The following is a 144,179-nucleotide window of genomic DNA, read 5'->3' as shown; positions in this document are numbered from 1 at the left end:
TAAGTCAGGAAAGAAATCTCCTCTCCTGTGTGTACTCAAGCTGTCCAAGCAATTAAAACTATCATAGAAAAGCAACAGCAATCAACAATGACTGTGTACAGGGAAGAGGTGCTCCACCAGAGAGTTCCCCCTCAACACCAGGAAGACCGAGAAGAAAATAGTGGATTTCAGGAAGGAAAGAGCCGACCTGAGCCTGGTGACTATAAACGGAGAGATGACTTTGTCAACTTTTCCTGCAGTTTAGTTCTGCCGCAATTACCCCAACACAGCACGAGTGGTGGAGCACCACAAACTGATGTACTGGAGCATTTACCTCGTTTTCACAGAGTGAACTTTTTAAATAACTGATGAGTTCAGATGTAGTCAAGCCTCCTCTCACCAGAGGAAGGACCGTGCCAGGCTAACACATCCACACCTACCTGAGCAAACACAAAAACAGATAAACATACAAACTGCAGAAAGGTCCCAGCCAATCAGGTGGTCCAAACCAGGTGACGGTGCTAATCATTGCACAAGCGTGCCCCCATGATGGGGCCGTCGTGCTCGCTGTTCTTGTACGACAAACATGACGTCACAGCTACTCACGTGTGGCCCGCTTTGGTGTCGTTTCAGCCGGCCGTGCACGTCCTGAGTTTTGTAACCACACTTTAATGGCGGGTAGACGTGTTTTTCGCTGTGTGATGACATCACTGTCATTATATGAATCAACCAATCCAGCGGGCATAATGAACCCTGAGTCACAAGTCTTTGCTAGCAATGATCAGCTTAAAGGTCTGGTGCAGAGGTCAGCCCTCATGAATCATGAAGATGAAAAGTGTTGAACTGAACTGTTCAACTGCTGCGTGTTTACAGGAAGTTGTCCTTCCTGTTTGATAGCAGCAGTTTAAGAGACAATAAATGTTGAGGAGAAAGTGTGAGCATGGATGCGGGACACGGTCCGGACTCCTCGGGCCATGAGACTTAACCAGCCGGCCCAAGTTTGCAGCTCTGATTACTGCTGTTCACATCCACTTTGCATTTACAGACTCATGGTTGCATAATGAACATGCTTCATACATATTAATGCAAACATTACGATGCAGTGCCACAAGCACACAGCCCCGCTCGTCTACTGCACACAGACCGCCGCAGTCAGCGATCAATAATTAACGCTGGCATTTTTGCTGTTTTCTAACATAACCTGTCAGTTATTTAGTCATATAAAGTGACCAAGGTGATCCAACTCACTGACCATGATCCATGATCCACTGCCACAGAAAGTATGCAGTGCAGTGTGGTAATGCTGGGGTGTCGCTCAGAGCCACAGTATGACAATGTTTAGCTATAAGCAGTCAACCCTGCTAAGGAGCCGGCTCTGGGACCAATCCCCATCATCAGCTGTGCACACGAGACCCACACAGCAGAAAGAAACTCAACACAACGTTCAACATCAGGGGCAGCTCCCAGAGCCAGCTGCTCACAGTCGGCTCATCAGCAACAGGCAGCCTAAGACTTAAGTTTGCCTACATTTCTTTATTTAATGTATTCCTTCGTGACTCTGCACTGCAGAAATGTCAACGTTACCTCCAGGTCTCACTCAGAGAGGTCTGGTTTTCTCTTGGTTTTGGTGGTATTGCTGGATCCAGACACACGAGCACAGATGAGAACCATACAAATGACAAACCTTTAATCACACTGTCAGAGTCGACCGGCTGGCGTTGGAGAGATGGACAGAACGGCCACTTCCTTCCATTTGCTTTTGAATCTGGTGGGAATTCAGAGGTATGTGAGTGTGTAACGTAGCATCTGATGTGTGGGTGGGGTTTATCATAAAAGTTCCATCCATCCATCCATTCGCTACCGCTTTTCCTTTTCAGGGTCGCGGGGGGCGCTGGAGCCAATCCCAGCTGTCGTAGGGCGAGAGGCGGGGTATACCCTGGACAGGTCGCCAGTCTGTCACAGGGCTAACACACAAGGACAGACAACCATTCATACTCACATTCACTCGCACATTCACACCTAGTGACAATTTGGATTTTCCAATTAACCTATCCCCACAAACTGCATGTCTTTGGACGGTGGGAGGAAGCCGGAGTACCCGGAGGGAACCCATAAAAGTTTATAAAACAAATTAGGAAGAGTTGATGCTTGAGGAAAAATCTGAGATGAGCTCTATCAGTAGCTCTGATTTTGTCTGACAAGAAGTCAGAGAGGTAAAGATGTTGTACGGAGATGAATCTGAGAAAAAGCTTTCATTCAGTAAGCTGTTCAGTATTTTAAGGTTTACATTCATGACAGTCCGGATGATTGAGCATGATTTCGGTTAAGTTAAAGCATAAGTCTGATTTTCATTGATGAGAACAATGCCTGCATCTCCTCTCAACCAACCAAGGAGCCAAAACGCAAAATGTTTTATTCACTGTTACCTCGATCAATGGGCGAATATGGACAAACATACAAAATAAATTCTTTCTCATAAATACTGCAGTGTCTCTCGAGCTAACAACCTTGATTTGGGGTTTAAAGCAAACCCAGTGTAGCACAGATAAATGCAGCAGACAGTGAGCTGCACTTTTTCCCTGTGCAAACTGATTTTGAAGTTAAAACCAACTTTCCCCGGAGAATGGCTCCCAGGAAATCACAGGGCAAAGGTTGAGAAGAAGTTTAAGGTAGAAAGAGAGCCTCGGCTCCTTCAGTCACACTGTACCTCTCAGCCACAGAGAACCTTTACCCTAATGATTCTCTCCACTTTTCAAAAGCCTAACATGAACTCCAGGAGTCACTTTTTACTTTCGCAGCTGTGTTCCACTCTGCTGCGGGCCAGGGGATGACCTGCGGAGGAGGCCGGAGATTTAGCCCAGATTTCAGAGTTCAGCTCATCTGAAGAGCCGGCACTGCCCTGCTGACCGACTGCAGACGCTGCCTCCTCAGCCAGAATACTAACAGGCCTCATCTGTGAGTGAAGAGGCTGGAAGTGGAATCTGATGACAACACGTCGGCACAGCGGTGAATTAAACTGAAAAGACTCCCGAGTCTTCAGCGGTGCCGTTAGCCTGATCCAATATCAGTATGCAAAGCAGAATAATTAGATTTCTGTCTGCCGGCAGCATGACTAAAATTAAAATATAGATTCAGACCCAATCACCAGGAATTATTCTAATTATACTTCATAATAAAATTTACTGGAAACAGTCCGTTTTAAACACTGAAACAACCCCAATTTAATTAGATTAAATCGGAGAGCAACACAAATGTTTTTTTAATGAAGGTGAATTTTAAAGCTTTAAAATAATTATATTTTCAATTATGATCAAAGACAGGAATAAATTCTGCAACAAACTCGAATTAAGTCAGTACGACAAGCAGCAGATGATTAGATGGATGAATGATGGATGGTTGGATGGATGAATGATGGATGGTTGGATGATGCATGGTTGGATGATGGATGGATGATGGATGGATGGATGGATGGATGGTTGGATGATGGATGGTTGGATGGATGGATGGATGGATTTATCGATTAACCCTTGAACTCTGCGGCAGTAACAGAGGCCTGACTGTAAGGCCAGCAGGAACCAGCAGTAAGTAACATGTACTCTCACAGTGACTCAGTCCCCTTGTTAAAATGTCCAGATTTACAACAGAAAGCCAAACTCTCCTTCATAACACCTGAACAGGAGTTGCTTTTTCATATATCTCACTTATTGTGTTGAATTAACACTTAAAGTCTGCATTATCTGGTTGGTTTTACCCTTCTATTTATTGTATTTCTTTTAGCTGCTCCCTTCAGGGGTCCAATCGTCTGCCTGAATCTCACTCTGTTTTTAGCATTTTCTTTTGTCACTCCAACCCCCTGCATGTCCTCCTTCACTACATCCATGAATCTTCTCTAAAATCTTCTTCTCTTCATCCTGCCTGGCAGCTCCATCTTCATTACACTTCATCCAGCACCCCCACTCTCCCTCCTCTGCACACATCCACACCATCTCAGCCTCACCTCTCTAACCTTTTCTCGAGACTCTTGGTCCTGAGCTGTCCGTCTGATGGACTCATGTCCAATCCTGCTCACAAAGATCTCACCATCTTGAGCTCGACCTCCCGTCTTTGTGTCAGTGCCACAATTTTCAAACAAAACATAAGACCAGGTCTCATTACCATCTTATAAACCTTCCCTTTCACTCTTGCTGCTATTCACCTGTCACACATCATCCCTGATACTCATCTCCACCCACTCCAGCCTGGATGATTCATCCAAGTGCACCTTGCTTGCTAGGCAGAACTAGCGTTAGCTCAAAACTCTGCAACATCTAGCCTCTCATCCAAGTATGGTGGCTTCAAAGCAGCAGTCCAGAAACCAAAGGATGGTGAGGTAACTTAAACCCCTGATATCTCACTCTGCAGTCACATTTAATCCTCCTGAGCTAACTCATGGAAATGACAAGAAGACAACAGGGGACAGGAAGTGGACAAGCCCCAAACTCATAGTTTTGGACTACCAAATGGAAACATCCGGGGTATGTAGGAGACCCCAGAGAGCTGTCCACTGTAGAAGACCATAGAAGACGGCGTAAGACGCCCAGACGTTCTCCTAAATTACACCAAAACCATTTTTCGATTGATTAACAGGCTTTTTAATGAGCTGCAAACCTAAATAAAGCCACCAAACAAGCTTTGAAACTAATTAGAAATAAGGCGGAATAATTACAAGCAACCTTTAAGAAAACCCCTTGCCCCCGTTCCTTTGAGACTAACCTCCCGTCTGCTTTACTGGCTGCTGACAGCAGGGTGAGTCCTCCAGCAGAAGGTGGCAACTCTGTGGAGTCGTGACAATCCTGCGCTCATTAGGATCAGCTCTGAAGCGATGCTCTGACTGACTGCAATTTCCTGACTGCTGGCTGTATCACAGTCTCCTCTCGCAGGAGCTCACTGGGTATTTGTGTCAATCATTCCCAGCTGAAATCATTCCTGCCCGGCTGCTGACAGGCTGTCCAGACTGCTAGGCTGTAACGGACTCAATAAGGGTCTGCAGCACACGGCAGTCCAGATGGATGTGCCACAGGTAAACAAGATGCTGTCAAACACACCAATAAAACAAAAGCAGAATTACTGGCATTAGGGACATGCAGCCTGAACTTTAGAGAAAGTGCCCACCTGGCCTCCTCAAAATCAGCAATAATTTTAGTATATCTAATGAGGACATGCACTTTTCTACCTTCATATGATGAAAATTGAGTTACAGGCCTTCAAAATAAATTTAGGCAGGTTGGAATTTGCTGCCAACTACCATACAAGCCATTTCAATCATGGACATCAGAAATTTGAGTATACATCTATCCCAGCTTCATCTGACCTGCTGACCTGTTGCACAATGAACCTGCACACACCTGTAACTGCTGTCTTTACTCAAACTCTATTCTCCTCCTAAATGTGAGGCCATGCAGGCTGCCGTCTATCCTAAGTAATAAACCAGACAACCCAACTTCCTTTTACAGGAAATACATATTTACAGCAAGAAACAACCTTTCACCCCTCAGCCATCACAAGTGAAGTCCTAACCAACCATCCCAGCCGCATATCTTGGCAGAAAAAATGAACTGAAGACGTGTTGGCCTTACCCTTTTAAAGATTTTCCAGCCCCCTCAACTGGTGCTAATATTTTGTCTGTTCTAATCACTTCAGTGTTATTTCTTTGTTTTGGATGATAGTAGCCTTACAGTAGCTTTGCATGACTAACAGTTCAAAATAATCCTTCTTTATCCACTACAGCACCTTAGTCCATCATCTCATTCAATGAGCTAAGACATTTTAGCACCTCTCCCTTTAAATCCAACTTTCTTCTGATTTGCTACGTCTTGTAAGCAAAGTGTTTAAATGGAAGATGGGAGGGGCTTCTGCAGCTGAGATAACCGTATTAAGGGGTATCCTCTCTCTATGATATCATATAGATCCAGGAGTAAGAAAAAACAGCCTCAAAGTGAGTGTTTGGAGCAGTTCGAATAGTTTTTAGTTTGAAGGGATTAAACTGACCTCATTTTAAATTTTAATTACTATAAATATAAATAGCTAAAAGTCATTATAGGTCCACTTAAAGTCATCATGTCGGCCTGTGGAGTCATAGAAACTGAAAACCCACTTTTGTCCTCCTGTAGCTGCAGCAGGTAAAATTGAAAAACACAAATCTGTCTAATTCAGACCCAAATCTCCTGAGTTACAATTCCCCCCTCCCTGTTTCCAGACGAGGTAAATCTCATTTTGGATAATTTGTTCCAATTACCAGCGAGTCAATGAACATGATTAAAAAAAAAACATGATGTAGCTTCGGGGAGCCTTTCATCCAAATCTCTAATTGAAAACTGAGATTTTCCAAAGGGAAATACTACAGTGGCCTTGTTGGCTCTGACACACACACACACACACACACACACACACACACACACACACAAACACACACAGACACACACACACACACACACACACACAGACACTTTTTCTGTCTCCTGCCTCTGCTTTTGAATTGAAAAGGAGACACAGCACGAGTCATCAGTCACGAGTGATGAAACCGAGTTTCTCCGAGTGTAACTCATCACTGACTCCACTGCATCCTAATTAAGATGTGTTCACTGTGTTCCTGACAGCTCCACTGTGATAGAAGTGTAGGTAGTTGTTCAGCACCAAACTCAGACGGGATGTCGTGATTTACTGGAACCGACTATGGAAGACAGATGGAGTTCAACCACAGTACTGTGCAAAAGTCTGGAGTCACCCTTCACCTCTTTAAATCTTTGTTAGTAAAATGCGAAATTTGTACAAAAACAAAGTTGGTACTATTCTAAAAAACTTGAAAGTGAATATTTGGTACGACTGCCTTTATTTTTCAGCACAGCCTGAACCAAAAACAAATTATTTTCGTTGTTTGTTTTCAGTGATTCAGTTCGATCATTTGAGAATCTGCGTGTTGAACTTGAATTTGGATCCAATCCAATCCAAGGATTTTATCCCACAGAAGCAGAAAACGGATCCTATCCTATAAGTTCTGCTGATAATATCCTGTATTATGAAACATGCATGAAATAAAGGCTATTACTCAGAGGTGGGGGGGGGGGAGGGGGTCTGTGAAGCTGCATTCATTTTCTAATATATGCTGATGGAGACTTCTCATACCCAGGAGTATTTTTAAATGTAGGCCCACATTTGTGTTTCCGATGGCAATTGAAGCACCGCTGGGCTGATCTCCTTCCTCCCTTTCAGACCCTCACATGGCTCGCTAATGGCTACAGATGGTCCTTCACCACACTGAAACCTACTTCAGAGGATCCTGGAGGGGGAAAGGTCCTCCACCTCCAAAGAACCCTCAGCGGCATTCACGCTTTGTGACTGTGTTGCTTTCCATTTGTGTCTCTCTTTTCTGCCACAAACACACAAACACCCACACACACCTGTGGTGGAGATGCATGCAGGTCCATACAGAATCAAACTGATTCATAGAGCGGTCGGACTGTGTCTGAGGGCAGGGTTTACTCGAGTTCCCACAGCAGATGTTGATATTTCTCCGGCCAAAACCACAGATGGCTCATCCGTCACACTACATTGCCATAGACGAGGCATATTCAATATTAACAGGTTTGTTAGAGTTTATTCACCATTCTAGCAGTGAATAAACATTTTATGCTTTCATCAGTGGTTGTCAACTTACTTGAAAGTAGTAATTAGTTACTAATTACTGATTACTTCTCCAAGAAAGAACTCCAGTTAGTTTACTGATTACTTATTTTCAAAAGTAATTAGTTACTTTATGACTTAGTTACTTTAAAAAAAAGATACACAACCTGAATATGTAATAAAGCAATAAACCTTTCAGCCCAATTCTACTTTTTTCTCTTTTTAAAACTTGTTTTATTAGTTTTATTCTTTTAACTTTATGAACATTGCCTCAAGCAAAAATGCAATTATATGCAACAGTCTTTGGCTTTAAGAAATGTGTTTAACATTTAAACCAATTTTCTGCATATTCCAGCATATACAATAAAATAATGTTTTGTGTTTACACTCACTCTTTCAATTACATTCAAATAAAACACAGAAAAAATAAATAAAATCAAAGATTCAGCGGCACTAAGTCCTGTCGCTCTTACCGGTAAATCTATTATCACCTGTTTCACAGGAGTGGAGCAGGCAGAGGTTTGCCTGGTGCCACAGTGGTCATCTCAGTTTGGGGACCTGGGAGATTCTCTGTGAATTTCACATTCCCGTGGCAGCGTGCTCGGTGCTCGCTCAGATTTGAAGTTGAATTTTTTGCTGTAAAAAGAAGTTATCCTCCCACACAGATATGGAAAAACGGACGCTGCACGGACGCTGCATGGTCGTACGTCATTGTCATGAGACACTCTCACAAACAAAATCACGGTTTAGTAACGCAGCGTGCTTATGGGAAAGTATCGGTAATCTAATTATTTTTTTGTAATAGTAATCCCTTACTTGTTACTTTAAAAAGTAATCGGATTACAGTAACGCATTACTGCCCATCTCTTGCTTTCATGTTAAAACCAGTGAAGATTCAACTGATGTCAGGAGGCTGGATTTGACCTGTTTGTCTTTCATTTTATCACTTTTCGACACACTTTTCCTTCCATTTCACGCTCAGCAGCTTTCGTTCTGAAGTTTTTTATTAAACCTGCTGCTGTGGGTATTTATCATTTTAGTTATCAATAACATTATGAATCCCATGACTGATCTGACTCCTCACCTGCAGATGCCATGTTTGAGAAACTTGGTCAAACATCAAACTGAACTGTTCCCATCGTGGCCCAAGCAGTCATCTCATTTCTCCACATTTTTATTCACTTTCCACCGGGATTAAATCTCAGCATTCCTGTCAAAAAAGGAAAAAGCTTCTTTCCCATCCTGATAAAGGAACATCTGCACATTTGCACTTCTGCTCCGTGCACTCCACTCGCCGGCTTTCATCCCTCGCTGTCCGGAGGAGGCTCCGGCCTGGCAGCTTCTTTTCCCCCAGGAGGCGCACACACAGATGACTTTTCCATCCCTCATTATTCCTGTTAGTCACATTAAACAGCCCTGCTGTAATGAGCTGAACTGCATGCATGGAGACCACCACCCAGCAGTCGAGACAGCAAACAGTGTAATTCTGATGCCGCACAGAATCCCTCTGCAGATCCCAGGCTGTGCAGCTTCAATGTGGCATTGTTCATCTGTTCGTGCCCTCGAAGAAAAGCTGCCAATAATAATTCATTCAGTCCTCTTGGCTAAGGAGACACTTCATCATCACAACTGTGGGAAAGATTGATTTAAAAACTGTGATTTTATTCGATTAAAGCTTGTGTGTCAGTCTGCATTTTGTACAATATTCTTTAACTAAATAAAGAAAATAATGGTTTCAGTTTCTGAAAGGTGAGAATTTGATGCGTTTCCTTCTGTTATATGATCGTGTAAAGACCATTAATGATGAAGGTTAATAGATACTGGAGATGTGATCGGAAAACAGACTGCTGATCGTATATATGTTAGCAATTCTACAGAGGAAAAATAGGAATAGCAGCACGTAAAACCAGAGATTTGGTCTCAGTGGGAGAAAATGTGGATGAGGGATGTTTGCAAAACAAGTACTGCAGCATTTTATGGCAAAGCATCACCAGACGAAACCAAACCAGAGACAAACGAGCGCTAAATGTCAAAGCTATCTGAGCCTTTAAAGAGGTCTCAGCTTCTGCCCATCCAGTCTGTGGCTCTCGAACTAAAACTGGAAGTAAAACACATTACAGTACTACCGTTTACTACAGTATATGGCAATATATTGTGTTACTTGATTACATAAATATGAAATGAATGGACAGAAAAGCAAGAAAAATCAATGCAAATGAAGTAAACTGACATGTTAATGGAAGTGAAATAATGCAAACTTGTTTAAATTGTTTCATAATGCAGTTTTATTCAAATGTACTCACACATTCACTGACCGCATCATGTGAATAATGTAAGCAGAATAGTTCTTAATATTTATGCCCAGAGAATAATAAATGTTGAAGCTCAGACACTTAATTTTAAAAACAATCTGAATCTGCCTGCAAACTCAGATTTTCAATTACTGAAGAGAATAAAAAATACTTGATATTTGTCTAAGTAACTGAGGGTGCTCTCAAAAATTAAAAGAGGTAACAGGTGATGATGAGAGCCCCACAGAAAGCTACTCGCTATCTTTGGTTAGAGCAGACATGAGCTTGGGTCTGCATCGATGTTACAACCAAAACTGTCGGTAAAAGTTATTAACTTGCATTTCATGAGTGTGTGGTATGTGTGGCTTCAGCCCGACAATCTGCTGCTCCGAAAATCCCTCAGTGCTCCGTAATAACGCCCACGTTGCCATGGTTTTTGTAAGAGATGCTGGATTTATAGAGGGAAGGAAATCTATGAATTATTTTACCCTGTTTGAGGCAAAACTTTAACCCACCCACTGACAATCAGAGGGCTAAATCAAAGGCTGGTCGGAATAATGTGACGGGTATAAGTGGGGTTAAAGTGCAGACTGTTAAAGGCCCTTTTTTAGACCTTTATGGAAGCAATTTACGACCTAGTTAACAGTCATATAGGAAAAGGGTGTAAAAAAACATGAAGAAAAACAGTATAACATTGCACTAGGGTCACTTTGGGGTTCGTTTTTTTAAATTGAAGGTGGCTGGAAAAAGTTCACAAAAAAATACCAAAGCAGCAACATTACATTACAGTTCACTGTAACGGAGCACAGCTAATTGTGCATATGTACAGTGATATGCATGCATGCACAGTGTGCATTGGGTATTGTTAGTGTTGTACAGTCATGTCATAAGAAGTCAAAGATGGCTCGTTTTACTGAAAATGAGATTGTGATTTGTTGTCGGCTTTAATGGTGTGACTGGAAGAGTGCTTGCTGGCCTTCTATTAATGTTTCTAACGAGTTATTCAGTTCTTAACCTTGAAAAGTGAAGTGATGTAACTCAGAAAAACACTATTTTTACGAGTGTGAAATGTTTGGTGAGTCAGTGTAAGGCTGCTTGCTTATGGCAAAAACCATAATCTCCAGTACATTGGTCAGTAAATGTACTCTCTTATTTTAGTCACATTTGTTGATCTCTTTCCCCATAAACTTTAAATATATTTAAGTAAAAACAATAAGTAAATAATCATGCACCACCCTGGTGAAGCATTTCATGCTGAGGCCAAAAACATTCAATTCAGTTCTATTCAATTCTATTTATACAGCTCCAAATCAGAACAGCAGTCGCTTCAAGGTGCTTTATATTGTAAGGTAGACCATAGACCAGGGGTCGGCAACCTGCGGCTCTTTAGTCCTTATAGTGCGGCTCTGCGTGGTTTGGGAAAATAAATTAGAAGTATTTAGCTGAAGTGTATTTTATTTATGTTAGTTCTTTTTTAACTTGTAGTTCTAAATTGGAAGATTATTGTGATATTGAAATATAAAAATAAAATTATATTTATTTATTTATCGAAACTTTCAGCCCCAGGTAGGCCAATTATGGATCTTCGGATCCACATTATGTCAGCAGCTGTTCTCCACCGTGAACTATGTTAAAAACAAACACGGCTCATGCCTCACAGATGACAGCTTACAGTCCTGCGTAAAGATGAAAGTGACTTCGTACAGCCCCGATTTGCAGACGCTGTGCGCAGAGGTTCAGGAGCAGAAGTCCCATTGTACCATGGCAAGCCTGACGATGTTTGCATGAACACGCTTTTCAGCATCTCTTTATTGACCACTTTTCACACACGGTTGCTGTACACATACAGCCGGCTGTAGTTTTGCAGCTCACAGCCCAACATATATACCAACAACAGCATAGATAGCACATACGTTAAGGTGGCGAGGCGTGATTGCGGGTGCCGCTCAGGTGCATCCGCGCTGCAGACCACGCCCCGCCACACACATTAACCAAGTAAAATACATATTTAGGCAGAATTTTGCCAATATCTATTTTTCATCTTTAGCAGTATAGTGCTTTTTTTCCAATAATTTTTTAAAAGTCAGGTCAAAGCTCCAAAAGCCCAAAGGCGATATAAGGGTGGCGGCTCACAACAGTTTTTGTTTGCTACATGGATCATTTTAGTTCAGCTGGGCGTCTTTCCTTTTGTTATATTTCTTTACGTTCAAAATGTGTTAATTACATAAATAAAATGTTATTTTATCTGTAGCACTTCATGGATTTCATAAGCAACACACCTTAGTTGTTCACACAAAGCATAAAGGTAAAAAACAATATATACAGTGTTATCTTCATTTTAGATGTCAAAAAGGATTTGCGTCTCCCAGTGTTTTCATTTGCGTGGAAACCGGGTCCAAATGGCTCGTTGGGTGTTAAAGGTTGCTGAGCCCTGCCATAGACTAAACATGAAAATTTTCCTACTACAGGAACCCCTGAGATTGTCTGTGACAGAAAACAGTCACATTATTAGTTAGAAACCTGCATTAAAAATGCTCCAAAAGACACAGACTCAACAAACACAGTCCAGAGGTCCAGCTCAGAGTCTCCAATTAGCTGAGGTGAAGCCTGGCAGAGAGGTGGAGGAGGATGGAGGTTGGCGCTTTGGGTAACCCTGTATTCAGTATTAATGTACACTGATGGGATCAAACAATAATAATGCTGATTAACTCCAGGAGTGGAACATGGGGAGGTCTGGGATATATTAGTGGTAGCTGGAGTCAGTACGGTGGATGTGCCGGGGGTAAACCGATAATAGCATGATGGAGGACGGGGTCGAAGCATCTCCATAATCAAAACGTGTTGGCACTTGTTCTCAGGCAGCTGCTGGCCGCTATCAGCAGGTTCTTAAGTGCCACTTTCTTAACAAACAAGAAAACCGGAGTCAAGGAACAACTCTGTGCTTTGAGGGGAAGTCTGGAGGCGGTGGGCGAGATCCTGACTTTGACTGATGGGTAAATCAATGGAGCCAGACATAGAGACCTGTCAAGACTTCAAAATATCAAAACTGCAATTAGTGCATTTTTTTTCTCCTCCTGATGAGACTCAATGTGATTTGTGATAAGGCTGGCTCAATGGTGGGGATATTTCACAATAAAAGTTTACCATCTTTGTTTGAATTCTCTGAGCCTGATAATTTAAAAAAAAGGACATTTTGCACTCCAAATGTACTTTCCCTCATGTTACATCTAAGAAAAACAGTGGAAATTGTGTACGCTTCCAAAACACGAAAATTATACAGTTATTACCACATCAAATACGGTGTAAAGGGCTATCCACATGCTAAAAGAAAGAAAAACACAGTAAATCACTTAGTTGTAAATCTTCATGTCATTAGCATTTACTTCTACAGTAGCAGCTAGCTAGAGAAAACCTAACTGGCATGGTTGCTGTTGTTATACGAGCATCTCCAAACCTGCAGCTGTGTTCTCGGTCTACAGGCGTCAGTGTTGATCAAAGTGGTCCAAGCAAGGAATACTGCTGAACCAGCGACAGGACGGTCAAGGCTCACTGATGTACATGGGGAGGGAAGGCTGGTCCATGTGGTCTGATTCAACAGACGAGCTGCTGTCTCTCAAACTGCTGAAAAAGTTCATGCTAGTTGTCCAAACACACAAAGCACCACAGTTTGGGGCGATCGTGGTTCAAGAGTTGGGAGTTCGTCTTGTAATCGGAAGGTTGCCGGTTCGAGCTCCGGCTCGGACAGTCTCGGTCATTGTGTCCTTGGGCAAGACACTTCACCTGCCGCCTACTGGTGTTGGCCAGAGGGGCCGATGGTGCAATATGGCAGCCTCGCTTCTGTCAGTCTTCCCCCAGGGCAGCTGTGGCTACAACTGTAGCTTGCCTTCACCAGTGTATGAATGTGAGAGTGAATGAATAGTGGTATTGTAAAGCGCTTTGAGGGGTCCCGAAAAGCGCTATATAAAATGCAATCTATTATTATTATTAGTAGTAGTAGTTTGTTGTATATGGGGCTGCAGACCTGGAGACCAGTCAGCGAGCTCATGCTGATGCCATCCACCACCGAAAGTGCCAACAATGGACACCTGAGCCTCCGAACTGGACCACAAAGCAATGGGAGAAGGTGTGCTGGTCTAATCAATCACATGAATCATTGGGTGATTACCTGGGGAATACCTGGCACCAAGATGCATGGAAGAGGTGGAGATGTTGGCGGAGACGATGCGATGCTCTGGGCAATGTTCTGCCAGGAAATCTCGGGTCCTGCCATCTATAGGGATGCAACTTTGACACTTATCACCTACCTAAACATTGTTGCAGGCCATGTACGCCCTTTAGCGGAAATGGTTCTCCCTGATGGCTGTGGCCTCTTTCAGTAGGGTAATGCGCCTGCCACAAAGCAGAAATGGTTGAGGAATGGTTTGAGGAGTACAACAACCAGTTTTAAGTGTTGGCTTGACCTCTAAATTCCCCAAATCTGAATCCAGTGGAGCCTCTGTGGGATGTTCTGGACAAACCTTACAACTTGAATGACTTGTTGACGTGTCAGATACCACAGCACACCTTCAGGGGTCTAGTGCAGTCAATGCCTCAATGGGTTCAGGGCTGTTTTGACAGCAAAAGTGGGGCTGACATAATAATCATCACAATGTTATGCCTGATCTGCGTATATTTACTATGAAAATTGCCATAATATGTCAGCCAAAGCCAGCTGGGGTAGGCTCCAGCCACTAAACAGATCAGAAAATGGATGGACTACAATAATGATTAGTGGTTTGAAGGAAACCTTCCCCACTGACAGAGTCTGACAGATGATTCACTTATCATGTTTTTATTCACAGGGAATGAAAACAAAGCTGAGATGATTTGTATGGTTCAGACAAACATTGGCAGGCAGTGTTTGTGTGCTAATGGGCCTTCACTCCAGGAGGTGTTGACCAATTCTCAGAGAAGCGCTGTTACACAAACGTCTCAATTAGCTGGCAGCTTGTTCGCCAACAAATGTCAAAGAATGATGGATTCTGTGGTGAGCCTGAAAACGCCCAAAGACCTGCAGTGAGAGGACAGATTCATCATAATGGAAGACCTGATCTGAAACACGATCACAGTGGAGTGGAAAAGGAAGTGTATCTGTGGCTATGAGGTTTTGGTTGTCTGAGAGCTCAGATGCCACAGGTGTTCATACTGCCTCTTAAAGGTGGAAAGCACTACCGGCTGCCGAAGGGTCCAAACTAATAGAGCAGAACTTGCTCCAGCAATCAGCTTCAGATATATCTCATGTTTATCATTGAACAGGTCTATAGAATAGCTCTAAAGGCAGGCATCCTCTGCACACGGCCATTAACAGCCAGAAGAGTCTGTTCAGTGACAGGTTGCTTCTCCCCAAGACAAGAACTAACAGACTTAAAAACTCCTTTGTCCCACACGCCATCAAACTGTTTAACTCCTCCCTGGAGGGGAGAGGGAGGGGAAACAGGAGGACAAAGGAGGGGGGAACAACTAAGCTGTAGTGCCTCTTCACCCCACTGTGCAATACCTTTTGTGCAATACTTTTGTAAATAGTCAACAGTGCAATAGACTCAATACTTGAAATGTGCAATTCATTCACTTGTATTTTTATTTTTTATTCCTATTTATTCTATTTATCCCCTTCGTATATTTTATTTATATTGTCTCTGTATTTATATATGTGTGTGTGTGTGTGTGTGTGTGTGTGTGTGTGTGTGTGTGTGTGTGTGTGTATATATATATATATATATATAATATTCTGTAACTCTGGAACTTCTGTCGGTGCTGTGCTTTTTGGAAATCGAATTTCCCAGAGGAACCCACCCGAGGGATTAATAAAGTTCTATCTAATCTAATCTAATCTAATCTAAAGGTGAACGATGTCTTATTTGACTATCGTTTGTCACCCTGGGGGACAAATTCACACCACACAGCCCTGTAAATGTTGGAATAAAGATGAGCATCCTCCTGGTTTGAAGGAAAGATGCCTGATTTGCTGCCTTCAGGGTTGGAAACTGTAAACTTGGTCATCATTGCAAACCCAGCTGTTACCACCAGAATGGCTGGTAATACAAAATTATTTTGATATCTGTGGTGAAATCAGAAAGACTGTAATTTGTCAGAAAAGGACTGAACATGGCCGAGAAGGAAAGGTTTTTATTTTTATGGACAGATCCAAGAGCCTCTAGGTTAGAATTAAAGTGACTGTTACACTGTTCAAACAGCACTGCCAAATCAGCTAAAAGAAGACACTCTTCACAAAAAGCAGAATTTAAAATCTCAGGGAAACATGTCCAGTCTCTCTGTCTTTGGAACCACAGAGCTTTTTGGCACAACTTCACTGACTTCTAATCTGGCCAGAGGAGAGGAACACAACCTGAAAAGGTCAGAAACCCATCATATCGATTATGAGCGGGCCTACCAATAAAGTTGTTCTACACTCTACCAAGCAATCCTTGCTGGAGCTTTGACCTCTCCTGTCTCTCTTTCTCCCAAAGTAATTAAGACTGGTGCTGTGGTTAGGCAGGTAAAGACTGTTAATATCCCACTACAGGACTGTAAGTATACGTTTTTATGTGCAAAATATACTTAAAACTAGTCCAGACAATGAGTGTATCTCCTCTGCATGTGTTCATCACCTAAACATGTCAGAGAAGTCATGAGAGAGTGAGTCTGCGTTACGACTACAGTGACCTTCACAGTACACGCCCAAGAAACGACTCAACGAACCTTCATCGTCTTGACCGCTCACATGATTTTTGCTGATGCTGCAATGCTATAGACTTCATTAATTTAATAAGGTTCACACCTGCACCTCCAGAACAAAGGAGCTCAGTACAAACACAATCAGTTATTCACTGTTTACCGCCCGAGTTAATTGCCCTGCAGAACGGGAAGCGGCAGGATATTAGTCCAGTGACATAATAGCTTGAGGCTAACGATCTGGGACAAACTCAGATTGAACTCCCTGCTGTTTCTTCCTGGTTTATGTGCTGTGTTAGCTTGCTACAGTTGACACCCATCACTCACTGCTACTAAGGTTTTGGAAATGCCAGCAACTTTGAGGATGTAAACATCATAGATTTGTTCTCAATAAAAATGTGAAGAAAAACAGAGGATATGCCATGCCTTAGAAATGAAATGGGTTGTTTTTCTCAACAAAAAGTGTTTTTGACCCCGAAATTATGGGCATAAATTATGCTTTTAGACAAGTACAATCTTATTTTGATAAAATAAAAACATCCTGACATCAAACAAGACTGTCAATTCGTTCCAGTCTGATTCTCACCTCTGGAACCAAGAAAACAAAAACAGAATAGAAGAGTAAGTACCTGTATGTGTGTTGACTCGGTAGGAACAATAATGACAAAAGTTCAGAATAAATATCTGTGACCACTGCAGACAAATATTCTACAGAAAGTCACTGTAGTATATTCTAATAAAAGTTGAAATGTCCACAAAAGGTACAAATGTCAGTTAAATCTAATGATTTTCTACAGCTAATTAAGCAACACCAAGACCTCCCTTTATTCAACCCTTCTGTGCGGACAAGGTCTTCCCAAGCCATCCAAGAGACATAATCTGTCCAGTGTGTTCTGGGTTTCCTTCCAGCTGAACGTGAACTGCTTCAGCTTCACTAGGATGCTTCCGTTGTGTCCAGACAGGACAGATGCTTTAACTACATCCTCTGAATCTGTCATGGTGAAATGGAATTAAAGGACTCAGGTGCGAGACTCCTTGCAGAGTGACAGTGAATTTATTCACAGTGAAAAGGTGAGTCAATAGTTCGAGTCTGTAATTCAGAAAGAGCAGTGCAGTTATACGATGACTTCTCCCCGCAGTGACAGTGCTGTAATAATCCAAAACCGCTCCTTGTGCCGGCTCCTCCTCCGATCTCTGAATCCTGAGGGCAGATGAGAAAAGCACACGCACTGTAATACAACCGTCTCTCTTTCACAAGCGGAGTATACTAGCCACGATTACGCTACCCGGTTTAGTTCAACGTTCCAGCGTTGGTTGTGACTCGACTGCACCGTTAAATAGGGCTGCTTCAGATCAGTTGTAGCCGGCGAAGTAATTACGTCCAGGTGCGACGCTTCCAGCTCCGGACCCACCCCTCGGTCAGCTGCCGTGCCGTGCCACGGCTTCCAGAGGTACATGTCTCCGCAGCAAAACATATGCACAAGATGGAGAGGAGACACGACACAGTACACACAAACACCCCCAAAAAGTGGCAAGGTAATCGGTGAGGACCACCTAACCGTGACAGAATCCTTCTGAGCAAGAGAATCTGCTCTACTGTGAATCATTTACCCTACAAAGGAAACTCATTTCCACTACTTGTTTCCAAAATCTCATGTTTTTTGGTTACTGCCTGCAGCTCAAGGTCGACATGTTAATCCACAGCTTTGCTTTGACGCTCAGCTCTCTCTTCACCACAACAGGCTGGTACAGTATCTGCATCACTGCAGAACCAATCCATTGGTCAATCTCCTGCTCCACTCTTTTCCCACTTATTAACCAGACCCCAGGACACTGTATCTCCAATTGAGGCATTCCTGGTCCACCGGTTTTCCAGCAAAGAGCCATAGCTTAAGACCTGAAGGTGCTAATTCTCATTCCAGCCACTTCAAACTCTGCTGCAAACTATTCTAGTGCAAACTGGAGGTCTTTGCTTGATGAAGCCAACAGAACCACATCATCTGCATAGATTGGAATTTGACCCTAAGGCTGTTGAACCAGACACCCTCCTCCTGGCTGTGCCTACAAATCCTGTCAATAAAAGTTACAAACAGAATCAGGACAGCCATGAGTCCAACACACACCAGGAACAGGTCAAACTTATCTGCAGCAATGCAAACGTACAGGGAATTAAATAGCCAACAACAACAGACCCCATACCTCATCCATGCATTTCCCAAAGCGCACAAAACACATGTTAAGTTAAGCAAACTCTCACACAACTTCAAATATCTTTAAGAGTATAATGAGCTAGATTGGACAGCAGTTTTCCAAAACTGGTTGTCAAAGTACAAAAAATTCATCAAACTGAGGGAAATTAAAATATCTGAAGGTCAGAATTTCCTTGTGGGTCCACAGACATCCTGCTTATGTGATCTGATGTTTGACAGTTCACATTAAAATAACACCTACGTGTAATTAATACATACCTCTGGCTTCCATATGAATGCAAAGCAGGGCTACATTGAAAGGTTCCTTTGATTAAAAAGAAAGTATTTAAACAAACCAATCTGGACTGAGTGTAATTATAAAAGGATTCCCTGAAGATATTTTGTTAAAATGTGAAAAACTAAATGTAAAAAAATGAAATAAACATTCATAAACCAAATAAATGAGCTTTGGTGCAATTGCCAATCTCGTTGAGTGATTTCGTGATCCCTGAGGCCCCCCCCCAGCCCCCCAGCAGCAACACGCCCACTCTGTGTCACAGGGCTCTCAAACACATTCTTGCGGCGCTCTCCCAAGCAGCTGTTTTAGCTCTGCAAGTCTAATTTATGTATCTGTGAACACTGTTGTTGCTCCATCAGCCTCCAGGGTCACTGCAGACAGTGTTGGGGAATACTAACGTAATGCAAATCCCTTTAATTATACATTGTTTACTCCTCTTTCCCTCAAAGTATAGCTTGACTGCAAAGTCCATGTCTTCCTTCAGTCTGAGGAGCAACAGGAAAGCAGTGAAGTGAAGCAGTGAAGCCTGGAAGTCAGAGAGGACCATTCATGCTGAATTTCTATGGTTTTGAGCTTCAGGTGATGGTTGTAAATGTTAGCAGAAGCATTTTTTCCATTAAAATCGATTAGTGATGAGAGTAAATGTAAAGGTCCATCATATTTCTGAAGTGTAAAGCTACTTCCTGAATCTTACGTCAGCATGATGTCACCGCTGACAGCATCCAGTTTAAAAATCTGCTAAATCAAACGTGCAGAGCTACCTTCTGTGGTGACCCCTTGCAAATATGGGAGGAAGTGAAAGTAGCTGTAGTGATTCTTTTCTAGGTCTTTTTTTGCATTACTGCATGTTTCATGTATTGGGTTATTTTGGAAGGTCGGTAGCACAAAGGATGTGCTGAAAACACTACGAAACGAGGATCTCTGGTTATAGAGGCAAAAGAGATGGTTTGGACATGTGCAGAGGAGGGATAATGGATATACTGGACAAAGGATGCTGAAGATGGAGCTACCAGGCAGGGGGAAAGGCAAAGACTACAGACGAGGATACTGGATGTAGTGAATGCTGATAACCCCTGAAGAAGCAGTGCTAAGTGCTAAGCTATGAACTAACGCCGGTCACAAAAGCAGTGGTGGCCTAGTTTCTCAGCTGATGAACGCAGGAAGTCCCTGAATTGAAAAGGTAGTACAAGTCCAGGAAGTTTGTACTCCAGTTTTGATGAGTATGTTTCTGTTATTAAGCACAAATGAGCAGATATCAGTTTCCGTGTGTTAGAATCGATGGGTGCTATAAGAGCCACTTACTCCCTGTTTTTGCATTATTACATGTTTGAACACTAGGGGGTGCTTACTTGTAATATACTGCGTATCAGTAAGTTCCGTAGTGACTTACCAAAAAGCAGGTACGTCACTAGGGACACACAACCGTTTCCGACCGTGTTCACTGCAGCAGCAATGTCAGCACTAACAATATTAAGTTAGGCTTCATAATTCAAATTGTTCAAGTCATTAAAAAAAGATGTTTGGATGTACATAATGTTCCTAGCAGCGGCTACTAGAAATGATGCATCTTTTGAAGCAAACTAGCTAGAGTTAACTGAAAACTTCACACTCCATCTTATCCAAACATGGTCTTTTTCATGCTCGAAATTCGCAGTGGTGACACAGAGGCTTTAAAATGTGCAGTCTTGTATACAGTCTATGGCCCAGACAAACATCACAGCATCTTTAATCTAAAGCAGAATCGCTGGGCCTGCCTCAGTGTCCCACGGAGGACCGGGGCTGTATCTGCCGGAGAGCTGCTTCGAGGAAAATCGTGCCAGCTCAGCAACTTCTCCACTGTAAAAATAAAGGTCAAACGAGCAGCCAGAGACAAAGTTTCATCCTCTGCTGAGTCAGACTGCGCTGCTGCTGACCTTGGTCACTGCTATATGCCTCACCTGAAAATAAAGGATTAAGTTGTTGGTACTCTAAATCAATAGCTACCAGCAGCTTGTATCGACAGTGTGAGGTACTTCTGACAGATATTGTTCTTTACCTTTTCATAGTTTATTACTTATCGAGCTGCAGGTACAACATGTGACACTAAAATCTGTGAAATAAGAAAAGAAGTTGACCTCATGCTGTTAGTGTCCTCCTTTTCCTTATATGATGATATGAGGAATACTTGGAGGATCCTGGGATTTTTTACCAAAGCTTCATCTTTTAAAATGTGACTAAAGAAGGTTAAAAAAAACCCCTGAAACAAACATTTAAATCTAATAATGTGGATGCTGATCGTGTTGCTACTGACAGATGAATCATAGCGAGATGAGGCAGGTATGAGCAAGAAGTCTGATCATATTAAGCTCTGCATTGTTTGCAGCACGACAGAAATGAGCTTCATGCGTTTCATCTGAGTCATTTTCTGTCATTTCAGTCTGAAAGGTGGATTGAGCCTGGCAGGGAATTCCTAATTCATTAGTTATCCGTACAGAGTGATTAACTGAGCTTTACAGAAGGTCTCAGCCTCATATTTATTCTCTTCCACTTTGCAGAACAGAGTTGAAGTATCACGATGTGCAGAAGACTAGAAAATTAACTTCTACAGGATCATATTTAGCAGTTACTCCAAACAGACACCTATGTGAAGTATGAATAAAGTCAGCTCTGCATGTAGAGACTCGTTCATTTAATCAGTGCGAGTGTAATAAAAAAAAGAATATTTGGTATTGACATCATGAAGCAGCTTTCAGAGAAAACTCATGCTTCTCTAAAAAGTAGATTTTGTGAAAAGACATTATTTTTGCCACCAATAAAGACACCTTTGTATATATGAATACACATACACATGGATTTGTGAGAGTAGCAAAGTTTGCAATGATCTTTTTTAGCACGCCAGTCGAATCCTTTAATAAACCAGAGGTTAAGTGGTTGAATATATGCAGGGATGGTGGCTGTGATGTCACCCGTTTGTTGGTGCTTTAAAACCAGATTTCTTTTTTGCACCCAGACGAGTCACCCTGTATGTTTAGAAGCTAGCATCTTTTAAATGCAATCTATTGTGAGAGACCATGTAAGACAGACTACACTGAAAAAAAGAGCATGTTGGATTTACTTAATTCAATAGTGGACATTGGTTGCACACAATTGTTTTGCTTTGGCAGAAACTTAAATGACGTAGTTAAATCAACACAACTTATTCATATTCAATAAGCCAGTGCATTTTGTGTTGATGAAACGTGACTGAAACATATTCAGATGAAGTAAATTGAGCTCTTGGAATATTTTAATCCCCACAATTTTTTCATTTTATTCCAACACTATACAATAACTTTTACGCCAATACTACTTGTGTCACGGTTCGGCATGGCAAACCGTGGGGGGTGTGGGGAAGGAGGACCCAGGCGCGGTGCTCTATGTACAAGCAGTGCGTTTATTTACAGTGATGGAACTGATACACAACAATAATACATCCCCGTGTGCTCCCAACTTCCACTCCGTGTCTTCTCCCCGTGTTTGTGCCCATGTGTCTGCTCCCTCGTGCCAGTGCACTCTGTGTCTGCTGCCCTCTCATCCAGCAATCCTTCCTGGGAAAATAGAGGCAGTAGTTAGTACCCTCAGTTCACTTGGTAAGCTCACACTCACAAACAGACCAGCTGGAGAACTGACGGGAAGTCTCACGAAATGATCCCGTGTCGGTGGGAGCTCCAAGACTCTCTTAATATACCCTCTCTGCATATCATGTACTTTCTGCACTATATAATTACACTTAACTTTAAAGCATGAGGCAATTGTTTTAAATATACGTAAGATGCTTACATAAATTCAAGAGATGGCAAATCCCTTTTTTCAGTGTAGACACTTCTCTCTCCTTGCTTCTGAGGGATCTTGATGTGTTCCTATGGTACATGAGATGGTTTCTGCAGACCTTTCTGGGTTTTCTCCACAAGACACCAAAGGCACTATCGAACAGTCTCCTTCAACTCTTAGCTGCCATCACCAATTGACAGCTGAATTGAGAAACATGTCAGCAAGTCGTGTTCTGCGGATGGCATAGTGGTGCGGTGGTTAGCGCCGTCGTCCAACAGCAAGAAGTCCTGTGTTTGAATCTGCTGGTCCACTAGGTCCAAAGGTGATCAGAGAAAAAAAAGAGACTATGAGCTACGATGGCAGAACTAACATACCTGGTGACAGCTGAGATTTTCTCCGTAAGAAAAGGGATGGATGTTTTTTTAGCTGGTGCTTGTGAGGACAGGAGAGGTTCTCCACAGGTTTGAAGTTGTAATGTTGTGAAACTGTGCTTGGATAGGAAGGAATTTCCCCATTCAAATAGGCTCATTCAAACCAGGAGAACTTAAAGTGTGACAAAAACTTTATAGAGACTGAACAGCAGCTCAATACCACAACATGAGAAGGGCCTAATGAGTCAGTCAATAACTGAAATGAAAGTGCTTAAATGACATTTGACAGAAATAAAAGTCCCTGTAGTACTCCATTTAAAGCTCTCTGACAGTTTGACATATGATCTTTCAAAATGTCACATGAACTACTTGAGTTACATTTCAATTCAGCTCTCCTGCTGATGGCTGAGGCCAGATGACAACACTTTGCATGATTTACAGCCTTTTCTCACCTGACAGCCCAAACCAAGACTTATTTTTTATTACAAATGCATAATATTTGGTGCAGTTAGTTTCTGTTCACATATCACGTACACCCAAGGACTAAATTATTCTACATGACTTACCTATATCTACTTCAAAATGACTGGTTTGTAAAGCAGTGTGTGTCTAGCATCAATGCAGTGCTTAGAGTATTATTTGAAGAAATCAATTAACAGATTAATTTTGTAATCACACTGTATTGTGTTTGCACACTGCTGCCGCAGCTTTATTGTCTTCTTTATTACCTCCAATACCTTGCCTCATCTTTCTCACCACCTCTTTTTTGCTTGACTTTCATCCTGCATTATTGTTTTTCTTTGTTTTGGTTCTAAAGTTAACCTGACATTCTCCACATTATTAGTCTGAACTATCCAAAATAATGAACAAAATGTCTCTAGACTGAGACCATCCCTGTTTCCTTCGACCTAGAAACTGCTGTTTGGTCAGTCCGGAGATAGATGACGAGATCTGTAAAATCACAATCACGAGAGAATTAATCGTACCAGGCTCAAACAATCAAAGAGCTGGTACAGACCAAATACTGGCCAACATGGTTGTAGCTATGAATGAAGGTTTATCCAAACCTGTCAACTTCATGTGCACATTTTCCTTACAATGACAACAAGAATCACTTAACAGTATGCTAACTACAGAGCAGAGAATTGCCGTCCTTACCAAAAGGTTTTCAAATGATTCTCTGTAGGCCTAGGTCATTTAGGTTTTATATCAAACTAATTCGTCTGATGTTCTAGGCCAAATAATTTATGCTTGCACATTTTCTCCTGCCATGTGAAAAAAAATTAGAACAAAATGTTTAATGTCGTTAGAGACAGAAATTCTGAAACGGTGCACGATGGCTTAACACAGCGGTCCCCAACCTTTTTTGCGCCATGGACCGGTTTATGCCCGACAATATTTTCATGGACCGGCCTTTAAGGTGTGGATAAATACAACAAAATAAAACTAGTACCGGTACTGAAAAAAATAAAATTTATTCATAACACATGTGAAAAGACCCAGGAAAACCGAGTAAACGATAAAAACGATAACAAAATAACGCTGAAAACCGATAAAAACCCTGAAAACTATACATTTCACACCTGAGCCTCAACTCTCGCGGCCCGGTACCAAACGACTCACGGACCGGTCCGAGGCCCGGGGGTTGGGGACCGCTAGCTTAACAAACAATTGTTGTGCTTGTATATATCCAAATATATCGAAAGGCTTAATAATATCCCATCGTTCTGTGGCTGCCCAAACATATTCAAGACAAACGCATAAGAGATATCAGATGCAATGAGAGAGCTAAAGTTTTTCAGTGATACCAACGTCACCTTCTTTTGTACCTCCTTTCGGTGTGCCAGCTAATTTTTATGAAGCTCCACAGAAATCTCATTATGACAACTTAAACTTCTTTCAAACAGAGCAGATCTCTTCTGTGTCCAACTAACTCGACTTCTATAGGAAGGAGCTTTACTGGTGATGAACTCCTGGGTTTCAGCTATTGACTCAGCTCTGACTTTGGATGCCCATGTAAAATCTTTGGTTCGCTCCTGTTTTTATCATTTGAGAAACATTGCTAAGCTGAGTCCCATTGTATCGCGCTCCGAATTAGAAATTGTCATTCATGCATTTGTTTCATCTCGTCTGGACTACTGTAATTCTTTGTTTACTTGTTTATGTAAAGCCTCTTTGGATCGTCTGCAAGTTGTTCAGAATGCTGCTGCAAAGCTTCTGACCAAGTCCTCCAAGTTTTCCCATGTCACACCCCTGCTGATTCAGCTGCACTGGCTCCCCGTTAAATTCAGGATCCAGTTTAAGGTTTTGACCTTGACTTTCAGGGCCCTGCATGGACAAGCACCAACATATATAAGTGAACTTTTGCATCCATACATTCCCAGCAGGTCCCTGAGGTCATGTGACCAGGGCTTGCTTGCTGTCCAGCACACGAGGCTGAAAACAAAAGGCGACAAAGCTTTTGGAACTGTGGCCCCCAGATTGTGGAACTCTCTCCCTTTGAGCCTGAGATCTGTGGACTCAGTGGTCACTTTTAAAAAACAGCTAAAAACCCATCTTTTTAAACTTGGTTTTAGTTGATTTTTATTTTTAGGTTTTAGCTTCTGTGAAGCACTTTGTGATTTTTATCTTGAAAGGTGCTATATAAATAAAGTTTTACTTACTTACTTACTTACTTTCGGCTGTGACCTTTACAAGATTGACACTGTCAACGAGAACACCACAGTTTTAGCTCACCACACATCGACTTGACAGATACGCCTACCTGCAAGTTCACCGCCTTTCCCCGACGTTATAATTCAAAGTTTACCATTGTGACAAGGTAGCGGAGATCCACTGAGGAATGCAGAGGGACAGGTACGAAAGGGTAGAACTAAACGGAGCTGGTCCGAGGCTCGATAGATGAAGTTTCCAAGATTATCAGCCTTTACACAAACACACACAGAAATACAGAGGAGGATCTTCAGACAAACTTAATATCTCTCAAATACATAAAAACCAAGACCTTTTTATCGTGTCAATCATATTTCTGACAACCCTTTTCTATCTTTGGAAGTTCCAGAATGACCAGTGAGCACATCTTAGAAACACATCTCTATCAGTCTAGGCAACCCTGCAGGAATATCAATATTATATGCATGGATGGAAATAAAGCAAGAAACTTACTGCAATTAAAACTTTATTGCCAAATTGAAACTAGGCAAAGTCCCTGAATGCCTTGGTCTCTGGCATCATCAACATCATCTCAACGCTGAAAAATAATCCCCAACAAATGCTGTTACACCTGTCTGAGCAAAGTTTTGTAAAGGTTAACTAACTGTGTTGACAAATGACTGAAATTTGTGTTTTATATATAAAGCTGAGCCAGTTATCTTAAAGAATCATAAGCTATAAAGGAGGAAAAGTTTCAGTATCTTCTTAAAGCACACTTTGACAAAGTTGACTGCTTCCTGTCATGGCACCAGTTTTTCGAATCTTCTAACACCAGTGGACCCCGGCTCTCACCAGCTTTCACCAATCACTGCCCTCTGACTACTCTCACAAATCCATGTGTATCTGACGTGACAAAAGGTATAAAGAAGGTGATCAATAAAGGATGGCACAAGACAGAAAATAAGGGATTGTTTGGAAGGATGCACGCTCAGCTGCACTCTGACAACCGGAGGCAATTCGAAGACACCCAAGCTCCCGCTGCTGCTGGAGTTCAGCTCGCTATTTGTTGAATATTTTAGAGGGCTGCATGGCAAGAGGGAAGCAATGAAAACTTCACTCTAGAGTGAATTAAGTAGACTCTGACAGAAGTCAGATCAAACCGGCCAGTAACACAAGAAAATGAGGGTCCTTCCCGTTGACTTAGCTCTCACGACTTATTAGGTTGTTCCCATGGGGGTCGAAACACACAGCAAAGGCCAAAATTTGCCTAGATAAATTGAAACTGAACTTTAGCAGTACCCGACATGCTTGGAGAAAAAAAATCTAATCATGGTCATTCTGTGTTGAAGTAACTTAGTGACTAATCAGCAGCTGCTAAAAAGTCATTCTGCTTCAAAGGGAAGGCTCTCTAAGAGGTTTGACAGTTCATTTAGGGTCACTTTTAACCTGTAAATGACATAATAAAAAAGAAAATTACTTAAGGTGGATTTTTTGTGTGTTCAAAATAAAAATAAGACAGCTATACTGTTTATTTTATACAGTTTGATTAAGGAAATATATTAGCTTTAAAACAATCTGGCTGCCGTGTAAGAAGGAATGAATTAAAATCAGATTCTGGCATTTATAGATATTTTACTCCACTGCATAACAATCCTCTGCTGCTGCTTCTGCTTACTCACATATGAGCCAACACTGTTTACAAGGAAAAGCAAACACTCTTCTTGTGCTGCAGGAAAGCTACAAGTAATTTCATTCTGCAAAACAGATTCAGTCTGGCAGGATTTTCAAATTCATTTCATCATCCTACCAATCCAGCTGCCCTGCACTGCAAATACACACTGTGTTTGGTGCTTTATTTCTAATTTTAATAGCCTGGAGCCTTTTGCAGGACATGTCAAAACAAGTACAGAAAAAAAGTATAGAAAATGTGAACACTAGTGTTGTTTCTGCATTTCACAGCCATACAGCTACAGTCGCCTACACCAGTAAATTATTTTGAGACAGAACTAGATGATCCTGGTATCAAATTTAGGTAAAAAGGACACCTGTCATATGTTCTCACTTGTTCTGAGTAGCCATCTATCCTTCGTGGTGATACAGCCAGAGGGTACCACATGTTACAGACAAGAAACTGGTACAGTTTTCTGACACTGGGGTATAGCCCATGACACCAATGTGCAAACTCTAGCCCACTCGTAAAGGTCAAAGATTTTTATAGTATCAAACTATAGATCAAGGGTCATTAATATACAAAACAATTGCTGATTCTGAGGGGATCAGATGGGAGCTTTGAATGACTCTATATCGAATGACACATTTATTGTGTCATAATTTAAAAACAATGAGCTGATGATACAGTTAATATTAAAAAGACTGTTTAGGAGAAACGGTTATTTTATTCCTTACTGTACAGAAGTGCAAGAGATAATGACAAAGCATTCAGTTCAGTGTAGATGTATAAATAAAAGTATAAACAATATATTCATTATTGTTGCATTTAATTTCTTTTATAAAGTGTTAATTTTAAGTGAAAAAAAACCCAGCAGCTAATATTCAAGAATCTAAGTGTGTCCGCATTTTGTAGAAGGACCCGGGATCGAGCCCTGAGGAACACCAAATGTTTGCGCAGTTGCACTAAAAACACACAGTTTCACCTTACAGAAACTGATTTTAAGAACTTACCACGAAGTCTTATGATTTCCTCTCTGGTTTTCATCTGAAAGAAAAGTTGGACAGGTCCTCCTCTTTCTGATTGGTGGTATCAGGAAATCCTAGCTAATAGGTTTTCATGATGTAAGACAAAACAATCCTATTTTATTGTTTTAACCAATGTTAAAATATTTCAAGTCATGAAATGTGGATTTGCCTCCGTTTGCATTACCAGGCGCAAATTTCACATCAGCAAATGTGTACTTCCAGTCTGAGGTGCTAGAGTGGCTTATTCATACACAAGGTTTCCTCCGGAGGCGGAGCTTGACACACCTGATTATGGCATTATTGAGACATCTGTCACTCCTGACTTAGACTGAAGAGAAAATAAAAGAAAACCCAATTTAGGAAGTATAAAGTTCCCACCTGCACGTTATGCCTGGTCTTCTGGCTCCAATGGACTCACAATCAAACAGAACTTTAATCTGCAAAAACATGTACAATTGGACTAGCTACATTGTTGAACCAAGAATACAACAGCACAGGTGTTAATCTTGAGAGTTTTTAGCAGGTAAATCACACTGAAAAAAAAGAAGTATTTTTGTAGTGGTGAGAATAATATCCCCTATTCTCCTGAGTGAAATAGGGGACATCAGTATAGTTCTGAGGTATTCAGGTGGTTCATTTTCACCTGCAGGAGTTTCTGTAGGCTCTCGTAATATGCTTTTTTTTTCCATGGAGGAAATTAATTAGTGAAAACTGTAAACAGCTTTTTAAACTCCCCACATAAATGTCCCACAGAAAAGAAGCAGAAAGAAAGTCTGTCAACCATCCAAGAATTACAAATGCCGCAGATGACAAACTCAGAGAGAATGATTCAGAGCTTTGACAGCCTGAAAGAGGAGAGTCTGTGCCGCGCAAGAGGTTTTTATCTATGCATTAGCGGGTCGTTATCATTCCGTGGGTTTGAAATAATGTTGTTTTGTCAAAGCTGCTGGAGAGTCTCAGTTATGCACACCATGTACTTTGGAGGTGGTGCATGACACACAGGGTTATGGTATTACTGATATGAGGCTGTCACTCACAACTTCTCATTTTCCAATGCAAAGGTGGCGTGTTTTTCACCAGACCAGCGGGTTTTCCTAAAACCAGATTTGGCAAGGAAAGAACATTTTGACACACCTTTAGGTGGATGAAGTCCATCATCTCCTGACTGATGACACCTGATGAAGAGAAATGTCTTGGATTAATGGTCCTCAGAAATTTCCCCCAATGTTTCCCCAATGTTCATTAATGTTTTTCCCCTCTTTTCTGGGAAATCTGAGGTATTTTTTCATCAGGGTGGCCCTTTATTCAGGTAATAATAAAGATGGGGTTCCAGCAGTCCTAAATAGACCACGAAAGTCCCCAGAAATATAAAGCTGAAATCCATTTATCGGGTCTAAATTAGATTCAGGTGCAGAGTGGAATTAAGATGAATGAAAACATTCAGCTGGCTTTTCGAATCAATCATCTACTTGCAGGTCTTACTTGAAAACTTCCGGACTGGAGATGCGGTCTCCGGGTGGGGGAAGCTTTTTAACAAACATGCACTCAGCCGCTGTGGCGGTGGGACTGGCATCACAAGCAACACTTCCTGCTGACTGTGTTATTGACAGTATGCATCCATTACTGGTTGTGCTCCTGATAAATGAGTGTCATTAATGAGGAGTGGACAGCACCTGGTACTGATGGTCACAATCAGCCTCTGGAAAGACTGAGAGCTAGCCAGCAGGAAGCCGTGGAGGACAGATGCTGGCTGTCAAATTAGCCTAAATTAAAGATAAAATCATCCATTTACCAGAGAGGATGGATTCAGACGTGTAAATCAGATTCAGAGGCACAAAGCCTCAGCTATTTTCCTTTTTTTTTATTCTAACACAGATTTAACACGGAAAACACGGAGGTCGTGTTGGTGGCTCTACGATGGAGCTTATGATGAATCGGTGTTTGGAGTCTGACTCTGTGTTTATACTGTTGGTCATTTGATCACGAGTTCTAAGCTAACATAGTTAATATGGCTGCCTTTTAATCCAAGAGCAGAAGAGAGGCAGTGGGGCGTTCAGGAGAGAGCATTGATTTTGTCGCTCCACCGAAAGGTTTGAAGCAAGCAAGAGAGCTAGAGAAGATCTCATTTTTTAAATTAAGTTACAATAAACTCACACATTGGCAATAAAATGTTTAATACATGAAAAAAGGTAGCAAAAGGTGAGCCATTTCTAAAATGAGCCGCTGAGATGACAAAACTATGACAGTGAAAATGAGATTTCCTTTCCCAACATGACTCGGTCACATCATGATAAACAAAAGAAATGAGAAATGTGAGCACTTTCCCTGGCTGGTATTTGCTCGACAGTGTGTGCGTTACTAAGAAAAGCTTTATATACTGAGATTGATTGACATCATCTCTTCCCCTGTGTATTTCCACTGATAAGCTGAGACACAAACTGAACGTGACCGGGGTGGAAATTGTGCTGCAATATTCCAGTGATGCAAAAACCTGTAAAATTAAGATGAATGAGCAGAGTCATCCTGAATTTACAGCTTGCTAAAGCACATTACATTCATCAGCCTGACTGTGTTCCCACAGAGCAACCATGGGAATAAGCGGAGGCAGTCACTATGTTTGCACTGACTTGACAGCAGGTTATTAGGGGGAAACAGAAGACTACAGGGACACTGGCGGATACGGATACAGCTGAACACGTCTGCTTGAGTTAAAGACACTTTCTGTTATTACATCAGGGTGCAGCGGTTTACACATAGTAAGAAGTTGCAGTGAGTAGCTGGTTCCCCAGTGGTTGAACGCTCTGAGCGACTATTTTCGACTCCAAGACACAAGGTGGGAGCCAACCAATCTCTAACCTTTTTTCCTATTGTGGCCTGCTTTGGACTGACTGCAGTCACTCTCTCAATGTTTTTAGATTACTGCTGTTTTTCTGCAATAAGGGATTCGACTCGCCTGGTCACCATTGGGCTGGAGTCTCCTTATATAAAAGCGAGGTTGCCAAGTTTGCTGTAACACAAAAATTTGTGGACGAATTTCTGAACATCTGTTTCACATTTAGGAAGCTCGGGCTGGATTTTGAACCAAAGTGGTTAATAGGAATTTCTGTGCATCTAGACAGCAACAAATTTGTGATTGTCACCAACTTCTCACATTTAATTCACTTTTTATCACAAATCGATTGCATGTGATTCTAACCTGACTCCATTCAATTGTAAATTTATTACTATTTTATCAAAATCTTAACACATCAAATTTCTCAATAACTTTATCTCTGACCTGTCTGGTGTCTAAATCCAATTGAGAATCTGTGGCAAGATCTGAAAACTGCTGTTCACAAATGCTGTCCATCTAATCTGACTGAGCTGGAGCTTTTTTGCAAAGAAGAATGGGCAAGGATTTCAGTCTGTAGATGTGCAAAGCTGGTAGAGACATACCCTAAAAGACTGGCAGCTGTAATTGCAGCAAAAGGTGGTTCTACAAAGTATTGACTCAGGGGGCTGAATAATTACGCACACCCCACTTTTCAGTTATTTATTTGTAAAAAATGTTTGGAATCATGTATGATTTTTGTTCCACTTCTCACGTGTACACCACTTTGTGTTGGTCTTTCACGTGGAATTCCAATAAAATTGATTCATGTTTATAATAATAACATTGCATTTATATAGCGCTTTTCGGGGCCCTCAAAGCGCTGTACAATTCCGCTATTCATTCACTCTCACATTCACACACTGGTGGAGACAAGCTACAGCTGTAGCCACAGCTGCCCTGGGGCAGACTGACAGATGCGAGGCTGCCATATCGCGCCATCGGCCCCTCTGGCCAACACTAGTAGACGGTAGGTGAAGTGTCTTGCCCAAGGACACAACGACCGAGACTGTCTGAGCCGGGGCTCGAACCGGCAACCTTCCAGTTACAAGACGAACTGCCAACTCTTTGAGCCACGATCGCCTACATGTTTGTGGCTGTAATGTGACAAAATGTGGGAAAGTTCAAGGGGGGCCGAATACTTTTGCAAGCCACTGTATATATAAAATGTATTGAACTGTACTCTGTTAGTGAAACAATACACAGGGACCAAGATAAATAACACAAAAAGTATTTAATCAACGTATTCAGATTTCAGCTCAGTGTAAAAGTCTTTACTGCTCTTACTTCCATACACGTTAGTTTCATTTCTCAATGTCAGTGTGCATTCTCAAACAGAGCAGATAAGATTCAGGTGATTTAATGAAAACAAAATGCTATGTTGCAAGAAGGAAAGTAAAAGGTTAAAAAACAAGTGACAAACCTGACAGAACAACAGTGAAAGTTAGTGCATGTGAGAGGCAGGTGATGAGTTCTAGTCTTTGGAGCTTCCAAACCAGGGGTGTCAAACATAAGGGCTAGGGGCCATCATTGTTCTGACAATCTGGCCCTCTGGACAGTTTTGGAAAATATGAAGGAGGGCATAGATCTGAGACTTCATAGGTTTTCCTTACTGATAAAGACCCTTCCTATGGACATTCATACTACAAAGAAAGTAAATGAGTAATAGATAAACAAATGACAGAAACTTCCTGTTTTTCCACTATCCACAACAGAAATGTATGACTCTTGCAGTGGATTCACTGTAGGAAATTTAAATTAAAGTGTAAACATACACGGCAGACCCAGTGGCATTTTGATGCTTTTTATTAATGCTTTGACGGTTGCTGTCCACAATACTCACAGAGCTGCAGCTCTCCCGCTGCCGACTCAACATTATCACAACAACAAGGCCAACCACAGGACCCAGTACAATATTTAATTCGGCGGGGCGTGATTGCGGATGCCGTGCAGGTGCGTCCGCCTCCTCTGCACGGCACCGCAGACCACGCCCCGCCACATAAAGTCTCTGAAATTGTGTCAGGTAACACAAATTTTCAGTTTTGCGCAGACTGTCATTGCCCAGAACAGTCTGCGCAATGAGGTCACAGACCTTTTCTTATAATTTTGATGAGGGTCATTGATGGGCAAAGACAAACGGCATCATACGATGGGAAGAAGAAGAACAGACCAAACCTCAGCCACAAGAACACCATACATGATCCATCCACAACATGAGGTCATTCATTAATATGCTGCTGCATGGTTTGTATAACTGGCTGTGAAAGTCCTGATCCTGAGCTTCATGTCCATACGGAAAGAGCGTTACTTTTCCAAGTCTTCAAATATCTGGTGTCCAGGCCACTGTGTGCCCAATTTTTAATGTTTATAAATCATAAATCAATGTAAGAAAGCAAGCACTTTGTTTTTTACCAGATAAATCACATTTATCTGTCTTCTCACGCAGAGAGAGACTAACATCAGTTCAACGAGCACCTTGCAGCCCAGTTATTAATATCCTTTCAAGGTCCCAATTTGGTGTGCCAATTACTCTCTGGTAATAAAATGATTCGCTGCAGTTACAGTTGATTTCTGAATCATCTGTCATATAAAGCCACAGACTGAGCATCTGGAAGTTCAATCAGCTCCCGGATCAGTCAAGGTCACAACAACTCAAGAAAAGTCATCTTTATCAGTCTAAATGGATCAACCCCCCAGCCCCAGCCCTCACGGATATAAAGAAAAAGTCTTTATACCTCCCATTTGACTCCCTTTAAACCTCCTTTGCATCCAAAATGTGCCAACACATAAAGGCTTAATCCTCTTCTCTTGCTCAGAGGATTCGGATGCATGTTTCTTTGAATCAGTTCTCTCACAAATTCAATTCTCTCTGTATTTATGGTGATCCTCATGTTAGCCTCCATGCTGTCTTTTCTCTCTTCACTTGTTCTGCTGCTTAACTCCATTTTTGTCATCCTTTCAAATACAGATTTGATGAAGCATGTGCTGAATTTAATAAACCTGTAGAAAGCTCAGAAACCTCCAACTTCACATTTCTGACCTTTATACCACTAGATGGTTTTAAGTATTTTCCTTACCTATAACAGCAGTGACAGAACATATGGAAAATTAGCTTCAGATCAATCAGGGTTGTGTAGTTTGAAGAAGTCAGAGCTCATAAATTATCCAATCCCAATGGGAGAGTGTGGATAAAGCTTAGTGATGCATTATTTACACAACCTGCTCAGTTTCTGCGGGGCTTTCCACACTAAGCCGTCTCACAGCCTCACTGATTTATGCTCTTGCACCCGAACTTCAAGCTCTCTGTGCTTTTCATCATCCCTTCAGTATTTCACGGTCAGCCCGTCCAGCAACTGCCACAAAATAGATTCATCTCCGTCACAACAACTCGCAAATAAATAAGCATAGACACACTTGAGGGTGCAGCTTTTTGACCCAACAAACGCCATGAAATTACCAAAAACTTGCCTCTAATGGTTTTCACTTCTCCACACCGAAGAGGATACCCCATACAACTTCAGCAGTACAAACTTAAATCAAGCCTTGTGAGGCTGCAATGCATCTCTTTGAGTCTTCAGTTTGGAGTCTTCATTATGGTTATAGGGTTGCACTGCCTCCCCCACCGCTCAGTGCAAATCACAGGGTTTAACGTCCCTTATTTTCCCTCAGTACATCACTGTAAATAATAATAATGATGATAATAATAATAATAATATTACAGGCAGTCAAAGTTGTTGAATTAATGATAAGTGAAAAACAATACATCACTTATATTCCTCAGAGAGGTTTGGTCTGCTGCCTAAAGTACCACTGCTCCTTCAGAGGAAGTATAAGAAAACATTTCTTCTGCCACGCACGAAAACTAAACATATTTACTGCTGTAACCAGACTATATTTCCCACTCACACACTGACTCGTGATCTTCATGACTCACACGATGGGAGGCAGGAGCATCGTCTCTCAGGACGACATTTGAGGTGGTAAAAAATATTGGGAATCCCCATCAGGTGTCAGAACTGAAGAAGCCTTTTGTTATCCAGGCACCTGTTTATTTGGCATTTTATTCTGCCTCCACAGTCTTCTCCTGAGGTTTTGCAGATATGTGAACACCAACTACGTAACTTTGACCTGTTTGCCATTTTCAGTGTGTGAGAAGCAAGGTAGGCTAGTGTAGGCTCCAGTCACACAGGCCTAAAGTCTGATCTGCAACCACCTGGCAACCAGTGGTCATTGGGGGACAAATGTATATTTCCGACTGTTTTGGCTGTTAGCATACCGCTGCAGTTATAGATTGAATGGAAGCAATAGACTCGTCCACAAACACGGAAACTAAAAGTTTTGCCTTTGAAAAAGTTTGCCTTGCACTTTCTTGAGTTGTTAGCAACCATTTGCAGATAAAAATGAAAAACCAGGCAATCTTCTAACAACGCCAACATGCCTTCTTGGGAACTGATTTCACCCAGCAAGAGCCAGAAACCTCCAACAACTACTGCCAACCAGAATAAATGTCTCCTCAGCCAGCGTTTGAATCGCATCCAATATGGCACACAACCCTTAATTCATGTCGTGTGAGAAATCTCAATACACTCAGATGTCATTTTTCAAACACAGGTATTGCCCCCTGGTCGCCATTAAATAGAATGCAGATTTCAGGAACTTCAGCAGAGGCAGTGACACTAATATTTACAGACATTATCCAGTCGAAAGACCAAACAGAGCCTGAACCAAACAACTCCTTTATGATTCGAATGGCCAGCTAATATAGAGCTTAGATAACGTCAAAGGAAAGAAGATGAAACTAATGTTTGTCCAATTACTAACTTTGAACCTTTGCTGGAAGCATGCAAGAGGAACCACATCACAACAGGGGCAAATTTTCATGTAAAGCTAAAAAGCTAATAAAGTTTGAAGATTTAGAAAGTGCAGACATGTAAAAAGAAGAACAAATGATTCAGGCTCTATATGCTAAACACAAATAAACCAGGACCAGCCTCTGAACTTCTCATGTTATGAAGTCATTTTCCCATCATCCATCATTGGGAGTGCCTCTCACTGGGGTACTCAGCTGATGACCCAATCCGCCATGCCTGCGCCCGTCAAACACCCCCAACAGGAAGAGACGTATCCACCTCTCCACAGAGGCACATTAACCAGCAGCGCACGTATGAGCGACCCAATTTTATTTTTTCTAATGCGAGCCCTATGCCTGGTTTGCTGTTCTCAACAGGATATGAAAGATGAGGAGATCACAGACGGAGAGGGCCAGAAGCCTGCAGCAAACACAATAGGAGCGATGGTATCGATGACGTACCAGGAAGCTTATTTAGCCGCGCTCGTGCCCAAATTATTATTTCACACGCCGAATGAACAGCAGGGGAGAGAGCAGCACTGCTGATGGAGCCTCTCGGCTTCCCGAGGAGGGAGTTGGAAACCGAACGATGGCAGCCCACATCATTAGGATGCTGACAGAGATACAGCCTCCATTAGAAGAATCCGATACCAGAGACAGTCAGGGAGTCATTTACACTCCACATAATAGAGCACGTCTCCTCTGACTTTTTAAAACCTCGTTTTAGTCCCTCTACATTTTTCCCTTCCTAAAATTCAGAGAGAGAGATGAGTGGATGTAAAAGTCAAATAATTTCCATCAGCCGTAACATTTACAATAATTTCACTGTAATAACCACAGTGAGTTCTATTTTCATTTATTTTTGACTGCAAATTAAAATCGGAAAAACTATCGGAAAACTAAGCCATTACTTAAGTCCCAAAACATGCAGTTCCTCTGAGGGTCTCTAACAGTGCCTGAGTCCCCACAGGCACACATGTTAAGATGTCCAATCTTACCATAGAAATAAACTTGTTTACAGCCTGATAAAAAAAACAACCTGTTACTAGTTTCTATGTATAGTTTGCCTGTTAATCAGAGGCAGTGATTTTTTTAATAACTTTGCATTATTAGGGCCGTGACTGTTACAATCATCAAAGATTGTGCTCCAATTTTAGTGAATAAGGAAACTTAGTTAGCACTAATTATCAGCCACAGCGTATGGACACAGTTTAGTTTTGATCACTTCTGGCATCAAAACAACTAACATGGTGGATTTAACGCCGAAGCTGATGTTTGTAAGCCGTCAAACACATCAATTCCCTTTGTGGATGACGGAGGAAAGGAAAACTTGAAGCTCATAAACGACTAACCATTATTTCATCATTATCCAATGCATTCTGGGAAATAGGATCCCTCTGTTTTATTATCCAGATGGACTATTAACCTGCAGGAAACAAAAACTGAAGCTTGATTGCAGTTTGAGCTTAACTGGCCAAAATGAAACCAGAAAACAAAACAGCTCCTATACACTGCCTACAAATGGTTTGTTTTAAGTGATCAGCCACGTAATGTCTTTGTTTCAGAAAGAAAAACTTTTCTCATTAGTTAAAATGTATTTATTAGATATTCTGTAAGTCTTAAAAACTCAAGTTGGTGCAAACTTCTTTTTAGGTTCATGAAGATGTTTTCAGCCTGCACAGAGATATGGTTATGCCTGGCTCGCTAAGGACATAAAGCAGATTCCTTTGTTAAGTATAAACTGAGGAAAAGAAGGACAAAAGAAAACTACGTGCTAACCTATAACCAACACGTGACTGAAATTAGAAATAACTACAAACCAAAGCAGAAAGATGACCTAAGTGGGGCGCCAGAAAGGCACCAGCTTTCTGGGAGGAGAGAGAGTGAGGAGCTGCCATCTTGGAACGATATCAGCTCATATAGGCTCCCAAACAAGTGAAGTTCTTTTTTCCTAAAGAATGGGAGGGGCAGTTAATGAGGACCCGGACAGAAAGAATCAAAACAAATGGATGGATGGATGCATGAATGCTTCACCTTTTATCTGAAAGGCTTCTTTAGTTATCAAAGCTGATGAGGAGTTTGAGATAATGAACCTCTAGTGGGGTTGTCATCTTGAGGTGTTGCCAACCTATCAGGGTCACATGGGCCTAATCTAAGGCTGCCATGACCTGGAAGACAGCAAACCCACGGGGACCTGCTGTACATGGCATTTAATAATAAATGGTACCATTCATCATGAGTCATTCATAGTCTTTACCCAAACGTTAACAGCGTGGCCTAAACCTGTAGAGGAGTTTAAAGACCTCCAGAACGTTTCATCTATTCCATGTCAGATTTTTAATGGATTCATTTTATACCTGCGTTAAGAAATACATGAATAAAATGGATGGATCAAATTATCAGATCAAAGTTTAAACACTTGCCTTCCAACAGCTAATAAGTTTCACAGACCTGCTCTGACTCTGTTAAACACCAAAAGCTCTGATATCAAAGGTCAAGAGCTCCAGTCATTATTCACAGAAATAAAGCGGGTCTGTGTCGGCTTCACGGGGAAATCAATCCTATTAGCGCTCACCGTGAATCATTTCAATTATGTTTCAGTGTCATTCATCCAAAGACAAACACTTTAAAGTCCAGCAAATCCCCACAGAGCTCATAATGAAATACTGAGACAGTTAATGTTTTTGTACCACTTAGCAGAATAAAGACGCTTAAAAAAAACAGACTCCAGTAGAAACATTTCACACATTTTTGGTGGTTTTATCTAAAGTGATAGAAGGAAAATATATTATCTCCTGACACAGGAGCTAACGCAGATAAATTCATTACAAATAGATCAAATTAAGGCTGTAAATAGAGAAAAATACTTGCTATGTGTTTTTAATTTTTTAATATGTCTGTGAGACTTCTGTGTATGGGAGGGTTGGGGTCGTCTACCAATGCCAATTAAAGCCTTTCTTTTTTTACAATAATAGGTCTTTCTGCTGCACCATCTGACGCCTTTGGTATTTGTGGCAAATAAATGATGTGTTTTGGTTAAGAAACTACAGTGTGTGCCCGCTGTGGCACAAAGAAATGAGATATCTGAAAATAAAGCACTCAAAGCGATACATTTATTTAATGTTTGGGGTTTTTTTTGTCAGATTTTTTGCATTAAGAGAAAGGAATAATGTTTCCAGACATATCCTATCTGCTCAGAGGGGTGAGGAGACCTCGTATCCCCCACATTCGGATGGAAAATAACGGAAACTCATCGGACAGGAGGAAGACTTGCTGCTCCACATGGCTCAGGAATTCCAACTGTTCCGGGCCCACCTCGACCCTGTGCGCCACCTCGGGTTTCTGCAGGAGCTCCTCCAGGACGGTGAACAGGTAGCATGACTTCTGGTACCGGTCGACGGGAAACGTGTCAAGCACCGAGCCGTCACGCCCCTGTAAATGAAAATTAGTTTAACCAAAACTCGAATCTATGAAAGGACCAGTTTCCTGTGTGAGGTTTAAGGTCAGAATTCAGCACAAAACAAGGAGTACTTGTTCCACTCACTTCACTCACTGTTACAGCGATACAAATCTCATCAACATGAGGGGAGAAACGCGGCAAAAAGATGAACAAGGACAAGAAGAGGGGCAAGAGGAAAGACAAGGATGAGAAGACAGAAGATGATGATGAAGAGGAAGGAGAAGGAGGACATGAAGAACAAGCAGGAGGAGATAATTTTGTATTGTTGATCTTTTTAAACGGGGGGTTTCCAAACTGGTCTCATGTGATGAAGGTCTGCGTAAGGTGCTGGCAGGTCTCAGACATGACAACAGCGAGACGAGCTGTCGCAACTCATCCTCGTTTTTAAGGAGACAACAACAACAAAAAAGTAATTTGAAATATTTTAGTGTCAATTAAGGGCTTATTTTCAAACTGAGATCATTGACTTTGAAGACTTGAAGGATCTGCAGGAGCCCAAATGATTATTAAAAGAACTGGAGCACTGGGGTAATCCCTGAGACGATGGGTTTTTAGATGATGAAACAACAAATACTCGTACCACGAGTTATTTAACTGCAGATGAAAGATGAGAAACACGAGATCCGACTGTTTTCAGAGCACAAACTGAGTGAAAGGAAATACAACACACAACAGCTCAAATCAAAACGTAATTATTCAAACCAGCAGAAGCTGCCGCATCTCATACCAACTACATCCCAGTGAGAGAGAGAGTGTGTGTGTGTTATTTGCATGTCAAAGTTGGTGTGTGAGGGATATCACAAAGAAAAACAAGCGCCAGATGGCTGTCAGGTATTCCTCCTGGCAAAAACCTTCAGAGAACCGACAGGATGTGACAACAACACCCTCTTAACCCCACACACATACACATGCACACATGCACACACACAAACACAAACACAAAGGCCCGGACCCCATCAGCATCAGGTCAGCAGCCATTTTTTAAAATCCCGATTCATGTTTTTCTGCCTGAAAGCTCTCCAGCTTCTCCTCTGCTGACACAAAGAGACAAAACATTGAGAGACACACAGATTCACCAAAAACACATAAACTGTCAAAAAATCATTGAAATATTTCAGGGAAATGTGAAATTGTGAACACTTCAAATATGTCATCTTCCACTGTAACAACTGTAAAAATCTAAATCTTTGGGATCTCTGGTCCTCCGGAAGCGCTGATTCTGTGGAGACTACGGATCAGGAACACTTCCAGAAATCACTGAACACAGATGCCATCAAATTTAAAGTGACTTCAACTGTTTCTCAGTGTAAGCATCTGATGCTTTGTGCATTGTACTGTGAATAAATATTTATATTTTCCAAAGTGTCCCAACATTTTTGGGATCCTGGGTGTATTTTAACTTCCGCTCACGCAGAATACTAGAACTGTGTTTTTGTTGTTGTTCATTATTTGAACTCACTGAATTAAAAATGCCTCTGATAGTCTGACTGGAGAAAGGAAAAAGCCAATTTCACCATCACCAAATAAGATAATATTTAGTCGTTGTTGGGTCTGTCTAGCACAGGCCCACCGCTGGAACGAGACAGTTTAACTACACAGCCAAAAGCATTGAACAGCAAGTAGGCAAAGTTCTTCGTGTTACTCATGCATGAGGGAGACCTGCCTGGAGCCAAGTGTCGTTCCACCCACTTGACCTCCGCCAGACTCTCAGCCAGGTTCCCCATAGCACTCCTGTTATTGTGGTTTACATGAATATGCATTGGTTCATTAACATATAACATCTTACATAGGTATACTTGTCTGTGTGTGTGTGTGTGTGTGTGTGTGTGTGTGTGTGTGTGTGTGTGTGTGTGTGTGTGTGTGTGTGTGTGTGTGTGTGTGTGTGTGTGTGTGTGGTCAGAGTGTGACCCCATAAATGACTTCCCTAAATCTGGAAGTCCAGCAGTTCATCTAAACAAAAGGCACCTAGCCTAAAACAGATAAGTTTATCCTACCATAAAACAATAAGACAAGAATGTGGGTGTGAATGCCAGAGTGCTCTGGAATGCACACAAAGTCTTTGCAGACAACTAAGGATCACACATCCTATCACTACACAATCGATTATACACCTCCAAGCATATATGGTTAAATATTTCTAAGCATAAATGACAATAAACAATATAAATCTAACAGTCGTGATGAGTTGCTCAATCACTGCGTCACATTTCTGAGATCAGAGCTCCAGAAACACCTGCAGGTACATTTAATCGTTCCACCAACACATTTAAACCCAAGCAGCTACAGCACTTTAACTAACTAACCTTTAACTTGTATAGTTATAAAAATGTCAGTAATTCCTGAAGAGTTCATGAAAAACTTTTGTTGAACTCCTTGAATTAAAGCCAAAAAATTCTTGACTAATTTAAAATCTACTGTGGTGTTGTACAAAGGCAAAGCTACAAAAAATCAGTTAAAATCCTAAAACGTAAGAATTTAAATGTATTAACCCTTTCACGCATAGTGGTGACTACAGTGGAAAGCTAGTCAAAGACTGTTCTCTTGTATTTGTGTCAGTGTTAATGGTATACTTGCACATAAACCACAACATTGGACAGCGATGTGTCACTCCACACCCTGCCACCCACTGGTCGTTTAATGTAACTATAGATGTATGACATGTTTCATGGTAATGAAAAGAGCTCCCAAAAAGCCAGCTGAAGCTGAATTACAACCGATAAGACACTGTTAATAAACAGATTCAGGGAACACTCGATCGGCTCAGTACAACACAAAGTCAGGGATATCAAACCACTGTTAATCCATTTCAGCTGCTTTCATCCAAACTGACGTGAAAACAGATGAACAGGAGAGGGAACAACAAACCAACCCTCACTTCTGCAGGTGGTGGTCACAGACCGCTGCATTTTCTTCACTGATTTTTCTTAGTGTCCTCTACGTCACCTTCAGCCTGTTCAGCTTTATGTTAGCACAGGAAGTCCAGCTTATCCATACGTGTCACCTGAAGAAGGTTTGCCAAGTGTCCTGGCACAATCACGGGGGTGTGAAGGAGACACCAGGAGGCACCAGTAGGGATGCGAGCTCCACCGAGGCTCAGGGTGAAATAAAGGATGTTTATTATGATCCGTAAATCATGCAAAGCTACTCTAATAGAATCCAAGAGTAACAATACAAAGCTGGAAATGTTTAATGTTTATAGCTCGTTGGAGGGCTCACACATAATGATTATTCAATATGTGCTGTGCTGTTTCCAGACTGCACCACACACATGCAAAGCTCATGCTTATGTAACTGTGCTGTTTATTTAGAGGCATGTCAGTCAGTGTGAGCGTGACAGCAGGTTACAGTCCTGTTAGCTCTGCGTCTGAACCGTGAATTTATGGTATGCACATACTCACAGCATGTGGTTATATTTGGTGGAACACGAAGAGGCCGCAGATATTCGCACAATCGGCCGTCAGCGGCTGTCAGCAAGATGGAGACGGTTTCATCTGATGTGGTGAACACAGGCGTGAAGGCAGAGACGAGGCTTCGCAGGTCTTTGCTAGAGAGGCGACTCAATCCGCTCTGAGTCCTTCCTCTTTCACGTCATTGTGCCGCCGACAGGCTTTGGTCTACCATCCGTTTAAAACCAACAAACCGACCAAGTGGTGAAGCTGAGACGAGGGAATGAAAGCGGTTCACACAGAGGGATAAGTGCAGAGAGAATATCATGATTAATTTTTAAAAGAACCTCTCGCTTTATACCAGAAAAACAACCAAAGCTCTGCACTGATCTCAGGAGGGCTGTCAACCAGTGTTTCATAATTTGATTATATAATCAGTTAAAAAAAAAAATTAGACATTCAGCTGTGAAATTAATATTCAATCGTGGGGGGGAAAGCAGCTCGCACAACTGCTGTCTGTCTCCTGAGCAGCAAAGTGGAAAACCTGACAGAAATACATGGAGCTATTCAAACATAAAAAGTCCTGCTCATTACCTGCAGATGAGCCGGCCCTTTGTTGTGTTACACCCCTCGAGTGAGAACGTTCTGTTATTGTTTAATCTAAATGCGGCGTTTGATTAGTGAGAGTGGACCAGCACTGGTAGCTAATCACTGAATGCAAACGTCTGTGTTTGGAGCATACTAACAACACCAGGAGAGTCAGAGCATTAAAGACTATTAGTGCATCAGCTCGGCCAGCAGATCCATCGCCTGAGTGAAATACAGCAGCTGTGGATGAGAGCAGAGCTCAGGCTTACATGCTGCTTGATTAACTGCTGTTTGATATCGGACACATTCAGCGTCTGATTTCAGATTTTCAGTTCAGTCTTAAGGCTACATACGTCGTTGCATTTACCCTCAGACTTACACTCAGGTCATTTTCTCCAGTTTGCATAAAAATGTTATGATAAAAAGTTTGGACACATATATAACGGTGCCTGTGAATTAATCAGTTAAAATTAGAGTAGTAGAAATCTGTTCTATTCTATTCGGGTTAGACCGTCAACTTTTTGTTTTTGTGGCACAGCTTGTGATATTTGCTAAGTCAAGCATAAAAGTGAAAATAGCATTTACTTCATTTTTGTGACAAAGAATTTACAAAAAGTATTCTGTTTTATTTGAGTATTAATGTGAAATATAACTATGTACGATTCAAAAATGATCACTACATAGTTTTTGTGCTATAAATTTTTTTGTTTTCTTTTTAACGCTCAACTAAAGGACTTTGAATGTTTGAATGTTTTAATATGCAAAATGTCAATCACACTTCGGGCTTCACATGAAGCCGCTGACTGTAGTTCTGTTATTACCTTCACTGAGTTTATGTAACAAAGATATGACCTATCTTTGTTCACCTCTGTCAGTGCGCCCCAGGGTGGCTGTGGCTACAAAGTGTGAATGAGTGGATGAGTGGTTGTGTAAAGCGCTTTGGGGTCCTTAGGGACTAGACCTCCTCTGACCACTGGTGGTGGTCAGAGGGCCCGGTGGCGCCAGTGTCCGGCAGCCTCGCCTCTGTCAGTGCGCCCCAGGGCAGCTGTGGCTACAATGTAGCTTGCCATCGCCAGTGTGTGAATGTGTGTGTGAATGGGTGAATGACTGAATGTAGTGTAAAGCGCTTTGGGGTCCTTAGGGACTAGAAAAGCGCTATACAAATACAGGCCATTTACCATTTACTCTCTTGTAATTAGCACAGGCCTAAAAACAACCAGACCTAATCACTGTTGATGAAGTCCAGTTATTTTCATTACTACCCATCACTGGTTCAGCTAACCGACTTGCGGTTTAATTGATAGAAATCTAACATGACAAACCGGCCAGAGGACACACAGAGGGGCTGCTAAACTGTTCGCGAGTTCAATCAGTCAACTTATTGAGGACCTGGGGAAACATTTCAGTTCTAACAAGGTCACCAAAAAAACAAAGTCAATAATTTAATGGCTCTTATATTATGACTCATCAATATCAGTGAAATCCATCAGCCTAAAAGAAATACTGCAGGTGATACAAAACCAATCAATTCGAACAAACCGACAAGGAATTCGTGGTCTCTGGGTCCTCCTTCAGGAAAGTCACAATCTCATTTGTGGGCTTTGGACTGTTGATAAGAGGAAAACAATAAAACCCAACTTTTACCTTTGAAATATGTGCAACCTGAATGGTTTATTGTCTGCAGACCTGTGCGTCCACCAGATTTAAACCTCTGTAAAGGAGAATATACCACGACTTTCATTTGACAACAACAAAGCAACGTCAAGGAGGTCGAGCAGCTTTATGCCCGTGAGGTTGGCGAGATATTCCATTTTAATCTCCAACCTGTCAAACACTCACATGCCCATGAAATTTATGAAGCCATGAAGCGAGATTCAATGAACGGCAGAAATCGATAACTGGAACGAGGATCCAGAGGGAGCGGTGATGGAGCATCTGCGAGGAGCATATAGAAACATAACGGGGGCTCGAGCTCCGCTGCAGGAGACAGAAATACTTTCAGAGGACCTGCTGGGCCTCCTCCTATCAAATCTGATTAAGAAAATCAACAACCTCCCAAAGTTTCTACATTTACTCCAATAAAACTCATTTTTCAGGGAGTTTAATGTTTCTTTAGTCACAGGCTGTATTTTACAAAACAACAAAATCAACTTCAGGCTTCATTCAGTGAGCCAAGAAACTCATCAGGAAAGCGCTTGCTGAGGTCACAGAGCAAAAGTGTCAAGATCTGCGGAGGCAGATCGTGCGGAAATGTGTGTAATGGACCCAGGTGCGTACACAAGTGAGTAGACGGGAGTGAACTTAACAGAAAGCGAGCCTTTATTATGGCTGGAGACAAGGTGTACAAACAAAGCAAGGATAGCGTGGCTAGGCTATAACTAAACTGGGAAAACTAATACTGTGATAAACTAAGGAAACTCAGAGACTATGATGTTCGCTGCAACGACTGACCGGGAAAACATGGAGGTGAGAACACAGACGACGCGACACAGACTGTATGAAACACAGAGTCTAAATACACATGAGGGATGATCAGGGGAAGTGACCACACATGGGAGCACAGCTGACACACATGAACCTAACGACAGGACAGGAGGAGTGAAACTGAATACACTGACAGTGAATACAGACTTTCAAAGTAAAACAGGAAACATGGAGATTAGACATGACACATGAACCGGGGAGACTTAGTACTGGGGAAGATGACATAAACAACTAAGGAACAAAACTAAACTGCAGTGTAGAAATTAACTAGGTGAACTAAGCTAGGTGCAAATGAATACAGAAGATACATGGAACTCAAATACTGGGTCGCTTGACCCAGGACCATGACAAAAAGCACCTAGGGCCTTTCTGCAACGACAAGAATCGCCCCCTGCTGGTCATTAAAAATAATACCAGTTTAAAGCACTGAAAAGCTTCATTTTTCAGAATCTGAAGCTGCATCCAGCTTTCTGCATCCACCCACTGGTTAAAGGAGCCTCAGCATTAGCTTTGCGGCTGCTGCCATGTTAGTTTCAGTTAGAGGTCACAGAGTTATTGAACAACTGTCCACCATGTTTACATTAAAGTCTCTGCAAAGACACAAATTGGTGGCAGGAAAGGTGAACATATGTGAATCTGCTTCTGTGGGACTACAAATAAAAAACTTTGGGAATAAAATCAGCTTCACGCCGTGTTTGCTAAGATACTTCCACAGACTGGATTTTCACGATGCCACCAACAGTAAGAAATGGAGGGCAGGTTTTGTCGTTGCTGTTAAATTTTGTTTTACAATACAGAAAAACAGAGAGAGGAAGCTTGGAGGAAAGCGAGTAAAATCATGAAACTTCGTGTTAAGTCCTGAAAACATGTTTGTGATTGTAGCCATCACCTGATCGCCTCCTCCTCATCCCATTGGCTGTTGGGGTGAATATTTATGGGATTTCAGTGTGACTACAGAACTTTGCTTCTTATTTAAAATGAAAGCGAAATGAGGATCATTGAGTGAAATCTGAGCTTGTTTGGCTTTGTGTCATAATTAACTTGTAAGTCTTCAGTTAATTCAGCCTGTGATTTATGGCATTTGTGTGAATCTTGCAGGAGAAAGCTCACAAAGAAAACCTTCATTTTGTCCCATCTTTCACCCGAGCTGATGGGAGTATATTTTCAGGCTGTAAATGTGTTAATTTCTCCTATAAAGACATTTTAACCTAGGCGGTTATGAGGACTGACTGCCAGCCACTAATGGACATTAGAGGAACTGCAGCTTTTGGTGCTTCCACGCTGGCTTCACTTCTTAGTGATCAGATATTAGAAGTGTGAGGTACTGTACTGTAAGCTTCTGTAACATTCAAATACATCTGTGACTTTTCAGCAGACTGCTTAAAGGCAGTCTGAACCAGTCCTCCTCCTCCAATCCAAAGTACAATGCACACCAAACCAATCAAACCAAACCATTTTCTCTCCCTCATCTAGGAGTATCTGCCCCAAAAACACGAGGTACAAACACCACAGACTTTAAATAATCACTCTTCCATTTCCCCCACTCAACAGCACATCTAACTCCTCCTTTAATGTGCTGCAAAAAAAAGTCAGCGTGAACTCTGCTGTGACTACAGAACTACAGTCCGACCAGAGAGAAAACAAGCTTTCTGAAGAAAAAGTGGTTAAGAGCGTCCGCACGCAGAGACGAGCAGCATCTCATCTACTGCACTCTTCCTCAGGTCGTCTCCAAACAAAGGAAAGGAGATGTTAAAGAGACTTTCTAATGAGCTGAGACCCCTCCATCAGTGGGTGCTTCTGATCCTCTCTGTGGGTCTGAGAGATTAAAATCTCCCTCGGGTAATACTTCTCTTTTACAATCCACCAGATGATTTTAATGAGTAAACAAAACCAAATAAACCTCCAGTTAAAATTGTGCGACCAGCAAAAGAACAGACAGCAGCTGAAGGGAACGAGAAATCCAGTGGACCAAGCAGAAACAAACTTATTTGCAGAGTTTCTCTTTTTGTGTTCATTCAGCAACTTTGACAGAACTACAATAACAATAATAATAATTTAAAAAAAAACTTCTGCTGCATGAAAAATAATAAAGTTTGTGTTTCTGGCCACACAAGCTTCAGGTCCCTCCCTGAAAAGCGGACCTCCTCTTCCTGCAGTTCTCTTTACAGTGATGAACTGATTGTGTTGATTGGTTAACGTTTTAATTTTCATTTAATGGTGCTACAGGTCTGAGGGCTGAATGCTGCATTCAGCTGAACTAAACTGCACATATGGCAGCAGATTTGCATTATTTACACCCAGGAGGGATATGAGAGGATCATTTATACTTAACAGGCTGTGTCTATTATAGGCTCAAAAGCAGCTTTAGAAGTTGCCAGATCCTGGTATAGGCAGGAAGGCAGCAGCAGCAATCATTATAAACTCACTGTAAACGTGGTTATTCACAGAACCACAGAGCTGGCATACAGGAGAAACCAGGAGACAGCAGAGGATAACTGCATGTTTCCTGCTGTAAACGCAAAGCTGGAGACAACATGATGGGCTGAGTGTCGGGTCGTTAGCGCTCCTCCTCCTCTGCAGGCTGACAGTGATGAGACAAGCTGATCCTGATAAACTGCCCTATCCCTCCACGCCAGGTACAGATTTTTAATCCAGGCCAAACCATGAGGTCACAATGAACCTAAACATTTTCACAGCGACCTGAGTCTGAGGCCGAGGTCCAGGCAAGTGCTAACTTTGAAAGCTGGCAAAATGGAGTTTGAGCCAATTTTCTGGAGGAGTGCAGGAAGTTGAGATGTTACAGAGACGTGTCCTCTTAAAAGACCACAATTAGAATCAGTTCATGTTTACTCTGTGCAGCAGGAGCTCAGCACCCAGATTTTAGTTTCATTTTAATGTTATTCAGTAACTCCACAGGAAATAATACATTTATAGCATGTGATCAGAGGTGTTGTGTGGTGTTTAGGGCTGCCACAAACGATTATTTTGATAGTCGACTAGTCACCGATTATTTATGCGATTAGTCGACTAATCAGATCATCATCCACTGGACGTAAAACTACAGCTTATTGCACCAGCAGCATCTGCTCTTATATAACTATCATTAGCTTACAGCTTTAAGCTTTTAAGGTGCTAACTAAAAATAAAGACAAGATGATAGTTTATTCAATTTTAATGAAATTTGCAGATTGTTTCGGTGAAGTTTAATAAACTCCTTGCTATCTAAAATATAACAGGACAACGGAGTATATTCTCCAGCATCTCACACTTCTGATAATCAGCTGTCTGCTTGATGTTTATTCAGCTGTGTAAAAACTATAACTTTAAGACAAACCGATTTACTCAGGAACAAATAAAATACAAAAAAAAAAAAAAGCCAAACAACAACATTTTTAAGTTATCTAAGTGACTCATATATATTTAACCTGAGTAGCGAAAGACGGCGGTGGGTTTGAAAACAATTTGCGGGGAGTCCGGTGTTCTCACCGCGCTAGTGACCTAGCCCCCGGCTAGCTATCGAGCTAGTGGGTAACAGATGTCTCCGAAAACGTCGGAGCGCTTTTGAAAATATGTGGTGTCCTGATAAACTGAGCCGATATTTGAGGTTTACACAGCTACATTCTCGGCTGAAAATATGTTAAACGTTTATTTTGTGACCCAGAAAGAATAATAAGAGTAATATTAAAACTAACTAGCTGCCGCCATTGTTGGAAACTGAGCTGGGCCGCGCTATGAATTCTGGGACACAGCTGCTTCTTCTTCTTCTTCTTCGGGGTTTAACGGCAGCTGGCATCCTTGTACATGCAGTGCTGCCATCTTCTGTTTTAGTCCGTTATTACACTCTTAAATCCTGCTACTTATTCCTGCGTCTTTTGTGATCTTACAAAGCTTCAAACGACGCGTCGACTATTAAATCAGTCGTCGCCGATTTTGATAGTCGACGTAATCGTGACTAGTCGACAAATCGTGGCAGCCCTAGTGGTGTTGTGTCATTATTCGATTTGAATATGGACTTAACTGTACTACAGCTCCTGACATGTTTAAAAGCAGCAGGTAAGGAGACTTACCTGGAGAAAGGAGGGGAAAGGAGTTTGTGCTTCTGACTCTGCAGTTACCTCTTGATATATTTCAGGTGTTCATGACAGTGAAGTGCAACTGAGTTATAAAGGCATTAAAAACTTGTGGGCCTTTAAAGAAAACACTTAGAGTACCTGATTAAATTATCAAAACACAAACAAGTCTATGTTTTTACAGTTCCATAAAAAATATATTCTTTAACTGTGCTAGCAGTCCATCACATCGATCCAGACTAAAATATCTACGTTATGAGCCAGAGTCCATTAGACTGGGACATACATTACTGTGTCCCTCAGGAAAAGTTGTAACAGCTTTGGTGATTTCTAACCCTGTCATCAGCGGGTCGAAATCTCCATTCATTCACCCATTTCCTCCATCATTCATCCAAGCGGGGTCGCAGCGGGTCATTGGCTAACAGGCTGGGTGAACCTGTTAATTACCACTTCGGGGATTTGGAAATATGCGGGGCAATTTGCACTGAGGTGGATGGGTGGAGGTGGAGGACCTGCACTTGGCAACCCTTTTAGATCTGTATGCAGTGAGGCAGTCTGAAGCACCACGACCCAGATAGCATCAGCTGCCCTGAGATTAAAGCACAGCATTCTGAAAGGTATTTAATCGTCCATTTGATTAGACTCGGAGCTCGTAACACCACAACTGGACCGCAGCAACGCACACCGTTGATGGTGATGGAGGGATGGTCATGCCGAGGTGTTAATCAGAGTTTCTCCAGTAGAAGAAAACAAGAATGGAGGCAGAGAGAGCGAGATTAACAGTACATAATCACAAAAGGAGTCCAGGAGTCATGACAATGATGTCAAATGTGTTTCCTGGTCTGAATATCAACTAAAAACTTTGAGCTGAACATCTCTGACCACAGAGACAAGACGCTACCACAGGCCTGATTTTTAAATCTTAAAGCAAAAATTAGACAATACAAACACAAATATGTTCACAGCTGCATCTTCAAGAGAAAAAATACACCAAGATTTGGCTTGGAAGAAGTATCACCCCCCCCCCCCACACACACACACACACACACACATCCGAAAGAAAAATGCTTTTAAACCTTCTTTAACCTCCTAAGACACGAACTCTTCCACAGCATGCATTTTTAATTTCTCTTTGATATTTGGGGATATTGGGGCCCGATGAATGTAAAAACAAAGAATTACCATTATTTTTTTTTACCTTATTTTTGTTTTTAAGAAAAATAAGAGCCACATATGAGGATATTCGTTTAAAATTTTGATAGAACAGTAGCAGTAAGTGGATATCAGGCCCTTGTAGAGCAAAATGGAGTATTTTGGTCTAAATAACCCAAAATGTGATGTCCACATATGTGGACGCCAGATCCTAGGAGGTTAAAAGCATTTTTAAGCATTTTAAGCCAAATTCAAGCAGGCATATGTGAAACCATGTGATGTATTCAGCTTATTTGCTGTGGATCTAAACTTAGGTCAGATTCATCAGTTTCCTTGAATTTTCCTTAAGACATGTGGAAAACGTGACTGAAGCCCACCGGCAGCAAACTGAATAGATTACACAGAGTTAACGACGACTCGCACCTTTGGTCCTGGCGTTTACACCAAACATCAGGACAACAAAACTCAACTCTCTCTATATGATCAGACCCGAACCCAACCGAGACCGACAATAAAGCATCGAGGATCACACACACCAAAGTTCAGGCCCTTTTAAATGTGAACCGGCTGATTTCTGGACTTCAGTCCTTCACAGGAGCTTCTTACCATTGCTTTCAAAAAATCTCACATCAAAGTGCTAATTGACGAAACTCCTTTAAAGCAGATAAATGGTGCTAATTAGATTTGAGCCTTCAGTGACTCATCGCTGCACGTCTGTTTGCAATTCTGATGTAGACTCCAGAGTTTACTCAGTTTTTTATATGCTCTTTTTTATAACTATGCAGGTGCAGACACACAGGAAACCACATTGAAAAGCAGAGGGAAGGTGGTTCACAGAAATTGGTCCAGAAAGCCAAACAGAGAAGTCTTTTTTTTTTCTTTTTTTTTTAAAGGAGGAGAAGTGGGAATCAGAGGCAGAGCGGCAGAGGGAGAGGCACATAATGAAGCTGTGCTCGGCCGCCAGCATGAAGGGCAGTAATTTACAGATCAAGGACGGGCTCATCTGTCACCCGAGTGCAGGGGAAAGCCCACAGTGAGAGTGAGAAGCTTCAGCTTCTCAGCCCACACTCACAACAACTCTGTCAGTCAGTCAGCCTGCACAGCAGCACCGTACACAGAGCTTCAACCCACCCGCCATCACTCATTATATTTATTTCATATGTTAGAAATCACAGAAGACATAAGAGCTTTAGATTTGGAACTAAACTGGGTATTTTACATCATTGTGACTCAGTTTGTCTCGATCTGAACGTGCTGTCGGCTTTTAATCACTTTTTTATTCCAGAACAGTAAAGCCTGGAAGAACACGAGCTTTCACTGAGAAACTAGAGTAACTGATGATAATCACTTCACACCCTCCAGTGGGATGAGTTCTCTCTCTGGGCTCCTGCTCCACTGGGAGTTACAGGTAGCTTGGCATGTCACACATTAGCTCCAACGATTTTAATTGCTCGGAGTTGAGATCAGTTTAACTTCCTGTTGAGTTTAATGATAACCACATCGCTGTCAGTCTCTTCTTGTTACTGCATATAGTGTTGGTGGAGTGTTTATATCTATGTCAAATTTTAAAATCTACTATTGTATCTTAAAATCTGGTTTCTTTTTCCTTTTAAGGGAACTCTGATTTGAAATTTGGGATTGTAAGGTTATTCTAGATCACTAAAATAAAAAATAAAAGCTTGACACTGGAAAACAAAACTATGTGAAATGATTTTGTTGACTCTGAAAACTAAACTAAAACTACAACTAAGCCCTAGCTTCAGTATTCATTAACTTGGCGAGAACTGGTTATCACAGTTTGCAGATGAAGCTTAGATGGGCCTGTTTATTGAGCCTTTGGAGATTCTTTCAGAAGATTCTGTGTTTTTATGCTGATTTCCTTCTGGCATTAAACTAACACTAACACTAATAAAAACTTAAGCAAAACAATCAAAACTCACTCTGGAAACTAAATGAGACTAAACTGAATTAATAACAAAAAGTCAAAACAAACTAAAACTGCAATAATTAGAAAATACTCCAGACGTGTTTGGATGTGAAGAATTGCTTCCTTTCTTAAAGCATAATCAGTTTTACATTGTTGCGCTGCTCTTTCAGGCTGACTCACTGCATTTATTAGCTGTTTATACTGTAAAAATGACCAAAGTATTTAAACATGAAGTACTGTAAAGTTGGTAATGGGCATTTTGAGCAGTGACTATTCACTGAGAACTATTCGACAGAGTTCAGCAGTGGCAGACTTTTTGATCTCTGAATGTCTACATGTGTCAAAAAGCATCTGTTATGCTTTCAGAAATATTATTTCCACATAAATAAAACCACAATAATCTTAATTATTATTATCTTAATGTTTTGTTGACTCTGTTTACCTGGACCTAAGGTGAGGAACACAGACTATTCCTGTTGGTTCTGCACTGACGTGAACACGACCACTCTCTGCTTTCCGCACAAACAGAGGAGGAAACAAGTCCCCGAAACTGACGGCTTCCTTTTTCCTCTCTTTGTCCGTTCAGGAGCCTCTCCTACCCGTGTTTTATTTTCCTTCCCTGCTAACCATCTGGTTCAGGGTGGTCCACTGATTCAACTGACAGAAAGTCGATACAATCTCATCCTAGTCGGCGTTCTCTTGGCTCATATCTTGACATCTCGGCTGCCCGGGGAGGTGGAAGAACACAGGTTTCTCTGACACACACACACACACACACACACACACACACACACACACACACACACACACACACACACACACACACACACACACACACCTGTGAGTTTCTCATGATCAGAAACTTAGAAAGTTCCACTGGGTTGGGTGATTTGTCAAGTGGAGGTGGCAGATCTGACAGCGGCGTTCCCCCATAGACCAAACCACAGTATTTACAGTGTTTACCCAGTTGGAAAGACTTGATAGAGTAGAAATGCCAGAACTGACAAATAAGCTTTACTCTTTTTCCTCCTTCTGTTTGCCTCCCTGTCTCTGAAGCCTCTGAAGGTCAGAAATAATCCAGAATATTAATGTTCAGACACATGATGCATCAGCTCAGGTTAAAGGACTGTTGTAAAGTCTGTTTATTACACATTTAACTAAACTGCCTTTGCTGCAGTTACTTGTTCACAGCTCTCCTGTGCAGTGACTAGGGTTGCCACAAACGATTATTTTGATAGTCGACTAGTCACTGATTATTTTTGCGATTAGTCGACTAATCAGATCATCCATTGGATGTAAAACGTACAGCTTATTGCACCAGCATGCATCTGCTCTTATATAACTATCATTAGCTTATAGCTTTAAGTATTTAAGGTATTTGCTAACTAAAAATAAAGACAAGATGATAGTTTATTAAATTTTAATGAAATTTGCAGATTGTTTCGGTGAAGTTTAATAAACTCCTTGCTATCTAAAATATAACAGGACACCGGAGTATATTCTCCAGCATCTCACACTTCTGATAACCAGCTGTCTGCTTGATGTTTATTCAGCTGTGTAAAAACTATAACTTTAATCTCAGCCAAGCCGATTTACTCAGGAACAAATAAAATACTAAAAAAGCCAAACAATAACATTTGTAAGTTATCTAAGTGACTCATATATATTTAACCTGAGTAGCGAAAGACGGCGGTGGGTTTGAAAATGATTTGCGGGGAGTCCGGTGTTCTCACGGCGCTAGTGAGCCTTGCCCCCGGCTAGCTATCGAGCTAGTGGGTAACAGACGTCTCTGAAAACGTCGGAGCGCTTTTGAAAATATGTGGTGTCTTGATAAACTGAGCAGATATTTGAGGTTTACACAGCTACATTCTCGGCTGAAAATATGTTAAACGTTTATTTTGTGACCCAGAAAGAATAATAAAAGTAATATTAAAACTAACTAGCTGCCACCATTGTTGAAAACTGAGCTGGGCCGCGCTATGAATTCTGGGACACAGCTGCTTTTTCACGGTTTAACGGAAGCTGGCATCCTTGTACATGCATTGCTGCCATCTTCTGTTTCAGTCCGTGGGAAACAAATTTCCCACGTGTGGGACTAATAAAGGTTATCTTATCTTATCTTATTTTATCTTATCTTATTACACTCTTAAATCCTACTACTTATTCCTGCGTCTTTTGGGATCTTACAAAGCTTCAAACGACGCGTGCGTGCAATGGCACACGCATAACCCCCATTTCAACTCCCCACGCTAATACGTCGGCGCCACAATACGATTGGGCTGAAAAAGGTGAAACACCCTCACAAATGAGTAACTGTTTTGCCCCAGTGTCACGCAGAATGTTAACAGCAACTTTCTTCTCTCCTCCCACCAAAGAAGCAAAACCTTTTTTTTTTTTTGGCCTGTCCCGTTTGGCTCTTTTGCCATCAGAATTGTTGTCTAAAGGCAAAGAAAGATGCCCAACGGATTTACTTTACCAAACTGACCATCCCAGCCTTGCCGTAATGGTCCATTTGATTCACCTTTTATTGTTTATTTTATTTTCACTTACTGAATACGGGACAGACTTGACTGGGGGAAAGAAGGGGAGAAAGAAAGAGGGAAAGAGAAACAGCTGAGAAGAGGGATGGGGGAGAAGGGCAAAAAACAAAAACCAACAGAATGAGCAGAAAAAAAAATGCATATATCAATCACCTGGATCACCTGCTGAGAAAGAAAAAAGAAAACAACCAGAAGAGAACAAGAGTAATAGAATAAACAACATCACAATGATATATGGGAATATGACAGTAAATACTAAATATCAAACATTATTGTGCAGCACATAAGATCAACAGAACACAGTGTGCTTTGAGGTAGGAGCCAAAAAGGGTGTAGTTTGTGGGTGTGATCACCCGTGTGTACACCTGTGAACATGGACGCGCTTGGGTTTTTTTTTTGTTTTTTTTTTGTTTTTTAAAGGTTCCTTCATGTAATGATCTGCTAGAGGGTGTGGGGGGGCCACAGCCCCGTCCTCCAGGGCATGAAGCAGGTATGGAGGAGATCAAAACTCCAGACATCCAGAGGCCCCCAGAACACAAGAGACCAAGGAAGACCAACAGAGGGGCAGCCGCGCCACTGTCCCAGAAAGAGCTGAGGAGAGTCCCAGATGAGGGCTCACTCAGCAGCCGCGGAGCAGAAGCCAGGGGGAGTTGCAGTGACGCGCCCATGAGCTCCGCCGGCAGCCAGCCATGCCTGAGTGACCGAGCCCCAGGCCGAGAGGCCGGGGGCACCCCACCTCCGAAGTGGCCCGAGCGAGCCCCAGGCTCCAGGCCCCGATAAGCGGCCGCCAAGGAGTGAGCCGGTGTGTACCTGGACGCCCATCCCCGGACACAAAGAACCACCAACGCACCGATGTCTGAGGGAGTCCGCCACTGGCAGGGGAAGTGGTGGTAGGGGGAGATAGGTCTCCAAACCTTGGAGGGCCTAAGATGTCCCCAGAGAGGTGGCGCCTGACACCCAACCTGACATATAGACACAGAAATACAGGCACACACATATACAAACATCCATTCCCACCCTCATGCTCTCATATGCACTTACTCCACACTCAACCAACGTGGAGACAGACATAAAGAGACGCTGTACACACGATCACACTCCCCAAGCGTACTCTACAAACCGGGTCTAGGTACCCTTGCCCCTGGAGGGGGAAACTGCACCCAGACCCAGGTGGTGTTACCCTTTTCCCTGCGGTGGGGGGAGGCAGACCGCCCCGACTCCGCAGCAGCAGGGAGGCCCCACTCTCCAGACCGCAGTCGGACGGCCAACTCCTCCTCCTAGCCCCCCCGCTCCAGCAGGTCGCAGAGAATGGGGGTGAGAGAAGACTCCAAACCTCCCTCCACCCGCTCATTGTAGTGTTGATGCATGTGTGTTCTAAGGTACATTTAAAACCCAGGAGGGCATGGAGCTACCTGCCAGAGAGCAGCAGGTAAGCGCATGGTCCCTCCTGCTAGCCCTCAATGTCTACGTGTATTTAACCTTGAGAGGTGGGCAACGACGCCAGGGGTGAGGTGTACACCCTGATGGTACTTTGGATTCCGTGTACCATGCCCACCCCCAAGATCCTATATGTATGTGTAATGAGAGTGTGAGTAATGTGAATGTCTAAGTTGTGGGATAAAATTGAGGCAGAGGCAGCCAGAAGGGGACAGAGGGGGGGGGGGGGGGGGGGGGGGGGGTAGCCTCCTCTGCACCCTGGTGACATACCCCTACTCCAAGGTCCTGCATGTGTGGGTGGTTGTGGCGGAGCGGGAAGAGGGAGGCAGCTGGAGATGGGGAGGGAAGGAAGGGAGGGGCAAGTGAACCCTCCCTGGGGCCAGCTCCCCCGCTGACCCCAGTAGGCACCCCCATACTCCGCGACCCGCCAGGGAAAGGGGGCCCAGGCCCCACAGAGCCCGGGACAGTCCACCCAACCCCACCACAGAGAAAACTGCACCCACCCCACCATCCACTCATCTTCCAGACTACATAAGACAATAAACACCCAGGCTGAGATCTTCCTCCACCTCTCCTGTATCTCCCCCTCCTGCAGAGAAGCAAAACCTTTTTACACGAACGGTTTGAACTCGTCATCTATCCTGTCCTTCTCAGTTTTAAGTACGGCCACCCCTTCTAGAGCATACGGTTTGGTTTGCAGAAAGCTGATTGGGGAAGGAGATTTAGCCTTCCTGGACTGCTCCTTTCCTCTTAAGAACGGGACAGGCAGCAATGAGGTGTCCTTGCTCATGGCAATAGTAGCACTCTCTATTTTCAGTGGTTGCGGATGTGATACTGCGGGTGTTCTTTGGAGACCAGATTTTTGGACTGACTGAGTTTGGTGTGCTGTAAACAGGAGATGAAAACACACTTTTGTGTGTCAATGCAAACTCATCGGCCTGTACAGCAGCAGCGGCAAGAGTTGTAACTTTCTGTTCATTTAAGTAGGTTACTACTTTCTCTGGGAGTTGACTTTTGAACTCCTCCAACACCACAAGCTCACGCAAATCATCCAAGGTTTTTACCATGGTAGCGTTACACCATTTATCAAACAGAGTTTTCTTTTCCCTGGCAAACTCTACATAAGTCTGGGTAGCAGTTTTTCTAAGACCTCTAAAGTTTTGCCTGTAAGCTTCTGGGTCAAGCTCGTATGCACGTAGGACAGCAGCCTTTACCATTTCATAATCCAAACTGTCCTCCAATGAAAGAGCTGTGCACACCTCCTGAGCTTTCCCCACCAATTTGCACTGGAGTAGAAGAGACCATACAGTCTTTGGCCAGTGTAGTGCACCTGCAATGTGCTCAAACACTATGAAATACGAATCTATCTCAGTCTCTCTAAAAGCTGGGACTAATTTGATGTGCCTACTTACATCAAAGCCGTCCTCTGACTGCGGGGATGGTGACTGCGGGGCTGACCGAGGTGTAGGAGGACTGGCAGATACAGCGGCTCCCACCTCCAACTGCTGCTTCTGTAACTCAACCTCCTTTATGCGCAGTGTTAACCGCAGAAGGGCCAGTTTGAGGAGGGAGATCTTTCAGTGGGGCAGGAATGCCAGCAACAGCTCCCGCCTCAACTCCCTCTGCAGGAGCTGGCTCACCAAACAACCCCCTTTCATGCAGTTTAACACACAGGAGCTCTTTCAGCTCTTTCTTCTTCACGTTCAATGGCACAGGTACATCAAAAAAGTTTGCAATGAGCACCAAATCACCCTTTTTACACCTTTCCAACTTCCCCTTAGTTGGACTCATGGTGAACTCCTCTAATTTAAACTCCATACTAACACACCCACTACAAACACCCTGCCCCCCACACAAGAAAAAATTGCCAACCAGAAAAACAGAGTCAACAAATGACACCGGCAACGACGACTACAACAAATAAAGAACGAACGAGCCCACGCCCCAAGCCAACCCAAACAAGACGAAAAAAAAGGAAAGGACGAGCCCCCAATTACGTTACACCCCAGCCCAGGGAAAACCGGCGTGCAACATAAGGAAAATAAAAATAAGGAGAAATGCCCCCACACTCCCTGCTCTCAAGGAAGAAACCAACAAAAAACAGCTACCACGGATTTCACAACAGCCAGTCAGTTTATTAAGTTCCAAAAGGTAGCAGGCGTCAGGGTGAGCATGGCCAAAACACCAAACAAAAAACTCTAGAAATGAAATGCAGCTGGCTTACCTTCACAGAAAACCCCAAAAGAAAATTACAGGTGTCTTACCTGCCTCCCTAACCAAAAACAGGAGAAAAGGTTCCCAAAGAAAAATGGCTTCTCACCCCTACAGCCACCGAGTAAAAACAAGTATCGACAACTATTTACATCTATATACAACAAACTATTTACAACACGGCAAAAGCTCCCAGAATACAAATTCACACGCAGCCACATGCACAGTTCATTGGGAACAGGAAGTAGGCAAGGGCGTGTCAGTTGAAAAGGGTCCTCATTTATAGCCGGCCTCTCCCAGTCCTCCACCAATGGTCAGCCTCCACCTGTAACTCACATAGCAGCAATAACACAGGACACAAACTATGGCACCCTCTGGGGTCCGTTCTTCGTACCTCGCTTACTACATCCAAAATCAAATGACACATCCAAGATCAAATCATCGCGCCAACTTTGAGCTCGCTATTCCGGTTCTCCGAACACACCTGTTGTTGACGATTAGTATAGCTGGATGAAGTAATGTGAGATCACTGGGTGGCTTAACAGGGGCTACGCATCGATAGTAGAAACATTGATCGGCAACCCTTTGATTGGTCGGCGAAAATGTCGAAGGAGCGCGCTCAGTATTTTTCGGCAGCAGAGCAAGAACTCTTGATTGAGGGATTTCAGGAGTTTCAGAGTTTAATTAAAATGCAAGGGAACACTGCAAAGGCTGCAAAAGCAAGGAGAGAGGGCTGGCAGAAAGTTGCTGACAAATTAAACTCGTAAGTAATTTAATAATAATAATAATAATGGATTGGATTTATATAGCGCTTTTCAAGGCACCCAAAGCGCTTTACAATGCCACTATTCATTCACTCTCACATTCACACACTGGTGGAGGCAGCTACGGTTGTAGCCACAGCTGCCCTGGGGAAGACTGACAGAAGCCAGGCTGCCATATCGCGCCATCGGCCCCTCTGGCCAACACCAGTAGGCGGTAGGGTAAATCTATTATATTATATTACATTATATCATATTATATTATATTACATTAAATCCTCTTTCACATTAGAGCCACAACAGGACCCACTAGAACATGGGAACAAGTAAAGGTGAAATATAAGAATATTCTACAGAATGGTAAGATTTATCACTTATATTGCTTTTAGTCTCTTGGAAAGAGACCCTGAAATAATCTGTTTGTTTGTTTATAACAGCAACCAAGAAAAGGGCAGAGCAAAAAAAGACAGGTGGTGGTCCTGCACCCCCTCGTCAGCAAGTTGGTTAAGTAAATAATACCCTCACGGGAAAATCGATCTCTCTATGAGCACACTGTCGCGCTGAGCTAAAGGATCCTGTCTATCCCGCAATATACGCTGAATTCTGAGGACTCTCCTTATCAATCTTGCACCTTCCGCAATGGGTGGCTCGCGTATACGGACAGGACATGGCTGCGACAGACTTCCCAAATCCCCCTTCGTTTTTATAGCCGTGGTCTCTCATCTTGATTACACGAAGTAATTTACTATTACTACTCTAAAATATGAATTACATCTGAAATAATCAAATACATGGAATAGAATGATTAATAGTACATTTCCCTTTTTTTAGGAAATGGCCTGTATGTATCTGTATGAAATCAATAACAGAATCAAATACTGCATTAGCTTTAGTTACATTGATAATATTTATTTATGGAAAAACAGTGGAAAAATATCGCTGTTGCTTTCATATAGATGAAGCGGACATACCTGAGTGGCCGCGATCTAATCCTGTTTACATAAGATAAGATAAGATAAGATAAGATAAGATAAGATAAGATAGAACTTTATTAATCCCTCGGGTGGGTTCTTCTGGGAAATGCATAAAGTAAGCCTGCTCCCAAGCAGGTTTACGCTTACGGATCTGTTGCTATGACAGCAAGTCCCGGATGAGCTTCGGAGAACCGAACGATCCAAGATCATGCGAAATCGTCAACAATCAAATCCAGCTAACTTACTTAGCGAGGTACGAAGAACGGACCCCTGGTGTGGAAGACAAAAAACACAGTACAAAAAAAATATCCATGACACTGAATCATAACAACTTATTCCTGCGTCTTTTGTGATCTTACAAAGCTTCAAACGACGCATCGACTATTAAATCAGTCGTCGCCGACTTTGATAGTCAACATAATTGTGACTAGTCGACTAATCGTGGCAGCCCTAGCAGTGACACATTTTATTGGAGCTCACTTTCAGTTTAACATACAAATGAAGTGGTTCATAAACCACTGGTTTTAATGTTAACAGCCCAAACTTAACAAACATAGGCCAACAAGGTCAAGAAAGTTCTGTAACAGCACCACTGCCAAAGCTTCAGCACTTCAGTCTTTCCATCAGCAGGTAAACTTTACTTCACAGCCGGCTGGTCAGGTTAAATTTGTTTTTGACGAGATCAGGGGAGAGCGGGTGACATCACGCAGAACCTGCAGCAGGTACCGAGCCGCTTCGTGTGCCACGACACCACCAACACCAAAACTGAAGAACAGGACCAACACAATCGCTGGCTGCAGGTTAAAATGCTGGTGTTCGCAGAACAGGAGCACCATTAGAGAAACAGCTGAATGACACAGAGAACCACCATAACAACACCAGACCAGGGAAATTTCAGTCACTACTAACTCTCTACGAACCGGGCATGGAGCGCTAAATATTTACCTAGCAAGCTCAATTGGCAAACTACACCTTTAAACTGTACAGGTACAACACACTACATGGATACTGATACACTGATAAAACAGTTTTATTACCACCTTCTTGGGTGGTCTGCACCACACAGGAGGCCTTTTTGGAAAAAAAATTATTAAAATGCTCCAAATGTCAGCAGCAGCAAACACACAGTCAAAAGCTCCAGTTTAATGACTTGTTCATTAAACTGGAACTTGGCCACTATACCCCTACCTTTAAACCTTCACTGTAACCAAATGGATGAGTTATTAATAAATGAATCCCCCACACAGCTGTTATGTAGCAATAAATGCCAAACAGTTTTAGTATCAGGCTGTAAACATGTTTACAGCTGTTGTGAAGATTTAGCATGAGTTTATAAAAGCATCAGAGGAAATGCAGTTTTTGGTGTGCTCAGGACAAAAATCTGAAATGGTGAATGCTTTCTATGAGAAATAATCATCTTAGAAATTCTAAAATTAAGATTCAAGCAGTAATCTTTCCCCGTTTGTAAATGGATGGGCAGAATGTTAAAAGCCTGTTTTGTATGACCTCGTGTTTGTGACTTGGAGCTTGTGAGTAGTAAAGTAACCCCTCAGACTTGGAGCTTGTGAGTAGTAAAGTGACCCCTCAGAGGCTTCCACGTTTACTTTTCTAAAGTGACTTTGATCAGCTGCTCTGAACATTCCTCTAATGAGGCCGGTGTGCTGTGAGGACAGAGGACAGCTTTGATCTGCAGCTAACTGTCCGTCAGTTTATTCGCCTCATCCTGTTTAATCTGACCATTCTTCAGATGTCACACATGCACCGGTGGACGGACAGAGCCCACCTCACCGCACAGAGAGAATGTCCATCATCAGGCTGTTTAGGCGGAAAACCAGCCACCAGTGGTCTCTAACTCTAAACAGATCTCTAAACCTATGCTGAAAGCAGATGAAATATCTGCAGTTTTAGGAGGCCTCTCAACCTCATTTATCTCCGTTATCGGATTAATGATTCAATCTGGTTCTGATTTAGGCCAGAGTTAAAAGGAGTAGAGTGAAAATAGCTGGGCTTAACTGCAAATATGCATAGTTCTGCACTGGTAGCACACTATGGACTACCAAGAAAACCCCTTAGATAGAAAAGGGGGGCTCTGCAGTAAGAGTTTGCTCTCCCTGAATATGAACTTGTGTGTTATTTATTGCCTCTTCAATAAAAAAAATTGTCCTGATTGCTCTTTTCGTTCCAACAGATCTGCTAAGGTTCCTTTATGAAACTTTAACACCACTTTCCAAGAATAAAAAAACGATTTTACTACCGCTACACCACTGCTAGCACCCTTAACACAACCTTGGTTAGTTTTGTTTCTCTTTTGCCTACATTATGTGCTTCTGAGGTCGCTAAAGTTAGACACATCAGTGGATTTTGGAAATAAACTGGCAGACAGTCTCTCTCTATGTGAGCTCAGTCATAACTTGGATTATAGTCCAGAAAGTTTTGGCGAAAACTGGCTTTTGTCTGCCAAATTTCCGCTCTTTAAATGTACTTGGCAGCACCGGAGATCGGTCTAAATATTGGCTCAATTAATTTTATATTTTCTCCAGCAGTGACAGCCAAAGTTGAGCTGCTATGCAGACACACCACAGTGTCAGGATGTTGCTTCTCAGCAGATTTGTAGGCCAGTCAGACAGTAGCTCAACTGAAAATGCCAAAGACGTTACAACTGTGAGGAGCTGGTAGCTTTACATGAAAATGCTGCAGCTTGCATTTACGTGGGGAACAATTAACTGACAGTAAGACACTAAATAATGCTTTTGAGCACTAAAAAAAAGAGTCAACGAAGGGAAAGAGGAATATCTTCTCTGTCTTTTCTGCTTATATTAACTCATCATGTTACATGAAGGCCATAAAGGCGATGAAACCATATATTTCCCATCCTGTCTTTGCCAATTCATTAGAGTCACTGCAGCTCCTCGATGTGGTTATCCATCCCGAGTCGCCTGACGCATGTGATACTAAAGACTAAGCAGAAAAGTGGATCCAATTGATTATTTAAGTGACAGCTGAGACAGGCGGGCACTGTAGGAGGAAGACGACAAATAGAGATAAAGACAACAGACAGCCCGAGAGCCCAAGAATGCTAATTAATTAAGCCGTCGCCACAGATGCCACCAGAGCTTCAAGACAAAGGATGCAAAGGAAAAAGAAAACTCCCCAGAAAAGGAAGAAAAGTATAAAAATGACATTAATTCTTCTGTGTGGCTTCCATCTGTGACTTTAGAATTAGAATCAGAATCAGAATGGGTTTATTGCCAGATGTTGAGGTTTACAACATTAGGAAATTGCTGCGGTGCTTCAGTGCAGACAATAAGAATTAAAGTGCTATGTAGAAAGAAAGATATGTGCATGAGATATACATGAGATATATACATGAGAATAAGAATTATGAGTGCTATGAGTGCTATGTAGAAAGATATATACATGAGTGCAGGTGGTGATCAGTGCCAGACATATATACATGAGAATAAGAATTATGAGTGCTATGAGTTTAAAGAAAATAACAGACCTGCTGCTTACCACACTAGTGTAACACACATCATAATCATCATCATCCTCCAGTGTGTGAATGTGTGTGTGAATGGGTGGATGACAGGTTGTGTAAAGCGCTTTGGGGTCCTTAGGGACTAGAAAAGCGCTATACAAATACAGGCCATTTACCATTTACCATCATCATTTTCCAGATCCCGCTGGTCTTCATTCTGCAATCCAACATCTTCTTCAGTCAGTTTCACACCTCTTGGTGCCTGGCTCCCTATTTCCTCTTAACAAAATGACATGCCAGCAGGAATGAGACAGCAATTTCATATGATGCTCGAGATCTTCAGTGGGCTTTTGCAGAGCTGCATGCTAGTGATGTAGCTCCTCCAGGAAACAGGATGGTACGAAGGATGCAACTGGCAGTGCTTCTGAGATGCATGGAGAAGATCAAACCTCTGACTAGGCTGAAGTTCGAGTAACATCTGGAAGAACAACTTTACTTCTGGACCAGCACATTTCAGCCTGTAGCCTTCATCAGGATCATCGAGACATCTTCCAGACATACTTTAAATAGCACTGATGTTTTAGTAGAAAATATTTCTAGTGGACAAAACAACCAACTGTAAATATCCAACATACACATCTACCAATGGAGCACCAGCAGGGATGGGCTGGCCATGTGGTCATTCAGTATAAGGCCAACTGAGGAGTGACCAATGTAAAACCTGAGTTTTAATCACAAGAGTGCAACTTTAAGATGGTCTTCATCAATAAATGTTGGTGAGAAGACTAAAAGTTCATGCCGGGGATCCTCGATGGCCTCGCTGGACAAACTCCATCATACAGCAGGAAGAAGGCACCATAAATGGAAAAAACTTCAGTCGAAGAACATCTGAGCACCGGGTTAAGTCATTAATATGTAGCTGCATGGTTTGGGCAACTCGATATAAGTATTCTGATCCTGAACTAAATGTCACCACTAAAATCTGAGTGATTCTTTTCTTGGTGTTTGGGATATTGTGTGGCCATTAGGCCAAATCTTAAAGGTGTGCTGCACGTAAACCGTGAAAATAAAAAGCTGGAGAGGCAGAGAAGACAATAAGAAGCAAAGCACTGCAGCACATGACATGACGAGAACCTGATCGGACAGATTCAGCCAAACTCATGCATGCTGCTAGATTAATGATGTTGCATCTTCAAGTGTATTACCGTAACAGCTATGGATGACTGTGGGTAATCCTTTAAGTCATTAAGTTTATTGAAAGGAGATGCTAAAAAACTGCAGCTCCTCTAACGTCCACTGGAGGTGGGCTCCAACAGAGTACATGCCTCAAATCATGAAGTTGGTAAATTCATGTGTTCTTTCATTCACAAAACCATAGATTTGGGTGAAGCTTATTGTCTGTGTCAGACAGGAAACTTAATTAAAACTAAAAGTTAATTTCTTATTTTTGGTACCAGAAATAAAACGTTTAATTTGGACCTGCTGATCTGCCTTTTTCAGCCTTGTCAGCACCTGACGGTTCACTGATTATTACCTGACAATGCCTCCCGTGTTCTCAACCGCTTTTCAACGTACTGCTGACTCAACTCAACATGGCCGCATTCACCAACTTTAGCACCGCCTCTAGGATTGATGTCATCATTTGTTTTTCCGTTAAGGTGTTTTATTGGTTTTCTGTCCCCGCGAGGAACAGAGCGGAGCTGGTGAGTGAGGATAAATAAGAAAGCCAAGAAGTCCTGACAAAGCTTGCTGCAGGAACTCCAGCTGAGACTCAGGCTTTTTATAATTCAGTTTTTAATGTTCATCCACGTTTTCAGAGTATAACTGACAGAACTGCATGCTGCACACTTTGCTTGTGAGCATACGATTCATATTTTTCCCTTTTGTGTGGAGATGAGATTCAACATCACACACAGAAAGGTCCTTTTTGCTCAATTGTTTCTTATCAAACTGATTCTCTCATCACCATCTCAGTGTGATGTCCTTAAACCTCAGTGTGAATCTTCTGTATGAAGAGACATTTGTGGGAAAACTTACCCAATTCCTCAATACAGCAGCCCATCATTTTGTCTTCAAATGATGGGTTTTAACAGCTGATTTACCAACGATCACTTTTATCAGGACTTAACCGAGTCAAGGATTTCAGTTCTCACCGTCACACCTACAGAGGCTGAACGCTTTTTGGAGATTTCATCAGTTCACCTCTCATCTCTCCTTGAGACTTTCTCCTTCAGAACACCTCTGCCACTCAAACTGAAAGCACAATCCCATTAAAGCCACATTTTTCTGAGTCAGAGATCACCAACAAGCATCAGGCGGCTCTGGAGAAAAAAAGAGGACTGAGTATTTGAAAGTCCTGATATTTGAAGATTAGATGCAACACACAGCTGAGGCCCAACAGTGCCGGTGTCACCGCCTAGGCTTTGGACCCACAGTTTGGGGTTTCTGTGAACAGTTGTGATTTTGTTTTAGTTTTGAGGATCATTTGTGTTTGAGTTTTGCTCCTTTTGCATCACAGGCTGTCCGTTTATGTTTTACCTTTATCTTGTGGAGGTCTCTGTGATGCTTGGGTAAATAGTATTGAGTTTATTCCTTTTTTGTTCCTTTCTGTTCTGGTCTTAGTTTTTTTGTCCTTCAGGGTGTCCTGTGTGGAGTTAGTCTAATCTCCACAGTCATCTCCTTCTTAGGTTTCTCTGCCTTTGTCTCATAAAACCAATTAGTGTCAGCTATGTTTCATCATATCACCTGTTTCATTACCTGGTGTGTGTATACAGCGGGGCAAAAAAGTATTTAGTCAGCCACCGATTGTGAAAGTTCCCCCACTTAAAATGATGACAGAGGTCAGTAATTTGCACCAGAGGTACACTTCAACTGTGAGAGACAGAATGTGAAAAAAAAAATCCATGAATCCACATGGTAGGATTTGTAAAGAATTTATTCGTAAATCAGGGTGGAAAATAAGTATTTGGTCAATAACAAAAATACAACTCAATACTTTGTAACATAACCTTTGTTGGCAATAACAGAGGTCAAACGTTTACTATAGGTCTTTACCAGGTTTGCACACACAGTAGCTGGTATTTTGGCCCATTCCTCCATGCAGATCTTCTCGAGAGCAGTGATGTTTTGGGGCTGTCGCCGAGCAACACGGACTTTCAACTCCCGCCACAGATTTTCTATGGGGTTGAGGTCTGGAGACTGGCTAGGCCACTCCAGGACTTTCAAATGCTTCTTACGGAGCCACTCCTTTGTTGCCCGGGCGGTGTGTTTTGGATCATTGTCATGTTGGAAGACCCAGCCTCGTTTCATCTTCAAAGTTCTCACTGATGGAAGGAGGTTTCGGCTCAAAATCTCACGATACATGGCCCCATTCATTCTGTCCTTAACACGGATCAGTCGTCCTGTCCCCTTGGCAGAAAAACAGCCCCATAGCATGATGTTTCCACCCCCATGCTTCACAGTAGGTATGGTGTTCTTGGGATGCAACTCAGTGTGGCAGGATGAATGTTATCCCTCGGTCCAACCCACTTTCAGCCTGGCCCATTAGGGGGCGCTGGTATAAATAGCGGCCATTTGAGTGTCTCTGCATCGCTTGCCTGTGATCTCCTTTTTGGTCACCTGACTTCCTCGGTGTGGTAGAGATCGTTTGTGGGTTATTCTTCTGAAGCCTCCATCGCGGCTGGTCGTAGCTATAGAAGCCTCCTCTGAGCTATTCTGCTTACGTTCTGTGACCCGGCTTACTTGGTACGTAATCAACTTTTGTTACGCTCTCTGCCTTCTATTGTTCTTTTATAGTAATTATTTATTATGTTTCGCAGGAAGTGTGGGCCTTAGTTTTGCGCCAAGTTACGTGAACTGAAGTGCTGCTGTTTTGCCTTGCTGTGCTTTTACCGTCTGTTCCCGTTGTGAGAATTCTTCCCTGCTGCTGTCAGCTTTTACAGTGGACGTCGGCGTGGACAACGGCCATATGCATGCCGGTTATCGGAGTCAGCTGGCGTGCATATTGATTGACTGTTAACTTATCGTCGTGTGGACGGCAAGTTGGAGCAGTACGGCGATTCCGTTTGCTCCAGATTTTAGAGTTTTATTCAGATTGTATGTTGTTTTATTGCTTTTGATTTGTAGTTTGGATTTTTGTTACACCACTGGTGGGAGGCCCTTCTTCTAGCTGTGGATCACCAGTGTGGTCCTGCAGTTGGGTTATCCCCCGGTGCTACACATTAGTTTGTTGTAATATATTAACATTTTCTTTGTTTCTTTTATTCAGATGCGGAGTGCCGACGTGGAGGAGACTAGGGTGCCTTGGTGGTGGGATCCCTTGAGTGTACACACCTGCCTTGTTTAGTTTATTAGTGTGAGTGTGTGTGTGATAGTGTGCTGCACTTGTGTTTTGGGTGTGTTTTCTTTCTTTAGTTTGTGTGTGGCATCCCTGCCCCTCCACTGGTAAGCCTCAGCTCTGAATACCTTTTTAAGCATATTTGAATATTTATGATTGTGCTTTTATATGGTGTTTTAGATAATTATTAATAAATTGTGAATTTGTTGATCATTGAACCTCGTCTCTGGACTGAGTATAGCGAACCTAAGTGCCTTTCTGGTGATTTAGTGTTACTTTCAGTATTCTCTGGGTGAAATTCCCAGGGTGGCGTTGTCTTTTTAAAACTGCAAAGAGTATTTACTTTATACCCCAACCTCGTCTCGCCACAAACTTGGCGTTGTCGACAGGATATACTCTTTAAAACAGAGACGTGTGTTCTTCCTTTTTTGTTTGGTGTAACGTAAATTGTTTTTTTATATTATTTTGTACAGAATAAAGGCAAAGCAGCAGCTACTTTGGTGTGGGATTTCACAGCTGTGTTACAGAGATGGAGGAAGAGTTACAGGAACTCAGGGACTTGATCGCGCAGCTGAAAGCAGACAATGAGAGGCTGCGTCAGGAGAGGGCTGTTGGGTCAGGTACTAGTGCTACACCTTCTACTTCAACTGCATCATCTGTTAACCCCCCAACGGCTGGTGTCTCTGTAGCAGAGAGACTAGTTTTTGTGCCCCGTGACAGAAAGTGCCCTATGTTTAGAGGAAAATCAGGTATAGGGTTGAATGAATGGTTGGAGGAAATAGAAGGTTGTGCTAGAGCACGTCATTTGTCTTTGGCTGATAAAGCATTTTTCCTGTTTGACCACCTAGAAGGGGAAGCACGTGAGGAGATCAAATATCGCTCTAGTGCAGAGAGGACTGATCCTGCTAAGATAATCACTATATTGCAAGAACTGTATGGCTGTTCAGATTCCTATGTAGCATTGCAGGAAGCTTTCTTCTCTAGAAAACAGCAGGAAAGTGAGACACTGCAAGAGTTTTCCCTCGCTCTCTTGGGTCTTATGGAGAAAGTTAAATCGAGTGCCCCCAATGGCATGCCCAATGCTGACGTTTTATTAAGAGATCAATTTGTTGAACAGGTCTTAGATAGTACCTTGCGGCGGGAGTTAAAGCAGCTAGTAAGGAGGCAGCCAACACTGACATTGCTGGAGATTAGAGGGGAAGCTATTAGGTGGGAACGTGAAGGGTTGCCTAGTGGCGTTAGGCATAGAAGCAGTTCTGTCCCTTCCGTTTATGGCATTCAGTATGGGGTCCATAGCGGTCCTTCAGGAATAGCCCAGTCTACCCAATTGTCTGAGATGAGCGAGATGAAGGAATTGTTAAAGTGCCAGCAGGAGCAACTTAATCAGCTCACTCAGAGCATTGCTCGATTGCAGGGCCCCCATCGAATGCCTCGCTCAGGACGGGGCGACTCCATTATATGCCGTCGTTGTCAGCAACCTGGACATTTTGCTCGGGAGTGTGATGGGGAACGCGCTCCTCATTCCCGGCCTCCTTCGCAGGCCCCTCTGCATAATCGCAGGCACTCTCCTTTAAATACGGCTTCGGAAAACTAGCACCCTCCGTATTGCCGAGCCACAGTTCGGGTGGGGTGTCTATTGGCTCAAGGGTTGTTTCTAATGGTCCAGAGGCAGTCTCGAAATTAATTTCATCCTGTCCTCATATAGATGTGGACATGGGCGGTATAAAAGTACCTTGTTTGGTTGATACAGGGTCCATGGTCTCTACCATTACTGAAAGTTTTTTCCGCCAGCATTTTGAGTCCTGGGGTCAAGAGCGTCTCCAAGCTTGTCATTGGTTGCAGCTTAAAGCGGCTAATGGGTTGTCCATCCCTTACCTTGGCTACATCGAGCTAAGTGTAGAGCTCTGTGACAAGTTCCTTCCACAGTGTGGCGTGCTGATCGTTAAAGATCCTCCAGGTGCAGGACCTTCCACGGTTCCGGGTGTATTGGGGATGAATGTCATTCGGAAGTGTTACCACGAGCTTTTTGGGCAACACGGTGAAGCATTGTTTAGTTTGGGCTTTGCCACAGAGGCCCCTAAACCTCTTGTGCAGGCGCTGCAAAAGTGCCATGACGTTAGTATAAGAGCCCCACTGGATTTGTCTGGCCATGTGAGAGTGAGGGGTAAGCGAGCATGTTGCATTCCGGGTGGTGTAATGAAAGTAGTGGCCGCCACCTGTTCTGAGCAATATTCAGGTGCCACTGTGTTATTTGAACCTACTGATGTTAACTTGCCTGCTGGACTTTTAGCGTCCCCTGCATTGGTTCGAGTGATTAGAGGTACTGCATACATACCAGTTGTTAATGTAGGGACTACGGCGGTCTTGCTTTACCCTAGGACCGTTATAGGGACCCTGGAAGATGTTCATGTGGTCAGTTTGCCTGCTGGTGTGACAGAAGTACTCCCTAACGTAGCCACAATGGCATCTCACACCACCACTCCTACTGTGCAGGATCAGATGGAAGGGATTGATTTGTCTAAACTGTCAGCAGAGGAACAGGGACAGGTGAGGTCTCTCCTTAAGAAATACAGCTCGGTCTTTTCTGCTCATGACACTGATTTGGGTTGCACTAACTTGATCTCCCATGACATTCCAGTCTTAGACGATATCCCCGTGCGGCAGCGTTATAGGCGCATCCCCCCTTCAGAGTACGAGGTTGTGAAAGAGCATATTAACCAGTTGTTAGGGGCCGAGGTGATTAGAGAGAGTAGCAGCCCCTATGCTTCTCCCATTGTGCTCGTTAAGAAGAAGGATGGCAGCCCGCGCATGTGTGTTGATTATCGGCAACTGAACAACAAGACAAGGAAAGATGCATTCCCCCTGCCGCGCATTGAAGAATCCTTAGATGCGCTGACTGGTGCCCGTTGGTTTTCCACCATGGATTTAGCAAGTGGCTATAATCAGGTCCCAGTTACGGAAGAGGATAGGCCCAAGACTGCCTTCTGTACTCCTTTCGGCCTATTTGAATGGAACCGAATGCCATTTGGGCTCTGTAATGCCCCTAGCACCTTCCAGAGACTAATGCAACGCCTTTTCGGTGATCAACAGTGCCAGTCTCTGCTTCTCTATCTTGATGACATTGTAATCTTTTCATCAACAGTATCGCAACATCTTGAGCGGCTGGATGTGGTGCTAGGTCGGCTTCAGCAGGAAGGTTTAAAAGCCAAGCTTGCCAAATGTGCCTTTTTCCAGCGGGAGGTTCGCTACCTAGGCCATGTCATCTCCGATCAAGGTGTCTCTACAGACCCTAGCAAGGTGGAAGTGGTGGCTAACTGGCAGCCTCCTAAGACTGTTTCGGAACTACGCTCCTTCCTTGGGTTTGCCAGCTATTATCGCCGTTTTGTGGAGGGTTTTGCCAAGTTGGCGGCACCTCTGCATAGACTGGTGGCAGAGTGGGGAGGCAGAAAATCAAAGAAGAGGTCAGAGCATGGTGTCGTGGAGAACTGGACTGTAGAGTGTGCTCAAAGTTTTGAGGCATTAAAAACTAAACTGACAACAGCACCAGTGCTCGCTTATGCAGATTTCTCTTTGCCTTTTATTTTAGAAGTGGATGCCAGCCATGCCGGCCTAGGGGCAGTGCTTTCCCAGGAGCAGGGAGGTAAGGTGAGGCCAATAGCCTATGCCAGTCGAGGTTTGAGGCCCACTGAGCGCAATATGCTAAATTATAGCTCAATGAAGCTGGAGTTTTTGGCACTTAAGTGGGCCATGACTGAGAAATTTAGAGAGTACTTGTTGGGCCATAAGTGTATTGTTTACACCGACAACAATCCTCTTAGTCACTTGTCTTCTGCTAAACTTGGGGCTACTGAACAGCGCTGGGCAGCTCAGCTCGCTTCGTTCGACTTCGACTTAAAGTACAGGTCAGGAAGGAGTAATAAGAACGCAGACGCTTTATCTCGCCAGCATCCACCTGATCCTCAGGAGATTAAAGCCATGGTTCCTGGTACAGCCTTGCCTGGACCTCTTCAACAAGCCTTGCGGCTGGGACCAGCTGAGGTATCACAAGCTGCCATTACAGTTTTGCCCCATCTCACTACTCCTGATCTTCATACCCTCCAACAGGTTGACCCAGTGATAAAAGAGATCTTGGTGTTCTGGAGACGGAAGCAGCGACCCAGCTTTGAGGAGCGGCAGCAGCTTGCTCCACTTGCTCTGGTGCTGCTACGACAATGGGATCATCTGATTGAAAGGGAAGGAGTTCTGTATCGTCAGGTTCATCGCCCTGACGGTGCCGAGGTGGTACTTCAGCTTTTGCTGCCTAGTGCACTGGTTGAGCAGGTGTTGATTCATGTTCATCAGGAGCATGGCCATCAAGGGGTGGAAAGGACCCTAGCGCTTCTCCGCTCACGGTGCTACTGGCCCGGTATGTCTGCTGAGGTAGCTCGTTGGTGTCAGAGATGCGAACGTTGCCAAGTTGCAAAAGACACCCAACCAGCAGCTCAAAGTTTCATGGGACATTTGTTGGCTTCTCGACCAAATGAAATCTTGGCCATTGATTACACCTTGCTCGAACCTTCCCGGAATGGGCTGGAGAACGTTTTGGTGATGACTGATGTTTTCAGCAAGTATACATTGGCTGTCCCCACTCGTGACCAATGTGCTGCTACAGTGGCCCAGGTTCTCGTGACTGAGTGGTTTTCGAAGTTTGGTGTACCAGCGCGTATCCATTCCGATCAGGGTCGTAACTTTGAAAGCTCCCTGATCCAGCAGCTCTGCAGGTTTTATGGTATCGAGAAGTCCCACACTACTCCTTATCATCCGGCTGGAAATGGTCAGTGTGAACGTTTTAATAGGACTTTGCACAATTTGTTGCGGACCCTGCCAGTATCCAGAAAAAGAGACTGGAATGTATGTTTGCCCCAGTTACTCTACTGTTATAATACCACTCCCCATCAGGCTACTGGGGAAACCCCATTCTTATTGATGTTTGGGCAAGAACCCAGGTTGCCAGTGGACTTTCTGTTGGGCAGAGTACCGGACCCCATCAGTGGAGATGTGCACGAGTGGATTCAGGAGCATCAAGCCCGGCTACAGGTTGTACATGAAGGAGCCAAAGAACGATTGCAATTGGCTGCCGACCGCAGAAAGAGGCACCATGATAAAAAGGTGAAAGAGGCACCATTGAACAATGGCCAGTTGGTGTTCCTGCGCGATCTGAGTGGAAGAGGGAGATGTAAAATCCAAGATAAATGGAAACCCGTGGTATATAGAATCCTGAAGGCACCTAGAGGAGGTGGGGCAGTATATACCATTGCACCTGCAGATGATCCCAGCAGTGTGAAGCATGTTCATCGTACCTTGTTGAAGGCTGTGGTAATGGCAGCTACACCATCAGAAGGGCCTGCCCTAAGCAGTAGCTCACATGGCCCAGAAATATCCTCCCCAGAACCAGGACATGACTCATCACGTGACAGTGACCTGTTATTCCTGAGCATAGGAGCTCCTCAAGTAAATGTTTCACCATCTTACAGCCCAGTGGCAGTGATTCCAAGTAGCCCTGAGTTGTTGCTTCCACCAGAAGACCGAACTTCCGATGTTCCAGCCACTTGTACAGTTACTCCGAGTGTAGCACCAGTTCCATCTAGCTCTCTTCCTGCTCCCTCTACGAGTTCTGATACAAGAAATGTGGTGGTGCGAAAAACAACCCGGTCCACAGCTGGCCAGCATTCAAACATCCATCATCTCCCAAGACCAACAGGGGAGGTGGCACAAGGGGCTGCTAACTCTATTTCTGAGCCTAGGGTACATGCTGTCTCTGCATTTTTTAGGCCTTGGGACTAATCTGGGTGTCTTTGTAATTCATCGTCGGGGCGACGATGCAAGAAGGAGGGGTAGAATGTGGCAGGATGAATGTTATCCCTCGGTCCAACCCACTTTCAGCCTGGCCCATTAGGGGGCGCTGGTATAAATAGCGGCCATTTGAGTGTCTCTGCATCGCTTGCCTGTGATCTCCTTTTTGGTCACCTGACTTCCTCGGTGTGGTAGAGATCGTTTGTGGGTTATTCTTCTGAAGCCTCCATCGCGGCTGGTCGTAGCTATAGAAGCCTCCTCTGAGCTATTCTGCTTACGTTCTGTGACCCGGCTTACTTGGTACGTAATCAACTTTTGTTACGCTCTCTGCCTTCTATTGTTCTTTTATAGTAATTATTTATTATGTTTCGCAGGAAGTGTGGGCCTTAGTTTTGCGCCAAGTTACGTGAACTGAAGTGCTGCTGTTTTGCCTTGCTGTGCTTTTACCGTCTGTTCCCGTTGTGAGAATTCTTCCCTGCTGCTGTCAGCTTTTACAGTGGACGTCGGCGTGGACAACGGCCATATGCATGCCGGTTATCGGAGTCAGCTGGCGTGCATATTGATTGACTGTTAACTTATCGTCGTGTGGACGGCAAGTTGGAGCAGTACGGCGATTCCGTTTGCTCCAGATTTTAGAGTTTTATTCAGATTGTATGTTGTTTTATTGCTTTTGATTTGTAGTTTGGATTTTTGTTACACCACTGGTGGGAGGCCCTTCTTCTAGCTGTGGATCACCAGTGTGGTCCTGCAGTTGGGTTATCCCCCGGTGCTACACATTAGTTTGTTGTAATATATTAACATTTTCTTTGTTTCTTTTATTCAGATGCGGAGTGCCGACGTGGAGGAGACTAGGGTGCCTTGGTGGTGGGATCCCTTGAGTGTACACACCTGCCTTGTTTAGTTTATTAGTGTGAGTGTGTGTGTGATAGTGTGCTGCACTTGTGTTTTGGGTGTGTTTTCTTTCTTTAGTTTGTGTGTGGCATCCCTGCCCCTCCACTGGTAAGCCTCAGCTCTGAATACCTTTTTAAGCATATTTGAATATTTATGATTGTGCTTTTATATGGTGTTTTAAATAATTATTAATAAATTGTGAATTTGTTGATCATTGAACCTCGTCTCTGGACTGAGTATAGCGAACCTAAGTGCCTTTCTGGTGATTTAGTGTTACTTTCAGTATTCTCTGGGTGAAATTCCCAGGGTGGCGTTGTCTTTTTAAAACTGCAAAGAGTATTTACTTTATATCCCAACCTCGTCTCGCCACATCAGTATTCTTCTTCCTCCAAACACGATGAGTTGAGTTTATACCAAAAAGTTCTACTTTGGTTTCATCTGACCACATGACATTCTCCCAATCCTCTGCTGTATCATCCATGTGCTCTCTGGCAAACTTCAGACGGGCCTGGACATGCACTGGCTTCAGCAGCGGAACACGTCTGGCACTGCGGGATTTGATTCCCTGCCGTTGTAGTGTGTTACTGATGGTGACCTTTGTTACTTTGGTCCCAGCTCTCTGCAGGTCATTCACCAGGTCCCCCCGTGTGGTTCTGGGATCTTTGCTCACCGTTCTCATGATCATTTTGACCCCATGGGATGAGATCTTGCGTGGAGCCCCAGATCGAGGGAGATTATCAGTGGTCTTGTATGTCTTCCATTTTCTGATGATTGCTCCCACAGTTGATTTTTTCACACCAAGCTGCTTGCCTATTGTAGATTCACTCTTCCCAGTCTGGTGCAGGTCTACAATACTTTTCCTGGTGTCCTTCGAAAGCTCTTTGGTCTTGGCCATGGCGGAGTTTGGAGTCTGACTGTTTGAGGCTGTGGACAGGTGTCTTTTATACAGATGATGAGTTCAAACAGGTGCCATTCATACAGGTAACGAGTGGGGGACAGAAAAGCTTCTTACAGAAGACGTTACAGGTCTGTGAGAGCCAGAGATTTTCCTTGTTTGAGGTGACCAAATACTTATTTTCCACCCTAATTTACGAATAAATTCTTTACAAATCCTACCATGTGAATTCATGGATTTTTTTTTCACATTCTGTCGCTCACAGTTGAAGTGCACCTCTGGTGCAAATTACTGACCTCTGTCATCATTTTAAGTGGGGGAACTTGCACAATCGGTGGCTGACTAAATACTTTTTTGCCCCACTGTACATATTGTCTCCTTTTGTCCTTTGTCGCACCATCCCTCATTGTTGTGTTTCCTTGCCCTGGATTCCCTGAGAATTTGGCTTTCTCTGTATTTTGATTTACCACCATTAAATCTGTGTTTTGAGTAGACTCTTGGTTTCCTGAATCGTGAGCGTGTGGGTCCCCAACCTGCCAGCCACAAAGTCATCAGATGTCTAAAAACTTACCTGACCCCCAAATCCAAACTTAGAATCATTTAGAGATGCTGGAGTTAACCCGTTAACTCCAGCTTCCTGTCTTGGATGTTATTTATGTCACAAAGAGCTTGGTAAGAAATATCCACATTGGAAAAAGACTGGAAGACTTGATGTTATGGTTTGTGTGCTCAAAAGCATACAGAAAGCAGGTTTTCCAGCTGCTGCTGAACGTGCAAACGTCTGGAAATCAATGAATTTTCTCTCTGCTTTAAAATGATGACATTTAGTTGAAAGCACCGCTGTGTCAGAGCAGACTACCACAACTTTATATGAAGCAAAAGCAGTCATTTGCTTAGTCACAAACCACAGAGAACCTCATCAAACGTTGCATGCTGATCTCTTCCAGCTCACGGTTTGTGTTTGGTGGCAGCAGCGGGCAGCTGTTTTCATCAAACTAGCTGCAGTAAAGTCACCAAATACCACCTGCCCGGCACAAAGCAGCAGGCGGACGCAGGCAGGAAGTGAAGAAAGGCGGATGTTTAGCATCCAGAGCCAGATATTTGTCTCTGGAGCCTTTAGAAAAAAAGCCGGTTCTGCCTTCAGCTCCTAAGATGTGTCCGTTTGTGTTTCTTCTCTCTTCCTCGTCACTTTGTGCTCACTGGCAAACTGTCATGCTCTTTATTTTCCACCATTTACTGAGTCCAAACAACCATCTTCTCAGGTATGTCCACAGCTTTTTTTTTTTATTTCTGACTTCACTGCAGACCCCAAAATTGTTTCAAACTGACCTGAATTTATATTTAAGGATCGTCCTTTAAGAGCTGGCACTGCAGCTGAAGAGTCCGCACGTTCCAAGCCCGGAGACAGCGCCTCAGGTAACTGGGAGGATTCACCGGATCATGCACCGTGAATTTGTCCCCAGGGTGAGACTGAGAACGTGAGACCTACCATGATGTCCTGAGGCTTGAGGGAGAAGATTCAGAGGCACCAACAGAACTGCAGCGGTGACGTCACATCACGCTGAAAACGCTTTTACCACACCAAAGATTTATTTCCTGCCATTTCCTCCACATCCTAGAGATTAAAATTGACCTGAAGGAATATTAAGTACCTTCAAACAAAGGGAGGCCATTTTTATGGTCTGTTTTTACCCTGTAATAATTTTTACTGGATTAATGTTGATTGTTCACTGGTTTTAACTTTTGATTCTTACATTTTTAAAATTCTACTCTTGATTGTAATCATTTTCTGTGTCTTCTGTAGTTTTAATAAGTTTTTAGCATCCTCTTGTTGCCTTTCTGTTTGTGTTTGCCGGTGACTGTTGTTTCTTTTTTTCTGTTGTTTCTCATTTTTATCTTATTAATTAACTTGCTCACGTCGGTCTGTTGACCGAGTTTTACATCTTCTTGTGTCGTGCGTGCAGTTTCAGTGCTAGTTTATAGAGTTTTGCATGATTTGGGCCCATTTCCACCGTAAAGACATTTATTTGTCGTCTGGTTTTCAGCTTGTTCAGCAGCTGAGATTTGGTGCTTTTGTCTGTTTTCACCCTCCTAAAAATCTTCTGCACTATCAGTTTAAAAAAAAGAAAAAGAAAAGGATGAAGTATCCACCGACACTTTGCATAAAAGGCAGACGCCGGGACAGCAACCACTGAGGGTGCATAGTAATGGCGTCAGAGTGGCATTTACACTGCCCAGAGGTTTGGCGGATCTCTGCGTGCTTTGTCCTAAGGGGCTGCCACCGAGTGTCACGGACCTCTGACAGAACAGCGAAACGTCCAGATGGTGAGGCTTATCTGTATGCTGCGTCGCTCCAAGGACAGCGGCACTGGGCTGGAGCATCTCTGAGGGCATATGTCAGACAGGAACGCCCGCCTACACAGTGCCGCAGCCCCTCATCCTCTCGCCCTCCTCACTACTCACTGAGAACTCGTGTCCTTGAAGCCGTGCATGTGAAAAAATTAAAAAAAATTCCTTAGTCGTGACAGCTCTGAATTTCAGTGATGCGCAGTTTATCATCTTGCACCTCAGTGTCATCATATGGAAGTTTACATGCTAGTGTCTGCTTTGCTTTAGTACAATCATCAAGTCTACCTACACATTAACACAGAGCCTCATCACAGACTCACATTATCTGATTATCAACATTGTAATTCAGGTTTATGATGAATTCTTGACCTCCAGCGGGTCAGTGTGGATTTTAAAGCTCCTGGTAGGACGTAATGTGCTACAACCATCAGAGGGTGGTGCTAATGCAGCTATAAGCAGGTTGCAAACCTCCACTAAACAAAAGCAGAAGAAAAAAAGCATGACACTGCCAACAGTCTTCAAACAGGCGTTTGAAGATTAGGATCTCTCCTTCAACTAGGATCAGAAGGGTAAAAGCGACATATATGAAAATCCAAAGACAACCACAGCTACCCATCTTTAGTTAAGTCAGTGGGGTTAGGACTCTACCGTGTTAGCACTTCTGCCACAGCCATGTTGGTTTTTTAATACAATCTTTGAACAAGAGGGAGGACTGCTAAGTTATCAGCTAAGTTATCAGAGCTAACTCTGGCCAGGTTAGTGAGTAAGCTGCAAGGCAGCAATACAGATCCCAATTAATCATTTCTGAGTAACGTCCAATTTTAAATCCTAGAATATTACTCACTAAAACTGGAACTCAGGTGTCATGGACAGCGTGACGATTAGCTGCACAGCAGACGATGGCAGATAAGCCTAGCACACAAATACCTCTCTCACCATACACCTGTCAGTCCAAGAGACCACACCCCTAAGGATTCAAACTTTAAAGCCTTAATAGAGTTTAATGCTCACCAGCTGCCTGGACTGCTGTTAGGAATACGGAAACTATTCCTAACAGACAGCAAAACAGTTTATTGCTGGACATTTTAGTAATGCACGCAATGAGAACCGACTCTCTGTTGGAAACCCTAGTGGACATTTGTGGAACTGCATGTTTTGGTGCTCCATTTTCCAACAAAAACATTATTACAAGCTTCGGCCTGAAGAAGACAAATCTGTTCATTATGATTAATCTAATCAAACTGTGGGACTAAATAGTTTGTTGGGTCTGTCAGTTAGGCTGCTCGTTCAGTTTATATATTTATAATAGGAAAATATCTCAAAGTAATCTGGATCCAGGCATTCATAGTGTGGAAGACATTTCTACCTTTCAGAATGTTTTTAAAAAACATTTTTGAATTAATATATCACAAATAATACATATATATTAAATTATAATTTTGTATGTGTTTTTGCACCCAGTATTGAATGCTGACTTGTTAAAACCAGTTTAACTGCTGACATACTGACATATAAACTGTAATAATACAGTTCACAATAGTGTCATCAGCACTTGCAGCCACTGAAAAACCAACAAATAACATCCCTGTGCTGGTATCCATTTTAATTCTCGCTTGAATGTGCTTCCAGACTGGCTCATAGCACAATGTTCAGGTCTCTGACTAGACAGCACGATTGACAACAAGGAAATAAGGTTGATGATGTGTGAACCTGACACCACGCCCTTCAGCCATCATCGCCTGTCCTTTCCACCACTGGAAAAAGAAGGCCTGAGTCAGCGGAGAGTCCCCGGACAGATGGGAACAATCTGCTCTCTGAACCACCAGCTGGAGAAAAAGAGGGCCGGCAGTGTGCCGATGACCTGACCACTTCAATTAATTACTGCTTTAACAGTATCCGTACACACAGCCAACCAAATGGAGCTTCCTCTTCATTTATTATTTAAAAAATGTTTCCATGTATCAACAGTTACTGGTACAGCGCACTTTAAATGGAAACTGAGCATAAAATTTAAGATATGGAACCAACATGTTATTCTGAACACTTGTTACGCGTTCGTAAACCTGAATGTCAGTGCTCTCTGGTTTCTTTCCAGAAGGACAAAATTATGATTAAAGTTAGTTAGTTGGGTAAATAGTAAATAGTGTTAGTTTCTGGGTTTTGTCCAGTTTTGCTCATTTCTATTAATATTTATGAAAACAAGAATAAAGATACTGTTTTAAAATCTACTTAATGACAAAAGTGGGGTCTGAACTTCGAAAAGGGAAAACCTGCCTCTTCAAAAGTAACAATAAAAATCTAATGACTTTATAGTGAGATTTAAAAAAATCTCAATGTTTCCTCAGTAAAGCTAAATGTCGGGAATCTGTGTTGAGGTTTGCAAAAGAAATGCTTAAAGTCAAGTTTTTGTTCGGGTAGATGAACTGCTTCCTGTCCGGGGGGAGGGTCCTACAGAGAGGACTGGAAAGCCATCTGCTTCTGTTATCAGCAGGAGTGAAGGGTTAACTGAATCTCAATGCCCACATAAATCATTCACTGACAGACACTAAAAATAGAGAGTGCACAGTACCTGGATGTCTGAGTAACCTGTGGGAACACAGCATGGGACTCAAATTCTGCCTTTAAGTCTTTTTCTGTAAAGTTACAAAGTTTCAGCTCTCGTCTCCCAGGGGAAACGTTCTTAATGCACCACCTGAGCGCCCAGTTCAAGCCTTTCTTCAATAGCCACCAACAAAAGTCAGCATGTGGGAGTTTATAGTTTGACTTGTTTATCATGGCTTACGTCTTCGACAGCAACATTTACATCCTTGCTTTTAGCTGAAGGCGGTACACTGGTCTATTACACAAAAATCAATCAGCAAACCTTTGCAATAAATGTTCTGGACGTGAGTGAAGCACTGCAGAAAAAGGCCAACAATAAAGCCACCATTATTAAAGAGAAAGAAAACTGCGACAAATGATTTGTTAAACTTAAAGAAACAACCAAAGGGGAAAAGAAAATCATCAAAACACAATGTGAAAGGTTTTGAAATAATCTAAAAAGTTTCAGTTTACTGAAGCCAAGGAGAGAGGCATTCATAACATTAAGTTTGTCCCTTCAATGGAAAGAAATTACTAATTAAACAATCAACTGTTCAATTAACCAGCCTATCAGCGTCGTTCTAAAACGATCTGGTAGGTCTGCAGAAATCCAACATCCTCTTACTCACCGCCTGAGAACCTCAGTTTAGCCCTCAATGATGTATTTCATTTCTAGGGAAATACAGCAGAATGAATGCCAACAGAAAGCTGCATTTATTTTCTTCATTTTTCAAGGCAAAATCACAAACCCAGAGAGAGGCACGCTCAAACCAAACAAGGTTTCAAACCAAGGTTTCTCATCACTCCAGCTCCCAAAGGTTTCCTGTAAATTTCAATGTGCTGCTCGTATGACTAATGCTCAGCTCTGATTAATGTAATCAGTGTTTTTTATCAAGAGTAGACAGAAATGCATAGCAACTCACTATTTGATGGATAACTCATGACGCACACAGCTCTATGATCGTGTGCTACAGGGCAGCAGCGTGTTTGTCAATGCAATCCAGAGTTTAACGTTGTTTATATGCATATTTAGATTGTCCGGTGTCATTTATTCCCACAGGAATAAATGATTACGAACATTATTAGATGCTGTTAGACAGAAAATCAACTGAATGACATGACAAATCACAGACACAATAAATAAACTGACCTGCTGATCGCATGAAAAACATGTTATTTTTGCGAGTTATTTACATCGTTCAGGTATTACATGAAGACAATAAATCTTCATGCAATTGCAAAACAGAGACTAAAACATACACCAAAATATGTCCAAACCACCAAACCACGTTTAAAGCCAGTCAAAAACTAAATGTACTCCAAACTCAGACACCCTCTACAGGAAAGGGCAGAGCAGGCTGTACCTGCTGCGGAGACTCAGGTCGTTTGGGGTGGAGGGCCCACTCCTGAAGACCTTCTATGACTCTGTGGTGGCTTCTGCTATCTTTTATGGTGTGGTCTGCTGGGGCGGCAGCATCTCTGCTGGGGACAGGAAGAGACTGAACAGGGTGATCCGAAGGGCCAGCTCTGTTCTAGGATGCCCTCTGGACCCAGTGGAGGTGGTGAGTGACAGGAGAATGGCGGCTAAGCTGTCATCCCTGTTGGACAACGTCTCCCACCCCATGCAGCAGACTGTGACAGCACTGAGCAGCTCCTTCAGTGGGAGACTGCGGCACCCACAGTGTGGGACGGAGAGATTTCGCAGGTCTTTCCTCCCCACTGCTGTCAGACTCCACAACAAAGACTTTAACTGAACAAACACACACATCCACACATGTGCAATAACACTAAGTGCAATAATCTTTTCTGGCATCGTTGTATTTTTACTCAGTTGTATATAGCATTCGTATTCTATTTTTATCTTATTGTATATTTTTATTCTATTTTATTCTACTGTATATAGTATATTATTTTATTCTATTCTGTACAGCTGTGTACTGTATTTATTCTTATTGTATTCTAATTTTTGCCTCATAACTTTTGCACTGTCCACTTCCTGCTGTGACAAAACAAATTTCCCACGTGTGGGACTAATAAAGGTTATCTTATCTTATCTTATCTTAACTCATCTGCCATAAAGTTCAGCCCGTTCTTATTCCCAAGGCGTTCCTGAGGAACGCGAAAGGTGACCTTCAGCGTTCTTATGCTATGCGCCAGGTTATGGGTTAAATCCAATAGAATTATGGTCCCGCGGTAATACACATTCCAGCCATGTATTCCAGCCCTAACCCTAACCTGATCCCTAACCTTATCCAGCACTATAATGACATTAAGGCTATGTCCACACGTACCTGGGTATTTTTGAAAACGCAGATTTTTCTATGCGTTTGCACCTTTCGTCCACACGTAAACGGCGTTTTTGGTCACTGAAAACGAAGATTTTTAAAAACTCCGGCCAGGGTGGATATTTTTGAAAACTCTGTTTTTGCATTTACGTGCGGACGAAAAAAACGGAGAAAATGCAGCGTCAAATGTGTGCGCATTTTTTGATGTCACACTGTGCGCCATGTTATTGTTTCGGTGAAATGAATTTCTACAATACTGTTACTGTTAATTGTACTCTCTGCAGTGTTTAAATGCTTACATATACACACACAGTTACTGTCCCTCCACACATACGACTCGGTTCTGCTTCTATGCCCCAGCTTTGTTTACTTTTTCCCACCGAGGCTTCTAGACTTCTGATTGGCCAACATTTCTGCACGGTTAGGAATATATCGCCACCTGCTGCTTTGGCATGTTCCTAGCAGCGTTTTCCTTCATTTCTGCCTTTACGTGTGGACGGGATTATTTTTTAAAACGAAAACGGAAAATCTCCGTTTTCAAAAATACCCGTGTACATGTGGACGTAGCCTAAATAGTGTTTTCCAAAGCGATTTAAGTAAAATGAACAAACATGTGTAGATTGATTCCAAATGGTTCTCATGTTTCCTAATTTTTCCGATTTCATAATTAAGGGACGTGTTGGGTGCCCAGAAGTGTAAGATGTTGACGATTTGTCACCTAGCATAAAATATTACACTTTGGGAGTGAGAATGTGTTGCAAAGTTTTAGTCACTTTAAGCCCGCGTGGGACTGAATCTGATCTGAATCATTAGTTTAAAGATGAAGGTTAGCCAAAAAACTGTAGTATCTCCAGCTGAGAACTAGGGCTGCTATACAGCATTAAAATGACTAAAACTTTCTGGCACATTCCTTAACGGCACCACACATAGCAGCTAATTTCAGCCTGAATGTTTATGTCACTAATACTGACTGCGTGATTTGGAGTGACATTAAACTACATATTACTTTGCTGCCACAAACGATTATTTTGATAGTTGACTAGTCACCGATTATTTTTGCGATTAGTCGACTAATCAGATCATCACCCATTGGACGTACAGCTTATTGCACCACCAGCATCTGCTCTTATATAACTATCATTAGCTTATAGCCTTAAGTGTTTCAGGTATGTGCTAACTAACAATAAAGACAAGATGATGGTTTATTAAATTTTAATGAAATTTGCAGATTTGAAGTTTAATAAACTCCTTGCTATTTAAAATATAACAGGACACCGGAGTATATTCTCCAGCATCTCACACTTCTGATAATCAGTTGTCTGCTTGATGTTTATTCAGCTGTGTAAAAACTATAACTTTAATCTCAGCCAAGCCGATTAATCGTGGCAGCCCTACTGAGAACTGGATGTACTTTTATACTTATGTGGCCGGATGGGTTGCGCGTGTCTCTCTCTCTTGGTTGTTTGCTTGCTTGCTTCACCTTTTCTCTCTTTCCGCTGCATTCGCTCCTTGTATCATGTGATTGGGCTAATTAGGAACCTACCTGCATATTGATTACAGGGTGGTGTCTGTCTGTATGAAGGGAAGCCGTTTTTTTTGTTGGTTCATTCCTCCCGAGCTTCTGGCGCAACACAGTAAATGCTGGCCTATCGTTACAGGTTAATTTACCGAGATGATCGGATCATGTGACTGCTACAGGTAAGTAGTGAAACTAGTAGTAATATTTCTGCGGCAGAGTATGTTTAGAATTAGATTATTAATTAACCTAAGCTAAAGGTTTAAAGGCACCGTGAGGTGAAATAAAGACACACCACTGGGTATTTTGTTTTGAAATGAATGTGTTGGTGATAAATTTCTGTCACCCAGTGATATGCTATTATGAAGGAGTGTTCACTTTCTCTGATGGTCCTGTTAATGTTGGCAAGAAAAATCAAAACATTTGAAAATGAAAGGAGACAAATAAAATCCACCCACTCACTTCTGCCACTGTCATGATGGTTCTCCTGTCAAAAGAAATCCTCCATGCTGAGAACTACTTTTCACTCAACACTGCTCATGGGGTCTGCTGCTACTGACAAAGAGCTGAGGCAGGGGTCTGTTCATGGCGTTGACTCAGCCTGCCGAGAGTGTGAAAGATCTCAGTTCTGTATGGGGCGAGCTTGTAACTGCAGAGCTCAGTGGTTTTCGAATGACGAACAAGAAGCTCTTAGAGGGTCTTTGTAGCGTCCCAGCGGGTCGCCGGCAAAGTAATATGTAGTTTAATGTCACTCCAAATCACGCAGTCAGTATTAGTGACATAAACATTCAGGCTGAAATTAGCTGCTATGTGTGGTGCCGTTAAGGAATGTGCCAGAAAGTTTTAGTGATTTTAATGCTGTATAGTGTTGAATTGGTTCATTAGTTGAAAGACTAAAGTTAGTCATTAAAAGAGGATTTGAAGCACTTTGGACTTTTTCTTTGGGCTTTAGAAGCCTATTATATCACTTTAAAATGTAGTCAAACTATTTTTACCTAAAAACTGCAATAGAAATTAAGTAAATGTTAAAGCATTCATTCTAGACCCAAAATCTAAAATGTTAGATTTTTTCTGACACAGTATTTTATTCTATTGCATATAGTTTTGTATTTACCCTGGCCCTGAGGTCGTCAAGCTTGTTCTCCAGTGACTGGACGTTGGCGAGCAGGATGCTAGGCAGAGGTGTGCGGTGTGCACGAGCTCTTAGCCTGTTCCTGACGCCGGCTCGCTTCCCTCTAGGCTGCCACCGCTTCCCTTTGTTCTCCCTCAAGATCTCACTCGGCCAGCTCGGATCCGGAGTTAAAAACTTCGAATTGTGAGTAAATTGTATACCAATAGAGACAATAGTGTCACTGTCATACCTAATGTACTCAATGGTGATGATTTTGCCGATTTAGAAACGCTGAAAACTAACTTAAAAAACAAAGACAAAGACAGTCGTGACGGCAGCCGACCTCACCGGCGCCATCTTCATCTTCATCTATGCTCGCTTCGAGGCTGCAGCTAAGGACTCCAACAATGCTAGTGCTAGCGGCGCTAACGGCTGCAGACAGGAAGATACTGCCAGCACCGGAAACGTGCTCGTCATCTCCGAGCATGAAGTAAGGAGAGCCTTTATGAGAGTGAACACCAGGAAAGCAGCAGGACCAGACGGCATCCCAGGTCGTATCCTCAGAGACTGCGCATACCAGCTAGCTCCTGTGTTCACTGAGATATTCAACATCTCTTTATCTCAGTCGGTGATCCCCACATGCTTCAAAGAGTCCATCATTGTTCCTGTCCCGAAGAAACCCCACCCTGCTTCTCTCAATGACTATCGCCCTGTAGCCCTCACCTCAGTAGTGATGAAGTGCTTTGAACGCCTGGTCAGAGACTTCATCATTTCTTCACTACCAGACACACTGGACCTACTACAGTTCGCTTACCGTCCAAATCGTTCCACAGACGATGCCATCTCTCATCTCCTCCACACATCACTCACTCACTTGGACACTAGAAGGGGGAATTATGTTAAAATGCTCTTCATAGACTACAGCTCTGCATTTAATACCATAATTCCCTCCACACTCACCACCAAGATGGAGCATCTGGGACTCAGCTCATCTATGTGTCAGTGGATCTTCAACTTCCTAACTGGCAGACCACAGGCAGTAAGGATGGGCGGACATGTCTCAGCCTCCACCACTCTCAGCACTGGAGCCCCCCAGGGGTGTGTTCTGAGCCCCCTGCTGTACTCTTTGTACACATATGACTGTGTGGCCACTACCAGCTCCACCACCATCATCAAGTTTGCTGACGACACCGTCGTGGTGGGCCTGATCTCTGATAACAACGAGACGGCCTACCTGAAGGAGATTAGGAATCTGGAGAACTGGTGCCAGAGGAACAACCTCCTTCTAAACGTCAGTAAGACAAAGGAGCTGATAGTGGACTTCAGCACTAAGCAGGAGAGGAACTACCAGACCCCCGTCATCAACGAGTGCCCAGTGGAGAGAGTGGACAGCTTCAAATACCTCGGAGTTCACATCACGCAGGACCTGTCATGGTCCTGTCACATCAACACCGTGGTGAAAAAGGCCCGTCAGCGTCTCTACCACCTCAGACGCTTGAGAGACTTCCAACTGCCCTCCAAGGTGCTCGGGAACTTTTACTCGTGCACCATAGAGAGCATCCTGACGGGAAACATCTTAACCTGGTTCGGGAACAGCACCATGCAGGACAGACGAGCTCTACAGAGGGTTGTGCGATCAGCTGAGCGCACCATCCGCTCCGAGCTCCCTGACCTGCACTCAATCTACAGCAGGCGGTGCTGGACCAAGGCCAGGAAGATCGTGAAGGACCTCAGCCATCCCAGCAACGGACTGTTCTCTCTGTTGAGGTCAGGAAAGCGATTCTGCTCCCTGAAGACCAACACAGAGAGACTGAGGAGGAGCTTCTTCCCGCAGGCGATACGGTTTCTCAATCACACCACCACACAGTACTGACCCACACATATAGTTCTTACACACACACTGGACATTCTGGACATTGTTTTCACTTCATCACTTAAATCACTTTAAGCATATTTGCACTGCACAAGACATAATGTGGATTGCACAACACTGGTCACTACATTCTTCATTTCCAGTTAATACTTGTACAGCTGCTGTTATTGTGTATATATTTATTTATATTTCTTCATACATTCTTATATAGTTCTATATTGTGTATTTTGTTGTACAGTTATTTTATTTTCAACTTTAATTTATATATTTTATCTTATTCTTTCCCAGTTAAATTTACCCTTCATTCTAATTTGTGTTGTACAGTTATTTCATTTTTAACCTTAATTTATATTTTATTCCTTCCTAGTTAAATTTACCCTTTTTAATTTTTCATATTTATTTCCTATCTTATTCATAGCCTTTTCCTTTTTTTTTTTTCTTTAGGACACGAGCAGTTGTCCAAGCATTTCACTACATATCGTACTGTGTATGACTGTGTACGTGACAAATAAAATTTGAATTTGATATTTTGATTTGTATTCTATTGTTTAGAGTGAGTTATTCTTTTTATCTTATCCTATTCCATAATTTTTCTTAATTTTTGCTGTTAAACTAGATCTAAAACCAGCCCAAACCTAAAACAAAGTCTAAATCCAGTCCAAACTCAAAACTACATCTAAAACCAGCCCAAACTCAAAACTAGATCTAAAACCAGCTCAAACCCAAAACTACATCAAAACCAGCCCAAACCCAAAACTACATCTAAAACCAGCCCAAACTAGATCTAAAATGAGTCCAAACCCAAAACAAAGTCTAAAACCAGCCTAAACCCAAGATCAAAACCAAGTCTTAAACCAATCAAATCCCTAAACTACCCAAAACTAAGTTCAAAACTAGATTTAAAACCAATCCAAACCCATAATAGATCTAAACCAGCCCAAAACCAAAATAAATCTAAAACCAGTCCAAACCCAAAACAAACCTGTCTACAAAAAGGCCCAAACTCTAGAACAAAACCAAGTCTCAAACTTGTCTAAACACAAGTTCAAAACCAAGCCTAAAGTGAAGAGAAAAACTTACCCACAACCAAAACTAGATCTTAAACTACTCCAAACCCAAGCCAAAAAGCCAAAGCTAAGTGTAAAACCAGTGCAAACCCAAGAACGTTGACCTTTAGGCTTTGTTATACAAAAGTTTACATAGATCTCTACTTCTGTGTATCAGATTATTTATACACTGTATGTATTTTCAGGAAACTAAAGGTGCTGGAGCATTTTAAGAACCTCACAGTTGGGGAATGACCTACATGCACAAATCAGACTAGAGCCTGTGACTGTTTTTCAATCTTCTTATCTATGACATAGTACAGTTTTCACTGAACTTTCACTGGATGTTTCTGTTTCACTAGTTAACATCCCGCAAGTCTCTGGTGAAATGTTTAAGGGGTTATGTTTTACTCTACTTACATTTCAGCCCAATAGACCTGAAATCGCTGTTGTTGAGGAGTTTGCTTGGTACTTAAGTTAAAAGTGAAGTTAATTCCTCATGAATGCTGACAATGAATGTCATTTACCTTTACTTTGAGTTTTTTTTTGTGCACTTCACCCTTGGGGTGAAGGGCAGAAATTTCTAAAAATCAGTCTGAACTCATATAGTCACTAATCCCCTACTTGGACATAGCAGTCTTACATAAAGCACTTCTCACTTTGTCCTGAGGCTTTCCATTTGGTTTTACATTAAATAAGTGGACAACTCAGCAGTTTCCCCTTGTATATAAAACTGTACAGAGTGCAAATAATGGGTTTAAAACATTTTCCTGATATAAAAAACTGGCCCAGTGTTTTCTTTTTTCCTTAGGCAAATGTATGCATTTGCTTTTTGTGCAATGAAGCAAAAGTAGGACCACAAGGAAGGAAAAATCACCAGGAATTTGGTCAAAATTGGTTATTCTGAAGTAATGTTTAATCTGCTACAGCTTAAAATAAATGTTTGTTTATTAAAACAAAGGGAAAATGCACAGATGGTGTATGTAAGCAAGGTGATGCAGACTTTCTTTTCTTCATGTGGACCAATCTCACTGAAGGTCCATTTTGGGGCAGAAAAACTACTACAGAGTCAAAGACATCCTCTAATTTGAGTCCAGCCAGCTCTACCCCAAACCACGAATACATTCTATGTGTTTTTAATAGAGATGGGCCGATCCGATATTACGTATCGGTCTGATACTGACCTAAATTACTGGATCGGATATCGGAGAAAAATAAAAAATGCAATCCGATCCATTAAATATCACGAAAGCACCTCACAAAACTTGCAACACACCGTAACTCACCTCAGAACGTTAGCACGTCGGAGCAGTATGCATCACGTGATAGAGCGGCTGTGGCATGCGGGACCTGTCGGTGGTCTGGATAGCATTTGGAGCTTTGCTAGCAACCCGGCATTTCATCTCCGACAAAGTTATCCCCGAGAGAAGTAAAGCAAGTGTGTAAGTCCATCTCTGAATGTTTGTAAAGCATTCCTGCATTAAGCTTAACAAGCGACTGCCTCTTCTTGCTGCTACTTCAATCATGAAACTGCTTAACGATCAGCTGATCGGCTTTTCTGTCGCGAGTCCGTCTCTCTTGTTTGTTTTTGGCCCACTTTGCACCAGAAAGAGGAAACCAGCGGCTGAACAACAGCAGCACGTTTAAGCTTGATCAGCTGTTGTTAGAATGTATTTAATATTACTTTCTACTCGAGGATCTTTTTCTACGTAGCTGACGCTGGTAACTGTGCAGGGGCGGATCTAGCAAAGTTTAGCCAGGGGGGCCGATAGGGCATGAACAGGGAAAAGGGGGCACAAAGACATACTTTTCTTTCTTATTCTCATTTAAAATGTCTAGCTTTTAATAAATAATTATCTGACACCCAAAGTTTTAATTTGATGTAAAATGAATAGAAGTCAATTACTGTATATAGTGACTATTAAGTCTAATATATATACACCCTAGTAAGCTATAGTACTTTTTCCTTTGGGAAGGTACCATCTGTGCAGTCTGCAATTTTGTTGAAGAAAGATGTTGAATCTATTTAATATTTCTTGAAAAATAATTGATTTCTGTGTATTTTTTTTTCACACTGCATCAAATTAAGGTTGATTACGTCGATTAAGCATCATGAGGTGGAGCGTGAGGGGTGGTTCCCTATTTTTTATTTATTTATTTTTGTTGTTGCTGGGAGTTGGAACCCTATTAGTTAGGTTGCTTAATATTTACGCTAAGTACTCTTTAAAATACCAGAATAGGGAGGATTGTCATGATCCTGGGTCCTTTTGACCCAGCATTTTGTGTTTTCTCTTCGATTTTGGTTCTGTTCTTCCTTTGTTTAGTGTTTACTCTGTTCTGCCCGTGTGTTCCTGTTTTATTGTGAAGGTCTGCGTCTTATGTGAGTGTTTTCAGTTTGCCTCCCTAGTCTCGTTATGTTAATCACTCCCAGCTGTGTTTCCCACCTGTGTGTAATCTCCCTGTGTTCTCTGAGTGTATTAAGTTGTATTTTCTGTCTTAGTAATTGCTGGTTCGTCTGTGTTGTTTCCCCTCGGTCTCCCTGCGTCTCTCCGTATGTATTTCCCCGGACCTCTGCATCTTCGTTTCTGGTTTGTTTTGTTAGTTTTACCCAGTTTAGGTTTTCCTGTTTCACCTTCACCCATGCCATTGCTGTTTGTATTTTCTTTTGTTAAATAAACACTCACCTGCTCCAGAGCTGCTGCCCTTTGGGTCCTTTTCTACATTCCACACGGCTTGCCCCGGCAATCCGTGACAAGGATGGTGTAGGTTTAAGTTTATTAGATTGATCAGTATTGCTGAACTATGAAACTTTTTTTTTTTTGCATACAGGTATGCAATAGCTTTAGTGTAGTTGTTGTTTTAAACTTGAGTATGAACTTATACAAAATGCAGCAAGATATTTAAAAAAAACAGTTTTGTTGATTAAAAAACACTATATCGGATTCATATTGGTATCGGCAGATATCCAAATTTATGATATCGGTATCGGACATAAAAAAGTGGTATCGTGCCATCTCTAGTTTTTAATAGCATACTTTGTTAGGAGAAGGCATTTAAAGCATATTGAGGACTGCGGGCTGAAATAGTTTTCTTCTGAAGGCTGTGATTGAAGAATTGAAGGTTCAACAGAGGCAGCCATCATCATTTACTGTGAAGCAGAGCATGATTGTGTGTTTCAAATGCTGCTCTCCAGTTTTTTACATAATGGGAGCCACACAGCTCTTCCCCCCGAGAGGCTGAACCACAGAGAGCTGCAGGCAAATATGGGACCGCCGTCTGCAAATACCAATCTCAATCCCATCTCTCTAGCCTTGAAAGAAAAGAGGAACAAAAAGCTTGTGGGGTGGGGAGGGATGGTCTCTGAGACATTTCCATGGACACACTGATGGCTGCCCGTGTGCTTGGAAATGTCACACCGTCATAGCAACAGGTTTAACATCCTGCTTAATTCAAGTTCGCAATTACAGGCCTCGTGCATGCACACAGGATGATAACAGGGCCGCACTTTTACGAAGGACTACCTCTTCAGAGTCTTGCTTACAGATACCCATTACTGCTAGTTTGCTGGAGACAAAGGCTTCACTGCAGCTCAAGGCTGTTTTGCATTGTCAATATCTCCAGTGAACAGTGTGTTCAGCTGTTTGTCCTCTTTAACTTGGCTCTAAAAAAATGCAGCATGGATAAATTTCAAGTGAGCGTGACCGACCCTGCTGAGTGGGAGGGAAGCTCAGCAGGAGCAGTGAAGGGGGAAAATTGTCTGTATCCTTTTTTTTTAAATTTTGATTTTTACACATTTCCATTTCGCAGGACCCCGGAGGCATGACACCTGCCTCTGTCTTTCACAGGAAGCAACGCCGGTCACACGCAGCTCTCACCTGGTCAGAGAAACCCACTGAGAAACTCTTGAATACGGTGGACAGGAAACCTGTAGGAAGCGGTATTGATTACGGTCTTTCAGACGCGACCGTGGCAATGAGTCGATAAGGGCAAACTGTTTGGGCCTGAAGCCTCGTACAAAGGGCGACTTTGAGGAGCAAAAAGGTCAAATAAAAAATAGATGTATGAGAGAGAGAGAGAATCTGTGGGGAAGAACAATAAAAACAAAACAAAAAAAACAGTCAGCACAAGTCACACATTTATGATCTGAACATGGTTTTTTTAAAAAAGAGCTGCAAAGCTGCAGAGACTGGGAAAATAAACCTGCAGTTTATCAGCGGGCAGCGGAGGACGAAAGAAACAAAAGGGATCAGCATTGTCACTGAGCCAAAAATAAAGACACAGGAGAAGAGGTGGAGGAGCAGGTGTGGGGAAGGCAGCGGGCGTTTACCTGGAAGGCTTGCCAGAGCTGATCGGCCAAGGCGCCAATCTCTGAGAGGATGTGACGAACGAGCAAAGATGCTGACATGCGGCTGCTACCCAGCGCGATCACGTACTCCATCAGCTTCTCCGCAGGCTCGAGCTGAGTTTGGAAAAACACCACGATGATGCTTCCTTAGAACTTTAGAACTTAATAACACAGAACATAAAATCTGTAAATACACTGATTCTGTTTCTCAAGATTCTAAACTAATCATAAACAGAGTTTCTGCAGGATTCACCTCCAGCATCAACAGTTCATCATGATATCTAACTTTGTAAAATAAACTAAAACGTGGACATCATTTAGTGATGCATTTAACATGGATCTCTCTACACTCACATTTTACAACAGACACAATAAATAGTTAGTTTATGAAATTAATAAAGCTTTTTCTATTGACACATGAGGAAAAGGTAGAACAATGTTTCCCAGTTCAAAATAAGCTTTCTTAATCTGATACTGGGCCTTTGTGCAGCACCTCATATCAGCCTGTGACCGGAATAAGCTGTTTTTTAACAGAGGGTTTGTCACACAGCAGCGGCACGACCAATGGCAACTCAATAACGACTTGAATTCACCAAACTTTTGTGAAAAAAAACACTGATGTAACAAAACAAAGACAACCAGAATCAGGATCAATCCTGATCAGCAGGTCACGAAAAATGCAATAAGTGAGACCTTTTCTGAATAAACCCAGCAAATAAAGACATAAAAAAGATAAGAATAACATTGTTATGTTTAATGTAAAAAATGGCTCCAGTGAATGGTTCAACCTGAGCCAGAAGAAACCACTTTCACGATCTGTGATTTTTTTTTTAAATTTAACATAATTTTCATTTAACCTTTATTTATACAGGTAATGATATTGAGTCTCATTTAAAAGAGAAACCTCTTTCAGACAAACATACTAAAGTATTGAATATTAATGGCTGTAATTGTACTTAGAGCAGGGCGATATGACCAAAAAATATTTATCACGATATACATTTGAAAATTTGCAATAACGATATAACTGACAATATAATTACACTAGATAGAATACTTTACAACTCCACAACTTTATTAGTGCAAAAAAAGAAAACCATCAATGTATTTTCACTTAAACAGCAGCTGTTTTTTATGTGCATTAAAGTTATATAAAAATTTAACAGTGCAAATGCAAATTCCTCGCTGACAGTTTAACCAAAAGACATATCCTCAGCATAACCATGTATAATATCCACAAAACTTAAAAAGAGGTTATACACACACAATACGGTAATATTATGTTGAAGCACAGTACGTATCACTCTGCGAGGCTCCTGCCAACGATAGCCATAATCCTCCGACAATCCATCAAGCGGTGCGGGTTCGTATCCATCAAGGGGGCACTGTCGATTTTCAGAAAAATCAAAGGATTGATTTTAAGTGTGCCGTATTTTCCAAAAAACACGGTAATAACGACGGCCCGCTAGCATGCTCTACCAAAAATAGTGCTTTGTTGTGTATCTGACGGACGAAAGCTAAACCAGTTCCACACTGAAGTTGCAGCATTTTTACAAACCAATTCTGGTTCATCCGTTTCATTCAACGATCTGCTTTTGCCCTTCTTATTCTCCGTTGCCGCCATGCTTTTTCCGCCATGTGCTTATGAAAACAAAGGCACTGAGCATGCGCGTTTTACCCATATTCTATCACGATATTTCATTTTCTTATCGTTGCCCAACATTATACCGGTATTACCGCGAACGGTATGATATAGCCCAGCCCTAATTGTACTTTAGGTTTATTTTATGTCACATTTATTTACTTATTTAATATTAGTTAGTTGGTTGGTTGGACACAGATTATAGAGCATATCTAACGCACATCTTCCCTTATTGTCTTTTATTTTCTGCATTATTTGACTCAGGAATGATGAATGGATTTATAAGAGATCAGGACCCTACCTATTTCAGATTTTCCTTTTATTTTGTGCGCCACAAAGAAACTTCTCCACACACCAACACATCCTCTGTGCTGCTCCACAGTCTCCAGACGCCTCACATTTAGAACAAACAAACACTGCCCGAAGCTCATTAACAAACTTTTTAAATTATTTCAGCTGCTGATTTAACTCCAGTCGGGAAAAAAAAATCTAATTTCACTGAAAAGCTCTGCTGAGCTGAGAAAGTGCTCCGACACTCGATGACAGAGGAGCAGCCAAATATTTTTAGTCTTGAGAATATTTTAGAGCATGATTTATAGCAGCATGCTCAATATCTGACATGGAAATACTCAAGTGGAGCAAAAGTTGCTTCATTTTGTAAAATAATGCAGTTTTGTCAATGGAAATTCCAAAAATGAATACAAAAGAATAAGTTTTTTACTTCAATGATAAAACACTCAGACTTCGATCCAACCGCAGCAGAGCTTCTTTCCTTGTTTTCCTATAACTGGATGCCCCAGGTGTAGAAGCAGTCGACTCAGAAAAGCTGTTTTTAAATTCCAGATTACGCTCAGAGCGCATCCTTTGCCAAGGCTCCAGTTTTGCAAAGATGGATGAATAAACTGAACATTTTTCTTTTCCTTTTTTAAATCAGCCTTGTCAGTTTTCCATTGGTGGAAATCATAAAAACATCTTTATATGAAAACCCTGTGGTGTATGTGCTCTATGTGTTACATTTCCACTTTTTCATGTTAGTTCCCTTTCTGCCAAATCAAACACGTGGAGCTCCTCGCTGTGGCGACCTCTCGTAAATAAATACCAGCTGAAAATAACTTTTCTAATTATCAATTAAAATCTGTGAGTTTTGTCTGTGAAACCAAAAAGATAAATTAGTGCTTGTGTATCTAATACAGTCACAAAACATGTATTATTATGCATTATTCTGTTAAAGAAGCTGGGGTTCACCTACCTTTACTTGCATGTGTGCGGTTATTTTGATCGGTTGTGGTTTTCAACGAACGTGCATATTAGAGGAAAATGTCTTTTGTACTGTACTACTGTAGCACTAATTTAATTTTGCAGATTCATCTCATTAACATAAGTTAATAGGTTTTTACAGATTAAGTTACCCGGGAGTGTATAAAGTAATTAACACCGACTCCAATAATTCCATGTATACAGTTCTGCATAATGTGCACTTCCAGTCTGGGAATTTAAATATACTTTGACACATTTCCAGTAAGATTATTTTTGTTTCATTATTTCAGCTTTTACTTAATGATCTTTCACCTGTGGACTGGAAAAAAAATTATGCTGGTAGATCGATTCTGTGGAAAACAGGTGCCTTATATGTGATAATTAAATATTGATTTGGTGAAGATTATGTGATTTTTGTGGTTAAATACTGTGGTGGTTGGAAAGCTCGCCAAAGCAGGCTGAATGTGCGACTGAATCCATTGTGAGAAATCTGTTTTGTGAGGTTAGCTCCTGTCTGAAAGTTCTTCAGAACCTTCGACGATTGTCGTCTCCTTCGCTTTCTGCAGCATGAATATTAGAACAGACTTCAGTCACAGTCTTAAATCCTTCTGAGAATTCGCAACTCTCAAACACACGAGAATCCTGAAGGCAACAATCACTCGACACTGATTGAGGCTGACACTACGAACTTAAATGACCTCCCAACCAAACAGAAGCTGCCCGATTAAAGGTTCACAACAGAAACCAATCAAACAAACTCAGATTAATATTCTCAGGTTGGGTAAAACTATGGGCTCAAAATGTGGTCATAAATATTTTGTACTTGTAAATCAGTTTCCTTGTAAATCAGTTTCGTATGTGTAAAAAGAATTTGTGTGTGTGTAACAAAGATTTGTGTGTGTAAAAAATAATTTGCGCGTGCGTAAAAAAGATTTGTGTGTGGACTTAGCCAAAAAAAACCCTGAACGTTACAAGTACGAATTTTGACACTATTTTTCTTCCTTTTATCTGATTGGTCAATGTCATGTCAATCACAAATGTAACAATCCAATCAGAGAACAGATGGGTTTGGCTGTCGGAGGGGCGCTTTTTTTGAACTGCAGGTCCTTGAAGGGTAATACAGTTTGAAGCTGGAGGATCTCTATATAAATATCCGATAGCAGCTAGGTCCCCTAACTGTTGAAAGGATAAAGTTGTGGTATATCAGTGGTTAGAAATATTATTATTACTTTAGGATTAGTTTAACACAAAGTTAGGGCTGACCCGGGACCACTGCTGTGAGTCACAGTGCGCAGCATAAAAGTCCTTTCACATCGGACGCAGGATGTGCTGCTAATGCTAACTGCTAACTAAAAGCAAAGGATCCAGAATTTGTTGCGCTGGCTGCTGGGCTCTGTGGGTTTTTGCAGCAGCTCTACCTGTACTAGATGCACCTGCTCCTTGTCGTTTCTATCTCTGACTTTATGTCCTCTACAAGAGTTTCTGGTTTTTTTGCTAGTTCTTCAAATGTTAAATAAAAACATCTATGCTAATTCATAACGAAGAAAGCTTTGTAATGAAGACTGTCATTTCCAAAACACTGCCCGCCCCCACCCCGCGGTCCGCAGCGCTGTTGAAAAGGCTGTGGAAGTCCCTATATTAAACACGTAAACCTGTGACACAAAAATCACCAAACTCGGACAACCACAGACTGTTTTCCTTCGTGGTGATTAAGGAAAACGCTGGGTTGGCATGTAAAAGGGCATTTATTCCCTTCAAAGACCTGCAGTTCAAAAAAGCGACAGCCAAACTCATCTGTTCTCTGGTTGGATTGTTACATTTGTGATTGACATGACATTGACCAATCAGATGAAAGGAAGAAAAATGGGGTCAAAATTCGTACTTGTAACTTGCAGGGTTTTTTTGGCTAAGTCCACACACAAATCTTTTTTATGCACGCACAAATCTTTTTTACACATACAAATCGTGATTTACAAGTACAAAACCGATTTACAAGTACAAAATATTTATGACCACATTTTGAGCCCATATGAAACCAGCAGATCACCAAGTCCTCACTCGGTGACACACCTCCAACACCATCTTTAAAAAAGGGGTCTTTACTTTAACCAGGCAGCTAGGTGATGTTGCACCCATCAAACATACAAAAACAGTGCATTTGTTTAGGACTATTTTCAGTGGCGTGTTTGGTGCTTTCTTGAGTATTTGTGGCAGCAGGACTCTTCAGGGTAGCAGTGCAGCTCACTGACGTGTTTTTAATAGTTTTAATGGAGCACACAAGAGGTTTTTTGACTAGAATATTAAAAGTATACTGATCCCAAAACACACTGTCAGCCATTTTACAGCCGACACATCCAAACTGTCCTCTGATGTAGTTCCGCCTGGCAGCTCCAAAAACAGCAACCAGGGGGTGAAATACCCAACTCTCAGACTTCATTAAAACTTCAATTTTGAGCAGGGACCACGTCCAGTTAACCTACGACTGACCGGGCAGTTTGAAGCCCAGCAGAGAGGTGTAAATCTTTATTTATTTATATGAAAGAGACAAAAAGCCAGCCTGCATCTCCTTTCTGCTGCTGGAAAAATTTTTGCCTTTCAACCAGTATGACACACTCTTTGTAAAGGTTTGTTATTCTCCTTCTGTTCAGCTGTGAGACAGACTGAGGATTACTCACAGTCTTTGGTTTGATCGTTGGAAGTTTTTTTTTCCCCCCTTAAATTTACTGCAACATCTTCTTATTTCATGTCTTTCATGCGTTACCTGCACATCCTTTAAAAATGCATTTATTTTGTATGCCTTTGGAAAAATGATGTTACAGAGTACAAACCTGTGCAAGAGGCCTATTTTTTTAAGCCTAGCTTCCTGATTTGTCTGCATATGTGAAGGCACTGTAAGAGTGAAAGGCAGCACCGTCAGAAAAATTAATGGTGTGATATGAAGGCGAGTTTAAACACTGGCTGGATCCAGGGTACGAGAAGGTAATAAAAGTTCGTCCAGCAGACAAAAGGATGACATGGGTAAGATGAGGCAGCGGTGGAGTTATAAGAAGTCAGACAGACACCAAACTGTTCACCCTCTGAAAGGTTACTGCATGAAATATGTCTGCAGTTCAGCACAGAGGGAGAGTGACATTTGAACGAAGCCGCTCGGGGATCCGGAGCTGGCAATTTCACCCTGTGAGCTCTTCATCTTGTCCAATCTCATTCGTCTTGGCACACAACAGCTCGTCCAGGTGTGTCTGAGAAATGCAGGCAGAAATAAGAGCTCACCGTGAGGACCTGAGCAGCTCTGAAGGCAGGACCTACCACCGAATAAACTGCAGCTGTAAACTGAGGCTGTAAGCAGTTTGCTGAAACTTGCAGAGGACTCTTACTCATCTGTTTTCACTGTTTGAATACACAGCCAGGGTTTCAGAAAAAGGCCAAACAATGATGGTATAAAACTGTCTAAAGCTGTCACATGGGTCTCCGTTTTCAAATTTAGTAACACCAAACAGTGAAATCTCTTGTTATTCCTTTCTGCACGACTACAAAATGACTGAGTGGCTCAACAAAATGCTGAAATGCATCTAATGAAGACTGTAGCTGATAGAAGTGATCAAGTTAATGAGCACAAAGGGGTTAAGTGCTAAAACACAGGCATGCACAACCTGTAGCAACTTATCCAAGAAGTCTGGAGCATGTGAATGAATACGAGGTAGGTTTGTCAGAAGATCCCAACTTTTAGAAGAATGTTAAAATTATAAACGCCCTGTCTCACAGTGATGTTGAAAACCCTTTCCAAAGTCGAAGTCTTGAATAATCAGGCCCCATCATACCTTGAAGACCTCATAGTAACCGAGCAGAGCTGTTTGCTCTCAGACTGCAGGCTTACTTGTTGTTCCTCAAGTATTTAAAAGTAGAATGGGAGGCAGAACATTTCAGGCCTCTCTTCTTTGGAGCCAGCTCCCCGTTGGGATATAGGAGACAGACATAAATAAAACTGGACCTTTCGAGTGTTATTGAAGGGTGAACTGGGGTATCTAATCTATTTAAAAACTAGTTGCATAAACAGCAGCAACAACAAAAATAATCTGTGTAAAAACATGAAGCAAATGACCTGAATATGAGCAGATCTGTAAGGTGACACTTCATAACTGCCAGTTTAGCACTTATTATCTGTAACTAAACTTTAGTTAATAGTTTTTATTAAAACTGACATTACTGACATTCAGCATTGAGCTGTAGCGACGATCTTTGCTGTGATTCTGACAACGCTGACTGTCACTACACAACAGATAATTTAGCTGCTTCCTTAGAAGAGTGCCATCTAAAATGTCCTCAGAAGTCAGTGTGCCATATGATTGCATTAGCAATAAATTTAATAACGCTCTATATTAACAGTTACACACTATATAGAACCACTTTATAGAATTATATTTGTGCGCAGATGTTGGCAGCTATCAGCGAATAGTTATCAACTATTTTGAAACAAAAAAAAGACTTTTTATCCATAACAGCAAATGAACTGTACAACAGAAAATACAAATGCTATTTATGGCCTCCTCACAACAATGATAAGAAAAGTAAACTGGGCCAATATGGCATGTTTGTTAATACAGAGACACACATGTCAATGTGATCTCTGGTCTCCCACTCAGAGACACAGGTCTCCGAGTGTCCAGCGTTCAGACCTGAAGACACTCTTCATGTGAGAGAAAATCTGCTCACACAGATATGTAGAGCCAAATACTGTCAATAAGGCCTCTGCAATGTTCTGAAGACAGTTAAACTTGTCAGGTAGTGATGTCCAGCAGGTGAAAAGCTCCATGAACACGCACAGCTGTGGATTCCAGCGTTCGTAGTTCTGCAAACTTTGACCCCCACAGAGTCGAGCTTTTCAGTTCAATCAGCTGCATTTCGATGTCCTCTGTGTCCAGCCAGTTAATGCAACACAAATCCAGCTGCTCATTAAAGCTTTCTGGTTTGATCAGAAAAGAAAACATTGGTCCATACACAAGAAAGTCCCAAAAACCCATTGTGAATTCTGACTCGAGTATCCGGATGTATCCGTGTATTTAGGTGGTGCTGATGCTCCTGAAGCTTTTGAAGTGTCTGAATATGGAACGTTCAACATTGCTTGAAAAAACTGCCAGCAAGCAACGTCCCTCTCGTTGCAGGTAGGCTAAGTTATTTTTAGCCAATTACAAGTTTAATCTGGTAGTTGGGGTTGTTAGCTAAGATACCGTCATTAAGAAGTGGCACAACTAATGTGTCTATGCGAGTTAATTTGCGATGTGCACCACTGGCCAGGTCATTTATTTTCTAATGCACCATCTCAGATTAATTCACTGTGTGTCATGCCCGGGGCTGGACTGGGAAAAAAAATTGGCCCGGCACTTTGACTAGAGACGGACCTACCAGGTATTATAGGAAAGGCCATAAAGCGTTTCAATGAAAACAAATGCTGTTGTGACAGTGATGTACACTGTCTTGTTGGTATATGTATACATTTTACATCAGATAAAAACTTGTTGTAAGATTCAGATAATTATTTATTAAAAGCTAGACATTTTAAACCTTTAAAACCGGTCGGAGCGGGCACGCTCCATTTTCTGTAACTATTTTTTAAATCCCTGTAGAACCAGAACCACGTAAGCTAGCACAATAATTTGTACTTACATCTTATTCCATCAACTTGTCCTAAGTCACGGTTTCCTTCTACATATAGCTTTGCAAAAACAGCATAAAAAGCGCTTGAAGCAACAAAACCATAATATTCCAGAAACACGCTTTGCCGATCCGATCACCTGTTTATAACACTTCCTATGTTGGAATAGACGTCAGCGCGAACTGTCGCGTGTCCACCATTACCTGGCCAAAACTGGAACTGACGTCATTTTCGTGGAAAATGTAGTTTTGTACCTTCGGGGCCTTATAAGCCTGTACTGGTGTTTTTAAAAGTCATGTTTGACTTCATACTTTTCTGAATAGTTTCTGGGATGCTTAGAACTCAAATTGCACTATTTATTTTCATTTTTCCAGCAGTATATAAAAATTTGTGTATCTCAAAACTAAAACTATGAAGACACTCAAAATAAATTTCCTGTTGTTAGAAACTATTTTGTGCAACCTTAATGTATTTACAGTTTTGAGGAACAAAACTTAAATTTCTCTAACTAGAAATATATGTAAAAAACAAAAAAACAACAACTATTTTTTGTAGTTTATTGCACTTTTTTGCAATTTATGTAGTTATTATAGAGTTAATGCATACATATTATCAAAATCTGGGCTATAAAGATAACTCTGGCAGACTTGGTTCTATGGTAGGTCTTAAAGGGTTAAATGAGAATAAGAAAGAAAAGTATTTCTTTGTGCCCCCCATTCCCTGTTAATGCTCTACCTGCCCCCCTGGCAAAACTTTGCTAGACCCACCCCTGCACAGTTACCAGCTGTCAGCTACTTAGAAAAGGATCCTGGTGTTATTTGTCTCTCAGAAACAGTTCATAACTTCCCTTCAACTCATTCATTTCACCTAAAAGGTAAACCTGTTTGTCCTTTACCTGTTCAGCTCACCACATATCCAAACCGATATCATGACCAGCAGCTTTACAGCTGTGGCTCCAGCAAACATCGGCTGATACTAGAAATTAATATTAAATAAATTCTAACAACAGCTGATCAAGCTTAAACGTGCTGCTGTTATTTAAAGCGACATCTGCTGGTTTCCTCTTTCTGGCGCAAAGTGGGCGATAAATAAACAAGAGAGAAAAGGCGATCAGCTGATCATTGATCAGTTTCATGATTAAAAAACTCCTGCTTTGTGTCTTTTTTAATTCTAGCTGAAGTACGGGACAAACTGTGTTCCTTCTCAGCTCAGTACGAAACGCGTAATATTTTCTCTGAATACGGGAAGATTCCGGTTTTTACAGGACGGTTGGCAACTCTATTAACTAACCTTATGAATAAAATAAAGTTCACTATCAGTAACATCATAGCAACCGAACAGCTGTATAGAAACTCCGTCATGCTAGCTAGTACACAGTAAGAGTTATTGTAACTGACTGTAAAAAGTCAGCACAACGAAAATAAACTAAACTTGGTTTAAATCTGACCCAGATAGACTGCAGGTCATAACTTCTTACCTGAAGTTCAGTTCTCTCCTCCTTCTGCCTCCCCTTTCCGTCATCCACCTGCTGGCCTCTGTGGAAGCTCCGCCATAGCCACCACCAAACAACTGAGTTATTTTTACACATCGACCAGCATCCGGCCAGTCCACCACCTTTCATTGTTTATACCGTTACAAAACAAACAAACAAAAAACAATCGGCCCATAAAAAGGAAAAATCACCATCACAATGCCCGGTGGGCCGATGGCCAGTCCAGCTGTGGCACGCGTGCCCTGGGTTGCCGACCCCTGCACTACTCTATATTTCTAGGAATACAAAGTTTTAAAAAAGCAGTGATTAAAGTCACTTTATGGTGTTTTTAACTTTTTAAAACCTATTTCTTATGAGTCACTCGATTCAACATTTCAAGTCATAATAAGAAAAACAAAAGATTAAAGAATAAATCACTCCATCCTGGATGATCAGTTGTTTTATAGCTGTCCCCCAACAAAGAAAAACTGCGAGAGGACTCGTGTTAAACTGCACCTGAACCTCGCCTTCCATCTCCAAAACCTAATTTCCAGGACCTCTGATTCATGTATACAGACCACCTCTTGTTTTGTGGGGAAAAAAAGTCATCACATAAAGAAGAGTTAGAGCGTCGATTTTGATAAGACTTGTGCTGGATGGTGTGCGGTGGGCCTGTGCTAGACAGACCCAACAGATGGCATGAGTGAATATGTCCACACAGCAAGATGAGATAAACAAGTTAAATATTACAACATGCAACTGTCAGCCACAGCACCAAACACACTGACAGGTGAGGAGAATAACACTGATTATCTTGTTACAGTGGCACTGCCAACGGGTGGGATACATGAGGGCAACGGGGGAACAGTCAGTTCTTGGTGTTGATTCACTGATGGAAAGAAAATGGATCTGAGACTTTAGAAAGTCACAGATTGTGATGGTTGAATGACTGAGACAGAGCATCTCGACAACAGCAAGGACCAGTGATGAAATACCCACCAAAAGTGGTCCAAAGATAATCAGTGAGCCAGCAACACAGTCAGCCCGATGCTCACTGATGTGTGGAAGGAGTGAACTCTGGACCGAAGCATATTCAAGTGCACATTTGTTTTATTTGATGCCATTCACACACAAATTGGAGAAAGGGTTTAGGATATGGAACCTCGTCTTTCTCAGGGCCTTGAATGTATTGTAACAGCACATTTCAAACAAGTTTGGGCAATTCTTTTACATTTCTTCATCAAATAAACATGCAAAGAGTCAAGACTGTGGCTCTCTGTGCAAGTGAAACAGGCATGAGAGCCAAATAACTTAATCTGAAATATAAAAAAAATTCTTGATGTCTCTACAGGAGAGAACAGTAGTGGTGGCTGATCACAGGATCCTCTCAACCTATCAAGATAGCAAAGTCTACCACAGAGAGAAGACTGAAAATATGGAGGTTTCAGGTAAGTTGGATGGGTTTCTCCCAGAAGGTCGTCATGTTAGCTTCGTGTCAATCAGTTCTGTTTGACGCTAGACTGCTAACAGCCAGACGGACAGACAAACATAGTTTGAGAGATATAATTTTAAAATTTTGTGTGATGGCAGATACCAATAACCATTTGAGCTGATTTAATTTTAGTGAAAATCAGGTCAAGGTCACAACAAATGTCAAAATCAGTAAAAACATCTTCAAGCTTCCCAACAACACACCTGATCTTTGGGGACATAAGTACCTAGGTTTGCTAAGCTAACCTTCACCTTCATTATTAGCGCCCAAAGTTCACCTCGGGGAAAAAAATGTCTAGAAACCACATAGAGTAATACATCATATGAACAGGCACGAAGACAGCTGTCCAACACGCTTTTTATTTTTTCAATTCAGCATGACAGTGACACAATAACAGGCTAACGTCATCATAAAAACAAAGTGCTAATACAAGTTAGTGTAAGTGTTAGTACAGCCCTTACCCTAAAGGGGAAGGGCTGTACTAATTCTCTGAATGCTTTTGTTCTTAAAGTGCTGGACTGTTTGATTGGATCCCTTTAAAAACGAAATTTCATGTATAAAATTTCACTTTAAAATTTTAGATAAGTCCCTACAGAGTAATGGTTCAATAATTCATTCATTACTTTTGTATGCTGATGTATATTAGAATAATAAAATACCAAGGCCCGCCTTAACTCACACCAAACCTTTCAGGAACAATGAATTAGACCAAAAATGACCCAAAATAATCAGCAAAGTCGATCCAGAAATCTTTGAAGGTTGAGGTACGACTATGTTGCTCATTAATCTGATTTTATCAGCATTTCGACCCACAAACAAACGAAGACTAAAAACAGCTACAATAAATCCTGACAAACCATCACAAATGACTGAAGGGTCAGACTGAGCCGCATGCAAAAGACTCTCCACAGCGTATTACAAATTAGCATTTTAACAATGATTATGACAATTTGCCCAGCTACATGTTAGTCCTCGATAAGAGGAAATTGGGTATAAAAATGTCTGTAAGCGCTTGAGTTTTTAAACCTAAAATTAAAGCTGAGACTGTGAATCACACCTAGGTTTTTTAATTTCAGATAAATTATGGTGGGGAAGCAGATCCAAAATTATTCGCTTTATATAACCTATAATTTCCGCACATTTGGTTTATGTATTTGCAAAACGAAGAAGAACTCCGGGCAAGACAAGGAATACTTTGAGTTTAAAATCCTGAAAGATATAACATTTAAGTCCTCTCTTTTTTAAAGCAATTGCATGAGGTAATCACAAGCAGATTAATCATTTATTTAAAAGTAAGTTTTATTATTTTGTGTTCAATTGTGTTTGCAATTAAACGAAAGTTCCTGACAGAAACAGAGCGACTGCTTGTGTATAAAACATCTCACGATAAACTGGATCAAGACTGATGTTGTTTATTAAATGATTTCAACAGTTTTAATAGGCAGGGAGGTCGTAATAATGCACGATAGTGTTCTCCCTCATCTCTGTCAGTTAAAGGGAGACACTGAAATCTACTCAAAGCTCCACGAACTTTGCCAGACAATCTCGTCTGCTCACAGATATGAAATTGTTCTTGAACAGCGTGTTTAATAGATTAGTCTGGTGTCAGAAAGCTTTACAGTCGTGTCCCAGCTGCCGTTTTTTCCTCCTCGATCATGTCAGGAGCCGTTTCCAGTATTATAATTACCCCTGCCCTTCATCTCTGACCTCCTCTGCCATATACGAACTGTCTGTGACAATCAGTTTGACTGGCAGAGCGATGGCGTGTTCGTCAGAAACAGAAAGAGTTCATTAAACGGCTATCCTCAAAGTCCTTTCCAACGTCCTGACCCAAGAAGTTACAGAGAATGCAAATTTTTAATGGAAGCTGAGAGAAGGCTATCAGCTGCACAATGAAAATGCTTAGTGTGCTGGAGACCCCAGAGCCCCGCGTTTAAAGATAAAGCAGTGAATGACCACATTTTGCTTCAGATATAAGCGCTCTTAATTATTTAATAAGACGGTTCATAAGGTGCTCCTCTGCAAACTACTTAATAACAAATACGTAGAATAAGTGGGACCTCTGAGTATTTAAAAACCTAAAAATAAGTGAATGTTTGGATGGCATAAAACATGTGACACAGCAGGGTTCAGTATGTTTTCCATTTTAACAAGTGAAAACGCTTCACATGCTCAACAATGAAGGCCGTTACACCTGGTTTCTGTAGCCAGGTCCACACTCCTCCTACCAGGAAAATCAAGCTAAAGGGGTTTTTGTATGCTTGCATTTGATATGACAGAGCAGCTGTGTTTATCAGTGATGAGCTAATGATGAGCCGTATTCCAGTCCGGTCGTGTTACAGGTTAATCAGGAGTGACAGGAAACATGTAAACAGACAGCATCTGCCTCTCCAACTGCCAACCACGAGGTCGAAGAGCTCAGACTTCATGAAAACGTCGTGCTGAAAAGTTTCATTACCCTATTTTCTGTTAACACCGACAGACTGCGAACTCTTAACTTGGAGAATGCAACATTTCATTCATCAGACCAAAGCAAACACTGGAAACAAGAGGAGAGCAGAAAACTACAAAACCTGTGCCATCCCCAGTCAAAACAAAGGATGTGCATGATTTTTAAATATTCAAACAGTTATAATAACATATACCTTATATATCAGTCATGGATGGGCCTCCCAGAGCCTGGACCTCAGCATTTCTGAAGCAGTATGAGATCATCCTGACAGAGAACAGAACAAAACGTAGAAGCATCCAAAGAAGAGTTTTGATTGGAGAACGATTCCTGAAGATCCTCACAGAGCTGACAGAGAGCTGCTCAGAGCTTTACAAAATCTTTAAACCCATTTCCCATTTTCCCAGATAAATTTAAAGGGATGGCTCTAAACTTTTGCACAGCACTAGTTATTCCAGAAATCATCATCTGCTGCTGCTTTTTAATGCTTTAATGAGTTAAACACTCTGTAAAATGTTTTTACAGTATTACTGTTAGCAGTGCGCATTATCTGGGATGTTTCAGTGCCAACAGCTCTGAATTGACATGCAAAGGCTTCGTCCCAAAGCTGCTGTTTTGTTCTATAGTTCATCCACCACACCAGAGCGCATCGATAACAGAAGAGGTAGAAAAACCAGTTTCTCCAGGCTCGGCAGCATCAGTGCACCAGAGTGCACCACAGCCTGGAGCTGCTGCATTTTAAGAACGGGCCCAGCTGAGCTCAGTGAACTGCATCACCTACAGAAGAACGATCACATTTTAAAAGCTATTTCTCTGCCTGTGTACAACCATGTCTGACTCAGAGGAGAAACTTTACACCTCTGTGCTGAGCGCTGCTTCATTCTGCAAAAAAAAAAATCAAACCCCAGACTGAAAGAGGAGGGAGCACATCAGAAACAGTGATTGCACATGCATCACTGATTGGTCAAATCGAACCATCAAAGAGGATTTTTGCTCTGAGTTGGAGTCACACTGGGGAAAACTGTTGGAGGAGAAGTTACTGGAACCGTATGCAATAAACTTTGAATCTCGCCCCCTGTGAAATGGGCGCTTCAAAGACAGGGACCACATCGTTTTCAAAGTGACTTTTGCTCCATGAAGATGGTGATAAAACATAAAAATAACAGGCCACTGCATGCAATCTGGTTCTGGTTCTGCTAGTACGGTCATTAAATGTGATAAATCAGTGAAAAATCACAAATCTACGGAAGCGTAGAGCAGCCACCCAGGCAAAAGAAAAATACAAGTGTATCACGTTATAACGTGAAAGGTTTATTGTTCTAACAAGATACTTTTCCTGTTTGTACAATATACTATCATGTTTGTACAATATACTTTTTCACGTTTGAACAACATAATATCACGTTATTACAATATACATAATTATCACGTTCGTACAATATAAATATTATATTGTACGAACGAACCAATTTTACTCCAGCTTTCCGGTTTTCTCCAGACTGTTCTATTTTAAAGACTGAAAACACCCAAAAATATATAATCTCAGCATAAGAAAATAAGGAAATTTGTACCTTTTTTTTGAAAAACTTGTTCAATCTTCCCCCTCAGTGCCAAACAGCTTTTTCTGCTGTTGACTTTTGTTTGGTTGGGCTTGTTGGATTGGATGACTGAAAGGTCAAGAAGCGACACGTAATGGCAATTTAGCAATTTATTGATTTAGCAAACAGGGGGATCAGTAGTATGTGGAAGAACCGCACACAGCCACAAACGCCTGGCACTAGGGCTGCTCAATTAATCAAATTTTAATCACGATTACGAGCTGGGCTTTCAACGATCATTAAAAATGACTGAGCCGATTATGAGCCCCTCCCTCATGCTTTACTCTCGCGCTGCTCCGTGTGGCAAATCGAGCGCACCTCTCTGCATTTCGAACACCCGTCACAACAATTAGGAGGACCCGAGGGAAGCTCGGAAAGCTAAGCAGAAGTTATTTGGAGAGGAGAGTGACTGCCGTTGGTTGAAAAGAGGTAAAAAAAACCAAAAAACTTCAGTGGTGTGGAAACATTATGGGTTCGCGGAGTCAGATGTGGATCAAGTAGACATAGTGTGTAAACTTTGCTATGGTGTGGTAGCTGCACCACAGAGCAACACTGCAAAGTTCACTAAACATAGATGTTTACATTTTTCATTTATTTTTTATATTGCAAACATTTGCACTGTTATCAGTATTTGCACACTGTTTTATATTATTTTTCTAAAGTCATTATTCAATACATTGTTATTTTTAACCCTTTAAAGCCGGTCAGAGCAGCACGCTCTGTTTTGTGTAACTATTTTTAAATCCCTGTAGAACCTGAACCATGTAAGCTAGCGCAATAATTTTTTTTGCATATGAAACCAGAGGAGTTGTACTTACATCTTATGCCATCAGCTTGTCCTCGGTCACGATTTCCTTCCACATAAAGCTTTGCAAATATTGCATAAAAAGCGCTTGCAGCAACAAAAACATAATACTCCAGAAACACGCTTTACCGATCCGATCAGCTGTTCCTAACACTTCCCACATTGAAACAGACGTCACCGCTAACTCACGCATGTCCGCCATTTCCTGCCCGAAACTGGAAGTGACGTCATTTTCGCGGAAAATGTAGTTTTTTACTTGTAGGCCTTAAAAGCCTATACTGGTGTTCTTAATAAGTCAGGTTTGACTTTTCTGAATAGTTTCTCTGATGCTTAGAACTCGAATTGCACTGCTGGAAATAGTTTATTTTGATGCACATGCTGTTTTCTTTGCAAATTTGCATCATAGGATTGTTTTTCGTTTGTCCTGCAGCATATAAAAATTGCTGTATCTCCAAAATAAAACTATGAAGACGCTCAAAATAAATTTCCTGTTGTTGTAAACTATTTTTTTGCAACTTTTTTGTATTTAAAGTTTTGAGGGATAAACCTCTTAAATTTCTCCAAGTAGAAATATATGTTAAAAAAAAAAAAAAAAATGATTTTCAATTTTTTTGTAGTTTATTGCAATTTTTTGGAATTAATGTAGTTACTATGGACTTAATACATACATATTATTAAAATAATCGAGATCTCAATTTCAGTGAAAATAATCGTGATTATCATTTTTGCCATAATCGAGCAGCCCTACCTGGCACCTCCTCCTCATGGTGGTCACCAGCTTGGCCATGCTGTGAGTGACGGCCTCCTAGCTGCAAATCAACAGGAGCTCAGCAGCCTTGCTTTTATACAGAAATATGGCCAGTTCAGTCCCCCAATGCAAAGAGATAAGCTGTACTCGTCAGTGCAGGCTGACCCTGAGTAGTTGCAGTTTCTTGGCAAACTCTCTACATTTCTACATCAGACGGCAGTTATTTGCAAACCTTTACCAATGTCTCAGAGTGACTGCAGTCAGTCCGATTCAGACAGTGATTGTTTGGAGACAGTTTGCCAGGCAAAGGTGTTAAATGCTCAACCTCCAGATGGCCTGTTGGTCGCTGCAACTACTTTCAGTGCAACTACTGATTTTTGATGTTTATGTTTTTTTGTGTAGTGGCTATACAGGTTTACATTCATAGATTGTAAAGAATCACTAACAGCAATGATAAATACGAATTACAATTTTGAGGCTCTCCAGGCTAAATTTCTTTTAATGCGAGTGTAGCTTAAACAGATCAAATGTGCCCATTACATATATCCAGTGTTGGGACTAACGCGTTATTAAGTAACGCGTTACAGTAACTACGTTATTATTGTGGTAACGAGCACGGTAACTAGTTATTATGCCAAAACCGGGAACGCGTTACTCGTTACTGGGATTTAGATAGGCTCGTTACTCGTTACTTCGTGTGGTGGCTATCGCGGAGCTTCCACAGATTCAATAACATTAGCAAGTGGTGGAGGCCAGCAGGTGGCTGAGGGAAAAGGGAGGCAAGAGGAGAGACCCGAAGTGGCCGCTGGTCCGAGAGTGTCAGGTGAACTGAACTTCAGGTAAGAAGTTATAACCTGCAGTCCATCTGGGTCAGATATGAACCAAGTTTAGGTGGAGTTTATTTTCGTTATGCTGACTTTTTCGTACTGCGTGCTAGCTAGCATGACGGAGTTTCTATACAGCTGGGTGGGTGCTATGTTACTGATGTTGAACTTTATTTTGTTCATAAAGTTAATTATTAGAGTTGCCAACCGTCCCGTAAAAAACGGAATCGTCTGGTATTCAGAATTACGCGTTTCGTATTGAGGTGAAAAGGAACACAGTTTGTCCCGGACTTCAGCTAGAATGAAAAAGGCACAAAGCTGTATTTATTCTGTGTCTTTGCTGCACAGCTGCCTCTTATTCTCTCATTCTCTGCCCCTCCCTCTCCTGTTTCTACTTCAGTCATGAAACTGATCAATGATCAGCTGATCGGCTCTCTTGTTTATTTATCGCCCACTTTTCGCCAGAAAGAGGAAACCAGCCGATGTCGCGCTAAACAACAGCAGCACTTTTAAGCTTGATCAGCTGTTGTTAGAATTTATTTAATATTAATTTCTAGTATCAGCTGATGTTTGCTGGAGCCACAGCTGCAAAAAAGCTGCTGGTCATGATATCGGTTTGGTTATCTGGTGAGAGGGAAACATGAAGATGAAAGCAGGAGATGTCCTTACTGAATCATCAGAGCTGTGATGGAGAAACAGGTTTACCTTTTAGTTAACATGAATGAGTTGAAGGGATGTTATGAACTGTTTCTGAGAGACAAATAACACCAGGATCCTTTTCTAAGTAGCTGACAGCTGGTAACTGTGCAGGGGCGGGTCTAGCAAAGTGTTGCCAGGGGTCCATGTAGGGCATTAAAAGGGAAAGGGGGGCACAAGGAAATACTTTTTTATTCTCATTTAAAATGTCTCACTTTTAAAAAATAATTATCTGAGTCTTGCAACAAACAATTGATAGATTGATGCATATATACCATCAGAACAGTGTACATCACTGTCACAACAGTGTTTATTTTCATTCAAAGGCTTCATGATTTTTCCTATAATGGTGGGCCAGTCTCTAGTCAAAATGCCCGGGACGATTTTCTTGTCCCAGTCCAGCCCTGTATGCAGCTCATCTGCAGTCTGGTGTTACCTACATCTCCCTATTCAGAAGGCAGAATTTCCGAGTTCTGAGTACAATCGAAAGCACCACGACTGCAGTTTTTGTGTTGGATGTAAAAAGCAGGCTAGGATAGAATCAGGCGTGGGATTTCTCTCGTGGGAATGTGCACATTATCTTTTCCTTTCTATTGGTTGGTGGCACAGTGCACTTGTGGCAAGTAAGCAAGCTAGAAGACTGGAAATCTTGCTGGGTTACGGAAGCAACACATTAACAAGAGAATTCTGAGTAAAACCAAAGTTACTTTCCCTAGTAACTAGTTACTCTGAAAGTAACGAGTAACTTGAAGTAACTGAGTTACTTTTGATAGAAGTAACTAGTAATGTAACTAAGTTACTAATTTAAAGTAACTTACCCAACACTGCATATATCACATACTTTTAAAATGATCAAGCGCTGCTGCTGGTGTCGTAGTTAAACCCTGTTCTTCCGGCTGATGTTGCTCAGTTTGAATTCACTCTGCATTATTGTGATTATTAGTAAAATATATAAATATATAAAATAAAGCGCAGAATAAAATTGTAAATGTAAATCATTTACAATCACATGACTTCTCTGGATCTTCAGACATGCTGGTTAGATATGCTGTAATGCTCTCTCTTTCTCTACATCTGTTTGATGTATTAACAGTTTTTATTATTTTCATATTATTGTCCCTTCATTTGCATTTCTTTTAAATGGCTCCAGGAAGCTTAGAGCAAAGATATGGCTGCCATTCCAACCAGGCCGTACTTGTTCAGTCTTTTTCGTGAACTTTAACCTCCCACAGGCTGACTGAGGCCGGTAGAGTCTCAGATGGAGCTCTTGGGTCTTTTGCTGTTTTGCACAGTTTGACCTCAGGGTGAATCTGAGATGGGATGTCTAATCCAACGTGGCAACTGAATGCTGCAGATCAGCAAACTGCTGTAAGCACATACAGCAGCTGTTTTACAGTATGTGTTCACAGTTACTGATTATAAATCAATCAAGTGGATTTGACTGGCAGCACTTCAGTGTTACTCACACTTTAATTCATAGTTCCTCATCCAAACCAAGCCGAGGATTTTCAGTAATGAAAATACACCTGACCTGTGACCCCCACTACACATCCTATCAGTCTTCTATTATTAATCTATAAACATCTGCAAATAACTGACCAACTGCAGCTTTCAGTCACCCCTGTTGGCTACAGGCACTTCTATTAGAAAGAAGGAGGACAGCTGCTGTTGGCCTGCAGCAAAGTTTACAAGAAATATGAGGAATTGAGAGACTGGAGAAATAAAACTTCATCTGCATACAGAGAGCTTTAGCTTTTCATTTATTTTGCTGTATAACACAAAGCAGTGGTGGCTGGATGTTTCTCTTCATCTTGGTTGGAGGAAATATAATTTTTTTACATGTGAAGGTTTTGATGTCGACTGTAGTGCATCCAGGTTTAGTGTCCCGTAAACTGGACATCGGGCCACCGGTTATGTCGAACTGTGTACACTTACGGCAGAGCAACATCGAACAAACACTGTTCAGAATTCATGTGGAAAAAAGAAAAATCTCCAGTTTCATGAGGATGAAAACAAAGACAGCAACATGTTAACTCTCTGCACAACAAATATCTGCGTTGCTACAGCCACTCGCAGCCTCTCTGAGAGCCTCAGAGTTGCTCCTCTGTTTTATATCTTTGTAACTGAGTCTTTTCTTTCTTTTTTCTGTTTTTTACAGAGTAATTGATCAAAAGAAAAACTGGAGAGACTGAAAACAGTTGTGCTGTTTGCAGAGCCGGCTTTTAAATCCACCCCAGCGACGCGTCTCTTTCACCCCTAATCACACTCTGTGGTTGTTGGTGGTTCACTGGGCTAATGATCAATTTTTACATTTGCCTCTGAGCTCTCCGTTGCTGCTACATTCAGCTGAATCGACACATATTTTCACACAAACCCCCCAAAAATTAAATAAAGACAGACACAAAGACAAAGGAGATGATCCCTGTGTGAATGAAACCGTTAGCATGAGCCTTTGAGCACGTTTCACACAAAATACCCAAACAGAAAAGATCACAAAAGAAAAACTGCAGTGCAAAAACACATCGATGAGACATGATTACAGTAAGCACATTTTGGGGGCTGTAGTCTTTTCTCCATGTTGGTGTCCAAACTCTGAAAATCTTCACATACTTTGTCTATGTTGTCATAAAAGAAGTGTGAGGCTGACTTTAGTTTAGGACATCAGTGGTGCCCTTGAACGTCTCCAAACAAAGACACTCTGTTTTTTTCTGTGACTTTCACCATCATTCATTCTTCTGTGCTTCTCTGTCTGCCAGTTACTCTGCAGATCTCTGCTGCATGAAACAAAGAAACTCCCCACGATACACACTCACAGCACTGGGCTGAAGCCAAACTACCCACGATTACCACCGCTGAAAAGAGGATACGACTGGCTCCAGTCATAACTGACTGGCATACTGAAAGCCAGCAATGGCTCAACACACAACAGTCCAACTGGTCTACAAACTGGGAGCGTTTGTTGTAAATGGCCTGCAAATGGTAAATGGCCTGTATTTGTATAGTGCTTTACATAGTCCCTAAGGACCCCAAAGCGCTTTACACTACATTCACCCATTCACACACACATTCACACAGGCTGTCTTGAGGCGGAAACTAAACAGAAAACGATGAGGACATGTCCATCAGGCAACAAGTTAATGAAAACAAACACACCCAAAAACTAAATCCAGGAAGTTGGGAAAGGTTTGGTGAGACAGCAAAAGAATGTAAAGAAAAAATCTCTTTGAATCTGCAGATCATTGCAGACTAAACAAAAACTGTAAAATAGCTCAAAGCTTCTGTAAACAAAGCGACTGTGTAAATTATGGAGACTCAAACAGAGCAAACCCTCTGCAGCCCGCACTGAGAAGCTTAAACCTGTAACTGTACAGCTCTAACCTCGGGGAAGGTTTTCCTGTACTCACCCCGTTGGGCCAATCACTGTGCAGCAGCATCCTGCTCAGCTCCCTCAGTGGCTCTTCCACACGTTTTACAAGCTCAGCCGACGGCAGCTGCTGGGAGCAGTAGAGGTCCATCGCTTGGGCAGCGATCTGGCAGGCCTTCAGGAGGAGGTTGTGTGATTCCAGCGTGGAAGAATCCCTGCAGGCGGCCGCCACAGAGTCAAGGAGCTGGCACACGGTGTCAGCGAGTACTGACCCCACGTCTCCATCACACCCGAACCACAGAGCTTCCACTCCTCTGCTGTTCCCATCCACTCGGTGCAGGGCACACAGCGACTGCATGAACTGCACATGAGGATGCAGCGTGGCTTCATCACGGTGACTGCAGGGAAACAGCGGTGGAGGGGAAGCGGCGGCAGGCTTGGCTTTATGCAGGAAGAGCTCGGGAGTCTCTGAGTCAAAGTCTTGCTGATGTTCTTCGCTGAACTCCACTCTTCCTGGACCAAACAAATCCTGGGAAGGGTCATCCATCCTGCTGCTGTCTGCAAAAAGAATTACACAGAAGAATGAATCGAGCGCACAGCATGTTCGTTTCCTTCTGCCTCAATGGGTTTGTGTGTGTGTTTGCGTTAATTTGGTATTTTAACATCTGAATTCTGAATGCTTTAAGTTAAAAGGCGAATGAAGGTCAGGAGACTCTCATCAATAAAGCGGTTTTGGGGCAAGAGGCCATCGCGGCCTGTGGGCGGGGCAATACTGGCAGCATATGTATGGCTTGGTTTAATATAAATAGTATAATAATCATGTAATTATGCCATAAAGAAGATAATCACAGTCACTTATTTCCAATATGATCCCCGTCGTCAGGACAAGCTGTCACTGAGCTGCCTTCAGCCGAATTTTACTGTCGACCTTGGAAGTTACAAGGTGCCGACATCTCATAAACTGGAGTTTATGTTTCAGCCTGCGCTCTTCTTCACACTCAAAAACATCGAGAGCTCACACCTCTAAACACCTCATTTTTTTTAAAGAGGGAAACTGTTTTAAATACTTTTAGAACATTATCGTTAATGGTGTGGCATTTATAGTATCTAATGAAGAAGCATTAGGGGCCAGACTGATAGTCTAATTTCGTATAAATATGTATTTACTTAAAGTGTACGTTTAAGAGTTTCTCAGAGGTAAAACTTCATTTTTGACCTTGAGATGAACCCTAATGCTTTGTTGTTTTAAAGGTCTCTAAAAACAGATCAGTGGGCTTCTGATCTCAGAATTACAGCCGTCTTACCTCGTAACCCTGACAGCAGATGCACCTCGGTAGCCCTAAATGTCTCCCTACGGCCCTTGAGGTTTAGATTTAGGAGGACAAACGTTTTCCTTGAAACAAAAGGTTTCATAAAGGTGGCTCTATTTATAGCTCTGTTTGTTTTTATATGCAACAGTCTGTTAAATGACAAAAAGATGGAGCCTCTGCTGGGAACCAGGATTCATTCAGGTATGGGAAATGAATGATATCATCATTTAAGCCTGTCATGGCGCCTGGCGAGAACCAGCAGGCAGCTACAGGTCTCCCACATAAAAGAGGAATGATGGGCAGTAAGTGTGGAAAGAAGGAGAGCGCATATAAATGTGCCATATAGAGTTTTAGAAGTAGACTCTGTAAATAAGCAGCATTTCTACAGGATTTAATTCAAATTAAAAACTCTTTATTAATTATACTAATAAGCCACTCTGACTTCAGTGAGCTGACTCTGGAGGAAGGCCTACCTGCCACCTGCGTGCTGCTCTTTGAGGCACATGTCGCTGTGGCGATCAGTGCTTCCTGCCGCAGCCTCAGCACCTCCCGCTGCAGCTCCTCTGCTTTCTTCTTCCAGCCTTCATCCTGACTCCTCAGCCTGCAGCCCAGAGCCTCAGCGTACTGCCTGCCGCTCATACCCGGGGGGCGGTTTCTTATTAAAGCCACCGCCACCGCCACTTTAGCCTGCGTGGAAAACCACTCGGCTCGACTCAGTCCTAAAAGATAGGGGCAAATATTTCAGGAAGTCCACATTCCAAAAACTGATGGGCTGACTAACTGCATGAATGTAGAATGTAGAAATGTTATTAGAAACATAGTTTTATTAGGTTAAGCATATTTAATGTGTGTTTTTTTTTTTAATAATATCTATATTTTAAATAGGTTTAATTATATTTTCTTTCAGTCTTAACTTAAAATAAAAAAGTGAAACTTTAACTTTTGTTCTCCTTCCCTTTAATTAATTTTACTTCTCAGGTTTAATTTTATTGGATATTATTTACATTTTTTGCTCATTGGAGTTTTTTTCCTTTTACCTTTAATGCATTTTTTTTGGGGGGGGGGGGTATTTTTACTTCTTATATTTTATTTAAATTCTTTACTGACTGAACTTAAATATTAAAGCCAAATTAACAAAAATTACACATTTTTCCTTTTTTCTGTTTATTGTTTATCGCTAATTTTACTGTTCTTTATAGTCTAGTTTTTACATTTGAAGGTGTTAATTTATTTAATTGTTATAGTTTAAGTTAACTAAACTAAGTTTAGTGAGTGTCTTCTGTCACATTTTAACTGAGTGCTTATCCAATGAGCCACAGTATAATAGACAGTACACAGGACAATACAAAATATGTAACGCATTTATTCACTGATACAATGAAATTATGTCCTTCATGCTGCATGTGGTAGTGGTGATCATTTTGTCCCAATTTTACCCAAATATATTATGCATCTATTTTTGGACAGGCAGCTAATAGAGCGCTAGAGAGAAATAAACCCATGACTTTATTTTACAGCTCACACAGTCCATCCGTTTTTATTTTCTATATTTTCATATACCCTTAGCTGAGAGGAGAACTAAAACTGAGTGAAACTTTGCTTCAGGTGAAGTTAAAACTACAAACTACAAAATCTAATGGGACCTAGCTAGCTGCACAGCTAACAGTCCAGCTAATGTTCACCATTTTTCTCTGCACTCTTCAACAAACTGATATACAAACTACACAAATAACTATTTACCTGTTAAGCCGTCATCCTCTTTCTCCATTAGCCGCTGCCTGTCCTCCTCACCTTCCGAATAAACTTAACTGAAAGTCCTTCACTTTCAGAGCTAGCCTATCTTCAGCAGCTAGAAAGATGGTAGTGATGTGTCGGTGCGAACGAAATGGCTCTTAGAGCCGACTCTTTGACGTGAACTACGTGAGCTGGCTCCTTTTGGGTTTTTTTTTCTTTCACCCTCTCTCTCCACTTTTTTCCGCTTCACTCTGCATGCCAGCCTTGTGCTTTGCGCTGAGCAGAGGGGGGAGGGGCAGTAGTTACACTTGCAGTAGCACAGGTATGGGCTCAAAATGTGGTCATAAATATTTTGTACTTGTAAATCAGGATTTGTATGTGTAAAAAAAAAAATGTGTGTGCCTAAAAAAGATTTGCATGTGTAAAAAAATTTGTGTGTGCATAAAAAAGATTTGTATGTGCGTAAAAAAGATTTGTATGTGTAAAAAAGATTTGTGCGTGCATAAAAAAGATTTGTATGTGTAAAAAAGATTTGTGTGTGGACTTAGCCAAAAAAAACCCTGCAAGTTACAAGTAATTTTGACCCTATTTTTCTTCCTTTCATCTGATTGGTCAATGTCGTGTCAATCACAAATGTAACAATCCAATCAGAGAACAGATGGGTTTGGCTGTCAGAGGGGCGCTTTTTTGAACTGCAGGTCTTTGAAGGGAATAAATGCCCTTTTACATGCCAACCCAGCGTTTTCTTTAATCACCACGAAGGAAAACAGTCTGTGGTCGTCCGAGTTTGGTGATTTTTGTGTCACAGGTCTACGTGTTTAATATAGGGACTTCCACAGCCTTTTCAACAAGCTGTGGATGATAAAGGATTCAGAAAGTTTATTCATGCAGGCCCATATGACAGAGAATGTGCATCTTCTTTTTGTTTTCATATTGTAATTTATATTTAATTGTGTTGTGGTTTGCAGGTTTTGTGTTGTTTCATTTTAAATTTGTTTAAAAGGAAAAAGCTGAAAATTTAAATAGTTAAAAGTTGAAATGTAAATAGTTGGTTTTTGTATTTAGGGCTGTGCGATATGACCAAAATCTCATATCCCGATATTAAGACATCTATCGTCTAGGGGTGGGGGAAAAAATCGATACTGTATAGTATCGTGATATTTTGTTTGCTAATAATGTATCGATACAGGGACAGAACAAATCGATATTTTGTTACAAAAAAAGTTTTTGTGGACTGGAACTCTGACTTCAGAGCATGTTGATCCTTTTTCTGAGCAAGAATCCTGACATTCCTTCACTGTCCAAATGTGTTTGTTTTTTGGCAGCAATAAACATGACAGTTTACTTCTTTTAATTTAAGACATGATTTATTTTAATTAAGTTTAAAACTTTTTTATTTAATGTAAAATTATATTTTGTTTTAATTTACTTTCAAATTCTTCAGTTGCTGAATGGGCTGCATAGTTATCATAAATTGCATAGTTCAGAATAGCTATAATTATACCAGATGGTTGCATTCAGTTAAGTTGGACTAGACTGTAATACAAACCGTTCAGTTTGTCACCAATAAAACTGACTGAAATGAGACAAAGACTGAGTGTGAGACTTTGACATTAGATAAAATGAATATTGATAAAGTTTACCTTTATGTACAGAATCTGAATACCGCAAAATATTTTTAAAAATTGCAATAATATCGTATTGTGCGTTAAGTATCGTGATAATATATATGGTGATTCCCACCTCTACTATCGTCCGATAACGATATAAATCACAAAAATGTAGCTTTTTTATGTAAATTCTGTGAATCTCGGGCAGCTCAACTTGCGTGAAGTGTTTCCAGCTGGGCGTCATGTACCTGGAGTCGAGTGTTTTAACTGATGCATGAAACTATACATTTTTAGACACAAGTTGTAACGGCCACCGTTTTCTTTGTGAGTATTTATTACACAGCGTGCTGCAGGGAAAAGCCTGTTCTAATGTTTGAGTCTAAGGTTTATTTTTTAGCACCTGACGGCTCTTTTTTTGCTTCTCATCCGCAAACACTCTGCATACCCTTTCACGTGATTCAGTTTATTTTGAAGTCTGAAGTCTTAACAGGATCTTGAGCTTTATTGTGAAAGGTTTATGTAGAACAAGCGGACACGCGGTGGTTTTACCGTCGTTGTTGATAACGACAACGCATAAAAACAAACGCCTGTCTGTCTGTAGTGTGGTTATATTAAATATAAGAGAAAGAGAGAACTGTAGGAAATTAATAAAGCCACTACAATAACCATCAAAATAATGAAAAAATATTGCCGTAAACAGTTTATTTTGCGACACCACAAAACAAACGATAGCGTAAAATGAAACGATAGATGTTTTTATATCGTCATCCGATATATATCGTTATATCGAACAGCCCTATTTGTATTATATGATTTATTTATTACATTTTATGTGGAGTGAATAAATAAAAGTATATTTACGGTGGCCCCTAGAGACAAAGCACGTACAAACTTCAAAACACGCACAAACCCTGAAGCACGTAAAAACTCCAAAACACGTACAAAACACAACAGAAGTGCTCCAGGATGCTAGGCCTGGCGTTGAGCTTTTGTTACCTAGAGGCTACACAAGCCAGCAAGTACCAATGACCGGGTTTGGTGTGTGGTAGTAGCAGGTAAATGAACATTTTTTTTAAAATTTTTGAATATATATAAGTGCTTGTGTAGAAATACACAAACAATACACATATGCTTTCAGTTGTGTAATTTAAGTGATTTAGGTAGCTCTGTTTTGAAGTTCAGTTAACGCTAGAAATGTGTTTCGGAGTTTGTGCGTGCTTTTTGGAGTTTGTATGTGTTTTGTCTCTATGGGCCACTGTATATATTTATGTATAAACATATATAAATAAAACCACTTTTTTTTTACATTAGTAATTCCTTTTGTGCATAATTTCATATTATTGTTAATAATAAATTAATTAAAGCAACAAAACAACCTGAAGAGCGGTTCAGAGCCGAAAGAGCCGGCTCTTTTCAGTGAGCCGAACCGAAAGAGCCGGTTCTCTAAAAAGAGCCAGAAATCCCATCACTAGAAGATGGTACACTAAAAATCTGTTACTGGGAAGATTCTGCTTCTCAGAGGTAGCCATTAGAAAAAAGGATATAAGATAAGTTATGAGATTTAAATTACTGCATTAAAAATGTTATTTTTAATTTTAATTTTATGTTTTTTTAATCTGGTTATTTAAAATATCTATAGCTGTTTTAAAGTGGAAAGTAGAAGCAAACATTTTAAAATAAAAGCATAACCTACTGCAGAGGATAATTAGCTTGTTTGGATGTTGCATATCAGGTGTTATTCTTTCCTTTCAAGACCAGATGTTTAAAGTGTGATGATTATTTTTCTTAAAGTACTGGTCATTAAAGCAAAACTTAATCAACAAGATATTTTAATGCAACACTGCTCCATAAAACTTTTCTCTTTGCGCTAAAATGTGCCATGGTAGTTAAAAGAATAAAACAAATAAATAACTATATTAATTTAATGTGATTTTTTAAAATATATATTAATATTTATTGTTTGGTCTGCTGAAGATCACGCCCATATATAAGATGGAAAAAGTCAAAATATCGTAAAGGAACATTCAAATACATTAGACACATACATTAATTTGCTTTGATTATTTATTATTTAGGTAGCACACAGATAAAACGGGTTGAACTGAAGAGTTCTGTTTTACTTTTTTCCTCATGTCTTCCTCTGGCTTCACCTGTCTTGACATTTTTAAGGACTTTTATTCACCTTCTTTTTATACCTTCACATGCAGTGGCAGTTACACACAGTAAAGCTTACACTGTAAATGCAGGAGTGTTGGACATATATTTTTTAAATAAAAAAATAAAGATAAAAAATATAAAAGACTAAAGGATAACCAGAGACACAGACACAGTTTAAAATGTTCCCATTTTAAAAGATTTTTATTGGGCCTTTGAGTTCACAGTGTCATGTATACACAAATATATTTATATGTATTTCACTTGCAAAGCTACCACAGTGGTAAACATAGCTGGAGTGGCCATCGGGCATACCGGGCATTCGTCCGCTGGCGATTTTTTGATTTTATGGGCCGATCAATTTTTTTTTTTTTTTTTTTGGAAGGGTATAAATGATGAAAGGTGTTGGATTGGCCAATTGGTCATGATCGACTCTGGGCTGGACCAATTACAGCCGAGGAGGTCGGATGCACCCTCCCCCTTGTTTAGCAATCTTATAGACGAACTAAAGAAAATGGAGAACAAAAAAAGGAAAGGAGGTGCAGAAAAAATTAGGGCCTCTGGATGGATTCCCTCTTTCTTTCTCCCCTTCTTTCCCCCAGTCCCGTATTCAGTAAGTGAAAATAAAATAAACAATAAAAGGTGAATCAAATGGACCATTACGGCAAGGCTGGGATGGTCAATTTGGTAAAGTAAATCCGTTGGGCATCTTTCTTTTCCTTTAGACAACAATTCTGATGGCAAAAGAGCCAAACGGGACAGGCAAAAGAAAAAAGAAAAAAAAAGAAAAAATTAGGGCCAAAAAGAAACAAGCCCTTCAGGCAGACGCTGCCAAATGTGTAAAAATAACTGAATTGTTTGTCGGTAGCTATGGCATAGCTTCCACAGATTTAGCAACATCAGCAAGTGGTGGAGGCCAGCAGGTGGATAAGGGAAAGGGGAGGCAAGAGGAGGAGTTATGACCTGCTGTCTATCTGTGTCAGATATAAACCAAGTTTAGTTGTAGTTTGTTTTCGTTGTGTTGACTTTTTACAGTCGCTTAAAATAACTGGTACTGCGTACTAGCTAGCATGACGGAGTTTATATACTGCTGGGCGGGTGCTATGAAGTTACTGATAGTAAATTTTATTTTATGCTTGAGGTTAGTTTCTCAAACTCCTCAAAATCTTAACAAATTGTGCCAATCCTTACATGTTGCACCAGGCTGATTTATCATCAAAAGTGGAGAAGTCTGTGACAGAGGAGACAGAAGAGCAGCAGAGAGAGATGGAGCAAGAGAGAGAAATAAAAGAGCAGGAGAGAGAGATGGAGATGGAGAGATGACTTTATGTCATCCATGAGGGATGCATTTGACATATGTTTCACATATTATAGCCCAACAAGTTACTTATAGCAATTTAAATACGAGCAATCAGTTTTTGGCAAATACCGGAAATCAGTTTTTGGCAGACAATCACTTTTTGGCACAACACCGGCTATTGCAGTTAATAATACAACAGCTTCTTGCCATTTTTTGTGTTTCTTTTTATCGCTGTGTAACTGAGTTCAATTGAAAGCCTGCATGCGCTAGTAACTCTTGCCACAAGTTCCCAGAATCCTTTGCGGTTTTACCCCTGAATGACGTCACATTTTTGGTGGGCCAGTCTCTAGTCAAAATGCCCGGGCCGATTTTTTGTCCCAGTCCAGCCCTGGTGGTAAAAACTCAAATATACATGTTGGATCTGCATGATATTAAGGATCAATTACAACCTGGCTTCCTGCGTTCAACATCAAATCTACAAACGGTGTTTTCAGCAGGAAAAAAAGCAGCTTGTAATTTTTTCTCCTGGTTCAGCTAAGAATTCGCTGGAAATTACCAACGTTTCCATGCAGTGATGGCTCACCTTTTGAAAGTTTGCTGAATGAAATGCTGAAGTGTACGCATGTCAGTCAGTTTGAAGAAGCATGGCAAAAACACTGCCTTCACATCTGCAGAAACACAGCTGCACCGGTCTCAGATGCAGTCGCAGCATTTTTATTAGTGTGGAAATCATTTCAGACTCCAAGCAGAATTATTTTGACCTTAATGCTAAATGTAAAAAAAAAAATTATTCACCTACATTCTCCATTTTCTGTCACTTATCCTGGTTCAAGCTGTCTAAACATACATGTCCTCCCAAGCCATCACCTCCAGCTCTTCAAGAAGAAGCCCGAGGAGCCAGCTGAGCCACATGTTCATCATGTGCTCCCAATGGGACACACCCAAATGCCACACCCAGCAGGCATCCTAATCAGATGCCCAAACCAACTCGACTGGAGGCAAAATGACCACAAACAGATTCAAAATAATCACAAAGTGAACCCAGCAGATTCCATCCATCCATCCATCCATCCATCATCTTCATCCGCTTTATCCGGGGCCGGGTCGCGGGGGCAGCAGCCTAAGCAAGCAGATTCACAGTCATGATAACTGACAAATGACCACAAAGAAGAAAAAATATGCATGCAAAACAGCTACAAAATCAAGTACAACACCCACAAAGAGACACACAACAACAACAAGCCCTGTATCTGCCCTCTCTCCTGGACCCAACTGAAGAAAGTGAAATTAGTTTCTTGTCCTTAGAAACATTTTATTGTCTTAGCAGTTTTAGCCGTGTTTGTTTTTCTCCAGCTCTACATCCCACAATCGCCTCCACTCTGGATGGAGATGAATGTTTGCTGCTGCTGAAATGAGCCAGCCAGCTTTTCTTCATTGTGAAGAAGCAGCAGCTAGTTACAGAGGCCCTTTTGGTTCACTGAACGCCTCATTCCCCCGCTGAGACCGAGGCCTTTCCAGAAGAATTCATTTCTGAGTGTCTGCAACGTGCAGGTGTACGGGTGAAGGTCGGCAGGAGTTTGGGTGGAGGAAAGGGAGCATTGCATTGACTCAGCTGGCTGAGCTGCACAGCATGGACGCGACGTGGACAGAAAGAGAGATGAAGTGTGCTGAATGATTTATGCTGAAAATCTTGCTCTGATTGATATTGCTGGAAGCTCAGAGCTTAAAAATTGAACATCGTTTGCTGAAGGGAAAGAAGTGTCCACAGGATTCTTCAGCTAAACTAAGGCAAACTTTTACTGATGTCTCTCTAAGGTGGTTTAACATTATTTATAACACTGGCTGCTTGACATGTCAACCCTGTTTCCTCTCCAAGCGTTTGCTGAAGCTCCTTTGTTCCTTGTTTGCCCCCCAAAAACTCATCGTTCTCGACCTTTACAGCTTTTTATTAGAAGTATTCACATGCAACACGTCTTTAACATCAGTTTTTAAAAACTTGTCACATACACTGCAGCCTAAATCCACATTTAAACCCGAAAACCTTGATTGAATATGAACATTTATTAAACTATGAAATAGCCTGTAATTTAAGCTAGAAGACAGTTACTTGGCTCCCAGGAAGACACAGGGAGAACATGCAACATCTACACAGAAAGACCAGGGCCAGATGGTCGATTCGAACCCAGGCAACAGTGCTAATAATGACCTACCGAAAAGATATGTAAAATAATGATAGAGACACTCAAAATGACCACATATTGACATAAATTATCCACAAAGACAATTAGAATAAATACACACAGATGTAAAAACAACAACAAGAAAATAAAACACAAAAAAATAAAATAAGCAATACACTCAAGATTATGACAAAACTACATAAAGTCGCCATAGATACTCTGAGCCACTTCACGCCACTCTGAGACAGGATATTTCTAATTTTAGAGATGTTGCACAAATGAAAGAAAGCAATCTTACATATTTGTTTAATATGTGCATTGAAGGACATATCCTGGTCAAAAATAACTCCAAGGTTCCTCACAGTGTTACTGGAGGCCAAGGTAATGCCATCCAGAGTAAGAATCTGGTTAGATACCATATTTCTAACATTTTCAGGGCCAAGTAAAATAACCTCAGTTTTATCTAAATTTAGAAGCAGAAAATTACAGGTAATCCAGGTCTTTGTGACATTCCTGCAGTGCAACTAATTGGTGTGTGAATCTGGTTTCATAGATAGATAAAGTTGGGTGTCATCTGCATAGCAGTGAAAATGTATCCTTTACCTTCTGATGATACTGCCTAAGGGAAGCATGTATAATGCAAACAGAAATGGTCCTAGAACTGAACCCTGTGGAACTCCATAATTAACCTGAAGAGGACCCTTCATTTACATGAACAAATTGGAGTCTATTAGATAGATATGATTCCAACCACTGCAGCTCAGGAGTTAAAAATAAGTTAATTATATTTAAGACTGAAGCATTAATTAATGGTGGGACTTCTTTGAGCAATCTTGTGGGAATGGAGTCTTAAAGACATGTCGGTGATTTGAAGGAAGTAATTCCTGAACTCAGAAAGATCAACCGAAGGAAAAGAGTCAACATAAATAACAATGCTATTGAAAGTAGTTGTACATAATGCTATGTCTGTGTGATGGTTACAAGTATTTTTTTTCTGTAATGGTAAAAATTTTATTTGTAAAGAATTTCATGAAGTCATTACAAGTTAATGTTAAAAGAATGATTGCCTCAAAAGAGCTCTGGCTTTTTGTCAGTCTGGCTACAGTTTTGAAGAGAATCCTAGGCTTGTTCTTATTTCCTTCGATCGGTGATGAATAATAAGATGTTCTAGCTTTACAGAGGGCTTTTTTAAAATAGAGCAATAAACTGACTTTCCATGCTAAATGATGATCTGCTGGCTAAATGAGGAACAGGAAATGATACTCTACCGCAGAGTGAACCAACACCAAGTGAGTGTAAAACACCAAACAAAAACACCACAAATTGGCCTGAAATAGCCAGAAAGACACCCACAATAATCACAAACAGATGTAAAATAACAATATATTGACTCAAAATGTTCACAAATTAAGAGAAAATGACCACATATTTACATAAAATAGTCAGAAAGGCATTCAGAATAGCTGCACACAGATTTAAAGCCACCATAAACATAATTAAAGCAAAAACTGTTGTAAAACATCCACAGAGACACTCAAACTATTCATGCAATAAATAAAATGACCACACATTGACATAAAATAGAAACACGCCTTAAAGATCATAAAAATACTCAAATTTACCAAACACTGATGTTAAATATTCATAGAGATACTCCAAATTCCCAAAACACATGTAAACTGGTTATAAAAACACTCAGAATTACCACAAATTAACATATGATGACCATGAAGATGAAAATGACTTGTGAAAATGGTTGGTTTGTTTGTTTTTTTAAACCACTGAGTTATGTTGAATTAGCTGCACTCATGCATGGGGTTTATTTAGTTGATTCTTAGTGAGTATCAGTGCAGCCTGGAAACAGTGTGTTACTCAGACACAGTTGTTATCTGAACTAAACTGTCTCTCCATTTTCATCTTGATAGGACCTGAAGGCTGCAGAGGATCGAAACCGTGTGACCTCAGTGACCACAATCCATCACGGCAATGATGCCGAGCACCTGCTGCTGCCGCCTCCAGCCGTCATGTGTTCAAATGGACATGAAAGGAGAACAGACGAGGAGAGTAACAGCAGACGTCTGCGCTGGCAGCATTTACAGTTTGTTCCTTAACAAGGTCACACCGGGATATGAAACAAACAAACATTTGTGTGGAGACATCCAAGAAGACTTCAGATAAAACTAGCAGCAAGAAACACATAAGATAAGATACCTTTACTAGTCCCACAAGGGGAAATTTCATGTTAAGGCTGCCGACCTATTGCACGCAGTGGCGGCGCCATCTTACCCTCCGACCATACATACATTACACAAAAACATCACATGGGGAAGACAGGTCAGAGAGGTATAACAATGGAAAATGCACCACATGAGGAAAAATAAGGAGAAAAAAATAACTCCCCCCAGACTGAGCTCCAACAGGGAGATCAGTTTGAGAACAGAACAAAAAAAACACCTCTGCACATAGCACATGAAAAAACTCTTAATACACCAACACATGACAAGCAACAGGGATGGGTAAAGGGTGAGAGACAGCCAGTGTAGACAGTGCATCCGGGCCTGCAGCATAAGCGCTGGTCTCCTTGATCCACCATCAGCATCGGAGCGTCGAAGGCGTTTGGAGGGGGAGGGGGGATGAGTGTACATCTGCATGTGTATATATGTCTGTGTGTGTGTGTGTGTATGTATGTGTCCAGAGTTCAGCTGAGACAGTGTCCTTCGCCCTGCCAGGCTAAGGTGGCCTTGCATAGGATGGGAAGAACAGTCTAAACACAGTCGTTATCAGGATGTTGTTGTTCAGCTCCAGCCTTGAGACCGCAGCTGGCGCCGAAAGGGTAGGGTGAAGTGATGGTGGTTTTTACTTTAGTGCGACAGCTCATATGAATTTCAAAGCTGTTCTAACAGTGCAACACTGGTCTCTCAATCTCCCGTTGGAGAGCCGCGAGCTTCTCCATGATTTTATCAACCTTACGCTCCGTGATGTTGTCATTCTTGTGCTCAAAGAGCCGATTCTGAAAACTCATGACCGCAGTGAGCTTCTCCAAGATGTGATCCAATTTGCGCTCAGAGGTGTTATTCCGAGCGAGCCCCTCCAAGATGTAATCCAGTTTGCACTCAGAGGTCATATTCTGAGTGTTCACGGCAGCCGTAAGCTTCTCCAAGATCTTATCCGTGCTGCACTCAATGAACCATTTTGAGAAACTCACGCCTCGTCCCATCGTTCCAATCCCAGCGGGCAGCCTTGTGGGGGTTTGAACAGCCGATTCCGCTTTCTTAATTCTTCGATAAGTCAGGGCTGTCTCTTGCTCTCCCTCTTTGTATCTTTCACTCACTCACTCACACAGACACACCACCATCAACTTTGCTAAATTACTAATGAAAAACATTGACTAGGCAGCTGCAATTGAGGTTGTTGTAGTCATGGTAATTTTGTGAGGCCACATTGAAAAGCCTCGGATACGTAAGAGTAGAGCTGCCACCCAGGCAAAAGAAAAATAGAGCTATATCATGTTAGAACGTGAACAGTTTATTGTCATAACAATATACTTTTCATGTTCGTGCAATATACCTTTCACGTTTGAACAATATAATTATCACGTTCCTACAATATAATATTTATATTGTATGAATGTGACATTATATATTAATGCGCCAGTGCCCGGCAGCCTCGCCTCTGTCAGTGCGCCCCAGGGTGGCTGTGGCTACAATGTAGCTTGCCATCACCAGTGTGTGAATGTGTGTGTGAATGGGTGGATGACTGGATATGTAAAGCGCTTTGGGGTCCTTAGGGACTAGTAAAGCGCTATATAAATACAGGCCATTTACCATTTACCATTACTCTATTTTTCTTTTGCCTGGGTGGCAGCTCTACGCTTACGTACTCAGATGAGCTTGAGAGCAAACTGCTGCTGAAGCTTAACTATCACCTCACTGAGTGAAGAAATGGCACATTTTTGCTAAATATGCAGAAATAAATGCACACCCATACAATTTATGGTAAATTGAGCTGCCTTGTATGTAAGATAAGATAAGATAAGATAGAACTTTATTAATCCCTCGGGTGGGTTCCTCTGGGAAATTTGATTTCCAAAAAGCACAGCACCGACAGAAGTTACAGAATATTATATATATATATATACACACACACACATATATAAATACAGAGACAAATATAAATAAAATATACGAAGGGGATAAATAGGAATTAAAAAAAAATGTACATATGTTGAAGATGCCTCGTTCTAATGTTTTCTCTGAGGCTGCTGTGCCATTTGGAGCAAAAATGAATATAAAGTTTACAGCATATCTTGTCACTGGAAATTGTTTGCACTGTTTATATATTTATATTATTTACTGTAGGTATTGGTGAAAAAAGCTTTATGTTGTGAAAAACTGAAATCTGGAAATTAGAATTGTGCCTTATTTTGTTGATGTTTTTACATATATTCCTTTTGAAAATACTAAAAATTTGTATATTTGTTAATTTTTGTTTGTCTGATAGCATTTATTTATAAAATAACTTGGACATTTCAAACAGTTACTCACTACTTGAGTAGTCTTTTCGCCAAGTACTTTTTTACTCTTACTTGAGTAACTTTTTTGACGACTACTTGTCACTTTTATTTGAGTAATAATATTTTAAAGTAATGCTACTACAATTTTTGGATACTTGACCCACCTCTGCAGCTAACTGAGACTAACTGCAATCTACTGACATTTAGAGATGAGATTTGACACACAATATAACTTTAAAGCTTTATATTATTTCAGCCTACACTCATTTAGATTAAGATCACCTGAGTTTCCTGGCTGTGGATCCAAAATGTGATCTCTGGATCTCAGCTTTGAACTGAAGAATTATTATGATAATGATGATACAGGAACAACAACAGCAGAGGATATCAAATACACCAAATCCTAAACTAAAGAAAACCCATCTATGAATACAACATGAAAAGAAGTCTCTAATCAGACAGCTTCTTCAGAGATATATTTTGGGTTCAACTACTCTGCATTTCTTTATGTCTTGATGCATGCTCAATCATCCAGGTAAGTAAAGCCCAAAAAGTTGATTCTGTTCATCTGGACACTGTCCAAATGAACAGAATCAACTCTTTGGGATCTGCATTTCTTTAGTTTGCTTCCAAGGAACCAGATTTTCTTGTCATTTTTTTAAAAAGTAGTCATAAGTAGCAGTTCTTCAACTTTGTGGTCTTTCAATGTTTTCTTTGGACATTGGCTGCTTTTTTGTTCATTTACAGGTAACATACAGATAAACTCAGATACTGATCCCCCATTTAAGAAAAAATCAGAAAAGTATCTGATTGGGTAGTAACTGAGTCCTCAGCACAGACTTTGTATTATTGCAGGGTGTTAAGTACATAGCACCTTGAGGCAACTGTTGTTGAACTGAATACCTCCCAAACCTATAAATATGTGATGCTTTAAATTGATTCTTGCGTCTTCGTTGCTCACAGACTCTTTGGTTGAGATGTAAAAGAATAGAACATTTTCGGGGGAAAATATTTGCAAGAGTCCTTTAACCATCTGAGATTTTTTTTAAAAAAGAAGGGGAGGGAGAGAGAGAGAGAGAGAGAGAGAGAGAGAGAGAGAGAGAGATAGGCGTGCGGTGCGTTGGCAGTATAAAACCTGGAGTCAGACTTGAGCAGCTCTGAACTTGTGAGGAGAGCTGAACGCGGATGAAACTCCCGCTTTCTTGTTTTATACTGAAAAAAAAAAGAGTCCAATATGAGAGAAAATGACCGGAGAATGATGGAGAGGCCGCCCTCTGAGCCTTCTAATTCTCAGCTGCTGGATATTTAAGTTGATCAGAGAGTTTTTATGTTAAACATGCCGCGGGTGACGCGAACAGGATGAAGAGGAGGAGGCAGAAATGTGTCGGATAAGTGCTGGAGATGGAGACGAGAAACGCGCGCGGTGGATGAATATCTGAGGAGCTTCGGAGCGGTCTCCTTTGCGCTCGATGACAGCGGGGTCTGACCGGGGAAGGTGGAGGGATGGAGAATGCCAGTCAGCTTAAACCGACTCCTGCCATCTACGGAGAGCTGCTAAACATCTCGACCAACGACACCCATGCCAATTTCACGGCGAAAGCGGAGCCCAAGGACAGTAATGTGGCTCTCCAGGCGGGTCTGGCCGTCACCTTAGCGCTCATAACTTTGGCCACGACGCTTTCAAACGCGTTCGTCATCGCCACCATTTACCAGTCCCGCAAACTGCACACGCCGGCAAACTTTCTAATCGCGTCGCTGGCGGTCACGGACCTACTGGTGTCTATCCTGGTGATGCCCATCAGCGCGCTGTACACGGTGAGCCAGACATGGACGCTGGGGCAGGTGGTCTGCGACATCTGGCTGTCCTCGGATATCACGTGCTGCACCGCGTCCATCCTGCACCTGTGCGTAATTGCGCTGGACCGCTACTGGGCCATCACGGACGCGGTGGAGTACTCCAAGAAGCGCACGCCGGCGCGCGCAGCCGGGATGATCGCCACCGCCTGGGTGATTGCCATCTCCATCTCTCTGCCGCCGTTCTTCTGGCGCCAGGTGAAGGCGGAGGAGGTGACGAGCTGCAACGTGAACACCGACCACATTTTTTACACCATCTACTCCACTTTCGGCGCGTTCTACATCCCCACGCTGCTGCTCATCGCCCTGTACGGGAGGATATACGTGGAAGCCCGGAAGCGCATCCTGAAGCAGGCGCACAGCAAGCCCGGGAAGAGACTCACCTCTGCGCACCTGATCACCAACTCCCCCGGCTCGGTGGCGTCCACCACGTCCCTGAACTACGGGACCAACGACTCCTCCTCCTGTGACACTACCTCGTCCGCGAACGTGAGCCAAGTCAAAGTCACTGTGTCCGACGCGCTGCTGGAGAAGAAGCGCATCTCGGCCGCCAGGGAGAAGAAGGCGACCAAAACTTTGGGAATAATCCTCGGAGCCTACATCATCTGCTGGCTGCCGTTTTTCATTTACACTCTTTTAGTGCCTCTGTGCGATTCCTGCTTCCACCCGGAGCTATTTGACATTTTCACCTGGCTCGGTTACCTCAACTCCTTAATCAACCCCATCATTTACACCATGTCCAACGAGGACTTCAAGCAGGCCTTCCACAAACTGATACGGTTCAGATGCTTCAGGGCGTGAAGGACGATGCCAGCCATGATTTTACCCCGCCCCCAACACACACACACACACACACACACACACACACACACACACACACACACACACACACACACACACACACACACCTCCTTCAAGCTCCCATCTGTAAAATACCAGGATTGAGTCAAACATTGATCCCCCCCCCCTCCCCAATCCCCCTCCCCTTCTCCTAAAGTTGCCATCACCCAAAGCCAGATTTCTTTATGGCACAGTGGCTCCAGAAGGAGCGTCTGCCTGATAGGTGGTGCAGGTGGTGGACATGGACCTGCCTCCCGGCCTGTGCTGCTATTGAGGATGTTGGTGCAGATGAGAGGTGTCAGTGAGTGTAAGGCGTGTGACTCGTTTGCAGGTGATTGTATTACTATAAAGACTCAGAGAAAGCTCCCCCTTCCCCATACAGGGGCCACCCCCCGCCTGTATGTGCTGCACTTGGCTGCAGCATACAGACTCACTTTGCCATAAGAGTTTGACAGCCAGCCTCAGTTGGCTCGTAAGCACAAACAGCTTAAGACTAAGCTACCATGAGCCCGAAGGGCAAAAAATAAGATTTGTGTTTCATTTTCCCGTCAATAAGGGGAAATACCGGTGCCTACAACATGTTTAGTTCAGTTCTTCAGATGTGCCTGGCCCTAACGGGGGCAAAGGCATGATTTTAGTTTGTGGGAAAAGATCCAAATTTGGTTTATTCTTGTGGCCAGTGTGTGTATTTCTGTTTCTTTTTCTTGCTGTGGCTGATGTTCACCTTTAACCATGGCTCAGAACTGAGTGTAATTGTACGAATCTGTATGCATCAGTGTGATTTTTACATTAATTTGTCAAAAAAAAGAGGCTGGATTTTGCTTGGTCATACTGTAAAATAGTGCTAATCTCAGAGAGAGGGAGGAGCCGGTACTGTAAAACCCAACCTATCTACCAGAGCTCTCTAAAGATGCATTCCTAAGTGTTGATGTTTGCTTTAATGTGCCGTCTCATATCAGACTCAAACAATTCAGATCTGACTCTAACGGCTGCTGATGCAGACTCCCATCTCTTGGCATTTGTGTCTTCCACACCTCAAAAGTTGTGCAAATTTATTTATTTTTAAAAAGCTGGAAAATGTCACGATATTCTGATCAAAATCACATGTTAAATGTCAGGCTGTAGCTGCTGCTGCTGATCCCTTAAAAGAACATTTCAAGGGAAAAAATCTTAAAAAAAAAAAAATCTGTTTGCTTGCAGCTTCTAAAAAAATGTAAAAAATCATTTTATGGATTAAAAAAAAAAGCCACACATGTGCAGGACCATAGCAGAGGCAGTGAGGTGATGGGCTTGGTTTTGTTAGGGCTGCTCTACTGTGGCTGTGTGGTGTACTAGTTATTCACCCAACGCGGGAGAGAACGCCTAATTTAAGGCCAACAGGAGAGATAAAAACCCTGCCTGATGGTCTCAGGCCTGGATCAATCAGAAAGGGCATCCAAATCAAGCATGTAGTGACTCATTAGCAAACAAGGGAACAGCTGAAAGGATGGTTCAAATCCTCTGGAATGACAGTGGATTTTTCACCCTTTAACTTTAAATTCAGCTGAATAAATGAAATAACTACAGTTTTAGGGTGATGGCAACTTTGGCTTTTTTGCAGGGTAAAAGTAAAGGAAAATTGACTGTGAATCTGATTTATTTTATCTTCATTATATACGCTTCGTAACAGGAAGCTGAACTTGTCCAAGAAATTAAGATCCAACTTAACTGCACAGTCTTAGGTGTCATTTCTTGGAGTTCTGTTTGTACAGTTATACCCAGTTTACACACTGGTTAGTTTTTAAAGCTTATTCTGTTCAGTTTGGGCCAACAACATATGACATTCAAGTGATTTACAGTATTTTACCATATTTTAGACTTGAAATTAACAAATTATTTATTATAAATTAGCAAATACAATTTAAAAATTAAATATATAAAAGGTAAAACGTTTTGTTTGTTTGTTTGTTTGTTTTTTTAAAATGAATGGATTATTATTTACTGAGTTGCATTTGACTCTTAATTTGACCTGTGTTTGTAAAATTTCCAGCGATGCCCTGAACATATATAATCCCAGAAAGCAGGTTGGAACCATGTCCAGGTAATTTATGGAAACTGTTAAATGGTTACTGGATTTCTGCCCTAGGGCTAAAGGAAAAGGTTAAGGCTACTCTCAAGACGAGACATCCAAATATTTATCGTCACACTCATACAATGCTGTCAGACAGTTTTTCCCTCCTATCAGTTCAGGAGCAGCTACAGCAACACTAAAGAGTCTGAAGTAACACGTAGAAATAAATAAACAGTTTGGAGAGGAAGGTGAGTTTCTAATATTGTACTAGCCTTGTAAAAATTCACAAATTTCACAAAGAAATTTCACAAAAATCTAAATTTTCACTTAAAATGAAAAATTTCCTCACAAATGTGTTCGGCTTTATAATCTACAATTCTGCCACTTCTGTCTTTGAAAAGAAGATTTTCTCTTTTTTTTTGTTTTTTTCTTACCCTCAATGCGCCCCCGTAGCTACAGAGATCTAGCAGATCTTCAGACTTTGATGTGAAGTCAGGAGGTGATAATATTAGCTTAACTTAGCATAAACATTGAACTCAAAGGAGAAACAGCTAGCATCACATCTCTTTTACTCAAATCTAGAGAGAGTACGCAAGCTTTAAAGGTGAAAGGTCGTGGGCTAGCTTTCTCTCCTTGGTTTATGCTTTTGCGCTAAGCTAAGATAGGCTAAGCAGGTGCTGACATACAAAAGAAAGAATGGTATTGATATATCTCACATAGAAAGCTGTATATTATATATATTAAACTTTTCCATCAAAATTAAAAGGCTGAATTTTCTACTCATCATAAAGGTGACCTATTCTGCTTCTACCTAACCCCATATTTTTATTTTGAGACTCCACGAGAGTAACTTTGGATAAATCCTGGTTCAAAATAATCCTTATTAAGCTCATACTGGCCCTTAAATAGTCCCGTTCCTGTCTTTTTAAGACCCACCTACCAAAAAAAGGCAGATTAGCTTGCAGAAGCCAGCTGAGGGATTAAAATTGTTGCTTTTGGCCGACAGAGATTATTTTTACTCACTTTTTACTGCGTTATTTGAAACTTCGGCACATTTAACGACTATATTCCGAAGATAATGAAGAGCAGGATCAGTCTCCTTTAACAAGGGAAAATTCACTGAGTTGTTCCCGATCAACACTGAAATTAATGAGTTTGATTCCCCAATAGAAACAGTGAAAGTGTCTATCCACTTTAAAAAATAGAAAATCCCGGTGCAGTTTCTCTCGAAGAGATCCCACCTCTTCCTGTAACTGAACGGCGGCCACTCTGGGATTAGGATAGCCATTGTGCTCAAATCCAGCTCTGTGACGAGTCGCCTCTTTGTGTACAGTATCGATCAGCTCAGTGTGAAATTCATCTGGTGGCTCCGTCAGTCCAATGGAAGTTGCATTTCATCCAGGTTAGCTTTTTGCTGTACAACGCTTCTGCGCACATTGGCGATGCACTGTAACTGCTCTCTGCTCTGCAGGATGAAATCCAGCCCGGATGGAGCACAAAAAGCACTGCTGCTGTTGTGAAAACTTAAAAAATGAATAAAAAAGGTCTATGGCATCATGAGGATGTGACCGTTTGCTCACTTGTGTTCATTTATTCCGATTTGAATGATTCTGAGCCTTAAAAAGAGGCGTCAAAGAGAGCGCTGGCATTTCTTCTATCTGCCAGAATCTGTTGGCGTTTCAGTTTGCTCTGAGAGGATAAAACATTTGACAGATGTGAGCTGATAGAGGTGCTGCGTGACGACATTAACAGTTCGTAACTTAATTAATCAGCAGGGGAAAAAAGTGGAAGCTGTGAGGAAAATGTCTGCTGTGACTGCCTAATGAAATGCACGCCCTGCTTCTTTTTTGTCTTTTCCATGCTTCTTATCTGAATCTGCATCCTCCACCGTGAGTGGGGATTATAGGTTAATGCACCCAGCTCAGCATACATACAGCATAATAAGGGCTTTGTCACGCAACAGCAGTTAGGTGGCCGTTGTGTTGCGAGTGTATAGGTTTATTGCTGTTTTTGCATTTTAAGTGATGTGCAGTGTTTTAAAAGTCAGCAGTTATTCTCACAAACACCAAATGTGCACTTTAAAACCACAGAGTGACTAGAAACATATTTAAGTTCATATTGCAGTAAAAAATGACCCAACAATTCACCGCAAGGTCAAAGTCACCCTGTTAGTGTGTGGAGATGATTCTGGTGCGAGTTGCCCATTTTTAGTTACGATATCGGCTTTTCGTGAATACAAGGTGCAGTCAAAAACTTCCAGGAACAAAACCAGAAGCCTTTCCTGATTTAAATTTGACTGAACTCCCCTTCAATGTCATCTTTTTGTGTACCTTTGGATTGTTTCGGTGCTGTTGTCATCTTTAGATGGAGGACCTGTTATGTCACTTTATACTTTGTGCCTCTGTGATGGACCCTGGATTTCCTCCCGTGTAGAAAAAAAAAAGCGGTCCTTCAACTTGATTAGCATTTTGGGGAATTATGCCCTAAGATGCTGACAGTCTCGGTCCAGGGGATGAGTTCATGGTGCACCAGCTGATCTGTGTTAAACAACCATAAACTCCTGGTGTCCGTCCCACTTTCAGTTCCAATTTCAGGCTGGACTATTCTTCGGCTGGACGATGTTCAGTTGGAGCTAAAGACCGGTTCTACTTACCTGTGCAGATTCTTCAAATAAAATTTGGGTTGGTTTAAAACAGAAGACAGAGCTTTGTTGGTGGTGAAATCACAGAGTGAGGATTGTAAGTGGTTAGAAAGCGACTTCCAAACAGAGGTCTGAATGTAGCAGCCCTGTGTAAGCCGTCCAGTCATGCCTGAGAACATGGCCTTGAGTGGGACAATGACCAAATTTAAATCATTTAAAGTTTTTGATTCTGACAGACCTGTTAAAAACATATATTGAAAATTTCAGCAGCAGTGTTTGTTTCCAGAAAACGTGACCCAACAACTCAGGACAAAAATCTTCCTCAAATGTCAATGTGAACAGTTTCACAGAGGAACTATTTTCAAGCCACATCTGGAAAACACAGCGCAAAAGCAAGTTTGGATGTAAACGTAAATCGTAACATCTCAGCTAGACATACACTTCCGCCAGGACTGTTTTCAACAGCTACCCAGGAGGCCCGAGCCCCCCCAGCTGGCTCCTTTAGATCTTAAGGCCCATTATCTCAACTCAGAGCCTCCTCCAACTCTCCAAGATCCCCCCTTGATCACTAAGGCGAAGTGCAGAAACTCTATGGAGGAAACTCCTTTTGATTGCTCGTATCTCTCTCTTTCACTCACTGCCCAGATCTCATGACCATGGATGAAGGTTGGAATGAAGATTAACTGGTGAATGGAAAGCATCGCTTTGCAACTCATCTGTGTCTTCACCCAACTGGAGATCCGCATAACTGCAATTTTTGCACCAATCTGCTGGTCCATCTCCTACTCTGTCTTCCCATCACTCCTGAAAAAGATTCTGCGATACTTCAGAGTATCCGTGACAACCAATAGAGACCAATAGAAGCCAGAGGGGGTGTCCAAATTCATGGGCTGCGTCCTCCTGAGGCCGGATTTGTAGGCCGATTACGTCACAGTGACGCGATGAAGGCTGTCCCAATTCGTAGACTCCTCCGAATGCAGCCGACAAATGCGTCCTCCTTTTCCCCGAATTTGAAGGATGGGTTGGGTGTGTCCTTCGTGGCCCACCATATCCCAGAATTCAGCCAATTCCAGTTTTCAACAATGGCGGCCGCTACCAAGTTTTTTAATATTACCCTTATTACTCTTTCTGGGTCACAAAATAAACTTCTAACATATATTCATGTGAGAACGTAGCTGTGTAAACTTCAGATATCTGCTCAGTTTATCAAGACAGCACATATTTTCAAAAGTGCTCCGACGTTTTCAGAGGCGCCTGTTATCCACCTGCTCGATAGCTAGCCGGGAGCTCGAGGGTCACTGAAGCCGCCGTGAATGGCAAACTCCCGGCACATCATTTAAAGATCACTGCGGTCTTTCACCACTCAGGTTAAACGTAATATATAAGTCACTTAACAATGTTATTGTTTGGCTTTTTTCAGTGTTTTATTTGTTAGTGAGTAAATCGGTTTGGCTGAGATTAAAGTTATTAGATTAGATTAGATTAGATTAGATTAGATTAGATTAGATTAGATTAAAAAAAAAACTTTTTTAATCCCCCGGGTGATTTTCCCACAGCTGAATAAACGTCAAACAGAAAACTGATTAAACAGAAGTGTGAGATGGTCGAGAATTTACGCCAGTGTCCTGTTACATTTTATATAGCAAGGAGCAGACAGCTGAGTTTATTAAACTCCACCGAGACAGCGGTGACGCTAATCAGAAGGCTAGACCGTCCAATATTTGCTAATTTACTTCCGGCCTACCTGACCTCCTGAGGACCCAGCCCACTTAGACCGCGAAGGCCAGTCCTCAGGAGGATGCAGCCCATGAATTTGGACACGACTAGAGACATTTAGTGACTTCCATAAGTCAATGTTTTCTCAACTTTGAAGCAGGCAATTGAGCCAACTGCCAGTGATCGTAGAGGATACTGCAGATCAACATATGAGGATGATGTAAATACATTAGAGCGTTGCCTAGTCAACCGAAGCCTGGAACCAGCGACCAGCAGTCAGCTATACAGCAATGTCCAAGATGTGAGGGGCTTTCTCTGTGGACGCCCTTGGACGGTGCTTCCGTGCTTGTTGACTTGTGCCTCGCTGTGATGGTGTGGAGTGTGGGTATTTGTTAGTACCATCATCATAGCAACAACAATCAATCACTGAGAAAGCGAACTGAGACTCATTCACAAACTTTGTTGATATAGAACAGGCTGACGTCTCACCACAATGATCCAATCCTTGTTCCTTTTGATGTACAGCAACAGGCTGCACAGGCTACCACCTGATCAGCTTTACATGTCTGAGACCCTGATGTCACCTCCTTGGTCAGAGGCCATCAGCAAAAAAAACCCCAGCGGGTTAGCTGTTGGTTAGCTCTGAGTGTGCTCCAGATCGATGTCGTGAGGTTCAGTCACCCTTTCGTTATTGATGACGTCCTTATTCAACTGTCAACCAAAGCTACGACAGTCCACAAGAGAAGCGAAGAAGAGAGTGCAGGAAGGGGGGAGTGGGTGGAGGCGAGTTTCAGGGCTGATTTTTGACAAAAGGATAATAGCAAGGGTGAAAGGAAAGATTTACAAGATGGTAGTGAAAGCTGCTGTCATGTTTGGTTTGGAGATAGTGGCACTGACAAAAAGTCACCGAGCTGAAGCGTGAACAGCATGGACAGGACCAGAAATGGGGGATGGCTCAGGTTAAGGAGTTTGGACATGTGCATAGGAGAGAGAGTAGATATATTTGGCAAAATGATGGTGAATGAGGATGATGAAGATGGAGCATCCATGCAGGAGGAGAAGAGGACGACCACAGAGGAGGTTCATGAATGTGGTGACAGAGGAGGATGCTAAAGTCAGATGGAGGCAGAAGATTGGCTGTGGCGACTCCTAAAGAGTTTCCCCAACCCAACAGAATAGAAAACCATCATTTTCATCAGGTATTATTCTTAGAAATACGCCCATTGCTAGAAAACACACGCCTAATGTCAACTGCTTGGTCCTCCTGAAATCTCCACCTGTTTGTGTGAATCTGAGCTCTGAAGAACATGTCACCCAGAGCAAGTGTGCCTCATAATTATCAGTTTTTGGACAACTATTGAGCTCTGTGGCACAAAGAATGGGAGGCTTTGACAGACACACACACAGTACTTGTTAGCAGACACGTTCTCTGTTGTTTTGGCTCCGCACATGCGACAAAATATAAACCGTTGCCACACTTCCTCTTTTAAACACAAATTTAGAAGCTTGTGGTATCTGCCAAGAAACCCAGAGCCAATGTCATCCTTTCCTCTTGTCAGAAATTAATATCGCCGGCTCCCTTTGAAATTGATCAGTCCGTCGTGGCCCGCTGAACACTGTTTCTATGGTCTGATGCTCGGCTAAACCATGGCAACGCGAGCCCTGCTGGAAGTGTATCCTGCTGCAGGAGCCAAATAAACACATCGACTGGAATGTAGATGAAGGCACAGAGCTGATGTCACAGCGCCGTACCTGCTTCTCACACTGTCGGAAGGTTTAATTTGGAACTAATTTGTTTGTGCTGACAGAGCCACACATGTGTGATGCTGTAACGTCCATCTTCAGGACAAAGATGATGGTCAGTTTGAGCTTCAGGGTGTGACTGAGCTTTACCCGGCTGTGCTTAGGCACAGCCTCTGTGTCTTTATCAGCTCTCACTGCTCACAGCAGCAGATCTTTACCTGGGCCTGAAGCTGCTCCGACCACACAATCTGTCGCCCACAGACACTGAATGTAAGGATCATTTAAACATATGTTGTTGCATTTTCCTGCAAATTTCTACATTTTTACGTTGTCTCTGTCTAAAAGTCTCTGCTCTGCAGCTTTTGAATGAATCATAGTTTTATTACTTTGATCCGTTTGAATGGAAGAATGGATTCAGAGTGTTTTCTGGTATTCTAAGGTACATTTTGGCATTTATTACACACAAAACTGCAGAAGCAGTGAGGGCAGATATTTAAACAGAAAATATTCATCAATCATATCTGTAGGTCAGCTTGTTTCAGTGTTTGGTGTTTTTTATTTTACTTTACTTAATTTTATTGAGCCATTTGTTCTGTTTTATTGTGTTTTGAGACTATTATTTCTTTGCACTCTCTTTCTTTCTTGGGAATTCTTTCATTTTATTGAGCTACATTACTTATTTCAATATTTTGTTATGATCCATGTTATTGAGCTGGATTTTTACAATACTCAGCCTCTGTGTTTTACTTTATTTTATTGTGATTTCCTTTTGTATTGTTGGTACTGGATTTTCAGAATTTATGGGTTTTATCTAAAAAATAACCCATTAACATAAGAGGGTGAATAGATTATTCTCATCCTGAAGGTCTCTGAATTTTGCGTGTCACAAAATGACTTTCCTACTGGAAACATTTTACTGATAGTGAGACCAGACAAACAAACCGAGCATGTCGTGACGCTGGTAATAATATTCATACAGTGAAGCCAAATACCGACAGAAGACCACAGGTGAAAAACACTAAATGTGGTAAATGAGGGAGGGATCGAACAAGAACAAGAGGAAGACCAGACCAGTGATAAATGCTGAGTGAAGATAATAAGACACAGGTGAAGTGTGACAGGATAACAGAGTGGGAGAATGAACAAAGGCAAGTGTAGCAGATATCAAATGGTTGACTGCGTTGCGACGACAAACAGGCTGGTTGCAAAACTGGCTTTACAAAAACAACCCACTAACATGTGGATCCAAAAGACAAACTGCAGCAGCAAAATCAGTGGACACACACAGCAGCAGGCCTCGCTTCATCCCTGTATAGCTCAAGTGAAAAGCACACAAATGGGTGGAACAATGGATAAAAGGCAGTTTCAATTACTATTTTCCTCGTTCAAAGTAATCAAAAGCACTTTGGCGACCTTTAGCCCTAAGAACTAATACTTAGTAAAGCAAAATACACTAAATTGAAACTTTTAGTACAGGGAGATGAGCTACGTTTGTGGAGTCCATGCAACTCTGGCTGGGAACCCCCACACATGCAACATGTTTACTAGCAGTGTCCCACTGATTAATGCCCCACTTCAACAGTGAACTGTGGAAAAATAAAATAGAGACAATGCCATTCTGAGAAAGTTCACTCAGTACATTATATGTCAGCTATACAAGAAAACAATTGTTAAAATTCCTCATTATTCCAGAAGAAGCTCCCAGTTTGGAATAACAATTTCTAAATTAATTTCATACGGATTAAAATGATCTTTGCGTCACTTTATAGTTTGCTGTAGGGATACTGAACTAACTGAAAAATTGAGCGTGGCTCTTGTTGAGAAAGGTCAGTGTTTTCTGCTCAGCCGGTATCACAGCTGATCAGCTCATTGAACCAAATTAAACATGGAATTAAAAACTATGTTTCTGAAGGATAACGTGGAATTACGCAGGTTTGACATCCTGTAATGGACACACACACTTCCACTTAATGGAGTTTTCCTGTTTACTTATAAGCTCGATTGCAACCTGAATTTGTTTGAATGGTTCTGTGAAATTCTCCTTGTTCACTCACTCACGTTTTGACCCCTCAGCCATGAAAGGCTGATAAGGGATTGTCGTCACCTTGCTGGGTGGACGGGCGTCAGAGGGCATGGGACCCCAAGTTTTTGAACATAATAACTTGAGATTTTCAAATTAATAGCATAGATGCATCTACTAAAAATCTTAGAGGAGTTTGAAGATCAAGGTCAGAGGTCAGGTTTTCTGAAAATCTTGTGAACTCAATAACTTGAAAAAAGGCAACTTAAGAATTTTAAATTTATGCTTTAGGTGCATCTACTAAGGCACAACCGCCAGTATTTTTGTGCTGCAGTTACTGCTCATACTCTTGTGTTTGTCCAATGGTAAATTGGTACGTGGCTCACTCTTAAAGCTGCTTTAGACTGCATTTAATCACTGTTGCTGCTGCAAGCCACTTTGCAACTTTCCTCTATCCCAGCTCCTCGTTTATGTTCATTGTGGGGTTCCTGCTGTTTCTTTTGTGGAACCTTTAGGCCCCAAAAGCCCTCAGATGTTGAGTAAAAAGTGCAGAATTTTCCAAAAGTGAAACAGAATTAGACTGAAGTACCTGAAATTTTTACTCAAACACAGCATTTTGAGTGGATTTCCACTGTTG

At 41.8% G+C, this 144,179-nt stretch overlaps 2 protein-coding genes across 4 annotated transcripts; one reads left to right on the top strand and one right to left on the bottom strand.

Moving 5' to 3' along the window:
- Positions 1–39,089: 39,089 nt before the first annotated feature.
- Positions 39,090–119,092, bottom strand: mei4 (meiosis-specific, MEI4 homolog (S. cerevisiae)). 3 transcript variants are annotated; one of them, XM_026142479.1, is made up of 5 exons: positions 118,928–119,092; positions 117,661–117,906; positions 115,918–116,435; positions 93,864–93,995; positions 39,090–39,786 (listed from the first exon to the last, which is right to left on the bottom strand). In XM_026142479.1, the coding sequence occupies exons 1-5, from the start codon at positions 118,953–118,955 to the stop codon at positions 39,541–39,543; spliced, it is 1,170 nt and encodes a 389-aa protein (XP_025998264.1). In that variant the 5' UTR covers positions 118,956–119,092; the 3' UTR covers positions 39,090–39,540. The 3 variants fall into 3 exon arrangements, with proteins under 3 accessions (XP_025998264.1, XP_025998267.1, XP_025998265.1); XM_026142480.1 differs by lacking the exon at positions 39,090–39,786 and adding an exon at positions 93,185–93,615; XM_026142482.1 differs by lacking the exon at positions 93,864–93,995.
- A 12,707-nt stretch (positions 119,093–131,799) lies between these two features.
- LOC113006434 (5-hydroxytryptamine receptor 1B-like) lies at positions 131,800–134,542 on the top strand. Its single transcript, XM_026142412.1, has one exon. The coding sequence runs from the start codon at positions 132,182–132,184 to the stop codon at positions 133,331–133,333; it is 1,152 nt and encodes a 383-aa protein (XP_025998197.1). The 5' UTR covers positions 131,800–132,181; the 3' UTR covers positions 133,334–134,542.
- Positions 134,543–144,179: the final 9,637 nt, after the last annotated feature.

The sequence above is a fragment of the Astatotilapia calliptera genome, chromosome 15 (genome assembly GCF_900246225.1).
Source record: "Astatotilapia calliptera chromosome 15, fAstCal1.2, whole genome shotgun sequence".
Taxonomy (NCBI): Eukaryota; Metazoa; Chordata; class Actinopteri; order Cichliformes; family Cichlidae; genus Astatotilapia; species Astatotilapia calliptera.
This window is presented reverse-complemented; position numbering and strand designations above follow the sequence as displayed.

Coding starts and splice junctions, on each gene's coding strand:
- mei4 (XM_026142479.1), bottom strand. CDS start 118,955: ATGGAGAAAGAGGATGACGGCTTAACAG. Junction 117,907..118,927: donor AGAGGATGACGGCTTAACAG/GTAAATAGTTAT, acceptor CCTATCTTTTAG/GACTGAGTCGAGCCGAGTGG. Junction 93,996..115,917: donor ACAGTGATTGGCCCAACGGG/GTGAGTACAGGA, acceptor TTCCAAACTCAG/CTCGAGCCTGCGGAGAAGCT.
- LOC113006434 (XM_026142412.1), top strand. CDS start 132,182: ATGGAGAATGCCAGTCAGCTTAAACCGACTCCTGCCATCTACGGAGAG.